The sequence below is a fragment of the Thamnophis elegans genome, chromosome 6, assembly GCF_009769535.1.
Source record: "Thamnophis elegans isolate rThaEle1 chromosome 6, rThaEle1.pri, whole genome shotgun sequence".
NCBI lineage: Eukaryota > Metazoa > Chordata > Lepidosauria > Squamata > Colubridae > Thamnophis > Thamnophis elegans.
Genome location: NC_045546.1, coordinates 19,879,445 through 20,023,623, shown reverse-complemented (window position 1 = coordinate 20,023,623; position 144,179 = coordinate 19,879,445). Strand labels below are relative to the sequence as shown.

Genomic DNA, 144,179 nt, shown 5'->3' with positions numbered 1-144,179 from the left:
TTGAAAAGGCAAGGGTTTCAATGCGTTTCCTAAAATTAAGCAAATCTGTCTAGTTCTCAATATTAGGTATGATCTTTGTTTTTTTGTCTGGATCTTAACAAAAGCAGCTAATGTTATAATATAAAAAGTTATGCATTCTGTGAGAGATCTTGTCCCGTCAGAATGAAGAAACATGAACCTGGAGACAGAACTTAATTTCTTAAGATCTCGCCCACACGCATTTCCTTTCCTAATCTAATCCTAATCTCTAGTAACACCAGTCTTCCTTGTGAAGGGAAATTATGAGGAATATCCCTACAGGATTTTGTTGAATGCTTTAGATTAGGGGTGTCAAACTGGCAGCCCATGGGCAGGATGCATCATACATAGCCCGCACCTCCTCACCCCAGCTCCACAAAGAGGGGGAAACGTCATGATACATCACATGACAACAACATGATGTCATGAGTTTGACACCCATGCTTTAAATCAAGGTAGATTTGTATCAACTGATTAATCTCTGGATAACATACAGTAGATCACCATGAATTTCTAAGTACTTTCTCTCTCCCTCAACACCATTGATCCTCAGTTTTCAGTTAAACAGAATGTGAGGACTGTGAGTTTTATGCATATTGTTCGTGAAACAGGGTTAGTCCTCAGCTTACAACTGTTTGTTTAGTGACCATTCAGTTACACCACCACTGGATAAAAATATATATTTATGACCCGTCCTCCTATTTTCAAGCATGGCAGCATGCCCATTGTCATGTGATCGAAATTTAGGCGCTTGGCAACCAATATTATAAATGATGGTTGCAGGATCCCAGGGTCATGTGAACATTATTTGAAATCTTCTCAGCCAGTTTCTGACAAGCAAAGTCAATAGGGGGAGACAGATTTACTTAATGACTCTGTGATTCACTTAACAACTGCGGTGATTTGCTTAACAAACTCTGGCAAAAAAAAAGTGGTAAAATCGGGGGTAACTCACTTAACAATTGCCTGGCTTTGCAACAGAAATTGTGATACCAATTGTAGTTGTAAATCAAGGAATGTACATGCTAGACTTTGATTCCTCCAATCTCAATTGCTTCTTCCTTTATTCTTTTGCACAAGGATCTTGAAGGCTTTCATTCTGCTGAGAAATTAAGGCAGAACTACAAGCAGTTCTCGACTTAAACCAGTTCATTTAGTGACCGTTCAAAGTTACAACGGCACTGAAAAAGTGACCCATGACCATTTTGCACACTTACAATCGTTGCAGCATCCCCACAGTCATGTGATCCACATTCAGATGCTCAGTAACCGACTCACATTTATGACTGTTGCATTGTCACGCGATCCCTTTTTGTGACCTTCTGACAAAGCAAAGTTAATGGGGAACCAGATTCATTTAAGAAAACCATGTTACTAACTTCACAACTGCAACCATTCACTTAACAACTGTAGCAAGAAAGGTTGTAACATGGGGCAAAACTCACTGAACCAATGTTAAAGGTTCCCGACTCTAGGGGGTGGTGCTCATCTCCTTTTCAAAGCCTAAGAGCCAGCACTATCTGAAGACGTCTCTGTGGTCATTTGGCCGGCAAAACTAAACGCCAAAGGCACACGGAATGCTTTTACCTTCCCACCAAAGGTGGTCCCTATTTTTACGTCCTTTCAAACTGCTAGGTTGACAGAAGCTGGGACAAGTAATGGGGCTCACTCCGTTTCACGGCGCCAGTGCCGGATTTAGATGAAAAGAGACCCTAGGCTATTCCACTTATGAGGCCCTTTCACCTCCCATTTTTAAGTTTGTAAATTACATGAAAGACAATAAAATACATCATTACTGTGATATATATCAATATATATCAATATATATAGCTGGCCTCCCGACGGAGGGCGGCTCTGCCCTGTGGCAAAGGCAGCGAGGCCAGCTGCCTCCCCCGCTGCGCTCAGCTGCCCGGCTCGGCCCCCTCACCCTCACCTGCCTGGCCGCTGGTGGGCTCCGCGTCGACGGGGTGGCTACTGGGAGCGGCCGTGCCTCTCACCCGACTACCGGTGCCGGGAACGTTGGCGGGCTCCCCAACTGCCGCGGCGCTGGAACGATCTTAACCAATACATTTTTATGTTTGTTTATTAGTCATATGCGTAGAATTTCTCCTTATTTTCGGTTCAGTGTTTTAGTGTTCACTGTTTTTAGAATAGTGTAATTTTAATTTTGCTAACAATTTGAATGTAGGCCCCTCTTGATCTTGAGGCCCTAGGATGAAGCCTAGTTAGCCTATAGGAAAATCCGGCCCTGCACGGCGCTAGGGATTCGAACCGCTGACCTTTCTGATCGATCGACAAGCTCAGGGTCTTAGCCACCACGTCCTAACCAAGGTTAGGCAACAGAAATATTGGACTCTGTTGTGGTCATAAGTTGAGGACTACCTGGACAACAATCTTCCTTCCATATTTTTTCATTTTTGTGGCCTGCAGCTCCTCCTATGTGTATGTGGGGGAGGGCCTAATCGCAATATTCCCAGCTTGGGAAGGGGGCAACACAAGGTGGGCATTGGGGCAGCTCAATCCCCCCACACCTATGACTGAATTCCGGAAGAAGAGGGGAGGAGGAAGGTCCTTTAAAGCAGGGGTCTCCAACTTTGGCAACTTTAAGCCTGGAGGACTTCAGTTCCCAGAATTCCCCAAAGCTGGCTGGGGAATTCTGGGAGTTGAAGTCTTCCAGGCTTAAAGTTGCCAAGGTTGGAGACCCCTGCTTTAAAGGCGCCAGGCTGAACCATTTCTTCGGGCTGAGGCGGGCAAAAGAGGAGACTTTCTTCTCTCCCTTCTTGTGCCTGCGGGTATCCTGGCCGAGAGGTGCGTCAGGTTCGCGCAGGCGGCTCCTTCTCCCCGCCTTGCCCCTTTCTCTCCTCTCTGCCTTTCTCGACGTTCCCTCCTTTCCTCGCCGCCTTTCTACAAACCGGGCTTTTCCTCCGCCACCCACGGCGCGTCAAGAGAAGGCGGGCAGCTAAGGGGCGCGGTTAAAAAGCCGCCGCGCTCCAACAGGTAAGATCTCGCAGATCGCGGCGGAGGAAAGGCTGCTTGGCTGAGAGGATCCCGGCGCGTCCGAAGCGCAGATAGCTAGCTAGCTGAGAAAGCCTCTCCCCGCCGATAGCCTGGATCCCCAAGCCGCCCCTACCTGGTGCGCTCGGCTCGGCGGAGCGCTCGGGGATTTCGGTTTACCTGGGAGGCGAACAGGTGAGCTTCCCTCGGAGGGGAGGGGAACCCTGTAGGAGCTCGACGCCTGCGGGCGAGGATAAGGGACCGGTGTGGGAGCGTATGTGTAGTGAATGGATGGTTCTAAGGGGCTGGATGGTTTTGCGCGCCTGCCGATGGATTGCGCGCGATCCTAAAGTGCGGGGACTCAAATTTCGTCTGCCTTCCCTTCTCCTGCTTCCTTCTCCAGCGGAGTTGCGAAGCGCCCTCTACAACCCAAAGTCGTCCTCCTGTACGGCGGCGTCTTTCCCTTTTTAGGGACCGGAGTGTCGCCAAGTCTTTGGCGTAGGTGAAAGAGGAGCTGGAAGAAGAAAGAGGGTTAGATGAGTTCCGGGCGAGGAATCGTCCTTGTTGACTGGAGAGATGCTGCCGACTGTGACGGGCGGCATGTAAATTAAATAAATAAATAGATAAGTACACCGACTTCCTGATTGTCTTCCATATAGACTTTCCCTGGGTGATAGGAGGGGATGTTGAATTGGTCCAGTCTAAAAGGGCTCTTCCTCATTTCTGGAGGGTAAAATCCCAGATGCTGATGGAAAAACAACCATCTTTCATTCCTTGCAAATGGGAGGATTCACTTTGGTGACCTTAAAACAGTTTTGGAGGGCCCTGTCTATGTGCTATTGGAAAGAATGTCAAGGAACATTTTCTTGTCCAATTGGACTATTCTAAGGAAGTGTTTTTTTTCTCTCTCTCTCTATAATCAGAGAGTCCTGTGACAGCAATATTAAAAATAATTTATGAAAAGAGGATCCATTCGTGAATGCTTTTAGGTACCACTAAATCTTGTTTCATTTTTCAAATTTCCTTTTCCAGTTTTATAATTATGTAATAATAGTCTATTCAATTCTAGTACAGTTTCTTTACTTGGCTATTTATTTATTTTGGTCTAGTATCAAAAAGCAGGATTAAAGAAGGCAGTGTTTCTCAACCTTGGCAACTTGAAGTCCACACATCTTCAAGTTGCCAAGGTTAAGAAACACTGAGGTAAGGTGCTTTCTCTCTTTACTAAAAGTAGTAGACTGGTTTGTTATTGACTTGCAGCACAGAAGGTTAAGGAAATGCGGGGTTAAAAACGATCTCACAATGTGGAATCTATTTCTCCAATTGATCTCTTGCATTTTCTTTTGTTTTCTAATCTCTCCCATAATGACAATCCAGGGCTAGAAGCTAATTTCTTTGAAGACAAATCAGATTTTCCTTTCTTGCTTTGATCATAATTAAGACTTTATAGTATTGTACTTTGTTCTCTTCTGCCACATACAAAGATAATAAATTGCACATATCACTCAACCTAGCTGATAAAATCAATTATTCTTTCAGATGTTCTTTGAGAAGATTCAAATAATTACTATTTGGCTAATCCTCAAAATGATTCTTTTGTTGGTCTTTCCAAGAATGCACTTACAAATTTAACTGCACCCTAAATTACTAAATTTTAAAGCAATTTATTTTTCATCACTTGGAAAAGCAAGCAAGCAAGTTCTAACCATGAGTGGTTTATGTTACCTTTTTTTGCTATCGTCCCCTCCCCAATAATTATATATGATTTTTCTGTCTGCTGTAATCAGTGTCTCCCAGTTTTCATCGTTTTGTCTTTCCCACCCATTTGTCTGGTGTAGTAATGCTTTGTTTGTACTTCATGTACATGTGGTTGATCTAGGTAGCCTATCTTGAGTCTTGATGACTTTGTAGGTAAGCAGGCAACAGTACATAGGTTGTTTGCCACTGACTTCTTCTGAGATGATCTTCCCAGTTTATCTTACAGCCTTGGAATTTGCCAGCAGTCTCCCATTCAAGTATTAATTAAGACTGACCCTGCTTAGCCTTTCAAGGTCTGTTTGCAGATGACACTGGAACAATGTCTGTCCATGGAAGTCCATTCTTACACACAAGCTGTTTCATCAAGTTGGGAAGCTAGCTTTCTATCTGCAATATTGAAATATTTAGGGAGAATTACTAGAGAATATAGAAAAGGAGCTTATATAAATATGAATGATATTAATGATACTGATATGAAACCGCTGTAATGAGTGGAAATTTGTGTTTTGTTTTTTTAACATTTAAATAAATTCGATAAGATTATTTTTTTTAAAAAGAAATATTTAGGGAATGTACATCATCCTGTGAATTTACAAGTTCCTTTGAAACTGTATGTGATAAAGGCTACCAAAATATGACAATAATAGATGTGATTGAAAATGAATGTTGGGATCAAAATTTAGTTTTGGAATGACATTCCCTCTTTGGAAAAAATATGTGGAAGTACTTAATGCTCCAATGGTAAAGGTTTACCAGTGAAGTGTAATTGCAGCATAAATTTCTTCACATAACTGTTTTCCCCTTTAGAAAGTTGATTGAAATATAAATAAAACAAAACAAATGGGCTTTTGTAAATATTTCATACATATAATAGATAATTTCCTTTTCTTTTATCTTATCTTATTTTCATGAAATTTGGAAATAAGCTCTAGCTTTGAAGAGTTCTATATAATTCAATATATGTAAGTATTAAAAGTGATACAAAGAAGTTATGTCAACATCCTTAACTTATTGTTGCTTACATATTTGGGGAAATGTGTGATTTTTCTGGATATTTTATGATCTAGCAATTAAAACAAGATAGGCAAATATAAATTTGCAACACATATCAGCCATTTTTTTTAATGAAAGTCTTGCCTGTAGATTAAACACTATTGCATTTACAATGTAAAGTCATAGATTCTTCCTTGATAACTATCTGGTTTCCTACTGATTAAGAAAGAAAAGTGTTAACTGTCTCTCAGAAACAGTGATTTAACTGAAGTGATATTTTAATGTGGTTTTGGATTGATGACCAAACACTTCTTTTTATCTATTGGATTTTTTCTTCGGTAATGCGGTTAAAATAAATGTTTTACCACACTTTTTCCATTGTCATTGATCTCTGACAGCCTAATTATACTTCAGGAAAATAGCACAGGGAAATGCTAATAAGGGAACTTTTGCAAATGCATCTGTGGGAAGGAAAGGATGATTTAAGCCTTTTACTCGTAAACTGTTTAGAGTTATTTATTTACGAGATGAGAAACATATCAATTTGATTGATCAATAAAATAAATATTTATTTCCCTGTCCACCCTATCTCTCCTAAAAATGTCTTCCTCTATTTTGTTCTCCAAGCTCAGCTAATGCTGAGTGGGAAGAGATAGCCTGCAGCCTCTTTTGATATGCAGAAGAATGCTGCCTGCTAATTTTCCTATACAATTTGTCCCACAATTAATTTGGAGAAACAGGTTTGCTATGAATCAGAAGAAGCCCATCGCATCTTTTTTAGTAGCTACTGGACTCATGATCTTTGATTACCATGCAATGGCATAGCTCTCCCCCTACCAAATTTACTGTGGTGACTTTTATTGTTTTAAAATAGTTCAGAAACTATTCACTTACATCTCCAGTTATTGTTGAATTTCACTTTTCATCATCACCAATATTATATGATACAGTAAACAATTTGTGTAATTCACATTTTTTTCTATTCAGTACTCAACAAAACTATTACTCTACACATACAGATGTTCCCCCCTGCAATAATTTTCCCATTAATGTTGGTCTCCATCTACTTCATTAACAGTTTGGGATCATAGGTTAGCAATAGCAATAGCAGTTAGACTTATATACCGCTTCATAGGGCTTTCAGCCCTCTCTAAGTGGTTTACAGAGTCAGCATATTGCCCCCTAACAATTCGGGTCCTCATTTTACCCACCTCGGAAGGATGGAAGGCTGAGTCAACCTTGAGCCGGTGAGATTTCAACAGCCGAACTGCTGAACTGCAGTCAGCTGAAGTAGCCTGCAGTGCTGCATTTAACCACTGCGCCACTGAGGATGTACTTTCCTTCTGTTTCAAAAGACATGAGTACAGTAAAGATTGTTTGGTATCAAGCTTCACTCTTGTCAATTTAAGGGACATGACTAGTTCTCTTTACAGTAATGTGAAATCCTTTTGGGATTTTTTTCAACTCCCCTGGCAAACGACAAGTCTGAGGGTTTCCTGGGATTGTCCTTGTCCACTTGTGCAAGATCGGTTGAAGTTAGTTAACACCCATGTCAGCTAATCATCCAATATGAACATTGTTATACAAATGGAACATTGATCAGTTATATAAAATAGCTGACCAGAGTGTTTGATGTCCTGTTTGATAGGTTGTGGCTTTTTAAAAAAAATCAACATTAGCAAGTATAATAAACTATTATCAATACAATGTATTGAATCCTTTCCGATGTAGATACCATGATTCAGAAATCAAGGAAGGAAGGAAGGAAGGAAGGAAGGAAGGAAGGAAGGAAAGATGATGTGGGGATTGAAGAGATCTAGTCTCTACTTTTTCCCGCCAAAATCTTGTAGTCCACCCAAGAACTGAGGTACAGGAGTGATTCATTGCTCATTTTCCAGTTTGGCTGCTTCTAAAAACAACTGTTTATACAGAAGAGTATATATGGCATTTTTCAAGTTTTCCTTTGTGTGAACAACAGAAGGGATTTGCTTCAGGCTAGTGTAGCTAAGAGGCTTCATTAAGGATCCTCTTAGCAGAGGCATATGTGTGTCTTCCATGCATATGTCTCAAAAATGTGCCTAAATAGGACGGCATAGAGCCGGGGCGGGTGGGCAAGCCCACCCATGATTTCCGCTACCAATTCGGGTGAACTGGTCCAAACTGGCTGAATACCCCCTTTATTCCTAGGGCTGAAAAGAGAGAGATGCTGACCTCAAATCACCCAGATGACTGAGGCAAGACTAGAACTAATGACCTCCCAATTTCTAGGCAGGAACTCACTACACTAAACTGGCTCTTCTGTGTTTAGTTACACACTTACTAGAAAATATAGGAATAGGCTGTAGACCATGGGACTATGGAAAGAGCTCACCCTCTCCAAGCACCCATTCACAACATGTCTTATCCAGGACCCTCCTTCCAGCTATCCTCACAAGGATAACCTTCTCTCTGCAGAGTTTTCTTCTGACAAAACAGGCATTCCAGAACTGGTGACGGGGTCTGTTGTTCGTCTGTCCAAGTCTAAGCTTAGATTTGTGATTATCGCCAAAAAGCAGGGTAGAAATATTATGAATTGTCAATTGCTGGTTTTTGAGTCGCTTAGTATATTGCTTTAGTCAGGATAAGTAGCAGTTGTTTGTTAAGATAATGTTCATTTAATGAGCTGCAAAATGTGTTTGTTAGTTTTTTTAAAAAAAATTGTTTCCTGTAACAGAATAAATACTATACACCGCTCAAAAAAGGGAACACTTAAACAACACAATAGCAATAGTTAGACTTATATACCGCTTCATAGGGCTTTCAGCCCTCTCTAAGCGGTTTACAGAGTCAGCATATTGCCCCCAACAACAATCCGGGTCCTCATTTTACCCACCTCGGAAGGATGGAAGGCTGAGTCAACCTTGAGCCAGTGATATTTGAACAGCCGAACTGCTGAACTGCAGTCAGCTGAAGTAGCCTGCAATGCTGCATTTAACCACTGTGCCACCTCGGCTCTTACACCATGTAACTCCAAGTCAATCACACTTCTGTGAAATCAAACTCTCCACTTAGGTAGCAACACTGATTGACAATCAATTTCACATGCTGTTTTGCAAATGGAATAGACAACAGGTGGAAAGCATAGGCAGTTAGCAAGACATCCCCAATAAAGGAGTGGTTCTGCAGGTGGTGACCACAGACCCCTTCTCAGTTCCTATGCTTTCTGGCTGATGGTTTGGTCACTTTTGAATGCTGGCGGTGCTGTCACTCTAGAGGTAGCATGAGACAGAGTCTACAACCCACACAAGTGGCTCAGGTAGTGCAGCTCATCCATGATGGCACATCAATGGGAGCTGTGGCAAGAAGGTTTGCTGTGCTGTGTCTGTCAGTATAGTGTCCAGAGCATGGAGACGCTACCAGGAGACAGACCAGTACATCAGGAGACGCGGAGGAGGCCATAGGAGGGCAACAACCCAGCATCAGGACCGCTACCTCCGCCTTTGTGCAAGGCGGAGCACTGCCAGAGCCCTGCAAAATGACCTCCAGCGGGCCACAAATGTGCATGTGGCTGCTCAAATGGTCAGAAACAGACTCCATGAGGGTGATATGAGGGCCCGACGTCCACAGGTGGGGGTTGTGCTTACAGCCCAACACCGTGCAGGACGTTTGGCATTTGCCAGAGAACACCAAGATTGGCAAATTCGCCACTGGTGCTCTGTGCTCTTCACAGATGAAAGCAGGTTCACACTGAGCACATGTGACAGATGTAACAGGGTCTGGAGACACCGTGGAGAACATTCTGCTCCCTGCAACATCCTCCAGCATGACTGGTTTGGCAGTGGGTCAGTAATGGTGTGGAGTGGCATTTATTTAGGGCAGTGGTCCCCAACCCCCGGTCCGCGGACCGGTGCCGGGCCATGGAGTACCTGGCACCGGGCCGCACAGCGGCCGGGGGCCATGATCGCTGCAGCGGCCGGGGGCCATGATCGCTGCAGCGGCCGGGGGCCATGATCGCTGCAGCGGCCGGGGGACATGATCGCTGCAGCAGCCGGGGGACATGATCGCTGCAGCGGCCGGGGGACATGATCGCTGCAGCGCAAAGGCTCCTGGGCCGTGCGCAAAAGCTCCTGGGCCATGCGCAAAGGCTCCAGGGAAGAGAGCCCCGCGCTGGTACGCACGTGATATATAAACAATCAATGTGTCGTCGCGAACAATGCCCCCCCACCCCTGCGCGCGCTCAGCGGGCCACGGTAAAATTATCAAAGGCTGACTGGTCCGCGACGATAAAAAGGTTGGGGACCACTGATTTAGGGGGCCGCACAGCCCTCCATGTGCTCGCCAGAAGTAGCCTGACTGCCATTAGGTACCGAGAAGAGATCCTCAGACCCCTTGTGAGACCATATGCTGGTGCGGTTGGCCGTGGGTTCCTCCTTATACAAGACAATGCTAGACCTCATGTGGCTGGAGTGTGTCAGCAGTTCTTGCAAGACAAGGCATTGATACTATGGACTGCCACACCCCACACCCCCCCACGTTCCCCAGACCTGAATCCAATTGAGCACATATGGGACATCATGTCTCGCTCCATCAACCAACGCCACATTGCACCACAGACTGTCCAGGAAGTTGGGGGATGCTTTAGTCCAGGTGTGGGAGGAGATCCCTCAGGAGACCATAAGTCAAGTTGACTTTGGACTTCCATAACTAACAAAGGACAGGTACTACAGATTTTCCATGCCAGGCAATCAAAATAAGGTTACATGTTTGCAAATCAGAAATTAATTTTGTAATTCAATGCCTGTAAAGTAGTCTGAAGTCAGCATTACTTCATACAGTGTTTCTACCACTTTCTGCACATAGAAGACACTAAACTCTTGATTTGAAGCCAGCAGCCAAGTCAAAGTGTTCCTTAAGCAAATTAAATCTGTATACAGTTATTACTGCATATACAGTGGCAGACATTTAAAAACAATATGTAATTTATAGTGAAAATGAAAATAAAATGTGATTTTGTTTTATTAAATTATATGGTCATAGACATGGCTTGCATATCGCATCGTATATCTTGTGACATATGACTTTGTAGAACTGGTGGAGTTTATGCTGCTCAGATATATAGTATTTTGGAAAGGCTTGGGAAGCTTCCTTCTGTGCTGAAACATCAGTATATAGTCATAAGTAGATCCAGTGGTGGGTTCCGGATCCCATTGCAACTGGTACAGTGCAACAGGGCAGGGTGTCCACCACATGAACACGTGAAGCACGCACGCAGTGCACACGTGCATACTTACCGCCTGTGACGCTCTGCGATGCCTCCACAACGCTCCAGCTGCTCGGCGGAATGTCACGCAGGCGCCGTATGCTCCGTGGACGGAAGCCCCGAACAGCTCAAATATATGTGAGGAGTGCGGGCAGGTGGGTGGGCCCTCCAGAGCACCGTACTGGAACAGTACCTGGTGCTCCCAGCAGGTACCGGTACGCCCGTACCGGGGCGTAGCTATACACACACACACTTGATCTTAGCCAAAAGGCCGAGAAGCGATACCGGGGCGTAGCAGTAGTATCCCACCACTGGGTAGATCACACTTATATCATTAGACTTTTTATATGAGATTTGGCTCTTCAAATCGTTATGATTACCTGAGATCACTCCATCAAAACGTGGGTTACATATTATTGTCATTTATAAAGAAAGCTTTATAAAGATCACTATCAAAACAGCAATTTTCTGAAAGTATGGTCATCCTATTTGGATTTTCATTAAAGCTGAACTAGCTTTATGGGGCTTATTATTAAGTGAAAAGCAATAATTTTCAGGAGAACAGATGTCACCTAGTACATTCTAAGGAAGCCTGAGTAGTATTCTAAGGAAGTATGAGTAGCTTCTCTAGTGTGTCACATATCTTTACATAATTTCTTCTTAATCTGTAGTAAAGTGTGACAAAGATTATCTATTTTACATTTTGTTGCAATATAATCAGAAAAGTGAAATACTAATTTTCTCCTGCTCAGTTAATAATTACTCCAAGAATCTAATGTTTCTTATGGATTATTGGGAAACAAGGAGAGATAGACAAAATTGTTTATGTTTTAAAGTACTTCTAGTTAAATCAATATCTATCTCAAACTGACACTCAGTGAATATTTTTGTTAGATTCAAAGGGCCTTTATTTAATGCTCACTGAGCATATAGACTGAATCAGAGACATGCCAATTTTTGACTCTAAGAAAAATTCATAAGTACTATTTTCCAAATGCCTTTTGTCATGCTAAGAATCAATATTCCTGTCTGTTTATTTTTAAGGATGTACATATTCTTTGGGAAATTCTTTTCTTTTGGAAAAATATCCAAAAGGAATGCAGAAATTTGGCAAATGCAGTGGAGGTACACTGAGTAATTTATAGCTTACCTAGCATCTTTCTCCTCACATTGGCATTTACGGGTAGTTCTCAGTAATTGGGACTGGTAACTCTATTGCTAAGCCTTATCATAAAACAAAAAAAATCATATGATTGCACCAAGTTACAACAGTAGTTCCAGTTGCTGTCATTAAACAAACCATGCACGGTCATTAAGTGCAATGTTATGTGATTGCAGTTCCCAACAGCTTCTCCACTGAGTTTGGTTGTTGGAAGCTGGCAGGTTTTTATTTTTTTATTTTTACAACCCTGTAATTCCTTAATTTGGGGTAAAGTCAAGGCAACTGAATGGAGCTGAGCATCTTCACCACTAGGTCACCATGCTGGTGTTGGAAGCTGGCAGTGAAGGTTGCAAATGGCAATCACATGACCTCAGGGATGCAATAACTCCTACAACTTTAAGGACCAGATATAGCTGTCCTCGTTCAGCAGCATTGTTACTTTAAACAGTCACTGAATAAAAGGTTGCTTAGTGAGGACTACCTGCACTGAGAAAAAAACCACCCTTTAGTCCTTAGCATAGACTTAAAACAATATGTGAAAAATAAAGTGGCTTTAAGAACTCTAAACTGAACTTTCACGGTTTGTTCAAAAACGTTCCATTGTTACCAATACATGAGATCATGTATTTTTAATGTTATGCTAAAGAATTAATTCAGGTTTATTTTGTAGATTTACCACATTCTTTTTAAGGGGGGGGGGGGCAGAAACAGCCCTGGATTCTTTTCAAAACTTTTCATTTCATCCATCCTTTAAATAACAGCAGTTGGGTAGCCAAATCTAAATATTAGATATCTCTCTAACTCTATAAGTAACAATGCCACATTATCTTCGGTCAGCATAGAATACTTTGGTGCCTGGGTAATCAATGGGTGTGACACACAGATTCACTTGCAAGTGGCTAAGCTTGTTTCCTGCTCAACATTCATAAACTGAGTCAGGATTATGAAAATTCTATGAATGACACGTTACAAGGACTAAAGTTAAATGCACCCCGAATATTACAACTGTATTGTAACTTTATGAAATATAAAACAAAAATGGTTGTGTACAAATTAAATACAAGCAAAAATGTGAGATGAGTGCTCACTGATATTCATGCTTTAATCACCCCCCCCAATTTGCATTATAGCAATGCCCTCCATATGCATTTCCTTAAACGTCATCCGTAAGTTGCAAACTGAATGAGAATGCAACAGCACCATAGTTTTCGGTGTCCCCTGGTTCACCTAAGTCACAGGTGTCAAACCTGATTGTGTCATGTGACATATCATGACGATTTTTGGCTTTTTCGGAGCCGTGGGTGGGTGTGGCCTGGCACCCCGGCCGCCAGTTTGACACTTAGGTTGTTTTTAGCCTTCCGGAGGCTAAATGCTTCCCCCCTAAGCATTGACTTAGGATGATGGTTGAGATTTATTTATGTATTTATTAAATTTATATGCCGTTCATCTCACTCTGCAAAGTAACTCTGGGCCACTGCGATGGACCATTGTTTGATTTGGGGACGGGGAGAAGTTTACTTCTGTTTTAACCATTTTTATGGAGCTATCTAGAATCGTTTTATGAGATAGCTGGTCGTATATGTTTTATAAATAAATATACAAATATGCAAATCTAAATCTTTGGTCACTATTTATAGAATTAGTCTAAGTGCTGTTGGGCTTATTTTGGTATCATTAAGTCAGAAAAAAAATGGCTCAGTGGCTAAGACACTCAGCTTGTTGATCTGAAAGGTCGGCAGTTCAGTGGTTCGAATCCCTAGTGCCGTGTAAGCTCCCGTTACTTGTCCCAGCTTCTGCCAACCTAACAATTCGAAAACACGTAAAAAATGCAAGTAGAAGAATAGGAACCACCTTTGGTGGGAAGGTAACAGCATTCTGTGCACCTTTGACATTTAATCATGCTGGCCACATGACCACAGAGATGTCTTCAGACAACACTGGCTCTTCAGCTTTGAAACGGAGATGAGCACCGCCCTCTAGAGTTGGGAATGACCAGCACGTATGTGCGAGGGGAACCTTTACCTTTAAGTCAGAAAAGGATAATTGCATTTTAGCTTGCTACAATATTTTTGCTATCCCTGTTGAAACGACATTCGAAAATAAACTATTTAAGATATGGATGTTTAAAAAAAACACATTTTAATTGCTTATATATGAGCCGTGGTGACGCAGTGATTAGAATGCAATACTGCAGGCTACTTCTGCTGATCACCGGCTGCCAGCAGTTTGGCAGTCCAATTCTCACCAGCTCAAGGTTGACTCAGCCTTCCATCCTTCCGAGGTGGGTAAAATGAGGACCCAGATTGCTGTAGGCAATATGCTGACTCTGTAAACCTCTTAGAGAGGGCTGCAAAGCACTGTGAAGCTGTATATAAGTCTAAGTGCTATTGCTATATCATTTATTTGAATGAACTATTCATGCTAATCCAGAAGAAGCTTTGCAAAACTATGATATAATTTTTAAAAGCATCTTTTTGTCTTAACAGGACCCAAAGCTCAGACAATAACATGGACTGGGGAACCCTGCAGTCTGTTTTAGGAGGAGTGAACAAACATTCCACCAGCATCGGGAAGATATGGCTGACTGTTCTTTTCATATTCCGTATTATGATCCTCGTAGTTGCTGCAGAGGAAGTTTGGGGCGATGAGCAAGATGACTTTGTCTGCAATACTTTGCAACCAGGATGCAAAAACGTCTGCTACGATTATTTTTTCCCAGTTTCTCACATCAGACTCTGGGCCCTCCAGCTCATTTTTGTTTCTACTCCTGCACTTTTGGTGGCCATGCACGTGGCATATAGAAGGCATGAAAAGAAAAAGAAGTTCCAAAGAGGAGATAAAAACTGTGAATTCAAGGACCTAGAAGAAATAAAGAGACAGAGGTTCCACATTGAGGGTCCTTTGTGGTGGACATACACTGCCAGCATCTTATTCAGGCTGATATTTGAAGCTTCTTTCATGTATGTGTTTTACTATATGTACGAGGGTTATCACATGCCTCGCCTACTGAAATGTAGTGTTTGGCCATGTCCCAATATAGTGGACTGTTTTGTTTCCCGACCCACTGAAAAGACAATATTTACCATTTTTATGATTTCAGTGTCTGGCATTTGCATTCTACTAAATGTAGCAGAATTCTCGTATTTGTTGCTGAAGTTCTGTGTTAGAAGGTCTCGTAGAGGAAAAATCCCCAAAAATCATGCCATCCAGGGGAACAAAGAAGAAAGCAAGCAAAATGAAATGAATGAGCTTATATCAGATAGCTGCCAGAATACAGTAACACCATTTACAAACAACTAGGGTGACCATCTGTCTAAGATGCATTTGATGTAGAGTAACTGAATAACCACATTCATAAAGCTGCTGTGAAAGTGGTTAGATTTGATTAAGCAATAAAGTCAAGAGGAGTATTACTACGTATATGTCTACACGCTAGACATGTTTTTAAGGTCAATAGTGACATAAGAATGTTGAAGATTTTAAGATGATGTGATTTACTTTATGCATAACTTTACCAAATCTATTCTGATTTGTTAAAGAAACAATGCTAATTAGTGCCTTCATATTGAAATTAATCTTTAAACTAAAGAGATGGAATTAACTGCCTTACTGATTAAATACTCTTAGTATTAAAAGACCCTTTACCGCTATGGTAATTGTTCTACTTTTTCAACTAAATTAAATTAACATATTTTTCTAAAGGTTGATATTCCAAATTTCTTGATGTCAAGACATATGATTAATTAATGTCTCTTTTTTATTTTTATTTTCATAAATGAACAATACTAACATATTCACTGTAATATGATGGAAAAGTAAATACTTTAAACCACAAACAATAAATAATTCTATACATATTCTGTCTAATGCCAGTTATGAAATCCCTTTGTTTTGTAATGCATTAATTATAATTTTAAAGAAGATACCGATATAGTGTTTCATCAACTAGAGAGCATATCCGTTATTTTATATTATTTTTAAAATATTATTATTAAACCATAAATGGAAGTGATAAAAGTATGAAAGGCAGTGGTAGCTGGTTGGAAATAATGTGAAGAATATGTCTGTCAGCTAAATAAAAGAAAAATGTTTTTTACTTCCTGTAAATATGTTTATATTTTTTTATTTTCAAAAAAGGTTGAGACCTAAAAAAAAAACCCACACTATGTTTCATACAAAGGGCAGAAAATTGGAGTAAGATTTAGTCAAGTTTTAGTGAGCTAGATTCTGATATTTAATTGCATGATCTTTACAATAGAATTTCTACTCAACTTTTCACATAGTTTAATACTTAAGTCTGGAGTTACATTGAGAGTTAAATTCTACACAAGATTTAATTTTCCGTCTCCATTAGCTTATGCAACACTCACATTCCCAGAAAGAACTGAACTGCAAGCTAAGCCATAGACTGGAAGATATTTATTTTACTACAAAAAGAATTGGAAGGAAGTAGCTATTGAGATATAAGAAGGGCTACAGCTGTTATTTGGAACACTAATGGTCAGAGTAGACAGGAAGAAGAGGAAGATGCAAACTGAGTAGAGTTCTATCACATCAATTGGTGGCTGGGATTTTAAATAATATAGGAAGGTAGGAAAATATAAATTTAATTTTCAGCAGCCATGGTCAGAGAGATTAATGCTTTCGACACAACTCATGCTATTCTAATTATAAAGCATCAAGGAAAAGATAAAGAGGCAGATTATACTTGTTCAATTCTACCAGAATTACCAAAAGAAAGTATAGTGATTTTTCTTCCATATCAGTTAGCTTGATAAACAACATTAATACAGCAAACAAAAATTGCACATTTGACCAAAATTGTACAACGGGTGTCAAACTCAACTTGTCATGGCGGCATCATGTGACATATGGGGACTCTTCCCCCCCCCCCGTTTTGCTAAACCCAAGTGTGGGTGTGACGCATCCGGTCCACAGGCCGGGAGTTTGACAGCCCTGTTCTAAGGCAATCTGTGTCTCCCAATGATTGTGAACAACCTCCCCCCACCCCCGCTATTAAATAGAATATGTGTGATTAATGCAATGAGTCTCTGGCTCTTAGGAAAGAAATTTAATTGAAACAAGAACAGGTTGCTTTAAGTTGAGTTTTATGTACATAAGCCTGCTAAAAAAATTCAGGCTTCAATACTTGTATTTGTTCCCTTAATTCTAATATCCATTTACTGTACTAGTAACACCAAGTTGGTAATAACAGCTGGGGGAAAGTATCAGACACAATCCTATGGATATTTGTTTAAAAGTAATTCCACACGTACTTGGCATCAGATTTAGATGTCTCTGACCACATGCGTAACTAGAAATCTGTTTTCAGTAGGAAAAAGTGAAATTGATATGTTTTTCTCACATTTGCAGCTTTTTCATAAAACTTTTGTTTCATAGCTTAATTCTAATGTGTATTGAAAGCAGGGCACGTACTTGCTGCTATTGTTAACAAATTTAAATTTAAAAATTCTCGGTCATCTTCTGCAAATAATCAACGGAGCTATCTATACATTTACCCTGATTTCTGATTAGATTTCATTTTTTGAAAATTGCCTATGCCTGTAGCCCATCTACTATAGAACCATCAGAAGTAACATCCTGAAGCAGAAGAAAATTACTTCTGAATTTTGCAAATATCGATTCAGAACATGTTGGTTGGACTTCATTTGTTGGCTTGTTTGTTTAGCCTGTCCCATCACTCTAAAGGTTTTATTGCACCTCTCAATGTTTAATCTTATAGGCTCCTGATCTGGAGATCCCTACTTCATGCCTGATGATTTGCATGGTCTAAGAATTTCAGATTCAGTTCCAGAAAGATGAGATTTCTGTAACTAGCAATATATCTGGTTATATATTACCTCCAATTGATGCTATTTATGAGATCCTATTTCTATTTAATGGTCAGATTTGCAGTCTGGAGGACCTTTTTTTGCCATCATGGCTCTTAGAAGCAAACAGAAACTGTGACCAGGAGGGCTTTTGCCCAACACCAACTGGTGCATCAATTGTAGACTTATTGGGTTAGGAAACTTGACTTACAATGACTCATGCCTTTGTCACTGCATAGCAATGAGACTGCCTTTGAAGACAATTTGGATACTTCAATTGATCCAAACTGCAGAGGCCCATCTGCTACCTTGATTAGCAGGTTTAACCTCATAACATCCATGCTTCAGTCATTGCACTGTCTGCCAATTGACTTCTAGGTTAACTTGTCGTCTCACTTTAAAAAGCACACAGTAGTGAGCATTGGTGGTGGTAACCAGAGGTGGGTTGCTCCCGGTTTGGCCCAGATCGGCCAATAGTGGTGGTGGCAGGAGGCTCCACCCACCCACCCAGACGCTTCTGAGCACACATGAGCACAAGCGAACCAGTAGCGCCAAGATTTGAAACCCACCTCTGGTGGTAACATACCTGGAAATCAAGCTGAAATGCAGGTGGAACATCTCAGCTGTAATCTCTGAGAATAAATACACTCCTGACCTGACAGCTGGATGAAGTAATGTGGGAGGAGTAACTCACCCAAAAACATAAAAACAGGGAAGCAGAACACACATTCCAGGTTTGGATGCTTTAGGCAGGTTTTTGTTTTTGTTTTTCTTGAGAGAGTAAGAGCTTTGTTAAGAAAAGAGAGTGGCTATTTAAACATAGATTTTAAGCATACGTTGCATAGATGTACAAAAGGGTGAGGCTTAGATCAATTATGACCAGCAATTATGACTAGCATCTTGCTATTTTGGCTTTTGGGGATAAATTTTGCTGAACACAGCTGAAAGTAAGATGCAAGTGTAGGTGCTTGAGCTAATCCAAAAATCAGGGTTATCTTTGACCTTGGGGAGCTAGAGTGGGCGTGACCAGACTGGGCATGGCCAGCTCGACATCACTCATGTCGGGGGCACCTCTGGTGGCCTGAGTGCTCTGCCAGCAAAAACAGGGCTCATGCGGCCCTCCCGAGCTCCATTTTCGATGGCAGAGGCACCGCAGGCCAGTCCTCTGCTGTTTCCAGGATGGCCCCGTGGGCCAGATCCAGACCCTGGGCCTTGAGATTGACACCCCTGAACAAGACACTGAAGATTTTTCAGTGCTACTTACTGTTTGCTCTCCACATCTGAAATATTTATCAGGCAACACAAGCAATTCATTTTTCTTATCTGTTCTATTATATGAATGCCTAGCATCAATAAGATGGCTCCCTATTTTAATCTGCCACTAAATATTGGTCTCTAAAGCAGGGATGTCAAACTCACATCCCACAGGCTGAATGCGTCACACACTGGCCATATCCATGTCTGTTTTAGCGAAGGGGGAAAAAGCCATGATACGTCACGTGATGCCCCCGTGTCAGGGGTGTCAAACTCGTGACGACACGAGTTTGACACCCCTGCTCAAAAGCATTATTTTCTATAAAAGGACTATAGCTATGCAAGCAGAAATCCCAGTGTCAAATGCTGTGTCTAGCAACTCTCAGTAGGATGTAGTCGTAAAATTTGAACAGAAAATGCCAGTCCATGTACATAATAATGAGATATGCATTGGCTACAGGCATCTCCTGGGAGGGCAAAAGGATTAAGTGATGAAAGATGCATCATGACATCGCAACACAGCCCCATTACTTACATATTTGTGTCCAACATTGCAATGCGGGCTTTGTCATTTTTTTTTCTCCTTGTGGTTTGTAACAGATGCCTATGTAATGAATTGTTCTAATTTAGAGTTTATTGAAATTCTTATACAAATTAGTATGCAAACTTAGTTTTTTAAATAAATGTAACATTTCCCTCTTCGTTATGAAATAAGTGTAGAGTCAGAAACTGAAGGAGCAAATTTAGAATGTTTTCCTGCCCTCAATTACTGTATTACTTGAAATTAAACGGTAAGTAAAAAGGTAAAAATCAATTTCAAGTTTATTTAAAAACAGGTCCCGATGAAGTCAGCAGTATTTGTTAGTACAAAGAGTTATCCTGTATTATGTAGTAGCAGATATTCCCTTATTACTTTTCTTCTGATCCCTAAATTTAAAAATAGCATTTGAGATAAACATGAAAAAATGCCTCTTGTAAAGGGGTGGGTTGCTGCCGTTTTTACTACCTGTTCACAACCCGTGTGCGTGCATTCGTGCACTCGCAGAACAATTTAAAGTGAACTGTGCATGCGCAGTCACTAAAAAATAAAATGGCGGCAGCCCAGCAGCAGCAAGGGAACCAGTTCGAGGGCATGGCAGGCCTGGGTCTCTGCCAGTTCTGCGACCCAGGCCTGAATTCCACTACCGGTTCGGCCGAACCTGGAGCAACCCACCTCTGCTCTTGTACATCATTTAACACCCTGTAGTACATAACATGAGTTGATAGTTAATTCTAAACACAGTCTTGTTCAAACATGTTGAAACAAAGCTACCCAACATCTTATAGCTAAAAGCCTCTGAGATTTCTCAGTAGCATTTAAATATAGCTTCTTCTATCATTGGATATCAAAATGGGCAGCAGAGGGTTGCCCATAGTGTCTTATTGTAGCAAGAAGGAAATTAAGGGCTCTCGAGCATGAACAATATTCCTTACGACTAAATATTCAAATGACATTGTGAAACTATTGCATTTGAAATTGATATCTAAAGTTCAGCAAAGATGTTGGAAGTGAATGAGTTCTTTAGCTGGAATCTCATGGCAAAGTTAGGCTATTTGATACTTGAAGCCTCTTTAGACAACACACTCACTTATTGCCTGCATCCACGGATGACTGTTCCCACTGCCTTCACCCTTGGCATGCCACTGGTCAGTGACGTGCGGTGAAGACGAGGAGAAGTGAGGCAGCGGCGGTGGCTCCTCAGGGACGGTGACAGAAGGGGCTCCGGACGCCTGCGCCATCTCCCGCCCGTCTTCCGGGACTCACCCAGCCCAGAGTGCGGCACTTTAAAGTGCATGCCGCCGCCCCGGGCCCGGCCATACAGCCCGTCGGCACTTTAAAGTGCATGCCGCCGCCCCGGCCATTCAGCGGGCTGTATGGCCGGGGCCAGGGCAGCAGCATGCACTTTAAAGTGCCGACGGGCTGTATGGCCGGGCCCGGGGTGGCGGCATGCACTTTAAAGTGCCAGCATGCCTCCCGGCCATAAAGCAGGACATGTTTCGCTCTATGGCGGGGTGACGCGGCATGCACTTTAAAGTGCCGGCGTGCCTTCCAGCCATAGAGCGAAACATGTCCTGCTTTATGGCCGGGAGGCGTGCTGGTACTTTAAAGTGCATGCCGCCGCCCCGGCCCCGGCCATACAGCCCATCGGCACTTTAAAGTGCATGCCGCCTCACCCCGCCATAGAGTGAAACATGTCCTGTATAATGGCCGGGAGGCATGCTGACACTTTAAAGTGCATGCCGCCGCCCCGTGCCCGGCCATACAGCCCACCGGCACTTTAAAGTGCATGCCGACGCATGGCTTTAAAAAATAAAAAAGTGCCAGCCTGCGCGCCAGCAGAGGCGGGTAAAACACACACACACAAAAATTACTTATAATAAAACAAATTACAATTACTTACAAATAATTTTGAATTCCTCCCCCCTGCTCACTCCCTCGGACCCACATACCTTTTCCAGCTGTGTCAGAGGATTTCAACTCTCCTCTTGTCCGCCATGATGAAAATGTAAAAAGAAAAAGGCAACTTAGGCAAGAGTTGCTGCTGCCAGAACAATAGGCGAGAGAACCACGTGCCTCCTTTGCATAAGGAACTTTTCGCCTTTTAACCCTTGCTTAACTCTGAGCAAGGGTTAAAAGGCGAAAAATTCCTTATGCAAAGGAGGGACGTAGTTCTCTCGCCTACTCCTGCAGTTAGCACTAAGCAGAGTCATCCACTGTGACTCTGGCAGCAACTACCTTAGCCTTTTTTCTTTTAATTTTTCTTTTCTTTTCATCATAACACTGGTGAGGCCCTGCCTCCCCTGCCTGCACATCCCTGCCACTGGTAGAATCCATCTTGGTCGAAACCAAGATTGTACTGATTTTAGTTGTCTATATTTGCTGTAAAATCATCAACAAATAGTTCCTTTTGAGGTAGTCAAGGTCAGGAAACTGACTTCATAAAAACATTGGACTACTATATGATTGATGTAGGGCATAAAGTAGAATCTTGAAAGCCTGATAGAGTTTCTGTCTTTCTTCTATTATACCAAAGAGAAGGTGGGGCAACCCTGAGTTTCCTTCTTAGCCCTGCCTATTTTTCCAATCTAAGCTGATGGTTACATAACTGCTCTTGTAAAGTTATCTCTGTTTTCCTCTACATAAAGTCAGCAGCTGTATTTGTGATCATGCTACATCCCATTATTAGTTACTGTATAGCAGGTGTGTCTGACTGCTATGGGCAGCGTGCAGCTCCTGACAGCTAGTAATGTGACATCACTAGATTGTAAACTTTTAACATTATTATGTAATTTTAGCCCATATTTTTATATATTAACTATATTATATATTTTATATGAGGCTCAAGACAATTCTTCTTCATTTTATATGGACCAGGCAAGAAATGGCCTGTTTCTGAATTTCCGGAACTTCCAGTAGGCCCATTTTTCGCCCTTCCCAGGCTTTGGAGGCTTTCCTCGAGCCTCTGGGAGGGCAAAAACTGCTTTCCCCGGGCTCTGGAGGCCCTCCAGAAGGTCAATTCTGTCAGACTATGAGAAAGACTAAATACTTCACTTAACCAGGCCTTGTACCATGAATGGCTTTATAGATGATGATCAGCACTTCAGTTGCACCCGGAAACTAATGGTAACCCATGCCTGCCCATAACTGCCTATGCTGCTGCATTCTGGGCATCCTACAGTTTCCAAGTTGTCTCCAAAGACAACCCTATAGAGTAAATTGCAAGAGTCCAATCACAAGGTGACCAAAGCATAAGTGACTGTCTTAAGTGTTTCTCGGTAGGTACGGGCACAAACTGGCACACAAGTGAATTTGTGTCAAATTTGTGTCTTCTTGGCTGGCTGAGACTGTTGAGCTCTGATCAATTCTCTATAGGAAGAGCCTCTATCTTGATATCTCCCTCTCTCTCATACTGCTTGAACCGGTTCAAAAAGAAAGGAAAAGAACCGCTTGAGCACCATGCCCACATTCTCATTCACTACAGACATTCAGAATATAATATGGTTGAGGATATTGAAAGCTGTCATCAAGTAGCAGCAGGATGTTTGCACTGGCCCATCTCAGCTTTGGCAGAAATCATCAATAACACGATCCATGTTATCTCATTACTATGCCACCGTCTGAAACCATATTGAAAAAGATCTAGATAATCCGTATCTGCCAGGCAGAGGTTGGTTCCTACCAGTTCGCACCTATTCGGTAGAACCAGTTTGTCAAATCTACCGAACGGGTTAGAAGAGGTTCCACCAGTGGACCCGGAAAGCAGGCCACACCTACAGAAGAGGTTCCAAAATTTTTTGAAACCCACCACTGTCCCCCCACACAGAGAGACAGACAGACTGACACAGAGAGAGAGAGAAAGAGAAAGAAAGGAAGAAAGAAAGAAAGAAAGAAAGAAAAAGAGTGAGAGATGAAAGAAAAAAGAAAATAGGAACAAAGAGACAAAAGGAAGTAAAGAGAGAGAGAGAGAGAGGGAGAGAGAGAGAGAAAGAAAGAAAGAAAGAAAGAAAGAAAGAAAACACATGGCTAACAAGCCACTCCCACCAGGTCACATGGCCAGCAAGCCACTCCCACAAAGGAGGCCACACCCACAGAGTAGGTTCCAAAATTTTTTGAAACCCACCACTGCCCCCCCCAAACAGAGAGACAGACTGACACAGAGAGAGAGAGAAAGAGAAAGAAAGGAAGAAAGAAAGAAAGAAAGAAAGAAAAAAGAAAGAAAAAGAGTGAGAGATGAAAGAAAAAAGAAACAAAGAGTCAAAAGGAAGGAAAGAGAGAGAGAGAGAGAGAGAGAGAGAGAGAGAGAGAAAGAAAGAAAGAAAGAAAGAAAGAAAACACATGGCTAACAAGCCACTCCCACCAGGTCACATGGCCAGCAAGCCACTCCCACAAAGGAGGCCACACCCACAGAGTAGGTTCCAAAAAAATTTGAAACCCACCACTGCTGCCAGGGCTCTCTGAAGCTACAATCTGAGCACCTTCTCAATTACTTTCCCAGGACGTTTTGCAATTACTCTTGCAGAAACCCAACTATTTGTCATCTGGCAAGATGGCCTTCACCATGCAGTGTCATATAGAGATCAGAAGAGTCATCAGCCTATGGATCCTGTGCACTTCCTGAAGAGTCACAAGATCATTTGTAGCTATGCCACTGTCCCCAATTTTCTATGGGTGACCATAAGTGGATTGCTTGCTTTTCTTTGAAACAGAGCTAACTGATGTGTTCCTCAACATTACTAAATGCTGCCATTTGAACATGCTCTTGACCAAATTAGCCAACATTTTTGTTCATGATTTAAGGAAACTTCCTTTAATGTACTTCACAAATCTGAGATTTACAGGAGCTTATTGTTTTCTGTTCAAAACAAGGCAGAGTGCTTCCCCACCCATCAAAATTACATATAAATATCTAGCAGCTGGTCCTGCAAATCAGGTCCCACAGATGAGCTGCCAACTTTGTTTCCTCTTCTGTTCAACTCCACCTAAAAAAAATAGCAAGATGGTACAAAGGTACTCAGTTATTCTACTCCAATGAAGGAATAATAAATTGACAGAATCTGCAGTTTGTTTCTGATCTATCCTTTTCAGCACTTAGTCCTCCCAAAATGTTGGACTTCAACTCTCAGAATTCCTGTTAAAATTTTCATAGGTGTATCACATCAGAAGAATATCAAGTTAGGAAAGGCTGGCCTACATAATATGGATGTAGTAGTCAGTTGATAGATAATCTTAATATATGCTTGCTATTTGAATATTTACAAGCATTCTTTATATGTAATTTGTATCTGATTCTGATATCATTAGAAAGCACTTGTAGATCTACAATAGAATTAGCTTGAAGACAACAGAATTAGCTTGAAGGCAGATACAACATAGATGTCTAAAACATCATCCTGAACTTCTGATTACAATCAGGATGGCATCAAATTGAGGAACTGGATCAGATTTTTAAGAATCTGTTTCTTTTTATGAATTGAGCTTCATTACTTTCTGAACTCTATTGACTCAGCAAATTTTTATTCTATTAATAGTTGACTATTGCTGAACTATCTCGTTCTGCAAGTTCCTTTTTTTTTAGGCACATGGAATTTATCATCAGCCCTGTGGGCTGTCACTGGAGTTTATCATAAAAATCTTCCTGCTCCCATCTAGTGCTACAGTGTGGAACTACAAGCCTACAAACTATATGCAGTATGGAGATTCAATTCTATAGTTGATCTCAAAAAGCTAAGTATGGACCTGTTTAGGATGGAAGATCACTGTGAATTCTCAGAATTAAATACATATACAGATATGATGTGCTCCAACTTGGGGTACTAGTGAGTATACAGACCACTGTACACTGGATCATTGGCAATTAAAGACAGCCTTACATAGAGTGTGCCAGGGTTATTCAAGCACATGGTGATAAGGGCATGTAGAAAAATTTCCCATTACTTTTCTGGTTCATCAGCTGACGCTTGGCAATTCAATGGTGAAGAAAATAAGGTTCTACATTTAAGTAAGAATAAACCAAATGCACAGGTACAGAATAGGTGGTACCTAGCTCAACAGTAGTAACTGTGAGTGGGATCTTGGAGTCCTAGTGGACAACCACTTAAATATGAATCAGCAGTGTGCTTCAACTGCCAAAAAAGCCAATGCAGTCCCAGGCTACATTAACAGGGGGTAGAATCAAGATCAGATGATGTGTTAATACCACTTTACAATGCCTTGGTAAGACTACACTTGGAATACGACATCCAGCTTTGGTCGTCCCAATGTAAAAAAGATGTTGAAACTCTTAAAAAAGTGCAGAGAAGAGAAGGGACTGGAGGCTACAACATACTGTATTTTTTGGAGTGTAAGACACACCTTTTCATCTCCTAAAAGAATACAGCCATTTTTGGCCTCCTGAAGCTCCGCCCCACATCCCATTTTTGTGAAAAAAAAATGGGGCGCCAAGAGGGTTTGGGAGGCCTACAGAGTGCTTCTGGGGGCCAGAGAAAACAAAAACTTTTTTTCTTACTTACTTCTTCAAAATCCTGGTGCGTCTTATAGTCTGAAAAATATGGTATATAGAATGGCTACTGGAATTGAGTATGTCTAGCTTAATGAAAATAAGGATTAGAGGTGATATAATACTTATGTTCCAATATTCCAATATCTAATGGGTTGCCACAAAGAAGAGGGAGTCAACCTATTCGCCAAAGCACCTGAAGGCAGGAAGCAATGGATGGAAACTAATCAAGGAGATAAGCAACCTAGAACTAAGGAGAAATTCCCTAACAGAACAATTAATCAGTGGAACAACTTGCCTCCAGAAGTTATGAATGTACCAATACTTATTATTAAGAAGAGATTGGACAATCATTTACCAGAAACGGTATAGGGCCGGGTTGGCGAACCTATGGCCATTTGTCAGGGCATGCAAAGCGTTGCCCTGTCAGCTGGCCAGCGCACATGAGTGCGCTGGCCAGCTGAGTTCAGCCTTTTTAAAGGCATTTTTCGCTCTCCCCAGGCTCCAGAGACTTTATAGGAGCCTGGCGAGGATGAAAAGAGCCCCCCCACCCCCACGAGGCCCTCCTGAGGCTTCAGCAGCTTCCCTGAAGCCTCCGGAATGTAAAAAAACAGCCCTATGGGCAAATCGGAAGTTGTGACTTCCGGTTTGGTCGTGGGGTTGTTTTTAGTCCTCCACAGGTTTCAGGGAAGCCTTCTGAAGGTCCCTGAAGCCTCCGGAGAGCTTAAACTGGCCCTTTGAGCAAACTGGAAGTTGTGACTTCCAGTTTGCTCATAGGGTCGTTTTTTGCCCTTCAGAGGCTTCAGAGAAGCCTCCTGAAGGTCCCTGAAGCCTCCGGAGGGCCTCCGGGAGGCGGGGAGGCTTTTTTCACCTCCCCAAGCTCATATAAAGCCTCTGGAGCCTGGGGAGGGCAAAAAAAGCATGCAAACAATGGGGTGAGCGCCTCTCATGCGCATGCGCACTGGACGGTTGCAGGTTACATTATGGGTGTGGCACCCCCGCACACGACCCTCCTGCGTTCCCCCCCCTTATGGCACATGAGCCAAAAAAGGTTCCCCATCGCTGGTATAGGGTTTCCTGCCTGAGCAGGAGGCTGGACTAGAAGATCTCCAAAGGCCCTTCCAACTCTGCTTATTTTGTAAAGCCCCTTAAAGCAAAGTCTCCTCCTGTTGTTCAAATTGTAACCATGGCTCCAGGAGGACAATCCCCTTCAAGCCATGGAGCATCTCCTTCAGAGGTGAGGTCTTCCTATCAAGAAACAATACTAAAGCAGACAGAGAACTTCAGTGGACAAACAATGATTCTGTTTTGCTTAGTTCAAATTTCCACATTCTGTCCTTCCAGACATTTACAGCTTCCAGGAACTGGAACAAAAAAATGACAGCATTTCCATCAGGGCTAACACTGCAAAGCTGGGGGTCACCAACATAACCCTGAACCCACAAATGATCGTCTGCAGTGACTTCATATAGGTATTAAACAGTATAGGAAAAAGTATTGATCCTATGGCTCTCTGCAACACAATGACCATCAGGCTAATAATTGCTCTTCCCCACCATCATCAAGTTGAACCCATCTGCTGAGCAAGGAACAGAACTATTGAAGCTCCCACTGCCCAGGACAGTCCAGAAGGATACTGTTTAATGGCTCAAAGGCAAATAGTAAACAAAAGCAATCCCTGGTCCAGGTATCCACAAAAATTACCCAATAGCGTGACCAACGTTATGTCTATCTTATACCTAGGTCTGACTCCTAACTAAAACATAATCTGTTACCTTTGTGACAAAGTTTGGGCCTCCCTTGATAATCTTATCTAAAAAGTGAAGATGGGAAACTGGGTGTGATTGTCTGATGCTTCTGGAGCTATGGAGCTATGCCTTCTGTAGGGCCACTAGCAATACCTCTTCCTACAATCCCCTGGATTCAGGGAACCTGAAGAAGCCAAGAGAGGCAAGAATTTAGCCTGCATGTGACAGAGGTCACAGCCCAAAAGGTGCCTCAACCATTTGGTGATCAGCAGATGATTTGCAGTCTAGTTATGGTAGTCATATAGGGACACAGTGGCTCAGTGACTAAGACACTGAGCTTGTCAATAAGAAAGGTCAGCAGTTTGGCAGTTCGAATCCCTAGTGCTGTGTAAAGGAGTGAGTTCTCGTTATTTGTCCCTGCTCCTGCCAACCTAGCAGTTCGAAAGTATGTAAAAATGCAAGTAGAAAAATAGGGACCACCTTGGTGGGAAGGTAACAGCGTTCCGTGAGCCTGCAGCATTTAGTCATGCCAAACACATGACCACAGAGACGTCTTTGGATAGCGCTGGCTCTTCGGCTTTGAAACAGAGATGAGCATCACCTCCTAGAGTCAGGAACGACTAACACACATGTGCAATGGGAACCTTTACCTTTATGGTAGTCCTATACTCACCAATGTATCTCCTGCTGAATGAGCTTAAGAGTTCAAACAAGGTTACTTCAATGTTTTCTCATGTTTAAACATCTTTTTTTTTTTAATCTATCGATCGTTCTGTATGCAGAAGATCCTTGCTTCAGGTCTTGGCATCTCCAGGTAAATGAAAATCAAGTAACTGCCTGGGAGGAGTCCTACTTATGGGTTTTCACAAAAGCACTGAACCGCAACAACTTTTTTCCTGCCATATCGTCACAATGCTTCCTTCACTTGTGAGATAGGCTGAAGCTATCTGTATCTCTACTGGCACCAGTAGTCTCACTCTGTTTAAGGGAAACTTCAAGGTATCTAAAATCTGTTAGGGTTTGTCACCAAATAGAGGAGAGCCAGTTGATGAATTGTTTGAAAGAAAGACCCCCCCCCCCCCAAAAAAGACAACAGGATGGGAACTAAGAAAGAAGACAATCAATGTTCTACTAAGTGAATAATGGGGAGCAGAGGATAGGGCAATGGAGCAACCAATAACATTTTGGAAAACTATTGAATTACAAAACTTACTTAGTTTAAAACAGGTTGACCATATAACCTGCAGGAATAAATTTGCAGATTAAAAAAAATACCATAATTCCTTTCAAAACTACAATCTTTCCTCTTTTTTTCTAGTGGAAATTTAATTCCATGGGAGAAACAGAAAAGTGGGCTGTAAGGAAGATAAGTTGAGGGAAAGTTAAATCTCAGCCCTCAGTTGCTTTTCTTAAATCTTTCTAGATATGCTTATGGCAGCTATATTTTTTAGGGTATCAATGAAGTTGCATGCCAGCACTTTTTTGCAACAGTGAAAGGGATTTATGGAGTTGATCTTGGATTTTATTAATTTTGATGGCAATCATACTTTTGATGACAATCTTGGCAACTTTAAGATGTGTGGATTTCAACTCCAACATGCTGGCTGGGGAACTCTGGGAGTTGAAGTCCACACAGTTGCCAAAATTGAGATGTAGATCAGGGGTGTCAAACTCGCAGACTGGATGCGTCATGTGCTGGCCACGCCCGACCCCAGTTTAACGAAGGGGACGAAAGTTGCAATATGTCAAGGGACGACAACGTGACACCATGAGTTTGCCGCCCATGACCTAGATGATGCATAGTACAGCTGTGTTGTGGCCTGCAAAAACTGTTTAAAGAATGTATCTTTTCTCCCTTTTCTTGCATCATCCTTGGGAACCTTTTCTATAAGATATGAATCAGAGATTTACTATGTTAGTTAGTCATAACTTTTCTCCATATGCGAGGTGGAGTTAGAAGGCAGTTTCTTCCCAGTTTACATCAGCTGCCATAATCCATGCCACTGTTTTTTTTTATTGGAATCAGAAAGATTTGGGCTGCCAATTACATCAACAAGACAGGGTGCAAAGTCTGAATGATTTATTGCATCATAGCAATGAAAACTTTAAATTACTGTGTTTTCAACACGTCTGCTTACTTTTTAAATCAGGTATTAGCACTAGAAACTATATTGTGACACTTTAAATGCTAACAGGTTTATTGTAGTGCCAAGTTTTTCTGAATCACGGCTGACATCAGGTCACACAATTCACAAATTAGAATTTATGACATTGCTTTGAGAGGAATGGGTGGAAAACAAAAGGAGATATTACGAACAGTAAGAACTGAATGTGTCCTGGAAAACGAAACATTTCCTCACTCTTTTTAATGATGTCATTGACACCAATGTCAAATGTATCTAGGTTTAGATGTGTATGACTGAAATATGTCTTAACCTCATGGCCCCAAATTCAGTTCACCTTTCTGTTGTGAAAGGCATAATCCTGGTGAACAAACCAATTATGCAACTGAAACAAGATTGATCCAGTTCATTGATTTTCTGAGGCAAAAGACCAAATAGCCCTCCTTCCAATGCACATGGCACAGAAAAGTGCAGAAAACTCTAATATTTTTTCCAGTCTGCAATACATAGATTTACCAATGATATATGAAACAGCTAACAATTTTATGTCCTTTAATTTCCTGTTATATTTTATTATCATTTATTATCAAATATTGACACAATTGATCACCCTAACTGAATATTTTATAGAATTCTCTTTAGTAAATGATTTATTCTATGAAATTTTTATATTTGTTTTAGCTAAATCAGCAACATAGATTTTTACATGCCTCGCGTTTTATCTTAAACAATGGCATAAGTATACATTAAATAAATGGAATCCTTTATTTTTCATGAATTTGATAATGTACTGCTCATGAAAAGCAATTTCTACGATATTCATTCTTCATGCTAAATCACAATTCATTTAATAATGGTTTACTGAATGCAGAGACATCCAAATGGTCAAAAAAAATCAAAATGAATGGTATGACTTACAATTAAAGGCACACAAAAGGGATCACAGCTTCAACTGTATAGTTGTGCCTGCCATCTTGATTTTTTTTAACCACTCCTGAAAAGAGCCTTGCTTGAATGTTAGAAATTCCTGTGTTCACACAACAATCTAATCCAGAGTTCTGGAATTTTATCCAGAGGTGGATACATGGAAACTCAGCTAGTATTTACATTAGGGTTGTGTTTGACTTCGGGGGCCGGGGTGGGCATGGCCAGCTTGGCATCACTCATGTTGCGGCGTCTGTGGTGGCCCAAGCACTCTGCCAGTGAAAACGGGTTCCAGAGCTCCATGTTCAGCTACGACGGCCTCCTGCCGCCCCCTGCCAGGGAAAACAGAACCTGAGGGGGCAGCATGCAAGATCCATTTTTGTTCGGTTCACCGACAAAACCGCAAAGCCCTTATCCGCGCCGACATAAGCACGGAGGGCAAATCCGTGCCGTCCGAAGCGCTAAGGAAAAAGGCGACCCTAGCGCGACGACATAACCGCGGAGGGCAAATCCGCGCCTTCCGAAGCACTCAGCACCCTAACCCTAACCCTAACCTAACCCTAAACCTAACCCAAACCTAACCCTAACCTAACCCTAAACCTAACCCTAAACCTAACCCTAAACCTAACCCTAAACCTAACCCTAAACCTAATCCTAATCCTAACCCTTACCTTAATTTAAATTGGCTTTCTGCCGCCGCCCTGTTTTAAAGCACCCTTCTGTCGCCGCGCTGTTGTCGCCGCGGTGATGTCGCGGTTTTAGCGATGCGGTTTTGTCGCTGCTATTTTGACGAGCGCGGTTTTGTCGGGCCACGGGCAGAGGCACTGCTTGCCAGTCCTTTGCTGTTTGTAGGGTGGCTTCACGGGCCAGATCTAAGCACCCTGTGGGCCAAATCCGGCTCCTCAGCTTTGAGTTTGACCACACTAAAAACAGTTAATATGGTATATGAATGTAGCCAGTATGTAAAGATGCTTTTCGTTTCAGGAACAACAGAAAATAAAATCCCTAAGAATTTTAATAGAAAAAAATTAACCTCCGCTACATCTGGATTTTATATTTTTGCCAAAGATTAATAAGAGATGACATGGTTTTCTTTTCCATTTTTCAAATTGTGGTATGGGTTCATCTCCACTGGATATTTAATTAAATTTATGACATGAATGTACACTATTAATCATGTAACTTGTGATTTAATTCTAATTATACAAAAAAAATCTCAAATGATAAAGTACCAAGGCAGGTTCCTTTGTGACTGTATTTTACACACATGGCAAATTCAGATAAAGTTTCTGTTCTATAGAGAAATGAAATATTGTTTGAGGAACTAGGTCACATCCATATAATTATAGGCCAGTTATTCCTCTGCCTAAACATGAGTTGGTTCTGTCATCATGTTTATTTGATACTCCCAAACGTTCTTTCTGATGTGTATGTTTCTGTGAATTTCTTGGTATTCTCAAGTATATTCCTTCAGCAGTACTTAAGTCAAACTCCACCTTCAAATCAAAAGATGAAAGCCTGGTTTCAGATGAAACTTATTGGATGTAACTCTTAGTTTTGGACCATATCCAGAATACAATGTGCATAATCCAATGTGCAAATGACAGCGTCCCCGTGCCCTCCCCCTGCGCATGTGCGCACAGGCCTCTGTGCTCCCCCAACCCCATGCATTCGCATGTGACCCCTGCACTCCCCTCCCTGTGTATGCGTGCGTGATCCCCCCACATCCCGTTTTGGGCTTAGTAGATCTCCCTGCAGCCTCCTGGGACCAAAAATGGGCTGTGGGTGGGCATACCGCCCCACTGCACTCCCACACCTCCATGCATGCACGCACTCTTCCTCAACCCCTGCACATGCGTGCATTCCTCCCGCCCCCAGGCATCACCCCCACCCCTCGCATACATGTGCATCTCCTGCATGCGCCCCGCTCCCTGTGCATGCACAGCGGAGACCTGAAAATCAGCTGGCTGGCAGGAGGCGAGCACGCATGTGCAGTGGAGCAGAGCTGGGGTGATAGCTTGCATGCCTGCAGAGAGGGCTCTGCGTGCCACCTGTGGCACACGTGCCATAGGTTTGCCATCATGATCATAGCAGAACATGTTTAAAAAATAATTAAGTAATTTCTTTGCTAGATTAAAAAAATATTATGATTATGATTAATCAAGGTTAGGAATAACAGGAAGGGAAGAAATGCAGTATAATTTTTCCTTGACTGGAAGAGAAACGGACTGACTGGTTTAAGCCAAGAAAGGTATTTTCCCTTATTTTAATATATTTTAATTTATTTATTATTGCAACCAATAATACATTTTAAGCAAGATCAAAAAGATATTATCAAGCATCAAAACATACCCTGAATCTAGCACAATCCAGAGGTGGATACATGGAACCTCAGCTAGTATTAAAACTTAACTAACGTATAGAATACTCTGTTAGGAGACATTTTCATAATGAAGCAATACCAGAATACTCTGTGCTAACTACAGAGACAATGGCTCAGTGACATCCTTTAACAAAGGACATGTTATTTAAGAAAATGCACAGAATTGAGCCATACATAGGTATTTAAGGATTTGGATGAATCAGAACTATAATCTGATGCAAGGAATTATGCAAAATAAAATGAATAAGTCATTGAGTGCAGGAGGAACCAAGATTTGAAAAATGTTTGTTGAATTTCACATGCAATGAACTCAGAGGACATGATATAAGCTAGCAGATCTATCTCTTTAACAAGGCAGCTGTATACAAATTACAATTTATAATTTCTACACAGAATTTCTACAGAATTCCATACTTTCCAAATGTGTTTATTAACTGCACTAATCCTGAAGAACTCTAGGCAGCTACAAAATATAAACAAATAATGTAATAGAATCCATTATTATTATTATTATTATTATTATTATTATTATTATTATTATTATTATCACTACAAACTAATGCCATGAAAGCGAAGATACAAGAATCCAAGGACAACCCAAACTGCCGACTTTGCAATAACAAAGTCGAAACTGTTTCACATTTAATATGTGAATGCAGCAAAATCGCACAAACTGATTACAAAGCTAGACATAACCGAGTTGCTAAATTAATCCACTGGCCATTATATTAAAAATATGATTTATCTGTATCCAGAAAGTCATGGGAACATAAAGTGGAAAAAGTTATCAAAAATGGGAAGGTGAAGATCTTGTGGGACTTTTGAATACAAACAGACCGTCATTTAGAGCAGTGGTCCCCAACCCCCGGTCCGCGGGGCCATGATCGCTGCAGTGGCCGGGGGCCATGATCGCTGCAGCGGCCGGGGGCCATGATCGCTGCAGCGGCCGGGGGCCATGATCGCTGCAGCGGCCGGGGGACATGATCGCTGCAGCGGCCGGGGGACATGATCGCTGCAGCGCAAAGGCTCCTGGGCCGTGCGCAAAAGCTCCTGGGCCGTGCGCAAAGGCTCCAGGGAAGAGAGCCCCGCGCTGGTACGCACATGATATATAAACAATCAATGTGTCATCGCGAACAACGCCCCCCCACCCCTGCGCGCGCTCAGCGGGCCACGGTAAAATTATCAAAGGCTGACTGGTCCGCGACAATAAAAAGGTTGGGGACCACTGATTTAGAGCACAACCCGCCAGATATCATGGTTGTAGAGGGCCGAAGTGTACAGTTTATTGATATTGCTGTTCCTGGAGATGACAAAGTCGAAGAAAAAGAACTAGAAAAAATAATGAAATATCGCGACTTCGGATACTACACGGCTATGGATGAAGCATGTTAACAGTGATACCCATTGTCATCGGGGCACTTGGCACCATGTCCAAGAATTTTATGTTTAATGAATAAAGTATATTATTATTATTATTATATAGTTGTATCACAGCAGCCAGTTGTTTCGACAGATTTGGTATTGGTTACTAGTTGGGCCCCACCCAGGGCCCTAGGACGTCGTAACGTATTTTCATAATATGCGTGCAGATCCAAGCAGTGCGGCTTTTTGCATTTGACTGATGGTGATTTGTCAATTTTTAACTGTTTTAAATGTAATTCCAGTGCTTTTAGAATAGCACCCAGTGTGCCAATTATCACTGGAATTACCACTGCTGGTTTGTGCCATAATTGCTGAATTTCGATTTTTAAGTCCTGGTATTTCGCAATTTTTTCATGTTCCTTCTCAGCGACCCTGCTATCACCTGGTATTGCGATGTCTATGATTGTGACCTTATTTTTCTCAACCAGTGTGATGTCTGGTGTATTATGCGCCAGTATTTTGTCTGTTTGTATGTGAAAATCCAACAAGATCTTGACCATCTGATTTTCGGTGACTTTTTCAGGCTTATGTTCCCACCAGTTTGTTGCTGTTTTAATATTATAATTTTTGCACAAATTCCAATGGATCATTTGTGCTACTGAATTGTGCCGCAATTTATAATCAGTCTGTGTGATTTTTTTTACAGAAGCTGAGTATGTGATCAACAGTTTCATCAGCTTCTTTGCAAAGTCTGCATTTGGCATCAGAGGATTTTTCGATTTTGGCCTTAATGGCATTTGTGCGGATAGCTTGTTCTTGGGCAGCCAGGATTAGTGACTCTGTTTCTTTCTTTAATGTACCTGCTGTTAACCATAACCAAGTTTTTTCACTGTCCACTTTATCTTTTATTTTTTCCAGAAATTGGCCATGCAATGCTTTGTTCTGCCAACTCTCCATTCTTGATTTTATCACATCTTTTCTGTATTCTTGTTTCATCTGTTGGACCTTCAATAGATTTTTGTTCTTTACTTCGATTAATAGATGTTCTTGACTTTCTTTTAAATAATCAGCCAGTGCATGTTTTTCTTCTTCAACTATTTGCTTCACTTGTAATAATCCTCTGCCACCTGATTTTCGGGGGAGATATAGTCTATCAGTATCACCACGTCACTGTTCCCTCTAAGGTGCGCGGCTGCGCGGCCGCGCACATGGCAAGAAACCCCCGCGCAGAGGTTTCTAACTGCCGCGCAGAGGTTTCTTTCAAAGCAAACGTGGGGAAGTCCTTTGCAGGCGGCTAGAACTGGCCGCCCGCAAAGGACCTCCCCAAACTTGTTTCAGCGGCAGCTCTCTGCCTGGGCGGCAGCGTCATGCAGGCTGTGGAAGGAGGGGGAGGAGGAGGGAACCAAAGAGAGGCTTTTGCCGAGTCTGCGCCCCACAGCCAGGACCGTCCTTGCGCCTCAAGCCGCGTTTCTTCCTGCAAAGCCCTTCTGGCGTCAAGCGGAACTCTTGGGTTGCCCGAAGGGCTTTGCAGGAAGAAACGCGGCTTGAGGCGCAAGGATGGTCCTGACTGTGGGGCGCAGACCCGGTAAAAGCCTCTCTTTGGTTCCCTTCTCCTCCTCCTCCTTCCACAGCCTGTGTGACGCTGCCGCCGTAGGCTGAGAGCTGCTGCTGCCGCTGCTGCACAACTGAGGGAGGGAGAGTGAAAGCAAAGGTAGCCTCAAATTTAATTTAAATTCTTTAAAAGAATTTTTGGATTTCTACTCACCAAACCTTTAAGACTGAAAGTTTTTCCTAACATGAACTTGAGCTAATATACTTAATATGAGAAAGGTGCAGCAATTAACACTGCTTTTTAAAAAGAACAATATTTCTCAATTGTTTATCTGTATGAAGTCTGCCTATCTTAAGTTCCTACTATACAAAAGGTATTACCTTCTAAGGCAACCTGTATACAATACATTAGTGGCCAATGTTACATTGCTCCTAATGACAAAATTAGAGCTGTGTTAAGCCTATGAAAAAAATCCCAAATGAATAAAATCATTATTAAGACCCAATGAAAAAATTACAAAAATTATGCATAAACTTTCATGTTCCCCAAATTTCCAATCCAAAACTTAACCCAGATTCTTCAGACATAGATTTGTAATTCAGAGTCAGACTCGATTATTAGAATGAATGCATTAATCAGGGGTGAATAATGTTGGTGAAATCTCATCTAACCTTCCATAATAATAACATACATACACAAATAGCTGACAGCCACATCTCTGAAACACTATTAAATCTGAACTAAATGTTTATCTAGAACTCAAATAAATAGCTGCTTTTTGGTTTTTTTTTTTAATATTTATCAGTCTCTCTTTTATTCCATACTTCTGGTTGAAAGACTATTCTATGTCATGCTAAACAAATGCATATTCTAGTGGCGGTGGGGGCTCGTTGGCATCTTCAGCAGCAGCCCTGCCTCCTGCGAAAAAACCCGAAGATGGAGCAGATTCACGCAGATGACGTTGCTGCAACATGACTGGAGGAGGAATTCTGGGAGTTGAAGTCAGCAAGGCTTAAAGCTGTCAGGTTTGAAGACCCCTGGGGTTTTTTTCCCTAAAGGGTTAGGGGTGCAAAGGTCTTGTAACTTGACAGCTTTAAGACTTGCGTGCTTCAATGCCAGAGTTTCTGAGCCAACATTTTGGTTACTAAGCAGGACCGTTGTTAAGTGATACTGATATTATATAACACTTTTAATTAAGCGGGTACCTTGAATAAACATAACTTTGAGTTTCAAATAACACTGATTTCGTTGTTGTCTTAGGTGACATCTGTGAAAAAAATTCAGGTGCTCAGGCATGAAAATGTGCCGCTCAAACACTATACTTTTCCGCTCACACTGAAAAAAATTAGAGGGAACATTGCACCACGTGGATGTAAACTGTAGTGCATTGTCATTAGTTTCCTGGTTTTTCGGTCCAAAATGTCCAAATCAGCTTGTATCCAGTTAACTATACCAGCTGTGTATCTTATAACTGGTGTTGCCCAGGTATTTATGGCCTTGATTGTATTTCCACCATTCAATTTAGATTTCAAAATTTTCCTAACTCTGTTGGTGTACTCTCCCCTGACAATAGTTTTTACTTCTCCATGCTTGATGTTATCCAACTGCAGAATGCCTAAATATTTGTAGGCTTCATTTTTGTTGCATTTAATTAGTTGGCCATTGGGCATTTCAATTCTCTCACATGTAGTGATTTTGCCCCTTTTTATGGATACAGTGGTGCATTTTTCCATGCCAAACTGCATTGAAATATCGGTGCTGAATACTCGTACTGTGTCTGTCAGTGATTGGATTTCTTTTTCTGACTTTCCATAGAATTTCAAATCATCCATATATAATAAATGAGAAATTTTTTCAGCTTCTTTGGCTGTTTGGTAGCCTAATTTAATTTTTTTTTGCCATAGTCGTTGAATTTCGATTTTTAAGTCCTGGTATTTTGTGATTTTTTTCATGTTCCTTCTCGGCGACCCTGCTATCACCTGGTATTGTGATGTCTATGATTGTGACCTTATTTTTCTCAATCAGTGTGATGTTTGGTGTATTATGCGCCAGTATTTTGTCCGTTTGTATACGGAAATCCCACAAGATCTTGACCATCTGATTTTCGGTGACTTTTTCAGGCTGATGTTTCCACCAGTTTGTTGCTGATGACACAAACCAGCAGTGGCAATTCCAGTGGTAATTGGCACACTGGGTGCTATTCCAAAAGCACTGGAATTACATTTAAAACAGTTAAAAATTGACAAAATCACTATCAGTCAAATGCAAAAAGCCGCACTGCTTGGATCTGCACGCATATTACGAAAATACGTTACGACGTCCTAGGCCCCTGGGTGGGGCCCGACTAGTAACCAATGCCAAATCCGGCGAAACAACTGGCAGCTGTGATACAATTGTATAATAATAATAATAATAATAATAATAATAATAATAATAATAATAATAATAATAGATAAGATCATGGATTGAAGGATAAGATCATGGAGCATTTTCTGCTTAATGAGGAAAGGCAACGTTTACCATCACTTAAAACTGTGCCTAAGAAAATTTTGGCCCAACAATTCAACCAGGATCCATCTTGGAAACGAAACAGTTAATGTACAGCGCAGCTGTAATAGTCACTAATGAACTAGGCATTAAAATTAAAGTACCTAGTCACACAACAGAAAAAGCATCAAAGCCAAAGTGGAAAATCCGTTTAGAACAAAAAATCAAAAAATTAAGGGCAGATGCTAGTAACTTAAAGAACATGCATGAGCAACGGCTTAAAAATAACAAAATCATAGATCGGCTAATCAGAAGATATAGATTGGATACAAGAAACATCAATGAAGCTGTAGAGATTGTAAAACAGCAGATAACAGCAACAGCTAGAAAAATTGAAAGATATGAGGCACGAATCATCCAATATAAACAAAATCCGCAATTTCGGTCAGACCAACGGTGTTTTTATCAAAGTCTTAATGTGAATGGTGACACCAAAAGTGAAAAACCAGAAAAGCAGGCCACTGTTGAATTCTGGAAAAAATTGTGGGAAAATGCAAAGGATTATAACAAGAAAGCAAAGTGGATACATGACTTTGAGAAAAGCATTGGCAACAAACAAATGCAAGTATTAGAAATAACAACTGAGATAGTCAAACATCGAGTTAAAAAGGTAAAGAATTGGACATCACCTGGAAAGGACCAATTACATGGTTTCTGGCTCAAATATCTGACCAGTTTACATGCAATATTGGCCAGGCAACTGAATGAAATTTTACAAAAGGGCCAAATTGATGAATGGTTGACAACTGGAAAAAAATACTTGATTCAGAAAGATGCAACTAAAGGAACAACACCTGAAAACTACAGACCAATAACATGCTTGCCAACAACCTTCAAATTACTCACAGGCATTATTGCAGATAACATGATGGACTATTTGGAAACAAACAACATCTTGCCAGTAGAGCAAAAAGGCAACAAAAGAAGGAGCAGGGGCACAAAAGATCAGCTTCTAATTGATAAAATGATATTAGAAAATTGTAAGAACAGAAAAACGAACTTGAATATGGTCTGGATTGATTACAAAAAGGCATTTGACTCACTGCCACATAGTTGGATCATAAAATGCTTAGAAACAACTGGCATTAGCAAAAATATTACATCCTTTACTGAAAAGGCGATGAAACAATGGAGAATTGAGTTGGCAGTAGGGAATGAGATCTACGGAATGGTTAATATCAAGCGAGGAATTTTCCAGGGTGATTCACTTTCACCTCTTCTCTTCATCATCGCAATGATCCCACTATCAGTAATCTTAAAAAAAATGAAATTAGGCTACCAAACAGCCAAAGAAGCTGAAAAAATTTCGCATTTACTATATATGGATGATTTGAAACTCTATGGAAAGTCAGAAATAGAAATCCAATCATTGACAAACACAGTCCGAGTATTCAGCATCGATATTTCAATGCAGTTTGGCATGGAAAAATGCGCCACTGTATCCATAAAAAGGGGCAAAATCACTGCACGTGAGGGAATTGAAATGCCCAATGGCCAATTAATTAAATGCAAAGAAAATGAAGCCTACAAATACTTAGGCATTCTGCAGTTGGATAACATCAAGCATGGAGAAGTAAAAACTATTGTCAGGCGAGAGTACACCAACAGAGTTAGGAAAATTTTGAAATCTAAATTGAATGGTGGAAATACAATCAAGGCCATAAATACCTGGGCAATACCAGTTATAAGATACACAGCTGGTATAGTTAACTGGACACAAGCTGATTTGGACCTTTTGGACCGAAAAACCAGGAAACTAATGACAATGCACTACAGTTTACATCCACGTGGTGATACTGATAGACTATATCTCCCCCGAAAATCAGGTGGCAGAGGATTATTACAAGTGAAGCAAACAGTTGAAGAAGAAAAACATGCACTGGCTGATTATTTAAAAGAAAGTCAAGAACATCTATTAATCGAAGTAAAGAACAAAAATCTACTGAAGGCCCAACAGACGAAACAAGAATACAGAAAAGATGTGATAAAATCAAGAATGGAGAGTTGGCAGAACAAAGCACTGCATGGCCAATTTCTGGAAAAAATAAAAGATAAAGTGGACAGTGAACAAACTTGGTTATGGTTAACAACAGGTACATTAAAGAAAGAAACAGAGTCACTAATCCTGGCTGCGCAAGAACAAGCTATCCGCACAAATGCCATTAAGGCCAAAATCGAAAAATCCTCTGATGATGCCAAATGCAGACTTTGCAAAGAAGCTGATGAAACTGTTGATCACATACTCAGCTGCTGTAAAAAAATCGCTCAGACTGATTATAAATTGCGGCACAATTCAGTAGCACAAATGATCCATTGGAATTTGTGCAAAAATTATAATATTAAAACAGCAACAAACTGGTGAGAACATCAGCCTGAAAAAGTCACTGAAAATCAGATAGTCAAGATCTTGTGGGATTTCCGTATACAAACCGACAAAATACTGGCGCATAATACGCCAGACATCACACTGGTTGAGAAAAATAAGGTCACAATCATAGACATCGCAATACCAGGTGATAGCAGGGTCGCCGAGAAGGAACATGAAAAAATCGCAAGATACCAGGACTTAAAAATCGAAATTCAACGACTATGGCACAAACCAGCAGTGATAATTCCAGTGGTAATTGGCACACTGGGTGCTATTCCAAAAGCACTGGAATTACATTTAAAACAGTTAAAAATTGACAAAATCACCATCAGTCAAATGCAAAAAGCCGCACTGCTTGGATCTGCACGGATATTACGAAAATACGTTATGACGTCCTAGGCCCCTGGGTGGGGCCCGACTAGTAACCAATGCTAAATCCGGCGAAACAACTGGCCGCTGTGATACAATTGTATAATAATAATAATAATCATCATCATCATCATCATCATCATCATCTAAGATCATTCACTGGAAATTGTGCCAAAAGTTTGGATTTGAGTACAGCAAAAACTACTGGGAACATCAGGTTCAGAAGGTTTTAGAGAATGAGAAAGTCAAGTTCTTTGGGACTTCAGAATTCAGACTGACAGGCACTTGGCCCACAACACACCTGACATAACAATAGTTGAAAAGAAAAAAGTATGGTTCATTGACATTGCAATACTTGGAGATGCACGAATTGAAGATAAACAGCAAGGAAAAAAATCACAAAGTACCGGGACTTGCAAATTGAAGTTGAGCGACTGTGGAAAAAGAATCGTGTGTTGTCCCGATTGTAATTGGAGCCCTTAGAGCAATACCTAAAGGGCTACCTTGCTATTTGGAAATTTTAAATTTATCAGACTTGAACATTCTGATTCTACAAAAAACCACCCTACTTGGAACAGCTTATATCCTCCGACGTTACCTTAACAGTTCCTAGGTCCTTGGTTATGACTCGAGCTGTTGAGCTACCAACCAGCCCCAAAGACTGTGAATCTCACCAAAGATTAACCACATAATAATATCGTCATTTGGAACACAACAAGCCAGATATCACGGTTGTGGAGGGCTGAAACATACAATTTATTGACATCGCAGTACCAGAAGATGCCCGATTCAAAGAAAAAGAACTGGAAAAAAAATCACAAAATAATGCAATCTGGCCAAAACTACCTGATTATGGATGAAACATGTAACAGTGATACCCATTGTCATGGGGGAACCTGGTACCATGTCCAAAAAATTTATAAGATAGATCAACAAATTGTAGCTTCCTGCAATAAAGCCAGCGGAACTGCAAAAAACTGTGCTACTTGGAACATCGTATATTTTAAGAAGATACTTTGTTGATACCTAGGACACTGGCAATCAATAGTATTTGTGATACATTTTTGAATGTTCAGTTGACTGAGTTTCATGTTTAATCAATAAAGTATAATAATAATAATACAATAGCAGTAAAAACAAATCATTCTAGTTCCAAAGACCTTTCAAAGTTGATTGTCGGCATCATAAACCATCTAATATTCCTGCATATCTTACCCCGCACAACCGGGAATGAGGTCAGCTCCAGCACTCCTGACCTTCCACAAGAGCTTAAGGATCTGCCATTTGAGGTTAAGGCTTGATGGTGGGTGACAGACTAATAACAAATCCCCCCACCCCGCGCTCATTCTACTCTTTCCTTCCCTCTCTTTTATTTAGGTTGAGCATTTATCTTTTTATATTATTTAGTTCTTTTGTGTATAAGTTTTGTAACATTTTATATTTTTAATATTGTAAACCACCCAAAACTACCTTGTGGTAAGATGGGCAGTTAATAAATTTAATAAAATAAAATGAAAATGGGGAACATTCTGAATCTTTTTCATCCTCAGGCACCGAATCTCCATTTTACTTCAGTTGTTCTGAAACTAATTCAATGTGCTTTGGTTGTTTAAATTAAATTTTCATATTTTGTTATACTGGGGGAAAGGGAGAAAATGAGCTGTATTCTTCCATCAACGAACCTTATCATACACACTCCATGGAATCACTTGTCATCCCCAACTCTGTGTCAATCTAACCCAATTTTCCTACTCGTTGGTCTCAACAAGTTTGGTGTGTGCAAACTGTTTGGCCGAGACTCTCTGCATAGAATTAAGTAATTTAATTTATAAGCGACCAGCTTTATATTTTCTCCATTTTTCTTTTTCACAGGAGACAATAAGTGAAGGATAGGAATAACTTAATAATAATTAACAATATTTTGCTAGGGTAGCATGACTAGAAAACATACATCTTTGTGGAAGGAACACGATGGACTGAATGCCTTCAAGCACACAGCTCCTAGCGTTAACATTCAAAAGACACTGTAGAATTATTCAGTCTTTCCATCTTTAATGGGCTTGATTTTCTAGATCATTTTTTCAGGCAGGCTGACCTTATTGTTGGACAGACTGAGGCACTGTAACTATCCCAAGCAGTTAATTCAAATCCTAACAAGAAATGAACTAATTATTTCTCTTTTTCAACTCCTCTTAAATGTCGGGCTGTTTCAGTTTGGTACTTGGTTTGGAAGCCCTGTAACAGGTCCAGGAAGCTGCAAAACATCTCACAACAATGATAAACCATGTCATCCCAAAGGTGCTTTTACCAAAAGACAAGAGGACTTTCTTGATTTCTTTTCTTTGAAAACTTGTTGCTTCTTGGATGAGAAGCGAAACATTTTCAAAGAAAAAAACCCAAGAAAATCCAGTTGCCTTTTGAAAAAAGCACCATCATCTGGATGATTGAGCACAGATAATAAACCATGACTGTTCTGGCATCAAGGAATCAACCTAGGTGTATCCATGGAGCCCCAAAAGGCTAGGTTTAACTTAAAGATGTTGTTATTACAAGTAGTCTTCGATTTACAACAGTTCATTTACTGACAATTCAAAGTTAAAACATTGGGGAAAAGTGACTTATGACCATTTTTCATACTTACGACCATTGCAGCATCTCCTTGGTCATGGGATCAAAATTCATATGCTTGGCAACTGACTCATATTTATGAGACAGTTGCAGTGTCCTGAGGTTACGTGGATCACTGACAAAGTCAATGAGGAAAGCCAGATTCACTTAACAACCATGTTACTAACTTAATAACTGCAGTGATCCACTTAACAACTGTGCAAGAAAGGTTGCAAAATGGGGCAAAATCCTCTTAAGAAATGTTCCACTTAGCAACAGCAATATTGGGCTCAATTGTGGTCTTACGTGGAGGACTACCTCCATGTATTTCATGAAAAATGAAAATGTATTTCATTTTACAGCAGCCAAGGGGTAGGGCAGTAATGGTTGAGTGAGCTTGATTTTCCACCTCTTGAATTGGGAGATAAAAGTGGACAGGCCTTCAAAAAAAACAAAACAACCCAAAAGCTCTAACCATGTCCTATTGTTGATACCAAAGGATGCAAAATCCGAGCTGTATAAAGAAGCATTGGCTACGTGAAAATGCCTTCTCGCCCGCTTCCGGCCTTTTCCCGCCCCGTTTTCGCAATAGCGTCTGCTGGAGGCGTACCTAAAAAGCTGCCGCGCATCAACCAGGACAGGAGGAACATCCCTCGAAATCATCGAGGCGGCCAGGAGCGCTCGGCCGCACCGGCTGGCGGTCGCGCAAGAAAGAGGACCAAGAGAACCGGGCGCCACACGACACCCGAAGCCTTTTGGGGTTCCCGGCTGCAGGTTGCTTACAAAGGTGAAGGGTTTGGAGTGCCGCCTGCTACCGCCCGAAGGGATGCCTGCGCTGGGGGCGCGTTCAGTTTCCCACTCAAAATTGACGCGAGGAAGGGAGGGTGTATGAAGGAAAATGGGAAGTTCTAGTCCAAGGGTGGCCAACTTTGGCAGCTTTTAAAATTTGTAGGACTCTGGCAGGCCGGTTGGGGAATTCTGGGAGTTGAAATCCATACGTCTTAAAAGTTGTAATCCATAAAGAGTCTGGAAAGTGGAGAGCTCCAGAAAGAAAAGGGGGGGGGGGGGAGACGGACGACGACGACGATCATCCAACCTGTTAAGCTAACCAGAAGCATCTAAACTGAGCAGATCGCTGTGAAGCAGTGGGGTGTTATAGATTTGCGGGTGGGAAAAATCTGTATGAGGGGGAAATACAATACAATAGCAGAGTTGGAAGGGACCTTGAAGGTCTTCTAGTCCAACACCTGCTCAGGCAGGAAACCCTACACCACTTCAGACAAATGGATATCCAACATCTTAAAAACATCCAGTGTTGGAGCATTCACAACTTCTGGAGGCAAGTTCTTCCACTGATTAAATTGTTCTAACTGTCAAGAAATTTCTCCTTAGTTCTAGGTTGTTTCTGTCCTTGATTAGTTTCCACCCATTGCTTCTTCTCCTGCCTTCAGGTGCTTTGGAGAATAATAGCTTGACTCCCTCTTCTTTGTGGCAGCCCACAAGATATCAGAACACAGCTATCATGTCACCCCTAGTCCTCCTTTTCATCAAACTAGATGAAAGTAGGAAAAAGAGAGGGCGAAGGAGAAGGCAAGTATTTGGGGGAAGGCTTTATTCTTTTCTAGCCACGTTCAGGTTCAGCAAATTAGATTTGTTACCTGGATGCTTAGCTGCGCCTCCAGTTTCAGGAAGAAACAGGGAGTTTATAGTAGCGGGATTCCCTTCTTCTTGGGAGCGGATTGCAGGCAGAAGAATGGGTGGCGTAGGTACGAGATGTTGCTTTCTTTCATTAGTCATTTTGTCTGTAAAAGAGTCAGTAAATAATTGGTGAAGAAGACAAAGGGCTTCAACAAAACCCCAAAAGTGTGTGATGAAAAGAATCTCTCTCTTTTTCTCTTTGCAAAGGAACACCCATTTCTCCCCCAGTGAAACCAAAAGATCAGATTTGTATTCAGCCTTCCAACTCTGTTAATCTGTAAAACTTTTCAATCGTCGTAAATTTTCAATCAAAATATTGTATGCTGTGTTATGGGTGGATTAATGTTTGAAGTTTTGTTGCAATAATCCCCACCCCACCCCCAAATTACTTGAGATAAGTAGAAACTTAATCCAGGGCTAGGCAGAAGCAAATATAAGGAAGATAATTTTATATGTTTATGCAAATTAACAGCATGCTTGAAATTCAACATGTGGATTTGATCCGTTTACCTGAATAGCCCTGTGGACCCATGGTAGAAGCAGCGTTCTTGTCTCTGCAGTTGATGTAATAGGTACTTTAAAAGAAAAAAATATCCTGGTTTCTGTACTATTATTTATAGATATGTTATAAATATATAAAAGGGGCACAGTAGCTCAGTGGCTAAAACGCTGAGCTTGTCAATCAGAAAGATTGGCAGTTCGGTGATTCTAATCCCTAATGTGTAACGGAGTGAGCTCCCGTTACTTGTCCCAGCTTCTGCCAACCTAGCAGTTCAAAAGGATGTAAAAATGCAAGTAGAAAAATAGGAATCACTTTGGTGGGAAGGTAACAGCATTCCGTGCGCCTTTGGCGTTTAGTCATGCCAGCCACATGACCATGGAGACATCTTCAGACAGTGCAGGTTCTTCGGTTTTGAAACGGAGATGAGCACCACCCCCTAGAGTTGGGAACAACTAGAATACATGTACGAGGGGAACCTTTACCTATAAATATATAGATTATTAATAGCTTTACTCTAAAGGGAAACCAATTCTTTCTTTCAAGTTTGTTAATTCCCAGATTGAGACAATCTGCTTCAGCCTTAGATTATTTTTCCATTCAATTCCATTTACCAGAATTCAACCCAAACTTTATGTTGCTAAGTGAGACACTTGTTAAGTGAATTTTGCCCCATTTTATGAAATTTCTTGCCACAGTTTTTAATTGAATCACTGCAGTTGTTAAATTAGTGACATTGTTGTTAAGTGACTCTGGCTTCCCCATTGACTTTGCTTGGGAGAAGGTCACAAAAAGTGATCACATTACCCCAGAACATGCAACTGTCATAAATTTGAGTCAATTCCAAGCATCTGAATTTTGATCATGTGACCACGGGGATGCTGCAATGGTCATAAGTGTGAAAAATGGTCATGTCACTTTTTTAGTATCGTTATAATTTTGAATGGTCACTAAATGAACTGTTGTAAGTCAAGGACTACCTGTAATGCTTTATTCCATAAGTTTGTTTAGCCAACATCCATTTTATATAATTAATTAATTTGATTCTTGATTGTTGTAAGGCATTTTAAACGGCTGCATCAACACAAAATCAGAGTACAAATTCGTTCATTCATTAATAATCAACGGCATAATAAATTATATTCCTTAATGATTGTTAGATAAGCTCCCTGTTGGGAGAGCAAGTGCGTTCAGAGAAGCGTTGTGAGAGTTGTGTTGGAGAACACACAAACCAGCATACAGAGACAATGCAGTTTAAATAGGCTTTTACTTTCGTGGAAATAGAGGTATCAGAGTCCATCAAACAGTCCAAGTCATACATGGATAAGACAGTCAGTCATCAATGTCTTTCAGTTAAGGGATAATCCAAATAACATAGTCCATAATCATACAAACAGTCCGGTACTCAAAGTTTGCTAGCAGTTGCAAAACTTACAATAGCTCACTGCACTTTCTAACAGCAAGCTTCCAAAACACTCAGATCAGATCAGCCCAGCATCTAACAAAAAGAGAGCTAACAGTCATTCTGGCTCCCTCTTATGGCTGATTGAGGAAAAACAGCAACCAATCACATTTTACAGTTTGATTTAAAGAAACAGCATTGTTACATGATTTATATATTGCCAACCCAACCGTTAGATTATATTCCTAACAATGACAGTGTCATGTTCTGAGCATGCGTTAAATAAAGAGTTCAAGCGGGAAGCGCTCGACACCTGATTGGCTGATCGTTTGACAGCTCCTGTATAAATAGGGAGCTGTCCAAACGAGCCGCGCGTTCCTGTCCTAAGCCGGTTCTGACTGTTAGCCTGTACTCGTTAGGGAATAAAATTTGTTAGCCTTTTATTCCCGTCTCCGCCTCAGTTCTTCTGGCTACCCACAGGTCCTTGGTACACACCACTGGCGACGAAGGTGGGATCGCCAAACTGAGGTGCGTGAAACCTCCCCCAGTTTTTTTGTGATGCATAATATTGTTTTTAACTTGTTTTTTTGTGGTGTATAATGTTGTTTTAAACTTCCTTTGCATCAGTTATATTTTTAATAAGGCCTTGGAAGCTGCACTTCTCTCCATATTGGTGGATTTGAGCAACCGACAAGCCCTGCAAATACATTAATTAAAATTTATTTGGACATGCAAGTAACAGCCTGGTATCTTTTTTCATTCCATTATGGAGACAAACAGAAAAAATGGTTTCTCAGTTAATGTATTTGTGATAATTAGTATCTAAGGTCAAATGATACTCTTTCTATTACAGGTATCCTGCAGTTCATTTAGGGACCATTTGAAATTACGACAGCAATGAAATAAGTGACTTATGACCATTTTTCACACTTGTCATGTGATCAAAATTCAGATGCTTGGCAACTGACTCTATATAATTCAGTAATTTCTGACTCCAGTAATTCACTTAATACCTGGCAACACTCATTTCAAGATGTACAGTTGAGTAATGTTATGATTAATTGGTCAAATCTTATTTAGGCCCGGCTTCCAAAGGCTTTGAAATCCTGAAAGAATGAACTTCAGGGAAGAATCCCCAACATAAATTGCTTGTATTTTTTAACCTCAGTGATTTTAGCTTTTCTTCATTCGTCCAGAGAATGGAGAAGACCTGCTTTCCCTTTCAAAAAAAAAATGCTTAATTTCTTTGACATTCTACCATGTTTTCCTGAAAATAAGACAGGGTCTTATTTTCTTTTGATCTCTGATTTTCGGGGAGGTCTTATTATTTTTGAGGTGCAAGAGGTGGCAAGTGTAGACACCTCATGGCTGCTGCTGCACTGCAGTATTTTCGGGGAGGACGTATTTTAGCGCATGCGCTCAAAAGCCCAACTGGGTTTATTATCCAGGGAGGTCTTATTTTCGGGGAAACAGGATATATATCCCTCATGGGTGTTTGGTTAAGTAGTCTGGGAAGCTGTGATGGAAGCTTCTACTGTGTGATAGCCTTTTATCCTTGTTAACAACTGAGTGCAAATGGACCCAAATGGTGGTCTTAAGTCGAGGACTACCTATATTCATATCCATCATCATTTTTTAAAGTGATGTGCCTGAATCACAATCACATGACTTCAGGGGGCGCTGCAAGGCTGCAACTTCAAGGACAGCCATACATCTCCTTACTCAGAGCTGCTATAACTTTGGTTGTTGAAAAAATAGTCATTAACTGAGGGCTGCCCTGTATTGTGAAGTTATCCTCTAAGTTTTAAAAGTACTTTTAAGTTGGTCACTGGAAAAGGTCTGAAGAAGAAATAAAGAAGAATTTGATAGTTTTACAAATTAGTCTTTAGTAACACTAAGAACCAATTCGTGGGTACATGATATTTGAAACCACCTTAGTAGATTAATATGAATGAGAGTATATTTGTGTTAATGATCCAGAATAGTTAAAATTGTGTTGTTAAAATGATTCTATTGAAGTCACATCAGTAGAATATTTCCAGCTAGTACTAGAGCTTCCTAATCATATAAATATGTATTTACAATGTGACATTTACATAAATATCTTGTAGATATTCTAACAGAGTTCAAATCATCGCTTAAATAACAATAGCAATAGCACTTAGACTTACATACCGCATCATAGTGCTTTTACAGCCCTCTCTAAGTGGTTTTACAGAGTCAGCATATTGCCCCCAACAATCTGGGCCCTCATTTTACCCAACTCAGAAGGACGGAAGGCTGAGTCAACCTTGAGCCGATGAGATTTGAACTGCCGAACTGCAGCCAGCAGTCAGCTGAAGTGGCCTGCAGTACTGCACTCTAACCACTGCACCACCTCGGCTCATAGTAGCAGTTAATCATGTATACTGATGTAGATTATAGATGTCTATGCAGATTCTCAGTCATCCAGGTCATGGTTGTCCCAAAACTGCTTGTTCCAAAAGTCAACTGGACTTCCTTTGTTTTTCCTTGAAGGTGTTTCGCTTCTCATTCAAGAAGCTTCTCCAGTTCAGAAGTCGGAACTGAAGAAACTTCTTGGATGAAAAGCAAAATGTTTTCGAGGGAAAACAAAGGAAGTCCAGTTGACTTTTGGAAAAAGCACCTTTGGGTAGAATACGGATGTTTGTATGGAGGACACCTACACTGTGCAAATGCTGTATGTACTATTCTGGTGTACCATCACTATTGTAACATTAAACAAGTCAAACTCTTGATGGTGCTATCGGTATGGTATACACAATCCATATTCCCTTGAGCTCTCATAGCAGAGAGGGGTTGTATTAATTACATCATCTTTCCACATATGGGGTTTTACATCACTTTCTCCCCCCCCCCCACCTTTTGGAAAGTATTTTTATTTATTTATTTAGTTTGCCAAACATGTAAAAAAATAACAGGTATAATATAAACATGAATATGAACACAGTAGATGGGTATGAATAAATGGAGACAGTAAGACAGGGGCAGAAGACACACTGGTGTGCTTATCCACACCCCTTACAGACCTCTTAGGCAGAGGTGGGTTGCTGCCAGTTTGGCTCGAATTGGCTGAACTGGTAGTAGCGGTGGCGAGAGGCTCTGCCCACCCACCTGGATGCTTCTGTGCCTGGGCAGAAGCATCACATGTGTACAGGAGCGCATGCGAGAGCGCGCCCGAACCGGTAGTAAAAAAATTAGCAACCCACCTCTGCTCTTAGGAATGGGGTGAAGTCAACAGTAGGCAGTCTTAGGTTAAAATTATGGGGGTTTGGGAAAGTAACAACAGAGTCAGGTAGTTCATTCCAGGCATTGACCACTCTGTTGCTGAAGTCGTATTTTCTGCAATCGAGTTTGGAGCGGTTTACCTTGAGTTTGTATCTATTGTTTGCCCAAGTATTATTGTCGCTGAAGCTGAAGTAGTCATTGACAAGTAGGACTTTGTAGCGGATAATTTTGTGTACTACGCTTAGGTCAGACCGTAGGCAGCGTAGTTCTAGTTTCTCTAAGCCCAAAATTACCTCCAATAGACCGATTAGATCCCACACATTAGGCCTCCTCCGAATTCCATCCACTGGCCAATGCTGACTGGCGACCACCCAGAGGAGGGCCTTCTCTGTGGCTGCTCCGGCCCTCTGGAACGAGCTCCCCGTGGAGATTCGAACCCTCACCACCCTCCAGGCCTTCCGCAAAGCCCTTAAAACCTGGCTGTTCCGACAGGCCTGGGGCTAATGAGCTTTTGTCCCCCCTCGAATGGTATGGTTGTTGTGTGTTTTTAAATTGTGGTATTGTTTTGTTCGTGTTTTTTTCCTTATTTGTACACCACCACCCCTTGACGTGGGTTGTGAGCCGCCCTGAGTCCTCTTCGGGGAAAAGGGCGGCATAGAAATATAATAAATTCAATTCAATTCAATTCAATTCCAAGCCTGGTAGCATAGGGTATTCTGTTGTGAGTAGAGGAGTGGAGTACTCTTCTCGTGAAATACCTCTGGACTCTCTCAATTGTATTAGCCGAGCCGAGGTGGCGCAGTGGTTAGGGTGCAGTACTGCAGGCCACTTCAGCTGACTGTTATCTGCAGTTCAGCGGTTCTAATCTCACCGGCTCAAGGTTGACTCAGCCTTCCATCCTTCCGAGGTGGGTAAAATGAGGACCCAGACTGTGGGGGCGATATGCTGACTCTGTAAACCGCTTAGAGAGGGCTGAAAGCCCTATGAAGCGGTATATAAGTCGAACTGCTATTGCTATTGCTATTGCTATTAATATCCGATATACAGTGCGGATTCCAGGCAGATGAGCTGTATTCGTATATGGGGATTCTCTATCTGTGCATACAGTATATCCTGTGTGGTGTTATCAGGTACAGTGATCATCATTTTTATGCTTTAAAAAAATTGTAAACCCCTGCATAAATCATTTGGACCAATACAGTGTAACTATTTCTATTGTCCTATTTTCCCTTCCATGGAATAGAAAGAGTAGAGGAATAGAAGAAACGGAAAAAAGAAACCCAAACTGTGTTATTTCCCATTAGAGTAGAAATGTTTAATAATAAGGATATAGAAGATTTCAACTCATGAAACTTTTATGATGGAATAAAGCTACTTATAAATTGGCATATTATTTTTGTCTTAATAGACTAAAGGACACACACGGTTATGGACTGGGGAGCCCTACAAGCCATCTTAGGAGGGGTCAACAGACACTCCACCAGCATTGGGAAAATCTGGCTCACTGTCCTGTTTATTTTCCGTGTCATGATTCTTGTAGTTGCAGCAGAAAAGGTCTGGGGAGACGAACAGCAAGATTTCACTTGTAATATCAAACAACCTGGATGTGAAAATGTCTGCTATGACGAGCATTTCCCGATTTCTCACATTAGACTTTGGGCTCTCCAACTTATCTTTGTCTCTACTCCTGCTCTGTTGGTGGCCATGCATGTGGCATACAGAAGACATAAGGAAAAAAAGGAATGCAGACACAGGAAGATGGACGTCGTAGACCTCAAAACACAAAGGTTTCATATCGAGGGCCCCCTGTGGTGGACATACACTACTAGCATTTTTTTCCGAATTATCTTTGAGGTAGCCTTCACGTACATATTTTACTACATATACAGAGGATATCAAATGCCTCGGCTAGTGAAATGTACTGATTTTCCTTGCCCAAATACAGTTGACTGTTTTATTTCCAGACCCACTGAAAAAACTGTATTTACTGTTTTCATGCTTGCAGCTTCAGGCATTTGTATGTTTTTAAATCTGCTTGAATTATCTTATTTAGTGATAAAGTTTTGCATGAAGAAGTCAAGAGGTGTAAATTCACTGCCTAATCATTAGATGTGTCTATTATTGATCTTTTAATTTGTATTAATTGTAAACATTAGTCAACAATACTTCCAGTCATCATGAAAATTGTATGGAACCTTATTTTAATCATGACCCGTCAAAACCGCGGACGACAAAATCACGCTCGACGAAAGCGCGCATTTGATGTCATCACAGCGCGACGAAAAAAATTAAAAATTGAAATAAAAATAAAATTAAAGCAGTTAGGTTAAGGGTTAGGTTTAGGGTTAGGTTTAGGGTTAGGTTTGGGGGGGTTAGGGTAAGGTTTTCGCTTTATTTTTACATTTATCGATCACAGCGCGATGTTTTCGTCGCGCTGTGATGACGTCAAATGCGCGCTTTCGTTGAGCGTGATTTTGTCGTCCGCGGTTTTGTGGTGGAACCATTTTAATAGCCATAATTATATTGTTGGAAGAAAAGAAAAGCCAAGTTTTGCAACTGAAATTATTCCAAGAATGATGCTTCTAAGCAGCTAATTTGTTTTTAATGAATAAATAACATTCTAAATGGTTTTATATTAATTGGCTGATATCCATCTTCTAATTCTTTATTTAGTATACCCCCACAATCCTCAAACACACAATATGTGTCAGGATCTTCCAGTATTACATTTATACAAAAGGCTTGGATTTAATTGTTATGTTGGCTGGTTTATTGGACTGTGAGAATATACTTAATTCAGGACTTTGCTTGTTATACATATTGTTGTTTGTTTAACTGTTAATAGTATGAATTGCTGTTTCATAACCACTGCTCCAGTTATTTCACTTATAATGGTGATATTTTTACTATATTGTTTACTCTTAACTAAATTATATTTCCCATACCTGGACATTTGTTGTTACTGGAAGAGTTAAATAATATGATGTGACCTGTAGTACTATGCTTAATAAATCTATTAATGACAATTAAACTGTGAAACAGCACTGGTAGTTGTTTGAAATGTATAAAAGCAACACTACTTTAGTAAACATTTTAACACCATGTAGAAGTTCTTATTTGGACAATGGGACAAAGATAATCTAGTGAAATAGCCTGGCTTTAAGACCATAAGTATTTATACATTTTATATACATGTACATCAAAACTATAATAGAAATTTAATTTGCATAGCATACGGACTTAGAATAGTATACCTGGAACAATTTCAGCACAAAAGTAGAAATAAATTAATAAAAATATGAGACCAGACATTCAAGTGTTTCAAAGAACCAGGAAAACTAGTAACATTCAGAAGAAATAAAATCTTGAGCTTAATAGCCTTAAGGTAAAGGTTCTCCTCTCACTTATGTGCTAGTCATCTCTGTTTCAAAGCCTATCCGAAGACGTCTCTGTGATCATGTGACCAGCATGACTAAATGCCGAAGGCACACGGAACACTTACCTTCCCACCAAAGATGGTTCCTATTTTTCTACTTGCACTTTTACATGTTTTCGAACTGTTAGGTTGGCAGAAGCTGGGACTAGTAATGGGAGCTAAGGGTTTGAACCGCTGACCTTTCTGATCGACAAGCTCAGTCTTAGCCACTGAGCCACCACGTCCCTCTAATAGCCTTAATGGACCGTAAGTTACAATAACAGTTGCTCTTGGATTTTCAATCACTAAATAATGTGGTCCCCTATTCTGTTCATGCCAGAGGCACATGTTTAAAGTGCTTCTAGGTTAAAAAGATTAGCTAGTGGCATCACCATTGCCCAGAGGTCTCTTCATATCCTTGTCAAGGAGCTGGAGCAAGTGATGGGAGTTCATCCCGCCATGCAGCAGCACTCAGGTCTCAAACGTGGGCTTGCTAACCTCCAACCCAGTGCCCAAACCACCATGTTCCAAGTAATGTGGTTTTAGAGTGCAATTGCTTAGCAATGGCATTTCCAGCAGTCCTGTTGCTGTCATTAAATGAGGAACATGAGTCATTAAGCAAAGATTTCCTAACAACTTCTTGCCAACCTCTATCAAACAAAATCAATGAGGAAGCAAATGCCAGGTGACTCACAAGGAGAAAGGTGGGCAGGTAAGTGGATGCACGTCAGGGCCAAGCCCAAAGACAATGCAGCAAAATCCAATCAAGTCCAATCCTTGTTTTGCTTATACCTAACGGACAGAATCTTGCCAAACTAAAGCTATAACCTTTTTATATATAGTAGATATTTATTGAGAGATTCTAAGGATTGCCCAGTATCTTAATCTGGGCATCTGGGGAAAGCTCTGTGTTGCCAAAACTCTCATCCACTGATTCTCCAGGTGCACATTTCATCACATTGTTGCAGTGCAAGTGTGGTCAGGCAAGTAGTGAGTTCTCCAGAGGGCAGGAGGGGACGTGGGAAAGTAGAGGGAATGACTTACTGGAGAGACTTGCAACCTTTTCTTCCCGCTTTCCTGTTGACTTTCCATGCTGGAAGACGGCAGAGAAGATTGCAAATTGCAATTCCATGACTATGGGTTATTGCAACCATTGTAAATGTGATTGCTAAGGACCCAGATAATAACCACATCACTGTGGGGGTGCTGGAATGCCCAGATCTTTGAGGAACATTCATAAGTACCACTTGATCAGCATTATTGTAACTTCACATAGTTCCTAAACAATGGGCATTAACCGAGGACTAACTACATAGCTAATTTAAATAAATTGTTTCATTTCTTGTTGCTATTTATACAGATTGCAATATTCTTCCTTTGTCATTCACCAGTTGATCAGCCGGCCAAATAACTGGGAAACAGGGGGACATAGTTGCTTCTCGTTTTTTCCCAGTCAGTATGAGATAAAAAGGCCAATTTTTCAATCTAGCAGCAAGGGAAGACTTGTTGCTCTCCCTTAATTTCCAGCAGCCCTTCCCAAAATCTTTTGGTGGGTGGACGCAAAGGAGAAGAGGAATGAATATGAATGATATCTAACAGTTTGCTGCACAGTGGCGTTTAAAAGTTTGCGAATCTTTTGAATATTCAGTATTTCTGCATAAATATGACCTAAAATGGAATCTGTTCTCATTCACCTAAGATACTTGGGGTTAATAAAGTTACACGTCCATAGTTAATATTAATATTTGGATAGTTTCCCTTTGCAATAAGAAATCTGTTAATTGCAATTGTTCCACAGGTTTTAATGGGCGTCGGATCACAGCTCTGGCATGAAAACAAATGTGGTATTTAGCATGTCCAGACTTAGGACAGTTGAAGATCGTTTTAAAACTATCGCCTTGGGTGAATACAGGTAAAATGCTTTACATCATAATTTCCATTTTCATAACTTCTGGAATTAACGTCTCAATCTTGCTTTTATAAATATTCCAGAATCAGTTCAACAGAATACAACTTTATGAGCAAGAAGTTACCTAATGAAGAACACACACAGTTTTAAGCTCATCAAAAACAAAATATAGACATTAGCTTGATTAGCAATAAAGGAGAATATTTGTAGCTCAGGGTTGAAATGTGGGGACCTTGGTGCTCTCTGAGCTTGCTTGTTTTCTTGCAGATGTTTCATTACCCAAACTAGGTAACATCATTAGTACTAGTGAAACTAGCACTGATAATGTTACTAGTTTGGGTAATGAAATGCCCACAAGAAAACAAGCATCAGGGTGCACCAAGGACTCCTTATTAGCTGTATAATTGTCAAAAAATCTCTTATAAAAATTAATATCAGGAGATAATGTTACAGGGTTTGAGGTGCCACCACAGATATTCTGTTCCCCTTTTGCTATTTTCCTAATCTCCAATTGCAGTTTAAGGAAGCTTAATGTAAGGTATTAGGGAAAGTACAATCCTTTCGGGTATTTATTTATTTGATTTAAATGCTATATTTCTGTACTGGCCCATGCCCAACCAGTTACATACTACTCCAATCTGCTAATTGTCCTAAATCAGAAGATGGAATCACATCAGAAAAGGAAAATGGAACCCAATAAAGATCCATATTTGCAAGTTGTACTGTACACTTGAACGTATCATATTAACAGGTTGGTCACTTTATTGTAAAGTTTAGGAACCATGCTTGGAGCCGAGGTGGCGCAGTGGTTAAATGCAGCACTGCAGGCTACTGCTAGATCAGCAGTTCAGCGGTTCAAATCCCACCGGCTCAGGGTTGACTCAGCCTTCCATCCTTCCGAGGTGGGTAAAATGAGGACCCGGATTGTTGGGGGCAATATGCTGACTCTCTGTAAACCGCTTAGAGAGGGCTGAAAGCCCTATGAAGCGGTATATAAGTCTACTGCTATTGCTATTGCTTGGTTCTTCACAGACCTGATATACAAAATAGTGGCACAAAGGGAGGCAAGTTATCTAGTTGTGACATCACCTCATTGATCTCTAGTGTAGATTTGGCAGATCTGGCTGACTAGGAGGGTATCCCCATCCTACCTCACTGCTCCATGTGTTTCTCTCCCAAAGCTGCACGGCCAGTGGAAGTGGACATCCATCCCAGATCTTCCGTTAAGGTTATATGATAGCTGCACTCTCCTGCTAGAATCTCCAGACAAGTTCAAAGTCCAAGTCAACAAAGTACAACCACAATCATCCTTTGACATATTTATTACAGAGGTAAGGTAAAGGTTCCCCTCGCAAATACGTGCTAGTCATTCCCGACTCTAAGGGGATGATGTCTGTTTCAAGGCGAAGAGCCAACGCTGTCCAAAGACGTCTCTGTGGTCATGTGGCTGACATGACTAAACACTGAAGGTGCCCGGAACACTGTTACCTTCCCACCAAAGATGGTTCCTATTTTTTCTACTTGCCTTTTTACGTGCTTTTGAACTGCTAGGTTGGCAGAAGCTGGGACAAGTAACGGGAGCTATGCAGCGCTAGGGATTCAAGGAACAGGAGTTATGCAGCGCTAGGGATTCGAACCACCAAACTGCTGACCTTTCTGCATCCCCTATTATAGAGGTAGTCCTTGCTTAACATTTGTTTAATGATTCCTTAAAGTTATGATGGGACTGAAAAAAAGTGACTTCTGACCGTTGCAAAGTATCTATGACCATGTGGTCACTATTTAGAGTCTTCCCTGCTGGCTTCCACCAAGCAAAGTCAATGGGGAACACAACAGAAGTTTGCAAGTTGCAGTCTCACTTAATCAGTGGGTGATACATTTCATGGGCTCAACTGCAACTGTGCCATCATAGGTTGGCATGGCCATGCAATATTTCACTTAATGACCACTTTGCTTAGTGACTGGGTTGCCAGTCCAATTATAGTTAAATGAGCACTACTTATATTCCTATTGGCATCGGTTTAACACAAGGATGGCAATCTTTTGGGACCTGATAGCTTTCAACAGTTTTGCATGTGAAAGGAAGCAACTAGAATTCCTGAAACATAAATAGAAAAAAATTACTACTTTAGATTTAGCAACGTAAAAAAAGGATTTCACCTCTAATTGTGGCCAGTCAGATATTTCTAAGACATACAGAGATGGAATGAAAATATTGTATTAGAAGGCAATGCTGTATTCACTACTGCCATCACTGGTGTGCTTGTCTTTATACGTATGTATGTATACAAAGTCTTCATTTAGCAACCATAATTTGTTGTTAAGTAAGATAGGTTCTAAGTGAAATCATGACTTTGCTTATGATCTGATTTCAGCTTATCTTTTCTTTAGAACCATGGTTAGAATGCAGTATTGTAAGTTAATTCTGCCGCCTGCCAGCAGTTCAATTCTGACCAGCTCAAGGTTGACTCAGCCTTCTGAGATCAACAAAACGGGGAGCCAAATTGTTGGGAATGATTCGCTGACTCTGTAAACAGAGAGGACTATAAAGTACTGTGAAATATAATTCTAAGTGCTCCTGCTATTGCTTTACAGAAATGCAAATGTTATAAATGTGAGGTCACAAAGTTACTTTTGCATCACTGTTGCAACTACGGTTCCTAAACGAGACAGTCAGTACACACACAAACATACACACACTTATAAAAGGCAGTGAGGGGTAATAATTGAAGGGCTGAATTAGGCACAGGGAGATCCAGAGACCCTTAAAAATGTTTTTGTCACTTCCTTTTCTCTCATTCTAGCGGTGAACATTATAGAATCTAACCAATCAAAATTCAACAATGCAATTTGCTACCAAACTTTGGTATTAAAGAATACCATGGATAATAAGGGATTTTAATAAAAAAGTCCACTTTTTTCTAATTGCATCCTGCACTAGTGTAATTTCTTCTCTCTTTTTTTTTGTTCCTTGAAGTTAAGAAACCAAGTAATCAGGAATACATAGGGGAAACATTAAAAGAACTTTTTGCATTGCATTTTAGTTCACAAAAATGCTGCCTAGTGCTTTGAATAAAATAAGTACTCTGAGTACTTATTTACTTAAATAAGTAACCCAGTACTTAGTAACCTAATACTCTTGAATAAAAATAAATTAAAAAGATTGAACTTCCCCCACTGTCTTTCCTCTTTAAGAAGTCTTTATTAATGGCATTGGAGCAAGGCTGACAAACTTGCCGGCTGCAGGCTGGATGCATCATGGGCTGGTCATTCCATGTCCAGTTTAGCCAAGGGGGGGGAAGTCCTGATATATCATATGACACTGTCCTGACAATGCGAATTTGGCACCCTTGCCTTTGAACATAAATAAGGAAGGAACATTTTAATGACACATGAGGATGAGTATTTGGGTCCCTGGAAGGCTGAGCATGTGTATATAAGCACCCTCTTGCCTTAAACTCTTGTTTATCATGTCTCTTGACCTGAGAAAAAAGTGTAAAACAAGAGAGACATTGCAAGATTATTCACCTTAGTTAACAGAAGTTTATGATCAATACTCCTGTAAGGTAGAAACTTTAGGCACTTGAATACATGCAAATCTCTTTCTGTCCTTTAGGTCAGGGGCCATCAACCTTTCGAACCTCAGGGACCACTAAATTCATAATTTTAAATCCCGTGGACCACTAATATGAATTAGTGATGGGATGGGGTCCTTCAGGCATTTAGCTTGGCCGCCTGTTAGCGGAGAGAAGCACCCAGGTTTGCTGTTCATTGCAGCTAGGAATCTCAAATACGGCCAATGAATGTTTGTCTTGTAGCAAGCACAGGCGCTAGATCGGCCCCCTGCAAACTCTGTCTTTTGAGGAGCCCGGCTGAAGTTTCACGCACTGGTCACTGAAGCGCCTGGACTCCCAGGGCGGGAGGAAAGGCCTGGAGCGACTAAAAAGGCAGTCAAACTAAGTGCCTGAAGGACCCCATCCCATCAGTGAGCAGGAATAATTGCTTTGGAGGGCTGTATCCAGCCCAGAGGCCAGTTTGAAGATCCCTGATTTAGTGCAATACAAAAAATTCAAAAATGCAAAGATTTTACTGCGGACCATCAGTGGTTCACGGATCACCAATTGGTAACTGCTGCTTTAGGTTATCATCCTAATTGATTAATTTAAGAAAGTACCTTCAAAATGCCCAGCTTTATAGCATGTCTATAATCTGCCTTTAATCCTCCAAAATCTTCTCTTTAAATATGGATCAACAGGTTATCATACTATAGATCTTTGTTTCAGAAGTCTATCTCTTTTTAATTTTGCAAGGAAGATTTTTGTAATATTTAACCTGTAAAATCTAATCAGGTTATGATCAGGAAGTGCTTTCTCATGTTGCTTAATTGGTTTGAGGCAATTCCTAAAAATCAAAATGCTATTCTCAGTAATAGTACTTGAAGAGATCTTTGTTAAATGGGGTTGAACAAATATTCATCCTTAATAGCTCTGTTCTTCAACTCTTTTTTAAAAGATTTTTTTTTTTAAAAAAAAATGCAGGTTAAAATCTAGATTAAAATCAAAATTAATATGATGACTAATAGCCTAATTCTGGAAGAAACTCATTCGAAAAGCGCTCCCACCCACCAAAAAATGCAATCTGGATGATCTGAGAAAACTGCAATATGAAGGCGGAAAACTGAAACCAGATGAATGGGGGCCAATATGATACAGGTAGTTCTCGATTTACAACCATAACTGGAGCCAGAATTGGATTGCTAAACCACGCAGTTGTTAAATGAGTCATGCCTGGTTTTATGACCTTTGCTATGCTGTTGAGTGAATTGCTGCAATTGTTATGTAAATCAGGTAGTAAGCGAACCCAACTTCTAACATTGGCTTTACTTGTTAGAAGCCATTTGGGAAAACTCATAAACGGCAATCACATGACTGCAAGATGCTGCAACTATTATAAATATATGCTGGTTGCCAAGCACCTGAATTTTAATTACATTCAACTATTGTAAATTCCCTGTAATACTGATTGATAGTTATATTAGTTATCTGACTAACTTTGGATCTAAGTCAAGGTTGATTCAGCCTTCCATCCTTCTGAGGTTGATGAGGGCCAAGCTTGAGGGGTGGGGGCGGCATTATGCTGACTCTTGTAAACCGCTTAGAGAGGGCTGTGAAGCCGTATCTAAGTCTAAGTGCTATTGGTATTGCTATTTGGATTTTGAGATTAGGGTGGATAGTAAATACTATAAATTGATGGATGGATGAAATATGAAGCTCATGCCTCTTCTTTATTGTTCTAGAAATGCAGGGCATGGAATTTTAGTCTTAAATTAGTGGAAGGCACTTGTTAGGGTAGACAATTATAGATGAAGTTTCTTACTTTCATACAGTAACGTATTTAGAGAAAGGCTAGGGAAATTAGGGCTATAGGTTTGGGCTGCAAAAATCCAGATATCTCTTAACATTTTGCTGCCATCTACGGGTAACAGGGATTTTTGTAAATCAGATCTTTTAAATTTAAATTTCAGTTCTCTCTGTCACCAGATAGAAGGGAATTTTAAGCAAAATCTTAATGAAGCAAATCACAATACTGCCACCTACTGTTTACCAGCACAATATCCAAATCAGTGATTTATGAAAAGCTAGAAAGTAGACAAAAGTGCGTATAGTCAAGGCTATGGTTTTCCCAGTTGCAATGTATGACTGGGAAAGTTGGACCATAAGAAAGGCTGAGTGCCAAAGAATTGAGGCCTTTGAACTATGGTGCTGGAGAAACTCCTGTGAGTCCCTTGGACTGGAAGGCAATCAAACCGGTCAGTCCTAGAGGGGATCAACCCTGACTGCTCTTTAGAAGGCCAGATCCTGAAGATGAAACTCAAATACTTTGGCCACCTAATGAGAAGGAAGGACTCACTGGAGAAGAGCCTAATGCTGGGAAAGATTGAGAGCAAAAGAAGGGGAAGTCAGAGAATGAAGTGGCTGGATGGAGTCACTGAAGCAGTAGGCATGAGCTTAAATGGACTCTAGAGGATGGTAGAGAGGAAGGTCTGGAGGAATGTTGTCTATTGGATCACGATAGGTCGGACACAACTCCGCAACTAACAACAATAGAAAGTAGACATTATTAAACACCTAAGGTTTCTACAAAATCAGAAAGGATTGGGCCATATAGTAAAAACTTCCTTTGCTATTATAATACCCGTAGTCTCAATGCACAAATCCTGACTACACACATGCACACAAATAAATTAGCATCTTAAGATCCTTGAGAAGAAATCTTAAAGATTGGGGTTTTTTAATGTCCTAAAACTCTAAAAAATTTCAATTTTTTCCTTTGCAAAGTGGAGAAAAGCATAGTGGTGAGTGGGGGAGAAAATTCTTTTATGAGCTGTACAAAGCTCCATAATCAGTGCTTTTCAACTGTCAGCCATTAAAGCAAAGAAAAATGAATTGTGCAGCAAGTACCCACCAATCTTTTTCTTTCAAATACCCCCGGCATTTACAAAATTTAAGTTTTGAGCTTTTATTTGCATGAGATGCTTTGAAGTGGAGCTTCTACCAAAGTATTTCATAAATTGTAGGCTCTGAACCTGCCTTTACATAAGCACATAGATCATCTAACTCGGGGGTGTCAAACTCGATTTCATTGAGGGCTGCATCAAGGTTGTGTCTGACCTCAGAGGGCTGGGGAGCATGGCCATGTGTGTGTGTGGCCAAGGTGGGGATGGCCGGGGAGAAGGCGTGACACGGGACTCGTGTTGGGGCATCTGTGGTGGCCAAGTGCTAAGACAGGACTTCCCTGAGACCATCCCTTACTCTCATTATAATCTCCTTCCTTCCTTCTTTTCCTTCCCTCTTCATTCTTTCTTCTTCCTTCCCCTTTCATTCTTTTTCCTTCCTTGCTCTCTTCACATATTCCCTTATTTTTCTTTCCCCCTTCTCTTTCTCTTTTCCTGTCCCTTCTTGCATGCTCAAATGCAAAAGGGAAACATTTTTCCTTTTGTTTTTAGTTTGTTTTGCTAGCCCTCTGCCAGCTAAAATGAGGCTCACCCACCCCAACCGAGCTGCATTTTTACCCTGCCCAAGCTCCGTTTTCGCTGGCAGAGGCACCATGGGCCAGTCTTTTGCTGTTCCCAGGCCGGCCCTATGGCCGAGATCTAACCACCCTGCAGGCTGAATCCGCGGGCCTTGAGTTTGACACCCTTGATCTCTCTGCATCAGACAGGCCATGATAGAAAACAATAATTAAGGAACTACAGATGCAGGTAGAAAATTGTGCCTTGTGAATACTTGCATGCCATGTAAAGGCAGCCATAGTATTAGTTCAGCTCTAAACATCTACAAATATTTATGAACCTTTTTGAGCCATTTCATCTAAAAACCCCAGAACAACCAAAAAGAACAGCCAATGTGGATGACGAACATTTTATGGCTTTTGAAGGTTTTGAAAGTATTATGCGCTTAGTTTTGTGACCATTATTAAGCTGCCGAGTCTTCTTTTGAGGAGGAGCAAATTAAATTTTATTTTTTTAAAAAAAAAATTAGACAGTAAAACTGGAATAAACAAACAAAATCTTAAGAAACGGAGTGGAAAAAGACAGCATAGCATTAAATAAACAAATACAATTATATACAGAAAGTTAACTACACATCAGCAGCAAATTCTGATCATTTTTACTGCAAAGAACAATTTTCTCATCAAAGAGATGTGCCAGGCAATACTCAGCTTGATGCACACACATCGCATTTCTGATAATCTAAGACACCACTGCCTTCCATGAGCCTTATTCATTCTGTGCCCATTTATCGCAATTATCCTAACCATGGAGCACTACTGCCATGTATACATTGTGCTAAGCCAAACCAAGATATCCCCATGATGGATTATCGTGCTATGTGAATCAATAAGTTATTCTGCATCGGGGGGACTAACCATGGCTACTAAAACCCAGATTTTTCTAAGTTTGTAACTAGTCTGAAATTACAAGTTAACAAACTTTCTTTTTCAATCAGGTATACATCTCCTGCCATGGTTAAAGCCAAGTGAGGGTGAGAGGGTAGATCATGAGATTAGAAGCATTACTTTTGTTACTGACTAAACTTACATGTTTCACTTTTGTGGGATTCATACCTTGTAAACTTACATTGTTTTTTTCTTCCTCTTAAAAATGTAATTTATAACTAAAAGTCCATTGTTGTTAAGGGTCTATTAATATAGCTATACGCAATGCTATATTTCATTTGAAGAAATACATTTTGTCCGTGGTTACATAATAAAGTTATACATCTTGTTTTAAATCCACGCACAAATGGAACTCTTTAACAAGGTTAAAGGATTATTGCGCATATAAACTTAAAAAAGCTGCCGTTTTGTTATTCTCATAAATACAATATGATAACTTTAAAGGAGAGCATCTGGTTTATCCTGATTCAAGGCAGTAACACGTGAAGCCCGTATTCTAGATTAAAGAGTCATATATGGCAGGGATTAAAATGGGACAGTACACATGCTTGGTACCTATTGGTAACCATGCATGTTGCACTATACAGTGGAAACCTGAAAACATGTTTATTTCTCAAAACATATACCCAGAACCGCAACTGAAGGAGAATTGAACATAGATTGATTAAAATCCCTCCATTAAAAAATAAATTTTAGACACATCTCAGCCTCTTGTCTAAAAGTAAAAAAAAAAGGAGAAGTCCCTGAGCTCCAAGTTAAGGTCAGCTGTACATGTTTGAACTGTCTCTTTTTGTTTAGTATCATATCAAAAAAGTTTGAATTTTGGCCTGAATACCCTTCAAAAACTTGGAAGATTGTTATTGCTATCTAAAGAAAATGTTTGAGATCAAAGTCTAGATCAGTGTTTCTCAACCTTAGCAACTTTAAAATGTGTGGACTTCCAACGCGGTTGGATGAGGAATGCTGGGAGTTGAACTCCCCACAACTTAAAGGGTTGAAAAACACTGGTCTAAGATTGATCTTTGATGATTAAGGAAGCATATTTTGCTTGACTAAATAATCAGGGTTTGGAATCAGTCCACCATCAAGATCCATGGACTTTTTTGGGCACGGAAAGCACTAAAATATTTGATGTTTGAAGGATACATCTGTACCTCGGTTGCAATAGATTTCTGATCCATGCTTTTATTTATATATAAATAAAGAAATTGATGGAGGCAAGGATAGCATTTTCAAGTAACAAAGTCAAATTGTCAGGCCTTTCCCACCTCCCTGTTGTGTGAGTAGGAGGGTAAATTGCAATATTATACCATTATATTAACTGTTTCAGCCTATACTTTTTCTTCTTTTAGTACTTAATTTGATGTAATAAAATACTGCAATAAAAATAATACGTTAGCTATTTTTCTATGAGTGCATTTAATTGATACTAAATAAACATAACTTTTAATGCCTACTGTAAGAATGGAATAATGGTCATAAAAGAACTGCAGGGGAAAAAAAGATAAACAGCACATTTCTAGTATGGATCTTAACAAGCACATTTTTTCAATATATAATCTTGGGGATTATTTTAGCATGCTATCAATACAGCTAACATTTAAATCTCCATGCAGAGTGAAAACAAGGGGATATGTGCTTTTTGACTTAACATTGTTCTGCTATGATTTTGCGCTGAACGCCCTGATTGATCTTTAAAAATCCCTGCATAGATACTAGATTTTGATTTCCACAATAGCTTCAAAAGATCTCTCTCTATATTTAGCTTATTCTGGTTTCAATGAGGTTGCTTTCTCTCCAATGTTGCATGCTTTTGGAATAAAATGGCATCCTTGAAATGACAAACGGCTATCACTTGATTTTTTGTTAGCACAGTCTTAAAACTGAAAACGCACACATACACACACACACACACAAATAAGCATGTGATATGTTGCTTTAAAATCTGTACCACAAATTAATGTTAATTTTTTTTTAAAGTACTACAATTTTGTGGCAAAAGCATTTGCATTAATAATAAAATACTGCATTGTGGTGCCCCTTCCCACTTCCAAATGCCCCTACTAATTCTGGATGTGCAGTCATTCTATGCAGAATATGCATTCTATCACAATATTCTGGTTCAAATGAGTGTTCACTCCAAGAATCTAGCGTGTTTGAGACTATATAAATCTGCCTCCGATTGGTCCACTGTTTATTAAATGATGGACATCCGTAAGATACTTGTTCAAGAATCATCTTTAATGTGAAACTGTTAGCATGCTAAGTATTTCTGCACTGCACTGAAGGAAACATGTATCCAATAGTATATAACCTAAAAAATGGGGCCAAGCAACAAGCAAATACAATTGTATAATTCTTATATGCAAGTATAGGATTATACCAGAAGCTTCAAGGGAGGATATCAATATCCAAAATCAGGATGGCGCTCCTTCTTCTCATACAAGGAAGCTGGATTTTGACTCGAATACACTACTGGTTCTGTGCTGGGACCCCAACCCTTTCCTTTGCACTGGTGCCTGAAAAATCAATCCTTCAAACTTCAGGAATTCTCCACGACTGTACTCCACAGAGAAATAATGAGAGGCAAAAAAAAAACCCCTACTGTACGTCTCTGAACTCCTTTCTCTTTGTGCAAGGCAATTCTGGGTGACTACTTACAAAAGGCAAAATGAAGCTGCATCATTTGTGCTGAACTTGTCGGAATTCTGCAGTAGCCATTCATATATAGCTCACATCTGCACAAGAAATATTCCAGATGGGGAGCAATGATTGTAAAGAGTGAAGAGAAATAAATGCATAAGTACATGCAACAAAGTAAGGATGTCGTTTACAGAATTGCAGGTATTTTTAAATGCTGTAATCTGTTAATGAAGATACAGCAATTTCCAGCAGTGGATGTCAAATTATAGAATTTTTGACCCCCAAAGAGGTTTCTCGACACCTGCCCATCTTTTCGATGCTAATTAAACCTGTTTTTATTTCTTCCAATAAAAATTATTATGCTATATCGCTGTTAAGTTTTATCTGGCTGCTGTACGCTATTTATTTTTTGTTGCATTTGTTTGATTTATTTTGGGATATGCCTTCCCTGTGAATATAGTGAAGAAAAGCATAAAGAATATTAACAACATAAGATAGATGTACATTTTGAATTTAAGTAAAAATTCAAACCAAACTTTGCAGTATGCATCCTATCCAAGGGCGAAATCCAAATGGATACATTTTCCCCCTCTTGTGCTCTTGTCTAAAATACACTGTATTTGTAAGTTCAAATTCAGAGAGTCACAAGGAAAGATACTAAGATTTTCTTTTTTTAATAAGAGCAACCCAGAAAAGTAATTTTCACCAGCATTGATTCACATTACAGTACATCAATATTAACAGCATTCTCTTTTTTTTTCTATTTTTGGTACATAAGATGGAACCTTTCTAGATAACCTCATAAGGCATCAGTAACTAAGAGTAAAAAACCTATTAGTTTACAATTTATTTAAAAAATTCGGAAATACACAGCAAGTCCTAAACTTTAGTAGTGCTATCCATACACAACTACCTGATTTCAGAACCCAGTTAAAAGCCCCAAATCTTTCAAAGAAGCTCTGCAACAGTGATGTTGTGCAATTATGGATGTTGCTTACTATGACGCCCCACCCCTCCCACCCCCGAATATTACACATGGCACATTCTCATTCAAATTTTGCAATGTAAAAAGTTACAAACATATCTAACCAAATAAATAATAATTAAAAATGAATGTGTTTTGTTAAAGTATCCTAAAACCACTATGCAGAATAATGGCCGTTTTCTCTCACAGATTATATACATGGTAATACCCAGCAAAGGGTACACTGCTACAAAACATGTTAAACAAAGAGTAAACTTGAAATGTTTTTTTTTTCCATAATAAAAATCTAGCAGCTTGACTAGCTAATGCTGTTGTGTTTCCTTGAATTTGGGAAGTGTTTAATCTATATCTTCATCCAGTTCGTAATTGTCTTTATCATAAATATCTTTTACTAAAAGAACCCGTACAAGCATATTTTCCAAAGTATTGCGGTCCACTGAAGTGGAAGTGTACCAAATGGGACTCTCCGAAGTTACTGGGCAAGCTGGCTGCAAATAGAACACGTCCATTCTCTGAGTGAGATTTGACGGGCTGAAAGGAACAAAACAAGAGCAAAATTAATAAAGGGCACATATTATTTTAAATTATGGTCACTGTAATAACCTCACTTTAAAGCAGGGGTGTCAAACTCAAGGCCCACGGGCCAGATCTGGCCTGCAAGGTCTGGCCTGGAACTAGCAAAGGACTGGCCCGCGGTGCCTCTGGCAGCCAAAATGACCCCCCCACACACACACACTGGCAAAATGCTGCAGGAGGCCGTCCAAGCTGAAAATGGGGTATGGAGGAATCCCATGCGGCCCCCACTGCCCTTCCGTTTTGGCTGGCAGGGTGCTGTAGGAGGTATCTGTCCTGTCTCCCCCCTCCCGCCACCATGCCCCAACTGGCCCATGGAGGAGATCTGCAATGCTGATCCGGCCCTTGAAGAAATTCAGTTTGACACCCTTGGTTTAAAGCATAATATAAAGTAGGTTAGAGCAGAAGGAATATTTATTTATCAGACAACAACTATTGACTTTTTAATATCAATGAAATATTCACTTCATACAATCTGGATTTCCAAAATACTGCTATTATACAGGTAGCCCTTGCTTCTTCTTCTCAACTTCCTCTTTTACCGCTTTGGGTGAACTGCTTTGGATGAAAAGCAGTTTCATCGCAAAGGGCCAGACCAGGAGCACCTTGTGAGCAGAAGGAGGAAGCGGATTATTGGTCAATTGGGATGGAAGAAGATTGTGGGCGAGAGAGTTCAAGGGCACCCTGAAGTTGTAAATGTAGGCAAGCAACGTGATCACGTGACTACGGGAGCACCACAATGGCTACAACTTCAAAGACCAGGCCTAAATGCCATTCGATTAGCATTGTTGTAACTTCAAACTCTTGCTGAAAGATGGGTATTAAGTAAATATCTGTATAGATTTTGTTTTCCTGCCATGAAATGGTATTAATTACTGACATAATAACCCTGTTTATAAAGTCAAGTAATTGTAATTTGTAAGTGTAATTTACATTTTGTTCAGTGGAACAATTTGCCTCCAGAAGTTGTGAATGCTCCAGTTTTTAAGAACCATTTTTAAGACCAAGGTCCCTTCCAGCTGTTATTTTACTTACAATGTTCTACTTATTAAAAACTTCCTAATGTGTCCGGTTCTCCCTACATTGGCTTTTTAGAATTAACCCAAAAGTTGCTGTTCCTATAATAGCTGGTTTCAGGTGATCTGTGCCTGAACTGAAATATACTTGTTGCATGTATTTTGGACTGTGTTATGGGAACTGAAATGTGTAAAAAAACAAAAGAAGCATATTTGTTCTGGCAAAAGTGGTCTGGTTAAGAGCAAACGAAAACCAAGGACATAAATGGCTGAGAAGATGAGGCTGGCCTGGAGGGATGCTGGGACCTCAGCAGTGGTGGCTGTTGAGATGGGCATACAAGTTGGATGTGTGGGGCATATAACCGATGGCAGGGGCTGAAGGGTGGGGAGGCAAGGTTGGCCAAGGGGATATGTTACTCTGGGACTCTGGAGGGAGAAGGTGCTAGGATAAGCAGGACAGAGAAACGGAAGATGCTGGGAGGATAGGGAGAACAGTGCTGAGAGCTGCTAGAAGGATGAGGGGGTAATGTACTTAGCCTTCTTACCTAGTCTGGATTTTGTTTGCTCCAAAACCAGGAGGAACATAAGAGTAGTATAGGTTTTGGGCTGTTAAGCCTGAAAGAGCTGCTAAGCATGAAACAGGTTACTAGGTGTGTAAACATTTAGGACACTTTGCAAATAGGATTGTTTAGTACAATATATAAGGATGTTGGGGGATAAGATCGTTTAGCAGAATTTTCACTGAATATGAGTGATGTTAAAATTAATATGTAGTTTTACGGCTTCTTTCCTTTGGAATGTTTTCAAGTGCCCATTGATAAAAATTGTAAAATCCAATGAAAAATAAGTTCACATATAGACACAGATACAATTAAAATGTTTTTTTTTTAAATACCTCCTAGATAAATAGCATTCAAACATTTTCACAGGACACCTAGAAGGATCTGCGATGTTTTCCATCTGTTCAAATACTGGCTCATCGTCTTCATGTTTCCTTTTTCCAGTGGTAATTTTATCTTCTTTTTTAAAAAAGGAAAATAATACAATATGATTTTTGTTATTGGTTTTATTTTAAAAATACACATATTATATCACAAAGGAACTGAATTAAATACAAGAACAACAGCTATAATGCTGTGATGTTGCAATCACTGTCTTACTTGAAAGGAAATTCAGAAATATTTTTTCAGTAATGTATCTTTTTTCAGTTAAGTATATTTTTTCAGCAAATAATTTTAAAGTAATTTTAACTGTGGCTTTATCAAAGAAAAAATGAAAAACCTGAGTCCAAGTTCCAATTATTTTCCTTTCCTGAATGAAGACTCTATCCACACAAGTATTTTATCTTACAGAATAAGCTGAGAATCTGATTTTCTACATTTCATTTAAATTTGCTATTTAAACTAAATATATTATTCTAATTAATCAGTCTCTGTCCCAAGCTGACACACAATTATGTTATCTTGGCCCTCAAAAGTTAGTAAATAGTTACTTAGCTTACTTGTTTTTAATTCCACTAATACTTAAGGATGGCTTGTTAAACTAATTAGTCTATAACAAACAGACAGACAGATAGACAGACAGACAGACAGACAAACAGAGACCAATACAGAATCAATCTTGCATTATTTTACTTTCTTTCCAGAAGCTATGTAAAATAGAGCCCTCTGCTTAAGGTAGAGACCAGTAGTCTCTTCCGGATCCCGTTGCCACCGGTGCAGTGCAACGGGGCCAGGCGCCCACCACATGAACCCACGCAATGCACGCATGCGCCTCTGCGATGCTCCAGCTGCTCAGAGCGTCACGCAGGTGCCATGCGCTCTGTGCAGATGTGCGGAAATCCCGAAAATTTCAAATACTGGTAAGGAGCATGGGCGGGGGATGGGCCCTCCGGAGCACCGTACCGGAACGGTACCTGGTGCTCCCGGCAGGCACTGGTACACCCGTACCGGGGCGCACCAGTCGTAACCCACCACTGCTTTACAAGTAGGGTAACTTTGCCACTGGAACAAAAAGTTGCAATACCTTCATTATCTGTTCCGCACAGCGAGGAAACCTGATATCGAAGACAAGCTTTGCTTTCCATCGTTAGAGGATTCTTCTTCCAATGCCTATAAACAGTGCCAAAGGAAAGTCTTAAGTGCTGCTCCACTGTTTTCAGACCAAAATACTTCGTGTTGAAGTAGAATAGTGTATTTAGAAGAGCAGCTGGAGAATGGGATCCCAGCTGTTTAATATTCCAGAGATAGTCCTCCTCAACTCGAGAAAATATCGAACCTGACAGGCGAAAAAGAAAAGACTTATAAAGAAACAGACCTAAACAAATCCAACATAAAAAACCTAAGAAGATAAAAAAAGAAGCTATATTAATCTGAAAAACATGTGAAATATTTAAGACCAAGTACCTTAGCCCAACAAATTAACTAAAGATTAAACTGTGTTTATAAACCCAACATTCTTTACATCAGTGTTTTTCAACCTTGGCAACTTGAAGATGTCCGGACTTCAACTCCCAGAATTCCCCAGCCAGCATTCGCTGGCTGGGGAATTCTGGGAGTTGAAGTCCGGACATCTTCAAGTTACCAAGGTTGAAAAACACTGCTTTACATAGCTTATAACAACTAGTCATGAATTATTCTGGTGTGAATTGCTTAAGGAACATAAAGCCAAAGACAATAGAAATATAAAAACAAGAAAAATTACCATCTGGAAGTATGCTGGGCTGCCAGCTTCTGAGTATTTTATTTATTTCCTGCATAAATGTATGATAATTAGTATCCAAAAAGATATTATCTTCTCGATTGCTTCCATTCAGGTACTATAGAAAAGGAGGAACATAAAAATTAGTATATTCAAACTAAAGAAGATTGCCAAACTGTTTTTGATCATTTGCATGCATATAAAAAATAATTGCATAAGAAAGCAACCTTAATTTAACTACTAATTGGCTTGATCTTTGTGAAGGATTTGGGATTCATTCAAGGAAGTAGGGAGTGATTTTTACACAACCTCTCATTCTATTCCAAGGATCAATCTCAAGTCAATCAAATCAATCTCAAAACACATGACTTAGAGGAGCCTTTCTTAAAAACTGGCCAGGGTTTGTTATAAACCATGATCCTTAGATAGTGTGCAACAAAAAGCTGAAATTCGGGGAGTGTAAATGAGAGTTTTCCAGCCCATAAAACAGGGGTGTCAAAGTCGCATCATCACAGCCTCTTCACATGACGCACCATGAGTTTTTTCTCCTTTGATAAACCCGGTGTGGGCGTGGCCAGCATGTGATGCATCTGGCCCACGACCCTGAGTTTGACAGCCCTGCCATAGAAGAACAGGAGTAGAAAAAGAACCTGGATTGTTGTTGGGGGCAATATGCTGACTCTGTAAACCGCTTAGAGAGGGCTGAAAGCTCTATGAAGCGGTATATAAGTCTAACTGCTATTGCTATTGCTATAAGCCTGGGACCTGCTTCTGTTCATTTCAACCGATCTACATAACATTAAACCATGGCTTGTAGAAGGTGTAAATGCAACTAATATTTCAACTAATGATTCTAAGTTCTGTCAATCACATTTATTTGAAAAAAAAAATAGCAACCACATGCAGTTTATCTAATATTTAAATTACTCACTTCCTGAATCCCAAGACACAAATAATAGATACTGTCAGGTGCATAGTTTTCTCCGTTTGGTCTTCGGACTTCATTTACAAAGTGTGCCAGCCCAAAATTTAGCTCAGTAGAAGTATGTGATATAATATCTTCTTTCAATTTTACTGACTTTGCTGTAGTGGGAAATGTAGGGTATCATGTAATGCTGTCTCTTATTGATAAAATAAAGCACCCAGCAGATGAGTACAAAATAAAGGAAACATATTCAAAAATTGCAAACATCACCATAAAAACCTCTTTCAAACATAAGACATACAGTAAGGGCTTTTCACTTAAAGTATTGATTTCTACGCTATGCTTAATGCTTCGTGACTTTGCAGTAATTGTTCCCATACAATGACCTCATTTGACTGATCAGATTCTGAAGACGAACACATAATGTGCCCTTCACAACCCCATTACAAAAACAAAATCTTAATTCATATCCAAGGTCTACAGTCTTATCTGCAGGACATACTGTCTGTATGTTTTAAACTAAAGATTTAAAGGTACACGAGATACTTACTTGATTTTAGCTCATCTAGTACCAACAGATCTTCCTCTAGGTTCCTAGTTTTTACCCAGTGTTTCCATGCATTTACACCATACGCATACTTGAAAGGAAAACTGCACTCTGAGTTCTCAGAGCCATCATCTTGAGAATGGTATTCTGACACCGCTTTTCTCTTTAGTCCCTGCCATCGAAATGGACTTTGTTAATTAATAGTGCTTATTAATATTGAACAGTCAATGATGCTTTTTCTGTTAAAGAGAAGTGAGATCCAAGTAAGCCATAGGTACCAACTATGAACCGGGCATTGGGAGTGAAGCTTGAGATTCTTAAATTAGTTGTGTTCATGAATGTATGTAAAAAGCCAATGTCTATTTCACACTGTAAATTATGACATTTGGAAAGGCACACGGTGTATAAAACAATACCAAGAAGCACAAGTCACTTCTCATTGCCCCTCAAGGTACAGTTATCAGACTCTCATCACAAGAAGATACAACCAAAGAAGGCACTATTTATGTTTACTCTAATAAAAATATAATTATACCTTCTTTTTACTTCGAGGTCTTGGCTGTTCCTCGTATTCTTCTCCAAATACAGGTGGTAGCAAAAATTCATTCTCTGTGTCAAGTTCTTCTGTTGCTGTATATTATATAAAAGGGTAACCACTAATGATATAGTAAACATGCAGTCCAACATTTTGTACATATATTTATAAATGATGAAGGAATTATTTGTTTTACAATATGTTTTATTCAGGATTCAAAGATACTTTTAACAATTGTAGAAAACAAATAATGAAAGGAAATATTCTAGTTATTTTCATTATCAGATCAATTATATCTGACATACACTCCCTTTTTACTTTCTTTGTAAAACACAACAGACACACACACAAAAACAAACAAACACAAATTACTTAAATTATCAGGTCTTTCTATATATAAAATACTTTAATAACTGAATCCTCATCAACTTTAATTCTAGTCTGTAGCCTACATAATACAATTAAATAAATTTATGTGTGTGCATGCGCGCGCACACAAACACAATTTTCTGGAATTTGCCTATTCCAGTGTTGGGATCCTGTACGTTTAGCAACCAGTTTGATGATCCACACGTGCCTGACGTGCGCATGCACAGTTTGACTAAAACTTACCTTCAACACTACTGCTTGGGGAGTAATACAGCTGAGGTGTGGCAATCTGCTCTACCGCACTAATCAGCTGAGAAGATATAGGTAAGTAAAGCGTAAGGGCGGGCGGGCGATCGTCAGAGCGAACCGGTTTGCTCTCAGCTGATCATTGGAGCTACTCGTTCGCCAAAACCAGTCCGAACCGGCTGAATCTCACGCCTGTCCTATTCCTATATGATTTTTTGCATCTTTTCATGCATAGAGCTTCTTTCCAAAAATGTTCCAAGTCAGTTTCCCTAAACTGGTTCCTTCCGAAAGGTGGTGCAATTCTCATTTCCCCCATGGACTTCATTTCGCCAAGACTGTCTGATAGTAACTGTCTGAATTTTTGTAAACTCAAGCTTGTCTTAATAATAGTACCTAGCCACTTTGTATTCTGTAGGGATCTTTTATAATTGCCTTCAGGTTTTCCAAGCATTTCAATTGGTTTGTCTTTTGTGCTCAAATACTGAAATTTTAGCTTCATTGCTACTTCTTTTACAGGCAGTCTGTTTTTAACTTCATGGAAGTATTGGTTTGCTTTTCTTGTGACTTAAAGCGTTTTCCTGGCAGGGTTGGGGTGCTCCGAGTGTCATCTCTCATGGTCTTGCTTTCTCTGTAGGAACACCTGCCCTCTGGAATAAGATTCCCCCAGAGATTAAGATGGTCCCCACCTTACGGTGTTTTGAAGGCTTGGAAGACCTGGCTCTTCGCCAGGTCTAGTGAATGAAGGTCCCTTAAGATGATATGGTTTCAACTTTCTTTGTTCCCATATTTGCGCCTTGTGCAGAATCACTAGGAGTTGGGCCGCATATACAATGAATAAATAAAACCAATTTCCTGCAGCATTGCAATTGAAAAGCATCCATTTTCCTTCATTTAGTCTTTTGACAATTTAGCTTTCAGAGTTTTATGTAACAGCTAGCAGTTAAATGTACTCTTGTCCCATATTCCTGTGATGACTCAGTACCAAGATATTTTGTCTATATTTATCTCTGACTTTCTTATTGACTTTGGATTTCTCTTGGACATCTTTGCACGAAAGATTCCTTAATTTCAACCTTTTGCTTAAATATATCTGTGGTCCCTGTTTTATTATTATCATCCTTTATTTCTTTAAAGAGGCAATAGTGCCTTTTCAAACATTATTGATCAAATATAATTCAATCTTCTCTTTAGCCTCACTGCCTAAACATAAAGAGTACCATTGACATATATTGTTGGTCTGATGGTTTTATTTGCTTTCTCAAGTTTACATTTTAATTTTGTAAAAAGAAATTTGTGATCTGAGTCGCAGTCAGCACTAGGTCTTATTTTTATTTCTTGATTGAATAGAGCATCTATGAACATCTATTTTTCCTTTGAAAAGTTATTAGTTTATCTGTTGTGGCCCATCAGGAGCCGCTGGAGCTGCAAACAGACTCTGACAGCGAGGGGCCTTATGAATTGGCTCTGGAAGATGTGGAGGACCCTGGACAGGGTTCCGACTCCGAGTAGGGATCAGAGAGGCTGGTTGGCCACCAGGAGGCGCCTGAGGCATGGAGTAGCAGTGAAAGCCAAAGGGAGTGTGCTTCTGACGTCAGGCCTTGGGGCAGTGGCGATGAGACATGCCTGGCAACGATGGGCAGATCGACGAAGAGAACAGCTACGCAGACACAAAAGATAATTGGATCCAGGTGGTTGTAATTAGGCTCCTCTCAAGATAATATTTAAGGAGAGACTCTGGGAGGAGTCTGGATGCAGAATTCAACTTAAATCTCAACGCTGGAGAAGTTGTTATCTGTATCCGTCGGAGTCTGGGTTGCTGCCAAGGTTCTTATCTGTTTGTCATGCTTGGGCTTTCAGCCACCAAGATTTATTTTTCCTGCTAATAAAGTGCTGTGGCATTCCAGCTAAGCTTGTCTCGGCATTTGTTACTGGACGGAGGAGGGGGTCAGAACATTTATCTATTTTGTTTGGTTATGGACACTGGAATATTGCAGATTCATAAAAGTTTGAGTTAAAAATCTAATACAGGTAGACCTCAACTTACAACCATTCACTTAGTGATCATTCACAGTGGTAACGGTATTGAAAAAAGTGACTTATGACCATTTTTCACTCTTAGGACCACTGCAGCATTCCCAAGGATATATGATCAAAATTTGGGTGCTTGGCAATTGGCAAATAATTTTTGAGAGTTGCAGTGTCCTGAAGTCATGTGATCATCATTTGTGACCTTCACAGTTGCCTTCTGACAAGAAAAGTCAATGGCAGAAGCCAGATTCACTTACAACCATGCGATTCACTTAACAATTGTAGCAAAACTGTCGTAAAACAGGACGCAACTTGCTTAACAGCTGTCTCTTTAGCAACAGAAACTTGAAGCTCAACTGTAACCGTAAGTCAAGGACTACCTGTAATCATAAACCACCTCAATTTTTTCATGGGGATTTAGAAGCAATCATTTAAAACAGAAAGCAAGTAATCATGCTATAAATCAATGTACAAACCTCTAGGAAAATCAACCTCGATATCAAGGTCTGGCTCATATGGGACATCAGGCAAACTTGTCTGTGTTTCTGTCACAGAATTAAGTAATTCTGTCTCAATTATTACATCTATAATTGAATAAAGACAAATATGTTACCATTCTCTTTGGTATAATCTATGCACTATTCAATAAAAGGTGATTTAGAGCCATAAGGCAGCAAAATCAGGCAAGCATATGAAAATATCTGATATAAATGAGCCTTTATGTGTTGTAAAGTAATATGTAATATTTAAGGAACGAAAAACGTTTCTTAATCCAAGCATCACTGCCTTTAAAAAAAATGAAAAAAGCAACAAGACTGTTGAAAATTAGATGAAGTGATATAGTTGGACTATTACATAATTCAAAGCCTAAAAACCAGAAATTAACAACACAATATTCACAGGCACCTTGATATACATTATCCTCTTCCCAAATAGTGTGGATGAGATACCAAAACCAAATAAAACTGAGTTTTAGAACTTTAAGATTTTCTTCATTAGACTGACTACCTATACCCATTTCTCTCTCTCCTTCTCGGTGTATGTGTGGGCATTTTGGTAATTGAATTACACAGCTCCTATAATGCCCTCATGAAATACCAAAGTTTTACCGACCAAAGATACTCCCATACAGAAATTCAGGTTTGTAGTAGGTGTACTTCATATCCAGAAGTATATCCCAAATACAAGAAATACAATTTCAGGGAGGAAAACATTCTAATATCTGAATTTATCTTTGCTAAGAGTGGGAATGCATCTAGCTGCCTACTTCTACAAGAACAGATCCTTACTGACTGCATCCCTTAGGATGGAGGGGGTTGCTATTAGTAATGCTGAATCACTTCTTCCAGAAAAAAAGCCGAAAGGAACAAAATTATCAATGCTGTCCTAACTGAGTTTGTTCAGGTTCCAATGGTTCCAACTTGGTTCACAGGATTTATTTTCTGCTAGATTTAAGTATGTTGTGCCATGTGTTTATGAAGTACAGATCTGCACATGTCTTGTTGCATGTGCACTGCATATATAACATTGCACTGTTTGTGCCATGACAGACAGAGAAATGAAGAACAAAAGAGAGTGACCTTGTTGTTCTATACCTGGCAGGAATATCAGAAAATCTCAGAAGGGTTTTCAACAAACACCACATATGTGCACACTTTAAACCCAGGAATACATTAAGACAGAAGCTTCTGCAACCCCAGGACAAAACATCCAGACACAAATCAATGACACCAAGCTGGCAGGAATAGCCAACACTTCAGAAGATAGGCTTAAGATACAGAAAGATCTTGACAAAGTTGAACATATCTAACAAAATGAAATTCAATGATGGAAAGAGTAAGGTTCTACATTTAGGCAAGAAAAACTAAATGCACAGGTACAGTATAGGTGGTACCTTCCTTAATACTAGGAACTGTGTGAGGGACTTTGGAGTCCTAGTGGACAACCATTTAAATATGAGCCAGCATTGTGCAGCAGCTGCCACAAAAGCCAACACAGTTCTAGGCTGCATAAACAGAGGGATAGAATCAAGATCACGTGAAGTGTTCATACCACTTTATAATGCCTTGCTAAGGCCACACTTGGAATACTGCATTCAGTTTTGGTCACCACGATGTAGAAAAGATGTGGAGACTCTAGAAAGAGTGCAGAGAAGAGCAACAAAGATGATTAGGGGACTGGAGGCTAAAACATATGAACAACAGTTGCAGGAACTGGGTATGTCTAGTTTAATGAAAAGAAGGACTAGGGGAGACATGATGGCAGTGTTCCAATATCTCAGGGATTGCCACAAAGAAGAGGGAGTCAAACTTTTCTCCAGGGCACCTGAGGGTAGAGCAAGAAGCAATGGGTGGAAACTAATCAAGGAGGGAAGCAACTTAGAACTGAGGAGAAATTTCCTGACAGAACAATCAATCAGTGGAACAGCTTGCCTCCAGAAGTTGTGAATGCCCCAACACTGGAAGTCTTTAAGAAGATGTTGGATAGCCATTTCTCTGAAACGGCATTAGGGCTTCCTGCCTAGGCAGTGGGTTGGACTAGAAGACCTCCAAGGTCCCTTCCAACTCTGCTATTGTATTGTATTGTATAAGAGCAATGTTGTATATGCAGTACAATGCAATGAGACATGTTCAGACCTGTACATTGGGGACATCAAACAACAACTTCACAAATGCATGGCACAACACAGGACAGGATTCAGCAGTAAATCTGCATCTGAAAGACAAGGGTCACTCTTTGAAAGGCAGCAAGGTTCAGATTCTGGACAGAGAATGACCATTGGTTTGAAAAGTGAGTCAGAGGCTATATATACATATATTAAAACTGAACAGCCCTCCCTCAACAGAGGGGGAGTGATGCGACACCACCTATCTCCTGTTTACAACACAGTACAACACATAGCAAGAAGGACTTGGAACCTTTCCAAGAAAGCTCCACACCCATTTGCACTCTGAGGATACTGTTAATCCCCCAAGTGGCCTCAACGACTGATGACTGCAAAGAATATAAATCCTTCCGTTCCGCCCCAGGAGTCAGCAAAATGTTGTCAAAGGGGAAGGGGCATGCATTTTATTTGGGGGGGGGGGAAGCAGTTTTGGGATAATCCACATTCATATAACACCCATTCCATCTATTGATTTACCACACATATTTTTAAAATTTCTGCAATGTTCAACTAATTTGTATGTTGAGGGTAAAGGTTCGCTCTCTGAGCTTGTGGGTTGGTTTCCAAACGTTTCATTACCAGGCTAGATAACATCTTCAACGGACATAGTGACCTACAACCAGCCTACGAACCCCTCAGAATCCAAATCAACCACACAGCCAACCAGAGATAGTTCCAACCTTCAACCACCTCATGCAATTTCCCCTCCCCAGCTCACACACACCAGCAGTTCACCTCCAAACGACCCTGACCTGAGGTAATATCACAAGACCCATCACAAGACTCACAGATGACTCATCACAAGACCTGTCACAAGATCCTCACTTGACACACCCACACCTAAGCCCTTATAAACAGAACACTGACACTGACATCCCCTAAACTCCGTTGAAGATGTTATGTAGCCTGGTAATAAAACCTCATCCTACACCTGAGCTACAGATATTCGCCACTATACTAATTTGTATGTTTTCATGACATATTCAGTTCTGTATAACAAAAATGAAGGCAGAGGTACACTCCTGTACCCAACCATTTTGGCTTCTTCTGAGGACCATATACTCCTTAGAAGAAACCACATATTGCTCACCACTTTTCTCCTAGCCATCTTCCTATCTGTAATAAACATTTTAGTAGGTGCTCCAGTTTTCCATTACTGTGTAACATTTTCATTTTATGTTCTCAAACACAATTACCTTGGTCTTTAAGACATTCACTTTTCAGACCCGTAATACTTATACAATTTATCTAACATCTGCTATAAATCAATCTCAATCTGGCATCATAAAAAAAGTATGCACAAATTCATATTCCCAATAAGCACATCTCTAATGTTTAACACACATATTCTTTATTTCTTATGTCTTTGTTTATTATACATCTTGGTCTTATATTCTGCTCATTGTTGAGTAATTTACTAAGCATTCAATTTATTTTCACCCATACCTACTTCTATCCTGTACCATTCTTACTCCATTTAGCAACTTACTTACAACTCTGTATGTATTCATCCTAAACATTCTACAATTTCAGCCTCTTCGCTTTATCACGTCCTTTCTCTAACTCAAACAGAACAATAGTTTGTTTCTTTTTCATACCTAGCTCATATTTTCATTTCCTTGAGTCACTCAAGCTTTATTCTACTTTCTTTCATGTAGTTCCTTTTCCTGGTATTGCAACTGCAGAAATTGCTATATGCTGTGCTAATTGGTTGATGCAAAAATTATACTGTTTATGTAAGTAAATCAAAGATGGGCAACGTATGACAGAAAAACTAATGACATAAGCCACTGATATTGGCAAAATAAAAATTAAAGGCATACTTTGCATCTCTGCAGGTTCTACATGCTCTTTTTCCCCAGAAATATCTTCTGTTACATTCAATGAATCCAAAGTCTCTTCAGGACTGGGGGGATTTTTATTTTTTAGTTCTACTATTGCTTCAAGTATCTTCTCACTGCTATCCAGCGTAGTAGGCAGAAAAATTGGAACCGGGACCTAGAATATAAATCATAATATTGTAACTTTGCTAAGGGCTGTTATCAAGTGAAATACAGAGAAGAACTGGATAAAGCCTTTGTAGCATTTAATGGTATTTTAAAATATCCATGTTATTGTATGTACCCCTGAACCGATGATGGGGTTTTGGTATGAAAAGTACCTTCTGAATCCTAGCCTACTTACAATAGCATAAACATGCATGGGGTCAAACATTAGTTGCGCTTATAGCAGACTGGCCCTAATCAGTACAATAAATACAATAAATAAGTAGGGAATTATGCTACCTCTGGCAAGATAGCTAGGCTGATTGTTTAGACCACGTCTGTCAAATTTGCGGCCGATGGGCCAGATGCATCATGTGCTGGCCACGGCCATGCCCTGTTTAGCAAAGGGGGGGGAGTCCTGATACGTCACGTGAGGCTGCCATGAAACTGCAAGTTTGACATCCCCTGGCTTAGGCTGCATCTTCCCTGAATTTATAAAAATTACAAAGTATTGTGAAAGCATTAATTAACCAAAGCTCCGATTGACATTTCATCTGAGTAGCTATAGACAGATCTATTTATGATTTAGAATGAGAAGTAGAAGAGAAATAATGATAATATATTAACAAATTAAATGAATAGAAGAAAAATAGATGTGTGGTGAGTCTATAAAACTAACAGAAAAGGGATTGATATAGTGCATATGAGTACTGATAGTCTAATCTGGTGGAGTGGTTGATGAAAAATGCAGAGAAGTGAAGATGCAGGCTTAACTATGAATTAAACATGTATATATCAGAAAATATGAACCGCTGTCACCTAGCTTGTTGCAGGCATTTATAGCAATAACAATAGCACTTGTATATCGCTCCATAGTACTTCCAGCATTCTCTGAGAGATATACAAATGTCAGCTTATTGGCCCCAACAATCTGGGTCCTCATTTTACCAACCTCAGGCCAATCCCTGATCACCATTTTATCCCTGGGATGATCTTCATAGATCCCTCTTGATCTTGCCTGCTGTTCTATTACTTTTTTTAAAAAACAGATTCCCCTTCTGGGGCCTGGCCCTTTCACTTTTTGTTTGCTCTGTGTTGTATAGTAAACCTGAAGCCAAGATGAATTACACTAGGATAAGATTACTATATTTTTCACTCCTTAAGATGCAATCCCCACCCTCACCCCAAAAGTGAGTGGAAATGTCTGTGCATCTTATGGAGTGAATATTGTCTCAGCGCCGCCCTGAACAGCTGATCACAGTATTCCAGGAGGCTGATCCAACTACCGATCAGCTGCTCAGTGGCAAAAGCTCCAGCATTCCCTGGTGGAGGCAGCAGACATGAGGAGGCAGCAATGGTAGCATTTCCGGTGAGCCAGCCAGCTGATCGGCAGTGCTACGGGAGGCCAGGATCCAGTCGTCGCGCAGCTGACTGGTGGTGGATGCGCCTTATGATCTGGTGCGTCTTATGGAGCGAAAAATATGGTAATTCCAGCATCTCCCAAGTATTTCCTCAAGCAAGGAAGCCAGGAATGCTGGTATGGTGGATTTTGATAGAACCAAGAGAGAGAGAAATGAAATTCAAATGTAGACTGAAACCTAGCTTACTGGAACAGGAACCGTTGTAGGAACTGGAACAGTTTGACTATACATATGCATAGGAGCAGGTACATATACAGGTACAGGAACAGGCACGGGGACATATTCTTTCTTCCAGTCATCATCTACAATAAAAGACAATTGGTAATGTTACTTGCCACCACTGCATACATCTCATAAAGTGACCCAACCAGAGGTGGTATTCAGCCAAATTTTGAATAGTTCGGAAAACCAGCAAATAGGCTGGCTCCACCCCCACTGCCTCCCAGCCAATCTTCTTTTGTTGCCCTGAACAGGAGAATAGAACTGGGAAGCATGTTAGTGGGGTGGGAAGGGAATGGAGATTTTGCAGTAACCTTCCCCCAGGAGTAGGGAGAAAATGGGAATTTTGCAGTATCCTTCCCCTGCCACGCCCACCAAGCCTCACCCACCAAGCCGGTAGTAATTTTTTTTTAATCCCACCACTGTACCCAACCGTAAATGTATACTCTGACAGAACGCCATACATAAGAACTTCTATTAAATAAATACCTGTCTGACAAGATTTTGTTTGCATGTGGGGTTTACAGAAGGTAGCTTTTGTCATCGTTAGCGGTTTGCAGAGAACTGCTTTGTTCTTCATTTCTTTATTTGGTGTAGGGGAAGGAGGTGGGGCTGATCCCTGCAGATTTTTTTTAAAAAAGTAAATTTTAGGAATTGCAAATGATAAATTATATTTCAACTTCTTTTTCAGGAAGGAAGATTCATTTGAGAAAAAGAATCCATGAAGGAAAGGAGAAAACTTCTCAAAATCCTTAGCTAACTATTTTCAAAAATCAAGTCCCTTAATTTATCATTTTAAATGGAGAATAATGGGTTCTAAACAAATTAGCTACTTAAAATTATTACAAAAGTGATTACTACACAATTTATTCATTAAAATAAATATGTGTCTTGTTATTATTTGCAACTTTGTATTTGTATGTTAGCTCAACAATTTCACATTTATATATTGGTCACTGAGAGCCATATAATATCAAAGTATAAATATACAGTCTTCTCACTGTAACTCATATCAGTTTACAATATTGAAAATACCCATGAAGGAATACAACCTGTCATATCTTGTCATATTTTTTAAATGTACAGGATATGCATCCTAGCAGATAATGAGGAATTCTATGGGTTAAGACAGAAAATAGTATACAATTTCCCTCAGGGTATGAGGGATTTTGTTATCCTAGCTACAGATTTTGAATACTTCAAGATTCACTTACTGTGTTTTTTGTTCGGGGAGTTTGGCAGCTTTGATCTATAAACAGAAGATAACAACTTTAACATAATTTGTTACTTACAATAATTTGTAGCTGATAAATGCCACAATATCTTATCCTAGTCATGCTAGGTTTATAGATTACCCAGTAAAAGATTAAACAGTAAGCTGTTGTCAAAACAATTAATTTCATAAGTGTGGGGAAAGTGGCATGCTCACCTTTCTGTAGAAGAAAAAATGGTAAACTATGTAGCCAGATTGTTAATTATACTAGCCAATTTCATCTAATGTGTGATAATCTAGACTTTCAGTAATCCTATCTCCTAGGTTGAAGTAAAGTATGCTCTGTTATCTGATATTAGAAAAGAGAAGACATGACAGCAGTATTCCGATATCTCAGGGGCTGCCACAAAGAAGAGGGAGTCAAGCTATTCTCCAAAGCACCTGAGGGCAGGACAAGAAACAGTGGGTGGAAACTAATCAAGGAGAGAAGCAGCTTAGAACTAAGGAGAAATTTTCCTGACAGTTAGAACAGTTAATCAGGGGAACAACTTGCCTCCAGAAGTTGTGAATGTTCCAACACTGGAAGTTTTTAAAATGTTGGATAACCATTTGTCTGAAGTGGTGTAGGGTTTCTGGGGTTGGACCTCTAAGATCCCTTCCAACTCTGTTACTCTTATTCTATTCTATTCTATTCTATTCCTGATTTTATAAGCAATGTTTTACAGATTAGAGACAGATCTTGCAGCCTTTCATTAGTGCTAAAAAAAAAAAGAAATACTTGCGCAACTTCATTTTGCACAAATCAATCACCTTGAGAGTCTAGGATTGATGGTAAGGTAGCGATCAGGCATCACACAATCAGCAAATGTGCTTCAGGATTGTTCATAGTAGTATTGCAAAGGACATTCAGGATCAAAAACTCAGTTTCATGTTGCAGCTGTTTCACCGTCTCTAGCACCATTAATTCTACAGGTATGTTTAGTGCAATCCTTCAGATAATAATATGCCCACCTTAATGTCATTTTACTCTTAACAATTGCAAGTTTGAATATAAATCAAAAGGAAAACATTTGCTATTCAGATACAGCCTCATAAGAACTTATTTCACATGGCTTGGGAAACTATGCCCATGGTTTATCTCCACTGGAGGTTTTTAAGAAGATGTTGGATAACCATTTGTCTGCAGTGGTGTAGGGTTTCCTGCCTAAGCAGGGGGTTGGACTAGAAGACCTCCAAGGTCCCTTCCAACTCTGTTATTCTATTCTAGAAGCTTATTCAACTTGCCATTTTTTGAAATGTTAAAAAAATTAATATACAGAGTTGTTGGTAAAAGGAACATACCATAATGAAAGTTTTCTGGTCCTTTTTGTGTTGCCATATTCGGTTCATTTTGTTGACAGTAGAAACGCAGAAGGCAATGCTGATCACAAAAGTGCTTTATTTCCCCTCTCCACTGTACTTTCTCTTTAAGAGTTCCTTGACTTTTACAGCAGTCGCATCTTGCAGCCTTAAAAAAAATACTGTTAGCTAAAATGATTTGGAAAAAGAATTAGTGCTACATAAATGCTTTAATGCAATGTTGGTTTATGAAGTTCTCCGTGATTGAGTAATGCCTTGGGCTCTCTAAGAAGACAGAAAATCTGAGAAGATTTGAGGCTTCTGGTAGTATATCCTTACCTATGAGAATACTTTCTAATTCTATAATGCATACAAACAAACATAAGCAGCAAAATAAGATTAACAAATTCAAAAGGGACTGATACTCTTCTGAACAAAATTAAGTATACAAGAAAGGCTACTGTGTTTTCATTGATTGACAAGGAAAGCATTGGTAATGCTTGTAGAAAGAAGCCTATATGTTGTTATTGGGCTAAGAGATATCTTGAGGAGCCAAATGGGTGAGAACATTTTCCCTTCTCTAAAACAGTTTACTCTCCAAAGCATGTATCACTCCCATATGTTTGACCTTCTAGAAACTGGTGAAAACATTATTCTTAAGATAACTGAAGTAGCTTTCTCAAGAATAGTGTGACCCGTTGCCATTTAAGAAGCTGAGACATCTTATTCAGAGTGGAAGTGTCTCTGCATTGCTTTCTTCTTGCTACCAACTCAAAGATGGATATCCACTTGAATTGAAAATGGATGGGCACAGTAAATATGCAGCCATGCCCAGAAAAAGACAGAGGTGCAATATAGGCTTGGAGACCTTTAAAAAAAGCAACATCTGGCACGGAACAGATGGCATGGCAAGCACTAGGACAAATCACTGGATTAAAAAGAATGGAGCAAAGAAATTATTTCATTGCTAATCTCTTTAGAAATGCACAAGGGCAACATTGAGGTCTTTAAATCTAACTCTGATATTGGGATGCTGCTTTACCTTAAAATCTGAGCCCATTTTAATATGAGAAAGTAAGGAAAGGGAAAAGTCAGAGAACACTGTGGAGGATTATCTCCCATTTTTAAAGGGAATAAATGAGTTGTGGCCCATTTCACAACCTTTTTGGCCACAGTTGTTAAGTGAGTCACTGCAATTGGGAATTACACAGTTGCTAAGCAAATCTGGCTCCCCACTCCCAATTGACTTTACTGGAAACCAGCTGGGAAGATTACAAATGGTGATCACATGACCAAGGATACTGCAACTATCATAAATACATGCCAGTTGCCAAGCACCCAAATTTTGATGATGTGACCATGTGCAGGGTGCTGCAATGGTAGTTAAGTATGAAAGCAGGTTATAAATCACATTTTTCAATGCTATTGTAACTTTGAAATGGCCACTAAATGAATTTGAGGACTATCTTTAATGGTCTGGCAGAAGTATGCATGAGAGGAGCCTGAGTAAGCGGCTCATGTTTCTGCTGAGCTAAGTCTACTTCCACAGCAATAGACATACTGGGAAGGGTTTCAGTGGGAATTCCCATAATGGCTTGAACAAAATATCTTAACAAGCATTCTATGCGCTTCAGTGGCGCAGTGGTTAGAGTGCAGTACTGCAGGTTTCCTCTGCTGACTGCTGGCTGGCTGCAATGTGGCAGTTCGAATCTCATCAGGCTCAAGGTTGACTCAGCCTTCCATTCTTCCAAGGTGGGTAAAATGAGGACTCAAATTGTTGGGGGTAATATGCTGACTCTGTAAACTGTTTAGAGAGGGCTATCTAGCACTGTAAAGTGGTACATAAGTCTAAGTGCTATTGCGATTGCTATTCTCTTGTTGGCTAGGAGAAGCATAAGAAAATAGTTGCTGGAAAAGCAATTAAATAGTTTTTGAAAAAGCACTGCTTCTAATAGAAGAATTGAAATTAAAAGGGGGGAAATGTAAAAAAATTCCTGAATGGATGAAAGGAAATAATTAGTATTTCTTTGGAGCAAAGAGAAAAACAAAAACAACCATGATACAAAAACAACTTTCTTGAAAATATCTAATATAAAGCTAGGTCACTTTTTTTCTTGAAATTTTAGGATAAATGAAGATGGATATCTCTATGTCAAACAAAACAAACATAAACAAAACAAAAAGCATTTTATACATTGTTTTCAATCAATAGCAAAAACAGAAATTGATATATGCATGAAATAAATTACGCCTAGGACACAAAAAATAACAAAAATCTGATAAAGAGAAAATCCGTGAAATTATGCAAAAGACATTAATAAAAGCTATCATTGCAGAAATATTCTAGATTAATTCCCGTCTAGAAAGTCAGGTTCGTATTGTTAGTAAAAGTTTGAACTATAAATCTCGGGTTCAACATTCAGCTGAGAGATACTTGACCACAGCATTTGCCTATTTCTTCAACAGAAATAAATGAACATGGATTGATACAAAAATGAGATTTGAATATTAATTGTTTATTTAACCGAAGTATTGCATTTAATTTTAATAAGAGCTTAACAAACACGCAACACACACACACACACACACACACACACACACACACACACACACACAGAGTTTCCCCGAAAATAAGACAGGGTCTTATTTTCTTTTGACCCCCCCCCCAAAATATGGCTTGGCCCTTATTATCAGGGGGGGAGCACTTATTGTTTTGGGGTTGCTGGGCGGCTGCTCTCTTGCAAGCAGGCTCCCGAAGAGCCAGGCACAGACTCAGGGGTGAACAGCTGTGTTGCGCTGTCGCAGCAGCGCAACACAGCAGCCATGAGGTGACCACACTCACGAGCAGGCGCCCGGCAGCCCCCCTCTCCAGCCAGGCAGAGCGCCATTCACTGACCATGGGGATATCCCTAAGGTGTGAAGCCACAGGGTGCTCTGCCCGCCACCCAGCTCTCACGGCTTGGCACATTTGAGATACCCCCTAGGTCAGTGCATGGCGCTCTGCCCGGCTGGAGTGGGGGGTTGCGCGAGTGCATGTTCCACCCCCAGCTCATTTGCCTCCCAGCCTCACCATGCCCTGGCCCAGCTCTCCCTGCAGGGCCAGAGCACCAACTTCTTCTCCGGCTTCCAAACTCCGGAGATCGGCTACCGAATCCGACAAGAGACTTCCGGCAGCCGTTTGCCCATGAGGCTGTGCCCAGCTCTTCGGGAGCCCGCTTGCAAGAGAGCAGCCACCCGGCAAACTCCCTCTCCAGCTGGGCACAGCGCCACTCACCAACCTAGCAGTATCCTGAAGGCGCCAAGCAACATGAGCCCCTTTGCCCCCCTGTTTCCCATGGCTTGACGCCTTTGGGATACCACTAGGTTGGTGAGTGGCGCTTTGCCTGGCTGGAGGGAGGGTTGTCCAGGGGGCCTATTTGGGGGGGGGGGGCTTATATTTTTGCCCAACCGAAAAATATGGCATGGCCTTATTTTCAGGACATGTCGTATTTTCGGGGAAACACAGTATATACTGTATTTTTCGGAGTATAAGACACACCTTTTTCTCTCAAACAAGAGGCTGAAAATCTGGGTGCGTCTTATACACTGAATACAGCATTTTTGGCTTCCTGAAACCCTGTCCCTTCACCAAAATGGCTATGCATAGCCTTTAGGAGGCTTCCAGAGTGCTCCTGGGGGCTGGGGAGGGCAGAAATGAACAAAAAATGGTCTGTTTTTTGCTCAATTTTGCCCCACCCTCACCCCCCAGGAGCACTCTACAAGCCTCCTAAAGGCTATACATGCCTCTTTTTTGGAAAAGAAAATGGGTCCATTTTCACAAATGGGAGGTCGGCAAAGTACACAAACTTTTTTTTTTAATTTGCCTCTTCAAAATCTTGGTGGGTCTTATACTCTGAAAAATACGGTATATATTCTTTTATAAGATCTGTGTGCGTGCGCGCACACACACACACATATACATACATACACAGGTGAAACTCAAAAAATTAGAATATTGTGCAAAAGTTCATTTATTTCGGTAATGCAACTTAAAAGGTGAAACTAATATATGAGATAGACTCATTACATGCAAAGCAAAATAGTTCAAGCCGTGATTTGTCATAATTGTGATGATTATGGCTCACAGCTCATGAAAACCCCAAATCCACAATCTTAGAAAATTAGATTATTACATGCAATCAATAAAACAAGGATTGTACACAGAACAATATTGGACCTCTGAAAAGTATAAGCATGCATATGTACTCAGTACTTGGTTTGGCCCCTTTTGCAACAATTACTGCCTCAATGCAGCATAGCATGGAAGCTATCAGCCTGTGGCACTGCTAAGGTGTTATGGAAGACCAGGATGCTTCAATATCCGTCTTCAGCTCTTCTGCATTGTTCGGTCTCATTTCTCTCATCTTTCTCTTGGCAATGCCCCATAGATTCTCTATGGGGTTCAGGTCAGGTGAGTTTGCTGGCCAATCAAGCACAGTAATCCCACAGTCATTGAACCAGGTTTTGGTGCTTTTGGCAGTGTGGGCAGGTGCCAGGTTCTGCTGGAAAATGAAGTCAGCACCCCCGTAAAGCTTGTCTGCGGAAGGAAGCATGAAGTGCTCCAAAATCTCCTGGTAGATGGCTGCGTTGACCCTGGACTTAATGAAGCATAGTGGACCAACACCAGCAGATGACATGGTTCCCCAAGTCAACAAGACTGTGGAAACTTCACACTGGACTTCAAGCATCTTGCAGCGTGTGCCTCTCCATTCTTCCTCCATACTCTGGGTCCTTGGTTTCCAAATGAGATGCAAAAGTTGCTCTCATCAGAAAAGAGAACTTTGGACCACTGAGCAACAGACCAGGTCTGTTTTCTTTAGCCCAGGTAAGACGCTTCTGATGTTGTTTGTTGTTCAGGAGCAGCTTGACAAGAGGAATATGACATTTGAAGCCCATGTCCAGGATCCGTCTGTGTGTGGTGGCTCTTGATGCACTGACTCCAACCTCAGTCCACTCCTTGTGAAAGTCCCCAACACTTTTGAATGGCCTTTTCCTGACAATCCTCTCCAGGCTGCGGTCATCCCTGCTGCTTGTGCACCTTTTTCTTCCACACTTTTCTTCCCTCCCACATAACTTTCTATTAATGTGCTTTGCTACAGCACTTTGGGAACATCCAACTTCTTTTGCAATTACCTTTTGAGACTTTCCCTCCTTATGGAAAGTATCAATGATGGTTTTCTGCACAACTTGTCAGGTCAGCAGTCTTGTGATTCCTATTGAACCAGACTGAGAGACCATTTAAAGGCTCAGGAACCCTTTGTAGGTGTTATGGCTTAATTAGCTGATTAGAGTGGGACACTTTGAGCCTAGAATATTGCACCTTTTCACAATATTCTAATTTTCTGAGATTGTGGATTTGGGGTTTTCATGAGCTGTAAGCCATAATCATCACAATTATGACAAATCAAGGCTTGAACTACCTTGCTTTGCATGTAATGAGTCTATCTCATATATTAGTTTCACCTTTTAAGTTGCATTACTGAAATAAATGAACTTTTGAATAATATTCTAATTTTTCGAGTTTCACCATATAGATAGATGATAGATAGATAGATAGATAGATAGATAGATAGATAGATAGATAGATATACGGAGGGAGGGAGGGAGACACACAGACAGACACCAATATTGTAGAAGATCACTAATAATTTAGATATGTAATTTAGCAATCATCATAAAAGAGGGTTGTAAAATATTGCAATACCTTATAGTACCAATCTTGAAATTTTCTGCAACACTCTTCACTACAGAAATCTCTTACTACTCCATCAAGTTCCTTTGATGCTCCCTTTTTACAGAGTTGAGAACAAAAATTGCAAGTAACACAGCGTAATCCTAACCGCCTTGCAAAATCTTGTTTATAGAGCAGCTTGCAACCTGGAAAAAAGGAAGCAGCTTAGATGATTTGCCGAAATTACGTGCCACTGCAGATCTGTTTCTTAGTTGGAATTTTTACATTTAGTTTCGTAACTATTACAAGGTTCTCTTGCAAATGGTGATACCATTTTTGAGAAAGAATTTTAGCCACTCCTCAAGTCAATAATCATCAACCTTTTTTATTTATTATATATGGTTTGCACATTCAACTTTGAGGTCCTTGTTATCTTTAGATTCAATTATAGGCAATGCTTGAATTAGAACCAGTTGCTAAGCAACCATATGAAGCCACAACAGACCTCCCTGAGAGTACTTACTACCTGGATTTTAAATTCAATGGCCATTTGAGGTATCACCTGGTCACACTATTGTGTTTTATGGCATTGGTTTGCTTAATGGCAATGGCATTCACTTAACAACTGCTGCAAAAAATATGATAAAATCAGTAAGTCACAAGCCTGCCCCTTATAGTCATTACTCAAGGACTTCCTGCACTATACGTATATATTCACTTATATCCAGGTTAAAAAAAGGGGGCCATGGATACATTCAGCTATATATTTATTTTAAACCCCTATAAAAAGCTATTTGGCTCTAAATGAACAAATTATAGCACCATTACTACAAGAAACAAAATATTGTAGTATTTTTCATGAACAAATAGTTCTATTGTTTCCAATGAGGTTGATATCAATCTTTTTTTTTTTACACTGAATCTTCTGGTGGTATAGCAAAAGAGGAAAAACACCCACTCAACGGGAATTGGAAAGGTGTTCAAGATTATTGTTTCATTTTCTAAGCAGTTATAAACTTAAATCAGGATTTTCTAAGCAGTATACTGTGCTTCCCCCCAAAATAAGACAGGGTCTTGGCCTTATTTTCAGGGAGATCTTATTATTTTTTAGGTGCAGGAGGTGGCAAGCGTGGTCACCTCAGGGCTACTGCTGTGCTGCAATTTTGGGGGGAAAGGCTTATTTTAGCGCATGCGCTCAAAAGCTTAATTGGGCTTATTATCTGAGGAGGGTCTTATTTTCAGGGAAACAGAATATAATCTACCCTGCTTTGAAATAAGTACTCGAGGAAATCTCATTTCTACTTATTGCAGCATAAAATATATGAGCTATTAAATCACTATATACAGCCCCAAATCCAACAGAAAGCAGAAATAATGGGCAGCAACATGAGGTTGCTGCAAATTATGTACAAAATCTGATGTTTCACAATGCAAACTCTAATTTCTCCTTTAGGCCATACCAACATAACTTTTGCAAAGGGGATTCACTGATTTCCCATAAATTACGCTTACTTCAGGCAGTTATAATTGTTTATAGATAATAATCCATCTAAACCTATTTTTCCTGTCCCATAACCCTGTGCATGTGAGTGTAGGGCATTCTCCAGGATGCTTCTGTTGCCTATACTGGTGACTACATTTATATTTATATTTATTTATTTATTTATTGTTGGCTGATTCAGCCTTCCATCCTTCCGAGGCCGGTAAAATGAGGACCCAAATTGTTAGGGGCAATATGCTGACTCTGTAAACAGCTTAGAGAGGGCTGTAAAGCACTGTAAAGCGGTATATAAGTCTAAGTGCTATTGCTATACCATCCCAGTCAAATGATTATCCAACCTATTTCTGAAAACGTCTAGTGATGAAGCACCCACAATTCCAGGAGGCTGATGATTAATTGTTCTCACTGTCAGAAAAGTTACCCTTATTTCTAGATTGGATCACCCATTACTTCTTGTCCTGCCCTCTGGTGTTTTGGAGACTAAGTCAATCCCCTCCTCTCTGTGACAGCGCGTCAAACTCTGGAAGACAGTTATCATGTCCCCCCACCCAATCCTTCTCTTCATTTGCAATAGCACTTAGACTTATATACCACTACACAATACTTTACAACCCTTTCCTAGGCTAGCTCACCCAACCATTCATCAAACAATTTGTCTTTGTCGCTCTCCTCTGCACATTATCTAAGATAGGTCTGTCAAACTCCCGCCCTGTGAGCCAGATACGTCATGCGCTGCCCACACCCACTTTAGTGAAGAGGGGGTCAGGGAGTTCTGATATATCATGTGACGACGCTGTGATGCCATGAGTTTCATACCCCTGATCTAAGATCTCTGCATCTTTTTAGTATTATGGTGACCAGAAATGTACATAGTATTGCAGCTTGGTCCCATTAGTACTTATGAGGAAACAACTGACAAACACTGACTTCAATTTAAAGTAAATGACATTTCATCCCTTACACATGAACTGGACTCCAAACACTTTCTTGCTAATCTTGCTGGATCCTTGTGGTTATGGATTAGGTTGAGACAGTCTGAGATAGTTTCTATTTTAAATAATCTGTCTTGTCGTTATTAATTTTTGGTTTTACTTTATACTGAGTTTTCAATTTTATTATCGTATGCTGCCATTGAGGTGCATGATTCACCAATAGAGAAGTGTAATAAATAATTCTGCACAACTCTTTTTGCTTGTTTGTTTACTTATTATACTTCTACATGACTATACTGGCAATCATATATTCAACATACCTTCACTACAGAATGGTCTCTTGATACCAGAAAATTTTACCGTTTCATGCAAAGTCTTCTCCTCTTGACAGTATTCACAGTACGTTACTATACAATGCAGCTTCTTATAGTCATCGGAACAAATTTTACTGCAAAACTGGTACACTTTGTTCTAGTTAAAGAAACAGAAATACCGCAGTAGACAATCTGGTAAGTAACAAGCAGATTTTACATAAATAAATAGCAAAATGGTAGAGAGTAAGGAAGATGACATGGTCAAGACAGTTACCACAACCTTGTGATAAGATTTATATCAGTCCCACTAAGTAGGCCAAAAAGAAATCAGATGCTCCACAGAAAGGCTATGACTATTTTTATCGTTGCAATAACAAGAGAACTTTGCAAGTCTGATTGTACTGTAACCCCTCCCTTTGTGAATTAAGGGGAGGGGGCTGCTTCTGCGTATTTTTTGCTTGTTTTTCTTTTCATTGATTTGATAACGGATCTCACGGATCTGCATCATTACCCTCAACGAAAAAAAATTCATTTTACCCCCAAAATGAATTAGTTATTTACCCATAACTGTTACATTTTGGCAGGTCATCTGTGAATTCCCACAAATAGACTCTGTACCTATGTTAAATAAGTTCAGTACCTTACGGAGCTTAAGAATTTTGGTGGGAACATACTTCTCTGCCTATAATAAATATTCTTGGTTTGTAACTTATGTTTATTGTTCAGATTCCTGAGTCTGTCAACCAAGTGCAAAACAAATCAAAATAAAACCGTAGAAGGGCAGAAAGATGGAGAATGGGAAGCAAAGAAATATAATCACCAGTGAATAACTACTATTTCTTCATTACAGTGTCTGCATTTCACAAAAGGAGGGAATCAAAGGTGGGTTGCTCCTGGTTTGGCCCGGATCGGGCGAACCAGTAGTGGCGGCAGTGAGAGGCTCCGCCCAACCATCTGGACGCCTCTGCGCACGCGTAGAAGTGGTGCGCATGGGCGAGCACACACGAGTGTGCGCACACGCACGAGCGAACCGGTAGTAAAAAAAAAATGGAAACCCACCACTAGAGGGAATAGTAGCAGATGGGAACTTTCAGGCAGCAGTGGATAAAATAATCATTCCATTGAATCTCCTAGAAACTTCCTGCCGTTTTTGGACTTGGCTTGGACTAGGATGATCACATTTTCCCAAATGAAACTATGGTTAAATCTGTCTATATGTTGTGAAATTAAAGAATTTTCATTATATCTTCTAAATGCTAGTTGGTGTTTACAGGCACTGCAGTGTGCTTAATTATATTGATTTTTTTCCTGGTTGATATCAGTGGCTTCAGAGCCAAAGGTCTGTGCTAGGAACCTATTATTATCTGGGAAATGGGTGAAGAAAAACATCTTTTCCCAAAGGAAATGATGATATTTGTGCAACCTTGTTAATTAAAGGTCCTCAAAGAAAGGATTCTTCCATTATTTATTCACCAAGCCGAATGCTGCCTACACTGACACATAGACTAAACATGTCTACTGTGATGGAATTAAAAGGGGATTCTGGGACAGGAGAGACAACTGATTGTCATCCAGTATAAATTATCAACATGCTATATGGGACTACAGTAGCAGCTGCATTAAGAGTATCGGAGTCCAAAGACAAGCAACCTGGCATATCCAGTAACGCCACTGTCAAGTTATAATCAATCTTGCAAATTACGTCTAAGATCTTGGGCACTGTGCAATAGCAGTGGACTTATATACCGCTTCATAGGCCTTTCAGGCCTCTCTAAGCGGTTTACAGAGAGTCAGCATATTGCCCCCAACAATCTGGGTCCTCATTTTACCCACCTTGGAAGGATGGAAGGCTGAGTCAACCCTGAGCCGGTGAGATTTGAACCGCTGACCTGCTGATCTAGCAGTAGCCTGCAGTGCTGCATTTAACCACTGCGCCACCTTGGCTCTTGGCTCTGTGTCCTTCATGTGGCAAATTAAATGCCTTTAATTCTTGCTCACAATGGATCCCCAGGAAGCAATGGGATCTGCCTCGCAGTGCTTGCAAAATTCTCCTCTCCTTGAGTAACAAGTGATGGTTTTGCCTGGCTGATGAAGGATGTTTACTACTGCAATTATGAACATTAGCAACAACATCTGTTTTATCAACTAACACCAGGATGCAGATGATTCTCAGGTGTACACTGTTACTCTGGATGATACCAGAGCTGCTATTGTAAGCTTGAACTAGTGCCTGGTATCCATCAAGCCTCTAGACGTGACAAAGTAAGCCGAAAATCAATCTCTCCAAAATTGAGATGCTCTTCATCAATAAATATCAAAAATATCATTCCCAGCAGTTATTTTGGATCAAGTTGTGTTTCCTTTGAAGCAGTTGGTGTATGACTTTTTTAAAAAGACCTATGGTGTAGTAAGCACATCAAGTACTGCCTTGCCAGAATGAATCTGTCCATCTGACGAAAAAAGCCTTTGAAAGGCCTGTTAGAAAGCTCTCCTCTAAATGAAGAACGGTAAGGAGAGCATCAGTAAGATGACAGACATTCACTGTAGCGGTGGGATTCAGCCAGTTCACACCTATTCGGGAGAACCGGTTGGTAACTTTCTAACCAGTTCAGAGAACCAGTTGTTGGAAGAGATCTTTTGTTTTTTCCCACTTTACAGGACTAATCCTGTAAGGAAAGCAGGAAGGAAACATTATGGTGATGTTCCTAGCCTAATCTTTATTGCCCTGCTTACAGAAACTCTCTCCAGTTAACCCTCATTACATTGTAACAGCTAAGGTGAAGCGCCCATCGACCTGAGTGACCTTGAGTTGGCCACACCCACCCAGTCACATGACCACCGAGCCCCACCACCCAGATGGTCATTAGGGCAGAGAACCGGTTGTTAAATTATTTGAATCCCACCACTGCTGTAGCCCCATACTTTAGAACATTCTATCTCCAGATTTCATAAAGCATCCTCTCCTGATGTTTTAGAAGACCATCACTTTTATAAGGTTTAAAAAAAAAAACTTGACCTTTCACTATCCATCTTCAGGAGTTTGATTTGGTATTACTGATGTTGTTGATGTGTTTGATTTCTTTCTATTGATGGCTGTGTGATTTTGATGTATTACAACTCCAAAGTCCTCAATTGGATGAAAAATAAATACAAACAAAAAAGAAATACACTACTGCTTTGGTATGAAACAGTAACTGGAAGTTGAATGAAGGGACATATCTAAAGGAACAGGTATTTTGCAGTGGTGGGATTCAAATAATTTAACAACTGGTTCTCTGCCCTAATGACCAGCTGGGTAGGCGTGGCTCGGGGGTCATGTGACTGGGTGGGCATAGCCAACTCAATGTCACTCACCTTAGCTGTTACAATGTAGTAAGGGTTATCCGGAGAGGCAATTTCTGTAAGTAGGGCAATAAAGATTAGGCTAGAAACAACACCAGAATGTTTCTTTCCTGCCTTCCTTACAGGATAACCCCTCTAAAGTGGGGAAAAAACCAAAATGAGGTTTCTTCCAATAACTGGTTCTCTGAACTGCATAGAAAGTTAACAACCAGTTCTCCCGAATACGTGCGAACTGGCTGAATCCCACCACTTGTCTTTTGTCTAAATTCTTGAACCTTGGAAGGTTCTTAATCTGCTCTGCATACATATAGAAACACAATGATGTGAATAATTACAATAAGTATCACAATGAAGTTATTATCGCTGCAAATGAGAACTGACTCCTTTTTATGGCTGGATTATTCCTGATGGATTGGAAAAACCTATAAACCCCTGTAAATTAATAATCCTGCTTGGTTTCTGTGACCTGAGGATCTAATCAGACTAGGGGCACAAATGGCAGCTACAAGAAAGAGAAAAATAGGAAATGGTCAGTGCATTAATTAATGCTAAAAGCATTAATTAAAACAACCATGGATAAAGTAGGAAATATTAAAGAATGATGTATATTATTTATCAAGATGAACAATTAAAATCAATTAATTTGCTTGCACTTAAAAAAAAATTGCGCTATCATTTACTTACTTCCCATTCCAGTACTTCAGGTTTTGAACAGAAAGTATTTTTACAATAATTGCATTTCAACTGAATATCACTTGGAGCCACAAACTGGCCATTGGTTGAAGAAGGTACATTAAGAGTCTGAAAAAAAATGTTTAAGATACATAATTTATTCCAGGACAACAACAATTTGCTATTACTTAAGAATTAGTGCCCAAATTAATGTTCCTTAGTTTCTTTGCACATTTAATTTCATTACTCTAAAAAGGATAATCCACTGAACTTCTAAATTATCCTCTATTATTAATGCATCTATGCATATTCCAACTTCAGACCCTATAATGAAGACAACAGGTCACAAAGGAGCCACAAATTCAAATTTTAAACAGTGGGAGTCAGAGGAATGGTAGAGGCAAAGATAAACATGAACAAATATTAATGGAAAAACACTGTATATATAAGAAGAATCTGAGGAGAATAAACGTATCGTTCTGAGACATCAGAATTAATTAACATAGGGGGAGTTAGAAGAGCAACTGTTGCCAAGAGGATGTGCATTATATATGAAGGAAGATGAGATGGGAATTAGGCTATGGTGAAATATGAAATACAGACAACAATTCCTCAATATATAAACTATATTTCACCTGATTCTTTCCTTTCAAAACTAAATTCATTCCTCATAATTTTTGGTATCATACAAACATACACATACATTAGCCAACTGCTACCAAAACTATATTTTATTTTATTACTTTAAACATGATGGATCACTGCTCTCATGCCACGGTTTTAAATAAAATAATTTAAAAGAACATAATTAATTCACATACTAATGTTATCGTGTGGGCTAAATCATTCATGTCTAAATACACAGAACTGTATATAGGCAGACAAAAATGCCAAATCCAGTCTAAACATCTGGCTGACTGTGCACTGAATCATAATAATGATAATAAATGACTTGATAGGCTGATAAAAAGGACAGATCCAGTCTAAGCATCTAGCTGACAGCGAAAAAATTAGCTAATAGTAATTTTAGATGCATAGTATGTTTAATATATAAGAAAAAGCTATCCGAAGATATGGGAAATGAATAAATTAAGATTCTGTTTAAAAATAAGAAATCAGAAGTTTCAACTAAACTTAACAAACAAAAGCACCACCAAATCCTCCATTGCTCATTTGCCAAAGCTAACTTGGTGTGACTCAGACTCTGATTGCAATCCATTCATTTTTATATGGTCAGCATTTTTAAAATCTTGGGAGAAGTGGGAAGAAAACGGACAAGCAACAGCACAGTAGATAGACTCAATTGGAACAGTGATGGGAGAAGCACAAAAAGATCAAAAGGTCCAGGATGATCTGTCAGAAAATCTATACAATCATTAAGAATTCACACCAATTTGATGGCATGCAATTCGTAATTCATGAGCAGAAATCATCAGCAGAAATATTTTTGCGCTTATGTTTCGTGTACAATTTTAATAATCCAATTCCTTATCAGTTAGTTTTGTGTAAAGTGAAAGTGAGTAATGACAAAATGAAAAATAGTAGAAGTATCTTTGGTACCATCAAACTATGTATCTTACACAGGGAATAGTTTTCTTAAGCTTTTCAAAAGTAACAGCATTTGTAATTCACTTCATTCATTCATTCACTTTCCTTGTTTGCTGCCCAAATCAAGATTCTAGGCAGCTGATAATCTCAAATCCAAAATGATTTTTAATCTTCAAAACATATTTAAAAATAAAAAGGGAAAAACAGATAAAAAACAAAAGAAATATAAACACCAAGCACCTGAAAATGTTGAATTACGACGCAACTTTTCCTGTACTAGACAAACAAGTAGCTTTTAAGAATTTTTTGAAAGCTTAAAAGAGAGAAAGCTGATTGAATTTTTTTGCATGGAATGAGTTATCAGAGTTTGGGTAACTACGGAAAACATTTTCTGGGGTCCTATTAGATGACAATTTCATAGTGATAGGACCTGGAGAAAACTGACCACCAATGTTCCCTCTAATTTTTTTCAGTGTGCGCGGAAAAATGTAGTGTTTGAGCGGTATATTTTCATGCCTGAGCACCTGAATTTTTTTCACAGATGTCACCAAGACAACAAGGGCGTCCAAGGGACCCCAATGTGGTGGCGGTGGCCGCTGCTTTGGGAAATGGGGGGCAGAGGCTATGAGTTGTTGGAAAGGGACACACGTAACCCATGCAACCATGCAACTCTGGAGTCGCTTGCCAGCCTGCGATGGAATATAGAGAGGGGGGATTTATATAGGACCTGGCAAATGACAGACTCCAAGCGGTAGGTCAGTGAAATAAATTCTCCCTCCTCCTGGGTCAGGGCGGAGCTGTGACATTAAAAATAACTGCGCGGCAGTTGGAAACTTCTGCGCGGCGTTTTCTTGTCACATGCACGGGCGCGCAGCTGCGCACCTTAGAGGGAACACTGCTGACCACATTTGATCTGATTAGGTGAATACATAAATACAGAAGATATTACCTCAGATAACCAAGTCTGGAACAATATAAAACCATAGAGGTTATAAACAGCATCTAGAAACTCACCCAGGTTGCAAACAATGCTTCAAACAGAGGGGGGGGGGGGACTTCCAAATCTATCAGAGCCACGTCTAAGCTACCAATCTTGTCTAAGCTACTTATTTTTGTCCCAACTGTAGTTTCCTAATGTTAAACTAGTCCAAGTAGGAGGTGACTAGGACAGAAATGGTTTCAATAGTTGCACAATAGCTGTAACTGTGCAAGACCTCTCCTGGCCCTAGTGTCCCTTACTTTTCAGGCAGAAGTTGTGAGGTTATAAGAACTCCTAAATTGCAGACTATCATTAAAATATTGAAAATAACAAATATTGTGCTCATCCATCTTACTTTACCTGTGCATTTTCAATTTGTGATGAGTAATAATCTTTCACTGAAAGGATTGCCTGCCTTTCCACCATATAAAATTAACTATTACAGGCCACTTGTATCAAATGAGACTTACAGGTAGCCCTTGACTTATAACCAACTGTTTAACAATTGTTCAAAGTTACAAACTGGAAAAAAAGTATCTTACAACACCTCCTCACTGTTGTGACCACTGCAACGTCCCTGTAGTCATGGGTTAAAATTTGGGCACTTGGCATGCATTTACAATGGCTACAAGGTCAGATGAATACTATCTGTGACATTCCCAGGGGGTTTCTGGCAAAACCAATGAAGGAAGCCAGATTTGCTTAACTGCAGCAAAAAAAGGTTAAAAAAAAGATAAACATTTATCTTTTACTGAAAGACCACATTGCTTAATGACAAGTGTGGGTTCCACTTAGGGTTGTAGGTTGAGGGCTATTTGTATTTCTCTATATGTGCATTTGAAACAATATTATCTCATACAAATACTTCATATGCAGTGGTTTGTATCAACAATATCCAGTTTCTATGGTAATCAAAATAGCCAGCAATTCTGTTACAAAACAAAACTAGAATTATTTCATTTCCAGTATACTACTGGGAACATAAGAAATTAATCTACCATAGGTCTATAGGAATAAGAGTGAAATTTAGGCTAGAAATATAGAAATAAGTGAGGCCCAAAATGACACTTAACCTGTCAAAAAATAAAAAATTAAGAGCACTACTGTTTCATGCCTTATTTTCCTAAGTTTGTCCAAAGAAGGTACTTATGGTTGAGATAAAACATCATTAGTTGAAAAGAAATTATAGATTACAGGTTTAAGGGCAGTGCAGGTTAAACTATTGTAATTATTTCAAGATACAGTCTGCCAATATACCCCCCCCCCCCAAACAGCAAAAATGTAGTGGATCTGTAATTTCACTTAATGAGACTTTCATGTTAAATAGTCTAAGGGTGATTTATGAATATAAGTTCAGGTTAAAGCTGGTTTCAATAAATCTAAATCAAATATGGAGATGAAATAAAGAATCACTTTCATCCTTAACTATTAAAAAGTCTAATAAAATTAGCCAAAACTAAACAGTTTTAATATCTGCTGGTTCTTTTACAAAAGATGCCTGAATCTCTCTAATGCATAATAGAAATTATTTTTTACTAATTTCTACTAATTCATAATAAATGAATTTTCCTTATTTATACAGAGCTAAATTGGCAAAAATACATCAAAATTAAATTTGCTTATATCAGATCTAGACAAAGCTATCATGATTTATATGCTCAAATAAAAGAATGCTTGAATTTATGCTCCTGGAAGTTGTACATAAGCCCACACTGTATAGTTTTCAGTAAAAAGTAGTGTAAATCTTTAAGAAGCTGCAGTTTTATCTATCCTCAAAACACATTCATTTTATCTATTATTGAATTCATACTCTGCCTCCCCCAGCCCCACCCTTCCTTTTGCTCTTCCCCACTTTACAACTGAAGTAATGTATAATAATGCTAGGAGTAATGCAACATGGCAGAATGTTAAAGTGTTGAATTAGAGGCAGGGACAGCCAAATTCTAAACTTCCAGCAGCATGGAATATCCCTGGGTGACTATAGGCCAACTTATCTACCTTGGTCATTGTGGAGAAAGATAGGAGGAGAGAACACTATAGACCAGGGGTGTCAAACTTGATTTCATTGAGGGCTGCATCAGGGTTGTGTTTGACCTTGCGGGGGTGGGGGTGGATGGGTGTGTCCAGGGTGAGCATGGCTAGCTTGACATCACTCGTGTAGGGATGACAATGGTGGCCCAAGTGCTCTGCAGCGAAAATGGAGTTTGGGAGGGCCACACAGGGCTCTCCCAAGCTCCGTTTTCGCTGACCAGCTGTTTTTGCTGGTCTTTCACTGTTTCCAGGGCAGTCCCATGGACCACATCTAAGTACTTTGTGGGCTGGATCCAGGGCATGGGCCTTGAGTTTGACACCCCTACCGTAGATATTGCCTTGAGCTGCTGAATAAAAGGTGAGGTGTAAATCTAATACAGAAAGGCTTTCAGAACTCCAGCACATAAAATATTACACAGTATAAATACATGGCAATCTTATTGCATATTTGCATGTGATCATCTTAAAATATTGGCTATTTGACAATCAATGTACAAAACCAATTAAGTGTTCTGTTTAGTATAATGTAATCCCTGAAAGGAATAGGATTTGTCAGTAAGCTAATGTTGCTATTTTAGCACTAGAAGAAATTCAAAAATCAAAATTTCTTTTTCACTGGCATAAGGAAGGAATTAATTTTTTACTTCTTCCCAAACCAGAAAATCCTCTAGTAATTATAAATTAGCTGGATATACAGTATTCAAGTACTCATAGGATTACCCATGTGCTAAATTATTTTATTTTTTTTAAAAAAGGAAGAGAATGAAAATGTCAAACATTAGCCACATACCTCTCAGAATAAGCAGAATAGAATTAAAACAGACTCAAGAAGAAAGCACTAATGATAGCCCATGAATTTTGGAAATCACTTTCTTATATATACACTATGCTGATAATAGCCAAGCTTTAACAAGGTCTTTATTGGTAAGTGATAAACACAAATAATTTTATTTGTGAAGAGTAGCAATTAAGTAAAAAGTGGTTTCACACTAATATTAGCCTCCTAAGAATACCTAACAGGATATATGCACATAATAATACATATCCAGGGAAGAAGAGATTGAACACAACAGCTAACCTGAAATTTAGCTACACAACTGGAACTGCAAAAGTTGTACAGTATTCCATCAGGCATTGTGGCTTGATACTGAGGTAAAGAGTTTCGCTTACAAAATTGGCAAACAATTCCCAAACCTAAAAGAAAAATGTAGTATACAAAAATAAATAAATGCAAATTTCCAGATTGTAAATGACAAGCTAGCATTTATTAGAAGTTCAGCAATGGCTGAGGCTTGAACAATCACTTATTCCTACACAAGCAGCCTTTTTAGGCTTAAACAAAACAACTTCTAGTTATGCATACTTTCCTAGATAGGGCAATAGAAAAAACTATAATTAACGAACAAGTTTTTTGATGACCAAAATCAGTGGGAATGATATGTGTAGCCTAGACTTTCCAATAAATGTACATTTTTCACTGTTACATTGAACTAATTTTAAATACAAAACACACACACACACACATACACACACACTTTGTAGAGTTTAAGAGTTTTTCTATAAACTCACACTGTTTATATGGATACCTAATTTACATACCTACCTATCAGACTATCCTCTTTTAAGGTTAAGGATACTAGTGGGATTCAGCCGGTTCACACTGGTTCACCCGAACCAGTTGTTAAATTGCCCAACCACCCTGCTATCAAAATGGATGCTGGGTGCTGCAATGGAGAAACAGACAACGGAGTGGCTGGTGCGAGGGAAGGAAAAGGCCACTTTCTCTCTTTCTTCTCCCTGCTCCTCTTCCCGTGTCAGCAGCTCCCTTGTCTGTTTCTCCATTGCAGCACAGCACCCACTTTGATAGCGGGCAGGTGGGGGGGGGGGATAATTTAACAACCAGTTGGCCCATGGTCAAGTTGGCAGTCGCAAACCGGTTAGATTATCTGAATTCCACCCCTGGTTAAGGAACACTGTATGGATTAATGCATAAGTTAGTTCTACATTAAAAAGTACAAATTAATTACCTAAATCATGCAACTGTTTTGTTTCTAGCAAAGCACATCCTTATGTACAACCGATATTTCTGGTCAATGTACAGTAACATTAAATATCAGAATATTAAAATACATTCAAACCAAGAGCGGAGTTACCATTAAGAACAGTCTGAAAAATCTGTAGCTGGCGGAAAACATGAGCTCAAATGTTAAAACTTCATGTTTTAATTATATTAATTTTTTGATTTAACTTATACGAGTCATATTCCAATAATGTAAATATAATGTGGACATCAAATATCCTCTCACAAGAAAACCAGATAGAAGAAACAAGTGAAACAGAATTTCCCTATTTTGGAACAATATTTTATCTGTTGAGAGAGACACCTCACCCCTTTCACTTACTTTGTGATTTTGCATATTTTGATTTGTGTGTGTTCATGCATGTGGTTGAGCAGTATGGCTCCATATGTCCATTAGTTCCTATGCACTGTGTCATGTCAAAAAACCTGCACTGAGTTGTGCAACCAGTACAAGTAGTTAATTTGCCATATTTCTAAAAAGCAAATAAAAAAACAAAAGCAATAATTATAATTATATCTGATTTAATCTCATTCAACAAGCATGCAGGAATTTATGTATTGTTTCCCAATGCTACATATTTGCTAAACTTTTTATCAACGTACATCTGAGTGTTATTCACACTTACTTAATAAAATTGAAACATACAAGGGGATGAGGGAGCACATCGCATTCACATCCATGCCTGCTGCACCTCAATGTCCAAGCATGTGACAAAACAGATTGGGATATATGCATGGCTAATGTAGGTTTAAATTTAAGACCAATTTCGTAGACCATTGTATTTATTTTGTACAATGACAATAAAGGCTATACTAAGACACTTAGTTTGTATGGGTATTTTGGGATCTTCCTTTCATGAATAACTGAACTACTCTATAACTGTGTTCTTAACAATAGGTTGCAGTGGGCAGCCTTGAAATGAACTGTTCAGATGTTGAGAAAGGGGAAAGCAATCTAATATGTGAAAAAAATAATGAATGACAGAATCAGCCATAAAGTCCAAGTTAAAATTAAATGAAGTTAACTTGTGTAACATCATTTTGAAACTGAATTCTAAATGGTATCTAGAAATTTAAAACTTTGAATATTCTGAGTGCTTATTTTCTTACCTCAAAGAAAGAAGACACCCAGATTTGCTTTTCTCAGCTAGAGAAACTTCAACACCAGTTATGGTTGCAACCAAATGGTAACTCCTTTCAGCTTCAGCTTTGTTACTTGAAGAATATATCACTAAGTCTTATTTTAGTTTATTCAATATTGTTCAGCAAAAACCGTTAAGCACCTTCACAAAGAGCTCTGGATGCTGCTTAAACAACTTCATGAAGAAATAGAAAACACTCAGAAAAAAAATGGTTGGATATTAAAGTTACTTGATTAGAATGGTAAGTTCCTCCCCCCTCTAAAATATTTACTTGTAAATGGAAGTTGCGTGGGGGTTCTTTATATTTGTTGCTGAAAATGAATACAGGCAGGGAAATACAGATGGCTGCAGTGCAGATGGAGTTGCTACAAAATGTGGATGCTTTTGAAGTACAGATTCTGCTTGAAGATAAGCAGTTACTTGTGAAGTGCTGAATGTTTGATTTGTCTAGTTGACTTTCTCCACCTCCTGTTATATTTTTCTTTTGCTATTTCTCCTTGAACAAAGGCAGGAAATGTTTATATGTCTATATGCAGGGAGCAGTGACTCTCTTTAAATACAAAAGAAATTGATAGCCATATGCACATGGAATCATTTAATTAATTTTATAAATTTGGACACACTTATATGCAGTTTATTTTAATGAGCAGTAATTAATTACTTCAATATAAATTACTTTTTTATCCTAGCCTGCATAATGGACATATGTATATACGCATGCCTGCAAACACACACAAACTTGCATACGGAGATTCACAGGATTTGTTTCAGCTAGAATTAGCAATGTTACACCAACAAGGTGGAAAAGGTGGACATTGGACATTGAGATTCCTGCTATCTTAAGATTTCTTTCATAATTAAAAACCACATTATTAAGAATCTTGAATACTTCCCTTTAGGTATGTTAAATTATACTTCTATCAATCTCAACTAGTTGGAAGGTACTATACAAGAGAAAGTAGTTTTAAAGAAAAGTGCCCAAAATTGACCTACTAAAATACATTCCAATATTAGGGGTATCAAAGATTATATTGCTTATATATAGCAAACAAAAGAAATTAATTCTATTAAGTGGATATAACTTTGTATTATTTGGAAAGGACGTTTAAAGAATATGTCTGAAAACTTCCATATAGATAACAGGCAAAAGAATGCTTTAGAGCAATAACAGGAAACAATTACTCATAATAGTCAATGTAGGATAATGATTAAACTGCTGGGCCAATGAATGGGGAGAACTAGGTTTTAGTCCATTCTTGGCCAGCCATTTAGGCTCAGCCCGACTTACCTTTCAGGGTTATTGATGTGAGGAGAAGTAAGTGGGTATACTACCTTAACCTTCTTAATAAAAAGGTAGAGTTGATTAACAGGAATCTAATTAAGAAAGCCCAGGATTTGGTTTGCTTTGTTCTTCTTTAAACACTTGTCTGTTTTACGACTTCAGTTGCCAAGACTCTATTTAATTTAATCTGTTTATAAAAATAAATTCATTTTGCTTTAAGATTAGTTTGTTTTCTGAACATGGTTTTTGGTTAATGAAAAAATTTAGCTAAGGGCATCTATACTATAACTGTATAGTCTAATAAAAGCCTTCACTGGCAGCTGATACACCAAAACAGACTTTTGATTTATAAAGAGTACCTTAAAAGATGGGGAGGTCTGATGATTTTTAACAAGGAAAACCTAGCAATGGAAAACAATAGTATTTTATAAATTAAAAACTGATGAACCTGAATTTCCAGATATTCTTCGGAATCCTTTTGTGTGGTTGAAATTTCTGTATTCAATGCAATTCAACCCATCAATACATTGGGAAACTTTTCTGATAGGGGGTGGAATATAGGTACAACAAGCTTGTACTCAATCCGGATAAGACTGAGTGGCTGGTGTGTTTCCCTCCTACTAATTGGCCAAGTTTTCCATCTCTCAGGCTGGGGGGTCAAACAGTACGCCCCTCAGACAGGGTTCGCAATTTGGGAGTCCTCCTGGACCCACAGCTGACTTTTGAACACCATTTGTCGGCTGTGACCAGGGGGGCATTTGCCCAGGTTCGCCTGGTGCACCAGTTGCGTCCCTACCTGAACCGGGAGGCCCTCACAACAGTCACTCGTGCCCTTGTGACCTCTAAACTGGACTACTGCAACATGCTCTACATGGGGCAGCCCTTGAAGAGCATTCGGAGACTTCAGCTTGTCCAGAATGCAGCCGCGCGAGTGATCGTGGGTGCACCTCGGTTCACCCACGTAACACCTATCCTCCGCGAGCTGCACTGGCTGCCTATTGGTCTCCGGATACGCTTCAAGGCGCTAGTCGTCACTTATAAAGCCCTTCATGGTATTGGACCTGGGTACTTGAGAGACCGCCTACTGCCAATCACCTCCACTAGACCGATTAGATCCCACAGATTAGGCCTCCTCCGAATTCCATCCGCCGGCCAGTGCCGACTGGCGACTACCCGGAGGAGAGCCTTCTCTGTGGCTGCTCCGACCCTCTGGAACGAACTCCCCGTGGGGATTTGAACCCTCACCACCCTCCAGGCCTTCTGCAAAGCCCTTAAAACCTAGCTGTTTCGACAGGCCTGGGGCTAAAGAGCTGTTGCCCCCGTCTCGAATGGTATGACTGCTGTGTGTTTTTAAATTATGTATTGCTATGTTTTGTCTTTCATTTTTTGTCTGTACTCCCCTTCCCTGATTTGAATTGTGAGCCACCCTGAGTCCCCTTTGGGGGAAAAGGGCAGCATATAAATATAATAAAATAAAATCAATCAATCAATCAAATATAAAAGATCATTCACTTGTCTGTGGTCTTTCATGCTGCATAAACCCAACTGACTATAGATTAATTGACAAAGCAGAACATAACTTGGCATAGCCTTCCTTGATTTTGTGGAAGTATTAATTCATGCTGGCTGGGAATGTAGTTTAAAACATCTAGGGTGAAACAGCTTGGGAACGACTGGCTTTGCATGTTATGAGAATACAGTACTTTGAATCAATCTTTTCTACTTCTGGGATACAGGAGTAAAATTTTATATCTTAAGATCTGTAAAGCAAAATGAAAAACCTCCCTTTTCTGCAAATGTGGATGATGGAAGTATAATGTCATTTATTCACCACAGGGTTGAAAAAACCAATCAGCAGAATCTTGGGGTTTATTCTTCATTGTAACTTCTTTAGTCTACTGAGTTCCGCATCTGTTCTGAAAAGGCACTTGGGGGACTAAAGAGTGGAGATTTTTAGCATGAAGTAAAACTTCAATGTTTATTTCCTAAATAGCATTACTCTCTTTTCAGCCACATGATTGGAGCATTTGACATGGTTGTTTTTTTCTGAGAACAGCTTAGAATACTTTAAAAAAAACTTTTTTTCATTGTGTTGCTGGGAGTGAAATTTAGGACTTGCCTTTAAACCTAGCTATTCTCTGCCAGATTATTGGCCTTCAAAACACCATTTTGTATACACAATATAAGTAAGCCAATCCTATTTCTCATGTTCTGAATTTTTTGTTGATCAAGGGATGCAAGATAAGACTTGGCATTTTTGCAGGAAAAAATGAGCTATTAGCTCTTTTGATGGTTCTGAAGCCACCTTTTCTTTAGTCTTCGTATAGTCTAGACTTCTGCTAACAGTTGTTCACCTCCATAGTTCACCTTCCAAATTAGAAGATTACAGGTAGTCCTTGATTTACAACAGTTTGCTTAGTGACTGTTTAAAATTACAGTAGCACTGAAAAGATAACTTATGACCTTTATGACTGATTAAGATATTTTGTAAAGATGGTTTTTCACACTTCTGACCGTTGCAGAATCCCCATGGTCACACAATTAAATTTTGAATGCTTGGAAACTGGTTCATATTTATGATGGTAGCAGTGTCCTGGGGTCATATGATCAGCTTTTGCGAACTTCTGAAAGCAAAGTCAATGGGGAAGCCAGATTTACATAGCAACCAATAACTTAACAACTGGAATGATTCACTCAGCTGTGGCAAGAAAGGTTGTAAAATGGGGTAAAAATGTCTCACTTATCAATATAAATTTGAGGTTAAATTGTTGGTCCTAAGTCAAGGACTATCTGTACTAACCGTTAACCACACCTTAAAACCTAATTCAGTATTAAAATCTCCAGATTGCTGAGAAACTACCAATGGTTAATTTGACACACACACAAACTGCTTTAGGATCACCAATGCTGATCCAGTTTGCAAGATCGTCTATTTACTAATTCAGATCTATGAGAACTTTGAAATTTTTCTCAAGATCAGCAACAGATTACGTAGTCAATTTTTTTACATGGGCTATAATGAGTTCTGCACTGATTTTTTCAAGCTGAATTAAAAAAAAGAAATCAGTTCTTTTCTATCAGGTTTCCTGTGACACCAACTTCATTATTCTGTTCAATTAGAGTGTTAACTATATTTATATGAATCACTGAACAACATCTAGTTATTATAATAGTCTAGCATAAATAATCTCAAAACAAAGGCGGACAACTTGCAGAGAACAGCCTATTGTGCAGATTGCGCCAAGTTTGGGCATGTTTAGACATGAGGCCAGTCTCTCTAGCCAGAGAGCAGTTTCTTATCAGAAACTGGTGCCAGAGCTCAGTGAAAGAATGTGAATGTTTTGTCTTTGTAGTCAAGTTAAATATGATGTAAATCATGTAATACTTTCTGCAGTTTATATATAAGTCTCAGAAATGAAACCTTTGCCACTCATCCAAAAAACTCCCAAACCTATGAATTTCGATTTGCCATTACTGTTATTTGGATGAAGCCCAAAAGACCATCAAACTGTTATTTTTGATGATGAATTGAATTAATTCCTTTTCCCAAGAAAATGATTGGCTATGGAAGTTCTTGGCTATGAATATTATGTGTGCATGTGACTTCTCAAAAGTTAATTTGAACGTCATCTTTTCACAGTAGAAAAGGTATGTATTGTTAGCCTATCTTGCTAACATTTAAGAATTGTAGAACATGAAACTACTTTTGAAAAGAACGTCTGAAAAATACAATTGAAATAAATATGGAGATATGATGGTCACTGCACTTAAGCTTACCCTACACCTGCATTCAAAAAGTGTTGTCATTTTGTGTGTGAATGGACAGTATGAACACGAAAAAAAGACTGCATTCACAACGAATGGCCAAAATGTACTTTGCTTGTTCCAGCAAAAAAGAATGTGATAAAGATCCATTTGTTGACCCTGAAAAAGTTTTTATTCCTCTTTTGCACATCAAATTTAGACTTATAAAAAACATTGTTACTGTATAAAACAGGAACTGGTTTCAATTCTTTGAAGATCAAACTTCCCAGGATTTCTGATGCTAAATTAAGAAAACATTTCTATAGATCCACAGATAAGAAAACTGGTATTAGGATGTTAAAAATGATGAAAAGTTAAGCAATATTGAAAAATCTGCCTGGCAATCATTCAAAAACAGTATAAAAATCTTTTGGAAATCATAAGGTAAGAAACTATCATGAAACAGTGACCCCTTAAAGTTGTACCAAGCCTTAGGATGGAAAATTTAAAATTCATATCTTCAACTTTTCCCCAGTGTTATGAGTATTCAATGATGAAATATTGGACAAATTTCATTGGGATATTTCAAAAATTAAAAGTGAAAGCAAGGCAAGTGGAGTTCATATTTGGCTGACTAATGCTGGACCCTTAGGAGAGATATTCCTGAAGTGAAATTCAGCAGAAAACCATTCACTGCTTTTTTTTTTTTAAAGGCAAATCTCTGTGCTTTTAACTCAATTGTGAATATAGTAAGTTATTACCAAAACCTAAGTGGTGTGTCGCTCAAAAACATGGCTTAATAGAGAATTTTGAAATCATTCAAATTCAGCACAAAAGATATTTCAAGATTAACCACTTTCAGTTTGTGGGACACAATTATTATTATTTTTTTGCTACAGTATTATAAATTTTGATGTCCTTGTGTTCAACCCTTTCTAATACTTTTCATGTTTGTATAGGGCTTCCCTAAAATCTTGTTCACTTTAAGAAACTTATCACTGATTCTTGTGTACAGATGATCACTAAATACAGCCTCACTTGCCCCCCCTCCATGGGTAGGGTGACTAGGCGGCCTTGGAAACGCAAAGTATAAAGAAAGAAGCTACTTAAAGAAGCAAACATTTTCCTTGATTCAAACCTCAAAACCAGGTAGAGCTCAACCTGACAGTGATTGCACTCAGATATAAGCCATCTTAGTGGCAATAATATAGGTAGATAAGTCTTTAAAGCATTCCTATGACTGACATTCCTATGACACTGCATAAAACCTCTTCTGCTTATCTGAATGTCCGTCACTAGGGACTTGGGTTATCATATCTATAAAATAATCCAATTACAAGAACCTTAGGAATGTTCTTGTATCCCAATGAGAATCCAATCTCCTGTTATATGAAGACAGAATCCAACATTACAGAAATGGGGTAAGTCCTGAAAAAAGGTAAATTATCAAGCTGAACTTCATATGAAAAGGAAGCATTTTTTTTCTTGCTGCACATGCTGATCTTCCGTTTAGAGCTTTCTGTATTATTTTCCCATGTTGACAACTCAAAATTTACTACTTTTTCTAAGAATCTACTTCTTATACATATTCCAATTACTTACATAGTCAGGACTTTTTCAACATATAGTGAAGTGAGTTTGTGAATTCATTCTCATCAATAAGACTAAAGACTGCAGTGGCACTTTATCAGTTGTACTTTTTGTTCTTAAGGAAAAACCTTCAAACTCTTAGTTAATAACTTTTTCAAATTGCAAGACTGAAGTGACTGGGTTCATTATCTTCAGTAAGTAGTATAGCATTAAAACAGAAGAAACTAAGCTCAGAGAGAGCAAATTCAAAAATCTTGTAACGTGCAGTTCCAAACATATGCTGGGTCTTAATTAAGAACTGTTGATGAAATGTGATTCAGAAACTGAAGAAAAGATTGTTTGATTAAATGGATGTAGACTTGAAACAGTAGCAGAGTAACAGAGATGGGAAATGTATAAATGTCATGAACAATTTTCAACAGAAGACCATTAAATTTATTCCAAATATTATATTCAAAGAAAAATGATACAAGATGTTTTATTGTTGGTATTTTCTTTCAGACTTCATTTGTAAACTTAATTATTTATTCCTTAAACGCTGCTGGAAATGTAATGAGGTCTATCACTTTTTCCGTATTTCATGGCAATGCTGTAAAGCTTAATGATTTTTGGAAATGATCAATATTAGAATTAAAACATTTTTTTAAAAGTTAAAGTACCATTTCATTAGTTAAATTTTACTGAACTATATACTCTTTCAAGTATATAGAATATTTATATATGTTAATTACTGCAGGGATATTCATATTCTCATTAATGAAAATGACTGCTTATTTCCATCTTGAAAGAATGGCGAACTGAGTTGAGGTACTATGTTTTAATGTTGAGAATAGTGTTGTATCTTAAAATGTAAATATGATGTAGAATTCAGTTCTAACTGAAAACCATTCCTGGACCACAACTTAACACAATGGTTTGTGTACTTTATCCAACATTGGCTTTCTATAGTTTTTTTAGGACTATAGTCCTATAGTTCCTATTACTATTTCAATTTATACTGGTTAACCATGTATTTTTTGTTAAAGTTTAATAGTGATTTAAGTTTTTTTAACACAGTATTATATATTCAGTAGTTAATAATTGATTGGAAAGCTGTAATCTCCATAGCATTTTATTTTATACTTATTTATATATTCTTTTATAACTTTTCCCTTGCAATTTTATTTGTTTTCTCTATAATGTGTAACTTTTGAAAGAACAAAACCTTTGATTATCAAATTTCAGATTACTTACCTCAAAGGTGATGCTTCTAGTAGCAATCCAATTTAGCCATCAACTTCTGAACTGCATGCACTTAAGAATGGACTCACCATAATTTACATTTTATCAAGACATCATTCCGTGACAATAGAGTTTTCCTACCAAAGGTAAATTCTGTCTTGTACTTTTATACTACTCTGTATGTTCCACTTTTAGAGCTAAACCCCTCCCTTCCATTTGCTTTTTATGTAGACTACATTATACTGCGTTGCCTCTTGCAAACAGGTAATCCTCGACTTATGAGCCAAGGTGGCGCAGTGGTTAAATGCAGCACTGCAGGCTACTGCTAGATCAGCAGTTCAGCGGTTCAAATCTCACTGGCTCAGGGTTGACTCAGCCTTCCATCCTTCCGAGGTGGGTAAAATGAGGACCCAGATTGTTGGGGGCAATATGCTGACTCTCTGTAAACCGCTTAGAGAGGCCTGAAAGGCCTATGAAGCGGTATATAAGTCTACTACTGCTATTATGAAAATTGAGCCCAGTTGTTAAATGAGTTTTGCCCCATTTTACAACCTTTCTTGCCACAGTTGTTAAGTGAATCATAAATGCATGCCAGTTGCCAAGTGTCCTAATTTTTACCAGGTGACCACGGATGCTGAAACAGTAGTAAGCATGAAAAATAAAGTCATAAGTCTCTTTACTCAGTTCCATTGTAACTTTGGATTGGCAATAAAGGAATGGCTGTAAGTTGAGGACTACCTGTAGTTTATCTAGATCAGGGGTATTCAACCTTTTTATACCTACCGCCCACTTTTGTATTTCTGGTAGTATTCAAATTTTCTAACCGCCCACCAGTTCCACAGTAGTGGTAATTTATAAAGTAGGGAAGTAACTTTACTTTATAAAATTTATAAAGCAGAGTTACAGCAAACCCCTACCGCCCACCATGAAAGCTGGAACGCCCATAGTGGGCGGTAGGGACCAGGTTGACTACCACTGATCTATATCATAAACTGCTGCTCAAAAACTCTCTTGGGGACCTCACTACTATTTTCAAGTATTCAGCTAAAGTCCCAGCACAGGGTATTTGTATTCTTACTTCTCTACAATAATAATCTGTAGAAGAAGTGACAAATAAGTGTTGTAAAAAATTATAAAAGGCAACCAAGATAAAAGAAAGCACAGGGGCTGCTAAGTACAGAAATATATTCCTATATCAATTTCTCCACTGCATACTGGATACTCTTTGAGTATTTCTACACACTGCACCAATTACAGCTTCATGCATTGTATGAGCAGCAGTTTTTAGAAGTGATGAATAAATTTTAATTATTGTAGTTTTTGATAATATTTGTTTTTGCTAATCAACAAAGAATAGGAATTTAAAAAGAACTTGTGATCACTAAAGGAAATAAATAAATACGTTTTTATTATGGAGGTTTAGTAAGACGACTAACAAAGGTTGCAATATAAAATTAGCATTCACAATTTATAAAAATTGCAACAACCTGTTTTTTTAACATGATTATTTATCTCCCTGATTGTGAGGAAGGACGAACACATAGGAACTTATTCACATGCTGTTATATGTTAAGAGATACCAAGCAGTTAGTTTTAGGAAACTTAGCTGAAATTGTTTGCTTTTTATATGATATTTTTTCTATTTTTCAGAATGTATTGCATGTATGTTTATGTACTCCAAAGCAGATAAGTTTCTTTGGCTTGGAATGTCAGCCCCCGTAATATATTATAACAATTTAAATAATAATAATAATAAATAGCTTTCAACTGAGGAACAGTACATTTAAATGTTATAGACCATTAAATAGTTGATTATCAGATTACCATTGTTTATAAAAATTAAGTTTAATCTCTTGCAGGATTTTATGAGGATAAAAGTGCAAAGGGCAGGAAATACTTTGCTATAATTTTGTGGATGAAGAACAGGATGAGTAGGTAAATATATTTTACACATTGCAAATATCAGACAAAGCCTGTTTAACTTGCAATATTCAGGCGCATGATAGCTTTAAACAACTTTATGTTCGAATAAATACACTAATGTTTACAAATATAGAGCAAAACATTTTCCCTCATGAAAGGGGCTTTATTGAAACATCATGTTTTCTCGGATGCAATATTCTGTCCTATGCATAGAAAAAGATCAGCAGTGGTAGAAAAGTCAGAGAAACAAAAACTGAGTGATTTAAAAAGGGTAATATTATGTAAATAAACCTTACATAATATTGTAAATCAAGTTTTCAATCTTGAGACAGGAGTACATATACTGTATATATACCTATCATCAAGCTATTTCTTTTCAGGGCAAGCAATATTATGTAGACAGGGTTAAGAAGTATGAAGCCGAAGAAATTAGTGGCATGAAATCAGAAAAGATAATCTAACTAAATATAGTTTAAACCAGCATATTCAATACACTTCTCTGTATCTTTTATCACATCCACACAAATTCACATTCTTTAAATTTCTTCAAGTATCCATTAATTTCACACAATCTCAACTTCTTTGGCATTCCTCTCCACCTTATTTACTTTTCCTTCATCTATGTATTTATTCTTATTCTGTCTAACCAATTCAACATTTATTTGTAATGATCAGCAATCATTCTTGATCCCAATTCTTCTTTTTAAAACAGGCAGTTCTTAAAAGTATTTCATTCCCATTCCATTCTACTTTTATCTCTTGATATAATTCTCCCCCTTGCATATAAAAAAATGGCAAAGCCATGCTCTTTCTTAAAGAAACCACTTCCTTCTTTCAGGAAACATAACATTCCTTACAAGTCTCCCTCCATCTAACTACCAAGATTTGCCCAGCTATATTAAAAATCTTGCTACACAAATTAATTTTCTTGCTCAGTTTTTGTTGCTGATGTACAGCTTGTGATTTATTCACTATATTCCCCTTGTGAAACAATTACCTCAATATACATTTTTATAAAATAAATATAAATTATCATGATTATCAAAATGAATGCTACCTACAGTGCAGTCAGAAAGTATTCAGACCCCCTTCACTCAGTACCACATAATGACAAATTGAGACAGAATTTTAGAAATGTCTGTAAATTTATTGAAAAGAAAAAACTGAAATATCACATTAGCATAAGTATTCAGACCCTTTGCAACAACACTCAAAATTTTGCTCAGGTGCCTCCTAGTTCTCTTGACCGTTGCTGACATGTTTCTACACCTTGATTGAAGTCTACCTGTGGCAAATCAAATTGATTGGACATGATTTGGAATGGCACACACTTCTCATTTCTCTATATAAGGCCTCATAGCTGACAATGCGTATTATAGCAGAGCAAAAGGCATGAGGTCAAAGGAATTGCCTGCAGAGCTGAGAGACAGGATTATTACAAGGCACAAATCTAGGGAAGGCTACAATAAAATTTCTGCTGCACTGAAGGTTCCTAAGAGCACAGTGCCCTCCATAATTCTCAAATGGAAGAAGTTTGGCACAACCAGGACTCTGCAAAAAAGGCACCTGAAGGGCTCTCAGACTGTGACTTGAACTCTATTGGACATCTCTGGAAGGGCCTAAAAATGACTGTCCATTCACCATCCAAACAAACTGAGGTTAAGAGGATTTACAAGGAAGAATGGCAAAAAATCTCTCAATCAAGGTGTACAAAGCTTGTCGCATCATATCCAAAGACTCAAGGCTGTAATTGCTGCCAAAGGTGCTTCAACAAAGTACTAAGTGAAGAGTCTGACTTCTTATGCCAATGTGATATTTCATTTTTTCTTCTTAATAAATTTATAGACATTTCTAAACTTCTATTTTCATTTTTTCATTATGGGGTACTGAGTGTAGATTAATGAGAAAAAAATAATTTTGACAACTGTCGAATCAGGCTGCAGCATAACAAAAGTAACAAAAATTAAGGGGGGGTTTGAATATTTTCTGAATACATTGTATTCCTTAGCGTGTATCAAATATATTTGAACATTCTTTCAGATTTTTCTATGGTACAAATTCCTTTACTCAACATCAAGTCAGTTTTTTTGTTTCACACTTGACGTCTACTCTTCCTTGCCCCTCAGAAAGCAAGACAGATTTGTGCAAATATCAAAACAGTAGCAAAGAAAATAAGAAATATCAAAAAGAGAAAGCAAGCAAGTAAGCTAGAAGCAGCAGCCAAAAACTATAAATAAGAAAGATAATTATGACCTACCTAGCCATTTATGTAATAGTCATTTCCCATTTATGGTTCATGGACTGTTTGAAGCATAAAACTGTGAAGGTGCCAGAGAACCAGAAAAACTATTATATTACTATTATATTATCTTTTCCTAATAGCCTGAAGTTATTGTCAGAAGAACAGAAATGATACATTCTTTTATAATTATGAATAAAATGTTTCAGAAGAATAGTTTTTACCCTTCTCAAATGATATCAATATCACAACACAAAAGGAATATTATTGTATTTAAAATTATATTTTAAAAACAAGGTAGTTCTTCCTTAAAGGGACATTGCCATTTATAGAAGAGGACATTTTCTGAATTTTTATCAACTCTTTTGTTCACATTTATAAAAGTCATCTGTTCCTGTTTTTTCCCCGATTAAAAAATTCAGCATTGGAAAGAACTCCTCCTGATTCCACAAATTTGCCTTTTGGATCCCCAAAAGTGTTGTATACTTATTTGAAAGATAATCAGTTCTGAATTTAATATATATGTTCTATTTTAGCTAAAAGATATAGACCTGTCCAGATCCTTATCTAACCAGATCTAACTCCGATCAGTATTAAATAAGATCAAGTACCATCTAAATTCTAATAAATCATAATTTAACTTTATATTTGATATTTTCTGATTTATCTAAGCATACATTTAATTATAAATCAATTTAATATACCAACATGATTATTTTAGGATCAAATAAAATTATGCAAAATATTATTACCATATTTTTTGCTTAAACAATTTTTTTGTTTAGAAATATATTTTTGTTTCTATTATTTTTCAACAATATGTCTTTTCCAAAACAGAGAGAAAAAAATGTTCACATCAACGTTCCCCAAATTTTTATTGATATTAATATTTGTTTTACAAGGATCATGAACACTTCAACATGTAAATAATAAAATAAAATATACTTCATTCCAATTTGGACCAGTAACCCATCAGATTGCCAACAAATTATTAAAAGCTATGTTCTCAAATCTATAATGCCTTTTTTATTCACATGTATAACTTATGCATTCAAAGTATTATGTAAAATATGTTTCCTGAATTATGAAAATGTATTTAAGTAGGCATGCATACTCACTATATTGCCCTTAGTTGCTAAAGACTTGCCGTACTAAAACATAGAGTATATGATATATGAAGCACTATCTTATTCCATAGTTTTTGGAAGAGCTATGAAACGCAAATAAGGAATAAAAATAAATAAGGCTACAAAAAAGTTTCAATATCATTTCCACTTTTCTTTTCTTTTTTTTTACTCCATCCCAAATTTAACCATTTTAACATTGGAAAGATTTAATCAGACAAAGTTTTACCAGGAGTTCTATTCTATCTTTGGGGTAGAAGCACTCAAAGGATGCTTACTGAAAAAGTACTAGAATACGGTATGTTTCTAAAAAATTCAACTAATTAAATTGTTAAACGTAACCCACTAAGTAATTTAAACAAAACCTGACTAAGAAAACTGTCCTAAAAACCAAAAGGAAAAGGAGCTGAGCACAAGGGAATTCATTCTGTACAGTATGCAATTTTAATAGCCAGAAAAGTAAGGAGGCCTATATTGCTTTTTCTCAAAGATACCTAGATTTTGTCCTGGACTTTCAAAACTGTTTATAGGAAGGATATTTAATGTCTAATTTCACTGACAAAATAGGATAAAGTAACAAAACTGTCTACTCAAATCTTACCTTAAATAAAACATCTAGCCCTAACATTAACCAATATTTTTGGTGCCATTTTGGCTTCACTATAATCAATTCAGGTAAAAATACATGGCCAATTGAGTTCCTGGTATAATAAATTGAAATTCTTTACATTATTTCAATTTCAGAAATTATTTCAAAATTCAGAAATCAGAACAGGATTATGTTTTAAATCAGGGGTGTCAAACTCGTGTTGTCACGGTGGCATCATGTGATGTATCGTGATTTTTTTCCCCTTCGCTAAACCGGGCGTGGTCGTGGCCAGCGCGATGCATCCGCCTGCAGCCCGCGAGTTTGACAGCCCTGTTTTAAATAAATAATAATTAAATGTAAAATAAATCTTTGCAATTTAATTTACATGTATGTATTACTATAGCAACTTTAAATGTTCATTTTAAAAATAAACCACAATCCAGGATTTAATGTCCTAATACCAAATATGACATTCATTATACTACATAAAGCAGAAAATCTAGTAAGATAAAAATGATCACACATTTTCAGGTTTTCCTCCCTAAATGCCCACTCATTCAGAAACCATTCAAACTTATGATGGCAGCGAACAAGTGGTGCCTCCAACCCATCTCTGTACTCATGATTGCTGCTGTGTCCTTGTCATCATTTGATTATGATCCTGGCACTAGGTACTCGGCTTGCAATTACAGGTAGTTCTCAATTTACAACCACAATTGAGTCCAAAATTTCTGTTGCTAAATGAAACATTTGTTGTGAATTTTTCTCTGTTTTACGACCTTTCTTGCCACAGTTAAGTGAATTACTGCAGTTGTTAAATTAGTTGCAAGATTGTTAGCTGAATCTGGCTTCCCCATTGACTTTGCTTGCAAGGTGGTCGCAAAAGGTGATCACATGACCTCGGGACACTGCATCCGTCTTAAAAGAATCAGTTGCCAAGCATCCAAATTTTGATCACATGACCATGGAGATGTTGCAACAGTCGTAAGTATGAAAAACGGTCCTAAGTAACTTTTTTCATTGCCGTTGTAACTCTGAACGGTCACTAAATGAACCATTGTAAGTTGAGGACTACTTGCATGATGTTGCAGCATCCTATAGTCAATGACTGCCATTTTCAACCTTCTTTGCCTGCTTCTTACAAGCATGTCAATGGTCAGAGATTGCAAATGGCAATGTCCTTGCTTAATGACCCATGATGATTGAATGTCACCCCATGGCATTGCACCTACAACTGAATCACTTAGTAATGGAAATTCTAGTCCAAATTGCCAATGTTAAGTGAGAACTACCAATAAGTAATTATTTCCAAATTCTTAAACTAGAGTTGATACCCTCATTTATTCAGTGAACGATAACTGCAACAAAGGGGGGGGAGGGAGTTCTAGTTCCCATGAAAACTAGAATCAGCCAACTATAAGAATGCACATTTCTAAATTGGATGGTCTAATAATATGTCTCATTTTACATTCCTCTTTGCGGAATGATGCCTATAAAGTTGGTCCTTGAGACAATGCTAAATGTTGGGTCATTTCTCAGACGAATTAAATTAAAACTCAATTCCTTTTGGCAGTTCAGTATGGCTTCATGGAAAAACAGAGAAATGCCTTATTTGGTCTACAACTCTACGGCGTCATTGAGAAAATGGTCAATGATATGTAGTGTGTACAATCCCACTGGCTAAAAAGCAGTGCTGTCCTTACTTCTCATACATTCCTGTATAACCATGTCAAATGCAGAATGAAGTATGCTTTAGTTTACAAACATCTGAGCACTTTTCTCACATGACAATCATAATACAAGAAAACCTGATAGTCCAAAAAGAATAAACAACCTAGAACAGTGGTTTGGAAAGCTATTCTTAAAAGCTAATAAGAATGAAACTGAACAAGACCAAAGTGAGTTGGAACTCAAGCAATTACTTCAAAAAAAGTAATTTGTAAAAATGTATTTATTAACAAATATTAAGTAGGAACAAATATCGCGAGTATCAGTTCTAGTTTTTTCTTACTACATAAATATCAAATATTTGTGCAGCTATTTAATACAACTTTTATAAAAGCAAAAGGCAAAATCAGCATTTTTATAGCTTACTGTATTTAGGAGAAATTTCAACTAATTTTCAAAATAAAGCCCAAAAATTTGAAATAATCATATAGCCCTGTAATGGCACTCTGTTATTCTATTACTGAAAACCTCTCAATATTTAAACATTTTTTAACAATGTTTTAAACTGTAACTAATGATATGTTGAGTTTTAAATCAAACACCTATGCAATTAACATTTTTTCATATAAAATTTTAGCTCATATTAAATCTCTTATGCAAAATACTACGTAAATCTAAGGGTACTAAGATTTTATCCTACAACCTACATAAAGATGATTTAAGTTTAGCCTAAAGAGTCACTGATTTATTAAATGATTCTAAACTAAGTTATTTGAAGCTAACAGATTTTCATATATAGAGAGATAAAAGAATAATATAAGTATCTCCATATAATATTATTCATATACTATAATGCTTGCTTGTTTCATTGGGGCATGTCAGAAGCATATAAAATCAACTACATGCCTAGATATTAACTGCAATGGAAATTTATGACTTTCTCTTGTGGTAAGATCCAATAGTTGCTTACAGTGAAATATAGAAAATTTATTCATTAGAATAGCTTCTGAGAATAAGCAATAATAAAGGAAAGTAAGCCTACTATATTTCACTATAAAACATACAACCCTATTGAATTGTAATGGTAAAATATATTATCCACTGAAGTCAAAAAGCACCAGAAAAAAGTTACCATAACAGTGCTTAATGACAACTCAATGCAGTTTTTTTCATTTTATAGATACTGAAATCCTTCATCCCACTATCACTTACATATTTAAACTATTTTATGTGTTATTCTATCCCATATAACTTCCAAATATAGATCCCAAAGTTAAAAAAAAATATCAAGGATTCGAATACTAATTTAGAATGGCCTCTATACATATCAAATGACCTCACTCTTCTGAAAACATATGGGATAATATGGTAAAATAGCATGAAGTATCTATACAGGTGAAAAAAATGTACAAGTCACAATAAACTGAGATACAGAATTATCATTTAACCACATTTCATGTTCACTTGGAATTTCTGCAATGCATGTTATTCTTGTATCTTTTGGGTTGCTTCATGAAATCTTATTCAAGGCTTCTCCAAGTTTCTCCGTGGCTTCTCTGTATGCCTATCATTTTTAGTATCTTGGATAACCTATTTTGCCCCTTTTGTTTTGCTGTGTAATAAAACAACAAGGCCTGTGTTATGTTTCTAAAAGTGCTGGTTGCATATTATCAAAAATATAAGCAGCATCTCAACATTTCGAACAGGATAAATTATACAGAAATTCTAGGGTATTTTCACTCACTGTAATGTATCTTTAAAAAACTAGCTAAAAATTTTCATTAAAAAAAACAACCAGAAAATCCTTCATTTAAAATAGGATCTTCTAAAAAGTATCTTGAAAAAACATTGTACTAGGCTAAAGTTCAAAGATTACACTCAATGCAAAAGGAAGTTTCTGTTACAGAAACTTTCCTGACCTCCAAGAATCTATGCTTCCAGAGAAGAATCTTCTGAGGATCAGAAAATACTTTGGAAAGAACTGGGATACAGGGAAGCAGGAAAAACTGGATGGAATAACTTCAGGCTACTGAAACTAATCCCCTCCTAGAGATGTAAAAACAGAAATATAGCACCCAAAACTTCAGAAAACAAAAACACTAACAGTGTAAGCGCAGCTATATTGTTGGAAATTATTGGTTATGATGTCTAGAGAGCCTGCTGTAGAAATTTAGTTGTGACAATTTAGCTTCAAAGTTACAGATGAACTATTCACAGAAAGGGGGACACATTCAAAATAATAATTGCATCTGGAAAAAGTCAACTACTGCTTCTCTTTCAAGATCCTTGGTGAGACACGTGCAGGTAGACAAAACTTGTAGGGTAATAGGGGTTCTTTTTTTTGTATTCATTTCAAAACAACTGGGAATTTCTAAAATAAAGCACATAATTTCTAGGTTGTGATAAAAAATGAAACCTCACTTACTGTGAATAACAGAATGCTATAGAACATAGTTTTACTGTAAAAAGCAAAATAATAATTTACGAATCCAAGGGAAAAGAACCTATGGAAATACTACTCCAATCAGTATTCACAACATATTCTTATTTTGTCTTCATACTTTAGCAAACATGCTTCTAAATTAACAACAAAAAGCACAACGCTTGACTGAAATGATACAATCTAACTGAAGATTTTACAATGTGTTACATAAAAGTAAATGTAGAAGTTACCTGTTTATATTCACTAACACAGCTTTGGCAACAGAATCTTTTCGGCTCTCCATCAACCATAAGAATATTGTTTGCTGCACCTTTACTTGGAAGGTATTCTCCACAATGCTCACAACAATTCATGATTAAACCATTTGCCATTCGGTATCGATTGAAGCAGTGATCACTACACAACTTATGAGTCATGTTTTTAAAGCTAACTTCATGGCGTATCTGAAAGCAAAAATTTAGTTTTATATGAAGATCTACTTTTATTTTAATAATGAATTTCAAGCATAACTTTAGATTAATTGTTTAAGCAACCTTGGAATCTGCCATTTCAGAAATAAAAGCTTACACTGCCATTTAAAGTATAGATGTTAGGCACTTTAGCTGTATACAAAATTCATCATATAACAATTTGGAAAAATCCCTTATGTTAAAAAGGAGATGGCACTAAGTTCTAACCTTCTGTTATAAAGATTATAATGACAAAGGACATGCTGCTTTATCATCCCTATGTTGAGTCACTACAGAAATTAAATAGTCCTGTAATTATAGGTTTTTTAAAAATGTTAATCATGATAATGCATTTATCAGTTACCCAAAATTACATAAAATTTCATTAATGATGTTCACAGATGTTAACAAGAGTTTACAAAAAAAACACAAATGTAAGAATGCCCTTAAATTTCAATGTTCAAACATAAAGCTACTTGCTTTTTCTCAACCTCTGCTTGTCCTAATAGTCCTTATTTTCTTTGGACAGCAAGCAATTAGCACAACTTTGGTATACAACTGATTTTCCTCCCTCTGAAAAATAGACTATGTATTCTTGCAGATACAAAAGGTGTGTTTGTGTATGTGCGTGGGGCTGCATGCTCAAATGTTCCAATTAAGAAATATTTAAACATTTTTAAAACAAATCTGAAATTCTCACAGAATTTCCAAGGGTCAATAGGATGCTATACTCATTCAGCTATAGAACTTTTATGTCTTCTATTTAGTATGAGTATTTGTCAAGAGATGTAACGTGATACCGTGTTTCCCCGAAAGGGTCTTATTTTCTTTTGACCCCCAAAATAAGCACTTGGCCTTATTTTCAGGGAGGTCTTTTATTTTTGAGGTGCAGGGAGGGCCCTTAACCACTAAGGGAAGGGACGTGATAGCTAAGATTTGCTCATGGATGGCAGGGGCATGTGGGTATGTCTGTCCCACCCCAGAAATGATAGAAACCGGCTGCGCATGCATTTAAATATTTTCGGGGAGGGCTTATTTTGAGGGTGAGGACTTATTTTAGTGCATGCGCTCAGAAGCTCGATTGGGCTTATTATCCAGCGTGGTCTTATTTTCGGGGAAACAGGAACTCCTCGTGGGCAAGGAACCTTAACTAAATAATCCACTGTTTTTCTTTAAACAATGATATAATTATATCAATAGTTTCTTAAGCAACTCAAATAAAACTTATTTTAGAAAAAAATAAGTGAAAAATAGCAAACAAACCTCAGTTAGTTTGCCACAGATAGTGCATCTTGATTTATTTAAGATTCCTTTTGAGGGATTCTGTTTGTCTTCATAGAAAGACAGACATGATGTACTGCAAAACTCCTGGAAAGATTCGCTTGAATCAACCTGAGCAACAATAGTTCCTTTCATTGTTGTTATGTCTCTGAAAAACAAAATGATTATGTCTTAGTAATTCAGCAACCATTGAATGTTTTTTCTCAGAAATTTCAGCTCTTAAAAAAAAACCTAACAGATCTTTATGAATGTAATATTCAATTTCAACAGAAAATAGTGTACTTCTTAACAAGAGTCCCTGTTTCTATTTATTGAAAAAGCAATTGTGCTACAAAAAAAATCAGAGGAAAACAAATATAATTGGCCAAATACTAAGTAATTTCTATCATCCTGCTTTTATGAAGCTTTTGACATGTTTATCTTCTTGTACTTATGTAACAAGATATAAACCCCAAACAACCTTCTTCCTCCAACCCCTATTTATCCCCTTTTATGTTTTGATATTTGTATATACAAGAAGGAATGAACTATCAATGAGACAGAAAGTATCACAGTATGTTTTGTTACCAACTTTTGAAGTGATACACTGGCAATTCTTGATTATGATTGACATTTTAAAAAAGGGAATATTGCTTTTGAGGTAGAGACATTGGAAAAGGAATGAGTTCTTTCAGCCAGTTTTTCATTTCACAATTAGTAATCAGAAAACAATGATGGAATGAGATAAATTAAGAGATAAAAATGGTGACATAATAAATGTCACTACAAACAAAATTATTCCTTTATGTTTTTCCTATTTATTGCTGATAAACATCAAAAATCAAAAGATCTTGCTTTTCTATTTACATGTATTAAATAAAATAGATAAAGGTCAAAGGCTGCACAACTATAGGCTTGTATGAAGCCCAACTTCATAACCACTTAGTTTTTTTTAAACAAAATCTGAATGCATCATAATTATTACAGCAGTTTTAAATAAGAATCTTAATAGATCACTTATTAATATAGGTAGCTATAGAAATAAAATAAAAAAACTTCCAATTTGACTACTAGTTTACTTTAATCACTTATGCAAACCAATTTCCATTTAGAAAATGTGACTTTTTGTCCTTAAAAAAAAAAATTAAAACAGGGCACTTTTCACTTATACACCTATAACTTACAGCCATGCTTATGTCTACATTCACTATTAATTTTAATTGCAATGAAATGTCAGAACAAACGATAGCAACTATAGTAAGTTATTACTACCCAATAACAAACTTTACTTCTTAACCTTTGCCCAGGACTATATTACTATGCAAACAAATGATGAAAGAACATAAAGTATCTCAGTTGTCTCTTAAATAATAAAATGGATTTCACAAAGTTATTAGAACAATTAACGGGACTATAGTTTTAACAAATATGATCAAGAAATAAGAAAAATCCTTACTTTTTACACATAACACAGAGTTTCTTTGGAGCTGGTTTATGTGAAAATGATGAAAGGCAAGTAGTAGAACAAAAAAGATGAACAGATCCTTTCCGCTGATACGCAGTCTGGCCCTTCTGCAAAGGCTTTTTGCAGTTAGCGCATGTAACTTTAACCTGCTTTGAAGGTTGTTGTTGTTGTGCAGGTGGTTGGAAGACTTGTTTGGGAAGAGATGCCACAGGAGACAGGGAATCTACACCTGGTTGCTTCTGATTCCTTGGAAATGAAGCTGACTGAGATATCCAGGAATCTTAAAAATACAAAATGAAGAAACTGGATGTAAACAGCTTTAGGAAGTTTACAATGGCAATAGGCTGGCATTAATCTGACAGTAAAGCACAATATTGCATTGCTAGTGCAGGTAAAAACTACAGAAATTGTTTAACTGTTAACAGTGAATTGAACTGCACTAATTTCTATATAGCCCTATTTAAAAAAAAACTCATACAAATTGCAATTGAAGATTATAAATCATGGTAACTTTGAGCATATTACTGTTTAAATCAACATTTCAAAAACTTTTAAAATATGAATTTTTCCTATGTAAAATTCTTGTCCAAATTTAACATGATACTACAAAGCAAATTAAACAATATTACTTTTGACAATGGCCTGAGAAAATAAGGGCAACATGGAAATGATTTATTGGTCATGTAAAACAAATATCCTCTAAGCCTTAGTTTAAGAAAAAGGATAAAGCTTTATATTTTAATTTCCATTATTGAAAAAAGGACTGTTAATTTCCAAAGAAGTTTCAAGTTTGTCTACTTCCCTAGTGCCTTACCACATCTTACAAAGGAATAATTCAGTATCTGAAAAGCATCTTATATTGTTTACATTCTGTATTTGTATTATATACAAGTAATGAATACTTACCTTAAGTATCAGCAAGAGGATTTTAAACTACAAATCTTTACTTTTATTTTAACTTGAGCATACTTTCCATAATTCAGTGTTAGCTCCCTGCTTTTGGGAATACCTTTTGACTTGAGGTACATTTTTTTATATCTCTGCAACTGCAGTTCAGATGTAGCATGTTAATTTCATTCCAATTTAACTTTGACTTTAGCAGAATATTATATAGGCAGGTAACACAGTACTGTTATTACCTTTGAGATGGTACATATATAAAGAATCTTGATTTTCTTGGGATTTTTTTAGTGTTGATGTAATACTGTGTATGCTCTCACATTAATATTACTCATAAGGTTAAAAACATCAATACTTCCCTTTTTATTTTTGTAACTATCAGCTATTAGTTCATGCAAGCAAAAGTATCAGGAAAATGAAAACAATTTCTTTTGGTGGGCTTCTAAGAGATAACAAAAACAAAACAAAACAACGCAACACTTATAGTAAGCTAGATAAACTTAAAAGTGTTAACTGTTCTCCTTGGTCTATATATTTACTTTTCAAAATGAGATGGCTCGCATATAAATGTACTAAATAAATAAATATTTCCAAAGAATATGGGTATAAAAAATGTGAAGTAATTTAAAAAGCCTCTTTCTCTTCTTTTGGTTGAAGACAATGTGGAGCTAACTTTTTGGATAACAGTTGATGACAACATTTATTTTCTCTGAGGAAATGTAATGTCATTGTAATGTTCCAAAAAATATTTCACAATCATAATGTTAATTAATTTTTTAAAATCTGGTTAACAAGCAGCATTTATCTAAACTACTACATTGCCTATCTGAGATAAGAAACTATTGAATGGAAGCTGTTCTGAAGTTCTCAGTGATGGTCAGGAGACTCAAAAACATTTCTTTTCTGACAGAACACTTGAGCTGTTCTGAGTTTTGTTCCAACAAAACACAACCAACTTGAAACATTTAAGCAAAACATTTCAATTGGTGCAGTTCTGTTGTGTGGGACATTGAGATACTGCCTATTTGATACATACCTCTTTTATTAACCATATCCACAACTCCAATCTCTAGCTTTCAAGGTTATTTTTATCTTCTATTAAAAACCATTGCTTCGTCAGCATTTTCTGCCATTGGTTACATTCCAGTAATTTTGGTTCCTTTATTTAGTATTGCACTTTCTTGCATAACAATTGATAATGCAGTCAAATTCTACTCATGTGGCAAAAATATAGTTGTATTTTCATCTTTTTAACTTTTAGTAATGATCACCTCAGTAACATCACATCTTCAGTGATGTTTGCACAAATTATTTTGCTACATTTGCAAAACCATCAAACAATCATGCAAAAAGTAAAGCAGATATCATATACCTGTCCTAAAGAATATTATTTAAAAGCTAGTGATGCTCATGAAACATTGGAAAGTTTATATGTGAATGCACTGAAAAATAATTGTGTGAAAACTGCATTTTTTGCTGTGGTTTCAGGTATCTGAAGTTGATAACTGTAGACATGAATCTTACTAGGCAGAGTAAATGATACCGCATACAATTGTTGCCACACTGTGGTCTCTATTTTGTGCACATGCAAAATTTAACATCTAGTCTCTACCCCCAATAATTCCTGGCATCTTAATTATTTTGACCTTAATGCTTTCTTTGTGTTTACTTCCATCACACTGAAAATAAGGAAGCGCACAGCAGAGAAAAATGGCAAATGTTTGCTCAAAGCTGAGACCCCACTGTTGGGAAATGCATTGGAGAAGAAAGTATATGGCCTTCAACCCTTGATGGAGAACAGCATCAAGCTCAAAAATTAGCTGGAACCTTCATTGCAACCCTGTAAGTGTATTTTAGGGTCTGCGAAGCAACACTAAGCAAAGCATTATCAATAGCTACTTTGAGAATGTAGCTACAACTACTACAGTTCCACAGCTTTGAGGAGAAGAATTGCCCCAATGCTTTATTTTTATTTTGTATTTTTAATTCTGGTAAAGATCCAATTTTCTTCTTTTTCCTTCCATCTTTGTACTTTTGAGGCACGTGAGGTAGTAGTTGCATGGTGTAGATTCTAATCTTGCTGTATAAAACCAGTCCTGATATTATCCCCAGGTAAGAGAGAATGCTAACACATAAAAATAATGGTAAGTTATGATACAGAGGAGGGAAATCCTTATCAATATGCTGGCTGTGATTCGAAATATTTCAGAAAAGAATCAGATACATGGCAGGCATTTTAACACATATTTGACTATTTCAAAATACATGTAGCTCTCACAAAGTAATGTAGAAATTGTATTAAACATTGGCTTATAAATAATGCAATAAATTATTAAATTTGTTTACTAACAAATGTTTACTTATAAATAATGAAAATAAACTATTAAATTTATTTACAGTCTTGACAATTTGCTAAAAGTATGACTCAAAAGTAAAACTACAATACCACAATACACTGTGCTACCATTGCGCTGTAGTTCAATAGTGATTGATTTGAGTGAGCACATTCCCTAATTCCCACTGCTCAATCCTACTGTACGTAACTCTTAGCTATTGGAGCTCAGCAAATCTCTATATTGCCATTGTCACTGTTCTATATGCAAACATTTAAACAAGTATGGTTTCATTTTATGTTTATTAGCAAACTTATACCTTGACAGATTTTCACCAAATATATTTAATGCTTATTGAAATGGAAAAAATGCTGAGAATTCAGCTTCATTTTACAGTAGATAGCCTGCACAATAATTATTGATTATACTTCAAATTACCCAGCTAAAAAAAGAAGTTTTCAAAACAGTTTGCCAGACTCCAATGCAATCTTTCATTCTTAAGAATGCCAGACAGTTTCTAATGAGAATTTCCAGTAAAAGCACAAAAATGCTAAGTAGGTGCATTGAGCATATCTTGGGATGCGAGGGAAGAAAAGTGTTGGAAAACAGAGAATAGTTTTGCTCTTCCATGTGCATGTGGTAATGTTTGTCTTGCATATGTTTTTGTAAGACAGGCAAAATGATATATCAACTAAATCCTGTTAAATCATTTTTTCAGTAAACTTCTCTCTCAAGCTTACTTCTAGAGAAGAGTTTAAATGATTTTCTGTTTTACAATTGTGACCCATTTGGGTTTTTTAAGATTCTATGCTAAATTACCTTTCTTTTAATTTCACACTTTCGCTTTCTGTAAAATGTAGACATTTTTAGAAGACTTAGAATAACAGAGTTGGAAGAGACTTGTAGGTCACCTAGTCCAATCCCCTGCTCAAGCAGGAGACCCTGTACCATTTTTGACAAGTGACAGTCCAGTCTCTTCTTGAAAGCTTCCAGTGATGAAACACCCAGAACTTCTGAAGGCAAAATATTCCATTGGTTGATTGTTCTCACTGTCTGAAAATTTCTCATTTCTAGGATGAATCTCTCCTTGATAAGTTTCCATCCATTGTTCCTTGTCTGGTCTTTGGAAAATAGGTTGTCCCACTCTTCTGTGACAGCCCCTCCAATATTGGAATATATTTGTTCCAATATTTAACATATATTATATAACCTATAATATTGGAGCATCTAACTACAGCCTCATGGTTGCCTTATTTTAAAGAAACCCAGTACTCAATATATTTAATTTGCTTATCAGCCCCAAAAGATAGGAATTGTTTTAAAGGCCCCAAAGTTCCAGATAATTGTTGTCAATAAAAACTAACTGTTTAAAGCACTTTTATTACAAAAGTGTGGTTTAAGTTAACCTTTCAAGCAACATACAATGTAATTTTATAAAACTGTACTAAAATAGTTGCAAAATAACTCAGAATGTAATTGGCTTTACGAGAATTTCCAAGTTTTAGGATAAAAATATACATATAGATATAACCTACCTGGATTATGATGAGTTGCAGATTCTCCATTCTGAAAGACATCACCAGCTACGTTCATTCTACCGGGATTGAAAGGTCCTACACCAGTCTTGGTCTGTGAAGTTAAAGATGGGGTGTATGTTTGTATATTAACACCAAAATTACTTGACTGCAGTCCGTTAGATACATCTCCCAAGTTGGTATTCTGTAGTGATGTTACATGTGTTATCATTAAGTTCATGTCACGCCCTTCAGTATTTTCTAAACGGCCAACACTCACAGAGCTCATACCTCTTTCTAATGTAGTAACATTAGCTATTTGAATTTCAGAGTCTGGTTCTGTGGTTATACCACTATTACCTATTCCTGCATTTACCTTACTTCTTGAAAAACTGGATGTTGAGAATTCCATTTCATTGGTTCTGTTTTTACCCTCTGGAAATCTTCTTTCATTGAAACTGGAATCATTTCTCTCTTGTCCCTGATTTGTTTCAATGTCTTCTTCATCATCAATAATAATAGTCTCAGTTATACTTCCCTTCTGAGCACTTGTGTCTTTTGACGAAGCTGATATTTTAGGGTCATTTCCATGTTGCTCTTCATTACTGGATGAATTAAAAACATTTCTGTGTTCTGTTATTAATGGTGTAGAGATTTGTGGAGGTTGTACAGGTTCAACAAACACAACATCATCATCATCTTCTACGGAGGTACTCTGGAACTTAGATCTAGACACCAGAGAATTAGATGGACCTCCAAAAGAGCTTCCTACATTGGCTAGGCCAGTTGCCATTGTGATAAGCCCTTATAAACCAGATGTAGGTTCAGACAACGCCAATTTTCAGCTACCTTCTGGCCTTCCAGAAAAACTGTTACAAAAAGAGAAAGCAGTTTCACTATAACATCCTCTGATTAGATTTTTTTAATTATTTTTCAAAGTACCATCTTTTCTTTAATTTATTTAAATATGTTCAAAATAAAACAAAGCATTGTATTGAATGACTATGCCCAGTGCTCTATTATCTCCTATTGCAAAGCAAGGCTCAATTAAAAAAGCAACTCCTGTAACCCAGAAACTGAACTATTTCTCTGAAAACAAAGCATAAATTGGAATCTAACAACCAAAAAACAAACCATGACTTTTTAGGATAGTAAAAGCAAATTCTTAGTCCCACATTACAATCAAAGCTGTTAAGTAGCTTGTGTTTCTCTTGGTTAATTAAATCTGAAGTCCTAGGACTATATGTCACTTCCCTCAATTCTGGGATGTGATATATGGAGCTTCTTCAAATTTTTATCTTATCAATGAAATGAAATAATTAAAAATACTGGAGAAAATCCAGTTTGTTCTAGTAGTTAAGACACCAGGTAGAAATCAGGAGTCTTTGAGTTGTAATCCCACTTTAGGCATTACTAAATTGAGCAGTTGGGTGACTTTGGGAGAGTCATCTCTCTCAGTCTGTGACATCAGGTTTGGGCAAAAAGCTGGTCTGTATATTCCTGCCACAACCAATGATTATATTGTATGTATTTAAATCAAATCAAATCAAAGTTAGGGTTTGTATGGGTCCAATCCACTTTTGCCAATAAAATCTTGAATTGATAAAGTTTGGTCAGTCCATCCAGCAGTCCGTCCATCCCTCAGTCAGTCTGTCTATCCATCCATCTACAGCTTTGTGTCGGTCTTGACTCCTGGCAACTAGAGAGATGCAGTTTTCTTGGCAATATTTTCAAAAGTAGTTTACTACTTTTTTTTTCTTCCAATGGCTGAGAGAGAATGACTAGTGTTCTAAGACACTCCTTAGTGGCTTCATGCTAAGGACTAGAAAACATAGTCTCCCAGTTCTAGTCCAATAATTTAATTGCTATATCAAACTACTTATAATCTACTGAAACAATTTCTGTATAAATCAGCAATCTGGTAAGTGACAGTAAACTAACATTTTCAAAAATTCTGGCTTTTACATAGATATACCATATCTAGACAACCCAAATTTAGATAGATACTAGATAACAGTAAAAGAATGAAAAAAGTCCCACTCCTATTACCTAGTTATCTGTATTTTTGCAGCCAAGACATGACAGTTCCTACTTTCATGCGCAACTTATAGCATTAAAAGCATTATAGCAACTCTTTCTTATTATTTACTTAATTTTATATTTAATTCCCCCCCCATTCAATTGACTGCTTGAAGCAGTTAATATTTTTTTTAAAAAATGTATTTCAAATCCAAATACTTACTTATTTAAAAACATCCAGTAATTTGTAAAGTTAAAGTTTTCCAATGGCTTTTTGATCCTGGGAACTTTGCTTACTTCTCTAGACAAGCTGGAAATGTTTTTTTGAAAATAAGCATCCTGAAATAGATTTAACAAATATTGAGAATGCAAATTTGCCACGAAAGATGACAATATAATTGACAATATAATTATACAAAGTAATTTAATTTTCAGCCAAAATCCTTTTTAAGAATTTTCAAATCCTTAAAAACAATTCAAAAGCAAGATGGCTGTTGAGATGAACAGTATAGTCAAGTTCACCCTCAGCAGAATCTCAGAAAATGTCATAAAAATATTACATCAACATATTTCCCATTGCAAGCAACATTTCCCAAAGTAGATATACTACTATCTTCCTTTAAAAAGCAGGAGTCACATGATCATATTTTATTTTCCTCAATGTTATCATCAACCAAAAATTTCAGTGTTGATTTTTTAAAACTTTCTTTTAAACTAACATCTTAAAAAATGGCTTTTGAAACCTCATGTTGGCCAACATCTGCATATATTTAAAGATCTAATAGCAAAAGATAGATTTGCTTAGGCCATAAATATTGAGAAAAGAAAATGGTTCATCATGTAATTTAACCCTGTTATTTTTATGCAGTACAGTAAAATATTTATCAGCTTAGATTATGGCCTTATTTTTATTTATTCTTATTTCTCTACCACATACTAAATTTCCTTCAAAACATTTATCTATTTAAAAGGCACAAAATTGCCCATCTTTACTCTGAAGTTGTTCAATGTACAGCAGTTCCTATATCTCAAACATAAATGAACTATTTGAAACAGTAAAGTGTTTCTGCTACTAGTAATATTCATTTGCCTGCCCACTTGTTCATATCCTTTCACAACTAAACCAAGTTGCAAGATTAATGTTTAGCTCTCTTTACGGGAAGATATGGCGATATTAAAGAAGCAGCAAAGGAAGTATTTTATACTGTTTGGCACCAATTACTTTTACCCTATCCCTCTTAATGTAATTCTATATAAGATTAAGTGGGCCAAGGAAGTTATTCTTTAGTATATATTTGTTCTATACAGAGAGAAAAGGAGTTATTGGGAGTTGGGCAGCATGGAACTTTAATACATTATTATATTCATTAATTTTAGGTTACAACAATGGCATAGTGACAATTTCTAAAAATCCTAGTATTTAGTTCCACATATTTCAACAAGCTTCTTCAGGAATTCATAATCAGGTTTTTAAAAAAATCTGCAACATCACAGGCTGAAAGCATTTATACAAATCTAAAAAAACAGCAACATTTTGTTCTAGAGTCTAGACTATTTTTGCTACTATCCTATCTATAAAACATGAACAAGCAATATTTCCAAACATATCTGAAGATTCATGTATGATAGAACTGGGGACATGGAATATTTCAAATTCCAATTGGACTATCTTCCACTCATCAGAATGGAATGACAGCAAAAGTATCAGTTAAAAAAGCATCCTTAACCCATTCTTACCCAAAAGGCAATTACCATCAATGTACATATTTTGCCAAGCTACCCTGTTTCCCCAAAAATAAGACTTCCCCCGATAATAAGCCCCCACCAAAAATATTGCAACACAGCAGCAACCATGAGGTGACCACTTCAAAAATAATAAGACCTCCCTGAAAATAAAGCAAAGTGCTTATTTCGTGGGTCAAAATAAAATAAGACCCTGTCTTATTTTCAGGGAAACAAGGTACTTTAAACACATGAGCCATAAGTTACAAATGCTGTGGCACATAATCAAGTTAATAAGCTATCACATGATTGTGCTAACCCTAAATGTGAATTTTATATGTATGCTTGTGAGTGTGTGTACATATACATATGCCCATAACATATTTATACACACAATAGTGCTTCTTCATTTACTTTGGACGATTGGCAAAAAATGGCTTAAGGCCATTTCTCAACTTTAGATTTATTTAACATTATTTTTATACTTCTTCAGTCTCATACAAGATGGATACAAGAATCCATTAGGACAGGTAATGTGGATACAAGAATCCATTAGGATAGATAAAAATGCAAACAAAGAAAAATAATGTAAAGTTAAAAAAAAGAAATAGAAAGAAAAATAGAAAAGACAGAAAAATTAAGGCAACAGTAAATAAAAATATAAATGTGTTCCCCTTCATCACAAGTATAAATAATTTTAATAACTTAGCACCTTCTCTTAAAAAAAAACAATTTGTCTCTTCTTCTCATATCTTATCTCTTATCTAAAAACAACTCCTTAAAAATCTTGAAATTCAGTCGTGGTCAACAAAAATCCATTAAAGATTACCTGAGATAACATATTTGATCAAATAAACCAACTTTATGTCCTTTTACTTTTTACAATCTTGATCTTTAATTTTCAACCTTCAATAATGTCCTAGAACATGATTTCATTTTTTTCTTTATCCTTTCACATAAATTCTTCAAAAACCTATAAGTATCATTTGTAAATTCAATTTGGAAAACATATCCAGATCACACTTTTTGTTCTTAGTTCTATATTTCTTTTGTTTTAGTTACTAAGCCATCAGCTAATATCTTTTCTATGTCCAGCATAGAATTTTTTTTCCATATCTCCATAACATCTCATTTTAAAATCCCCTTCCTATCATTCTGAATCTTGTTTTGGTAAAACTTGTTTCATAAAGTTCTTTAAAAAGTCTCTAATGGCAGACATATTTGGAATTAATAAGTGAAATTTAAGTGTTCTTCCGTTAATTGTAATCTTTAGTACCTTCAGGTTCCCTCCAAACAAATGTATTTTCCTACATGAAGGATTCTTATAATTAATTTTGAAATCATATTTAAAACATCTGGACTTTTAGTCCATCCATAACTTTTCAAAATCAATTTTCCAATCATATTTTTGCTATAATCTAAGAGAAATATTTTTTTAATCCTTAAGGATTGAAAGAAACTCACTGATGCTATGAAACGTATTGTTCCAAAGATTTCAGAGTTTTCAGCTGAAAAGCAAAACAAGCAATTAACAAGCAATTTCCAAAAGTGATTAATAAAAAGTTTAGATTAGAAAAAAAGAAGTATGCAAACTCTGATCCATAAAAGTACCAATCATGGTTTGAGGTAACATGACGTTCCCTCATCTCCCTGATATCTAAAATCGCCATTGTCTGCTTACTTGCAGTATTCTCATGAGGAGAAACTGTCTGGAGCACTTGAGGATAATCAAGTCTTCTCTCCTTGTCCAGAGAGGATTCACAAAAGGCCAGTCCAGTCACTGGCTCTTCATTCCCCTTGCTATCTCCCTTTTCCATTAGGCCTGCACTGAACACTCCATAAAAAGCTGACTGGACATATCAATTTAAATGATTTAACTGCATGTACTTTTTAATTTCTGCTTTGTGTCTGTGACACGTTTGTAATGTAGCTAATATTCTTATATTGGTAGCCCATTAGGTGTGAGAACTAGTGACAGAAAATATGCACATATTGTGGTAATATATCAATGAACTGAGCATTTTTGTGGGCTTTGCCTTTAGGCCTCTCAAACATTAAGTTTCTTATATTGTTGTTTTGTGATTGACTCTTCCTAATGGAGACTAAGTTTTAGCACTGCTTTAATTTTTTTTTAAATAAACTAAATACAAATTTAGTCCCAAACTTGAGGATAGTTGAGAAACTATTTTTCTAAGGCTATACCAGCTCAATGATACAATAGAGTTAGAGCAATACTTTTTGAGAGGCCTAAAGGCAAAGCACTTTATTGTACAATATTGCTCTAACTCTATTGTATCATTTTATAATTATTGTATTTTATTATTTACTGTAAACTGTGTAGAGTCCTATGGATTGAGGTGCCATATAAATTTCATAAATAAGTGCATATATAAATGAATATAAACAACATAAATTCACAAACACAATCAACTGACTTCAGTGGACACTGGAACAAAAACAAATGTTTATTACATCTAAAAAGGAGATGTAAAAAGAACACTACAAATCTTTCAAATGGAGTGAGCAATTCATCGACTTATTCGTGAATTTCTATTCAAAGAGCAATGAGACAATTAATATTTTTACATATAATTACCATGCTGTCTGGTAACTTTAAACATGAGTGTATGCAAACTAAAGTTTGCTAAAAATATAAATATATGAGTATATGTTCATAACTAGAGTAAGACTTATCAAAATTAGTGGGTGCTTCTAATATAAACATCTATGTTGCTCTAGAAGTTTCAGCTAAACTTGAAATAGTAGACCAACTATTATAACAATACATTTCATTTTTAAGTTCCTACTTATGCTTGCAACTCTCTGGGTGATCTTTGGCCAGTCACCACCTCTCAGGCTTGTTTACCTAATGGATTTGAAAACATTTTTTTTCCCCCTGAACATGAAACAAACAAGTTTCCTGGAGGTTCTGCTGAAGTGTTCTTGATTAGCCAAAGCAAAATGCAGAATGCTTGGCTGTTCTGGTTTTACCTGGAGTATCTTAGAGTGAGCTTATGGAAGAATTGCGCACATTGCTTCCTCCCTACTTTCTTCACACTTAGTATGCCTCTTCTTACTGCAGGGATCTTGCAGCCCTCAGTATGACTTTGAAGTTCTGCACAATCAAGACCCATTTTGATTATTGTCTTGAGAGAAAAATATATGGAGAAGTCTCATAAGGCAAGTAGGGCACTGTTGGGGTGTCTCATCCTCCTCTCCACATGACTTATGTTCCAGTTCACCTTCCCTTTCTCTCCAGTCAATATCTTTGTATTCAGGCATGGCTAGAGATGGGAAGGTCTGGGAAAAACTAGGAAAAATTGGGGCGGGGCAGGGACAACAAAGGGCGTTGGTCTTACCTGACATGCTCCTTCCGGATGTGCTGAGTGAGAATCCAAATAGAAAGAAGGTGGAGTTAACCAATACTTTGGATTCTCACATCAGCACATCCGAGAAAAACCCTGTTGTCTCCCAATTTTTCCGAGTTTTTTCCAGGCCTTATCATCTCTAGGCATGGCACAGCCAATCAGTTTATTCCTACATCAATCATTGTGTTTAGTTCATAATTTACTGTTTCCTCTCTAAACTCCAGTTCCCAATCATATTTAGGGCCATATCTGGACGAGAACAGCCTTGTTTAATTTCATGTATGGATCAAAACTTCTAAAAAGCGCATTTCAGTTTGATCAAGAAATCCGAAAACAGCTGCTCTATGCACTGAACGTTGTTTATCTATAGTACCTATAAGCATGAAACAGTGCTATCTTGCCCACTTTCAACAAGGACATGTTATTACAATTGAGTGGAACTTTTTTGAGTCATAGGTAGAATTTTTCCTTCTATAATTAAAACTAAAGGCAATTGTGGTACCTTAAAGACTAAAAAACATTTTTATTTATTAAATGTATAGATCATCCATCTCATTATGTAATATGAGTATTGAGAGTACCTTTTTTAAAACTAGAGCTGATATTAGCAAATAAATTGTTACTCCAGGTTGTGAGAGTGCATGTGTGCAAAGATGGACAATAAGCAGCAGGACTAGGAATAACTCAAATTGAAGAAACAGAGTATATGTAGTCCTCAATGTATGACCACAATTGGGACCAGAATTTTGGTCAATAATCACAATTAAGTGAATCACAAAGTTGTTAAGCAAATCTGGGTTTCCCCATTGACTTTGTCACAAGCTGGCTGGGAAGAACACATATTGTATCATGATCACATGATTGCAAGACACTGTAACCTCCATAAATGCAAGATAGTTGCCAAGATAATTAAATTGTGTGGCCATGAGGGTGGTTCAATGGTTAAAGCTTCAAGGAAGTGTCATAAGTCATTTTTTCAGCACTGTCATGGTTCCAAACCACCACTGAAGAGTGGTTGTAAGGCAGGAACCAACTGTTTATAGATTCGGGTGCTGTATAGTTTTATATTGATTTTTGTTCATGTCTGTCTGGGATTTATTTATCTTTATATGAGAACTAGGAATTCTGCTTTATTCCTTTTCTGTTAAGGCAGAATCACTTTAAGAACGAATAATTACTTATAATTCTTATCTCTTAGAAAAGAGCAAGATAGACTAACCAGTTCACACATGTTGCACAAAATCATTCAGGTCTGTTTAACTATTCCTTTTGACAGGAAGAATAAAGAGAATCAACTGTGTACAGCATAAATTCTCAAGTGAGAATCAAAGTTTTATTTTGAAACAAATAACCTGCCTTAAAAAGTAAGTAAAAAGTGAAGATGAGTTTTATTTTTACATGTACAATAAGTCAGAAGAGACTTTCTATGAAATTTTTATGTTGCCTGGCATTCACTTAATTTTTGAACAGAATTAGTAGAATAAGACTACTGTAAAAATAAAACCTTAGATATTCAGGATCTCCAGTAGACCTATGCTTGATTTCTGCATAAATATATTCATTTGGTTTTGATACTCTATGTGAAAATGCCAAATGTTACCAGAAACTTAAAGCTTATTTTAAATACAAAGCTACATTCAGTTTAAATTGTTGGATTGTTTAATGACTTACTGAATAAACCAAAACTAACAAATCAACAAATCAAGTTATTATTTGGTACAATGCAAACAGCACCAACCTATTTGTGCTTTCAGTTAAATATTCAATTAAACATTTTGTATGACCAACTAATCTTTGCAAGCTATTTCTATTCAAGAAGTTCCCATAATGAAATCATGTAAGAATAACCAAACCAAAGATATAAATCACGTCAGCTTCTACACTCATATTCAAGCAAAAATAAGAAAATTTTCAAACTCCCCATCTCATATCACATAGTAATTTTAAAGGACGTTGCAGGAAGACTTGCATACATGCAAAAATACTTTGCCCACTTGTAACTATTATAGAAAGACTGGCTTTGTATGTCACACTAAAAAAAACAAAAAACTATTAAGCATGAAAGTGTTTCTTCACATTTTTATTTGGAATACATCTATTCTTTTTTTACATAACTGAGTTTTTTTTAAACTTTTTAAAAACTCCTTTACATAACTGAGTTTTTTTAAAACTCAGTTAAAACTCAACTAGGGCTGCAACAGCTATTTTTAGTAGTCCACTTTGGAGCATGGGTAGAGCAAAATAAACAATAATGCTAGTAAAAGGAACTCATCCTTTGTTATCTATGATACTGCTAAAATAGGTAGATTTAAGAGTAAGAAATTCAGATTAAGAAAAAAGATTTTAAAAAGTCAAGCAGGGCCTTGGCCTAATATGTAACTGAACTGTAACAATACCATGTACATTAACCTTCATATGATTTCACATTAGCATTAAAGATAAAACTTTAACAATGTTCTATCCAAATTTAGAGGCCTTTTTTATTAAGATAGATTTACCATCTAATTTGTACGCCCATGAAATTATTTGACACATCTATAATTGTAAAATAATTCTGACAGTTAAGAATCAGCTTCCTATGGTCTTATTTATAAACCATTTATTTAAATATAAAACCAATATTTAAACTCTCACAAGCATCACTCTCAATGTCATTCCACTGAATTATGGTCCTGGATACTGGAATATCACCAGTTGATTCTTTAGAGGATATTAAATAATCCTCCATGTAGACTATGTTGAAAACTACTAATGTTTTCAGTATCAGGCAATAGGTCCATAGTTGTTTCCATTAGGGTGGCCTTTGCCAAGTAACTTTGCCATTTAGGGATTCCAAATTCTTCCTACTAAGGTGAAGGGAATGGGACCAGTAAATGTAAAGTTTTCAGAATGCAAACAGACTTACTATATAAAGATTTTGCTCAAAGAAAGCAATGGCATTCATCTTGAAAATATGAGACACAACTGAACACAACAGCTCACAGGACTCTCAAACAACCTCAAAGGTTTCAAGAGAAAATAGGCCAACACAGATAACTGTTTTCAGGTATGAACTACCACAACTTGAAAAATAATAATAATAGCCACCTATGGTTTGATCTTCTCACCTTCAATCCCAAGCAAATCCATTTGGAAAAGAGGGGAGAGGGGAATTGTGGGATCCAAACACAGAGAAGAATGACTAAAGGACGCCTTTGCCCAAAAGTGGGTTCTCTCTTAAAAGTCCTCTCCTTGCTGCCTGTCAAACAGGTCAGATAAAGTGGTGGTGGTGGGATTCAGAGTTCGGATGCAAATCATTTAAAATCAAGAGTCAAAATATGTCACTTGTAGTTACGCTCCAAAACTCTAGAGGGCACTCGAAAGATACCCGCCCCTTCGATGGGCAAGGCGAGCAGCGGCAGGAGCCCGTCGTCTGCTTGCCAGTGTTGGTATTGCAGGAGAGATGTCTGCAGCAACAGAGCCCACCCCGCGGGGGTGGAGTCGCCTCCCGGCCATTACCGGGGCTTGGCTCTAGGGCAGCAGCAGCTGCTGCTGCACCCAACCATGTCTTCCCCCGCCCCCCCACCACATACCCTGAGAGGCACCTCCTCTTAATCCCCACCCACCCACCCCAGCCCTCGTGCCAAAAACGGGTGCTCTTCCTCCGCCTCCCGAGGCAGGAAAACATATATAAATAGCACTCACAATGGGCTTTGCCAAGGCTGCGCCAAACTGGCCCGCAGCCTGAGGGAAAAGAGGTGCTGGTGAAGGGGGAAAGAGAATAAAGGGGGAGGGAGAAGGGAGGGCATCTACAGGGGGGGCAGTGGGCCTTCTCATCTTCGCCTCCAGGAGACGCCCTTCTCAATGGGTAGGAGACGGAGTGGCCACCGCTGCTTTGGAGTTGGTACTCAGCACCCCTCTAGATGCCCTTCCCAAAGGGAGCCTCTTGGCCCACGGGCGGCGCTTCACGGATGTCCCCTTCACACCAGGGGCCGCGGGGTGGGGGTCTTCCCTCGTCGGCCGTGACCCCCCCCCCAACGGGCAACAAACAGGAGTTTCTGCTGTTCGCGGGAGACTGGAACGGAAGAACTGCCCCGCTCCAGACCTTCCACTCCAGGGTTCAAAACTCTCGGGAGCGAGTCTAAACTCGCTTCTTTTCCCTTCTCCCGCCCCTTCCCCGCGCCTCGAGAGCCGAAATCTACCCCGGCTCCGCTTTCTGCCAATTGCCCCGGGAGTTGCGCTCGGCCCCCTGCAGTCCGCTAGCAGCACTGCCGCCTCCAGTCGGCCGCCATTAAAGAGACCCAGCCAAACAATACGGGAGGGGAGAAAGAGGATCCGCGGAGCGCAATTACCGACTTTCTTCCCCACCCCCTGCCCGCCCCGAGGGAAGAAGGAACCGCGTTGAGACGGGGAATAAATCACCTCCCCACACACTGACCGCCCCGCGGGAGGCAGTTGGAAATAAAGCCGGGCGGAGAGACACGGCGCCCCCCCACTGCACACGCACGCACCCAGATACCCCACGGCAGCCCTCTCCGCATGCCTGCCCAGCGCCTGTCTCGCGTCGTAACCGGGCTGCCGCCCTCCCGATTCTTTACCCGCCGCTGACCCTTTCTTGCCTTCCTAATCTACTGGCGGGAAAGGAAGGGGAAACGGGCAGCAGCAGCGGCCGCCAGAACGACACGCAGCGGGGTATTTAGCCCGGGTTGTTCCCGAGACGCGGCTGGTCTGCTCTCCTATCCCCACCCTGAAAGGGCAGCTGGGCTTCGAGCCAGTTCGTCTAAACCCGGCTCCACTATTTCTACCTCGACCCGTTCCTCGGATCCCCTCGCCGAGTTCGGCCCAAGTCGCTCCCCCCCACCCCTCCCGCCTGCGGGTAAAACGCACCCTCCGCGGCTCCGCCAACGCTTCCTCAACTCTATCTCGGTCCAGTCCCGGGCTAAACGCTGCTGCTGGCGAAGGGGAGGAGGAGGGACAAAAACCTAACCATCCGAGCCCGGGGAAAGGCCGCCCAGTGTTCCCGCCCATTGGCTTTCCCAGAGGGAGGGCTTTGGTGTCGGGCGAAACCATTGGAGAAACCACCCGTCTGTCGGCGGTCGCCGTCGCTGGTTGCGTGGAGTTTCTGTCAATTAGCTGCCCGCGCACGCCTTCCGTCCCTCCTCCTTTGGTTCCACCAGGTTAAAGAAAACCCGAATTGCATTGCCCACCACCAACAGCTGCAGCACCTCTGCTTCTTTCAACTGGATGGGGAAGGTTTGCGATCCCAGTGGTTAAGCGTCGCTGCTGAGTAG

At 38.6% G+C, this 144,179-nt stretch overlaps 3 protein-coding genes across 6 annotated transcripts; 2 read left to right on the top strand and 1 right to left on the bottom strand.

Annotated features, from left to right (window-relative positions):
* Nucleotides 1-14,660: 14,660 nt before the first annotated feature.
* On the top strand, nucleotides 14,661-15,796 carry LOC116510446 (gap junction beta-6 protein-like). Its single transcript, XM_032220011.1, has one exon. The coding sequence runs from the start codon at nucleotides 14,673-14,675 to the stop codon at nucleotides 15,462-15,464; it is 792 nt and encodes a 263-aa protein (XP_032075902.1). The 5' UTR covers nucleotides 14,661-14,672; the 3' UTR covers nucleotides 15,465-15,796.
* A 36,746-nt stretch (nucleotides 15,797-52,542) lies between these two features.
* On the top strand, nucleotides 52,543-53,223 carry LOC116510491 (gap junction beta-2 protein-like). Its single transcript, XM_032220078.1, has one exon. The coding sequence runs from the start codon at nucleotides 52,543-52,545 to the stop codon at nucleotides 53,221-53,223; it is 681 nt and encodes a 226-aa protein (XP_032075969.1).
* A 14,419-nt stretch (nucleotides 53,224-67,642) lies between these two features.
* ZMYM2 (zinc finger MYM-type containing 2) lies at nucleotides 67,643-143,880 on the bottom strand. Of its 4 annotated transcripts, XM_032219546.1 has the most exons (25): nucleotides 143,776-143,877; nucleotides 134,043-134,158; nucleotides 132,177-132,669; nucleotides 131,822-131,915; nucleotides 127,045-127,333; nucleotides 125,592-125,757; nucleotides 124,110-124,322; nucleotides 105,237-105,387; nucleotides 103,913-104,028; nucleotides 98,289-98,405; nucleotides 94,269-94,419; nucleotides 91,549-91,721; nucleotides 85,809-85,974; nucleotides 84,469-84,503; nucleotides 83,744-83,873; nucleotides 83,222-83,337; nucleotides 81,453-81,627; nucleotides 77,441-77,548; nucleotides 74,322-74,416; nucleotides 73,790-73,958; nucleotides 73,246-73,397; nucleotides 72,318-72,432; nucleotides 71,640-71,891; nucleotides 70,510-70,633; nucleotides 67,643-68,556 (listed from the first exon to the last, which is right to left on the bottom strand). In XM_032219546.1, exons 3-25 carry the CDS (start codon nucleotides 132,591-132,593, stop codon nucleotides 68,364-68,366), a joined length of 3,717 nt encoding a protein of 1,238 aa, XP_032075437.1. In that variant the 5' UTR covers nucleotides 132,594-132,669; nucleotides 134,043-134,158; nucleotides 143,776-143,877; the 3' UTR covers nucleotides 67,643-68,363. The 4 variants fall into 4 exon arrangements, with proteins under 4 accessions (XP_032075437.1, XP_032075435.1, XP_032075436.1 ...); XM_032219544.1 differs by having other exon boundaries at nucleotides 131,822-132,669; nucleotides 143,776-143,880; XM_032219545.1 differs by lacking the exon at nucleotides 143,776-143,877 and adding an exon at nucleotides 137,006-139,632 and having other exon boundaries at nucleotides 131,822-132,669.
* Between the last annotated feature and the right edge of the window lie 299 nt (nucleotides 143,881-144,179).

What these genes read in the sequence shown, in the direction of transcription:
- LOC116510446 (XM_032220011.1), top strand. Translation starts at nt 14,673, where the DNA reads ATGGACTGGGGAACCCTGCAGTCTGTTTTAGGAGGAGTGAACAAACAT.
- LOC116510491 (XM_032220078.1), top strand. Translation starts at nt 52,543, where the DNA reads ATGGACTGGGGAGCCCTACAAGCCATCTTAGGAGGGGTCAACAGACAC.
- ZMYM2 (XM_032219544.1), bottom strand. Translation starts at nt 132,593, where the DNA reads ATGGCAACTGGCCTAGCCAATGTAGGAAGCTCTTTTGGAGGTCCATCT. An exon ending in CTCCCCGAACAAAAAACACA is followed by an intron (nt 83,874 to 84,468) that starts GTAAGTGAATCT and finishes AAAAATCTGCAG; the next exon opens with GGATCAGCCCCACCTCCTTC. An exon ending in GACCTCGAAGTAAAAAGAAG is followed by an intron (nt 73,959 to 74,321) that starts GTATAATTATAT and finishes TTTCGATGGCAG; the next exon opens with GGACTAAAGAGAAAAGCGGT.